This window comes from Gossypium arboreum, chromosome 9, assembly GCF_025698485.1.
Source record: "Gossypium arboreum isolate Shixiya-1 chromosome 9, ASM2569848v2, whole genome shotgun sequence".
NCBI lineage: Eukaryota > Viridiplantae > Streptophyta > Magnoliopsida > Malvales > Malvaceae > Gossypium > Gossypium arboreum.
The window spans coordinates 66,890,613-67,034,791 of NC_069078.1; the positions used below are offsets into that span (position 1 = coordinate 66,890,613).

General features: G+C 31.6%; 9 protein-coding genes, 2 long non-coding RNA genes and 1 other non-coding gene across 19 annotated transcripts in view; 4 read left to right on the forward strand and 8 right to left on the reverse strand.

Moving 5' to 3' along the window:
- The first annotated feature begins 25,474 nt into the window (after positions 1 to 25,474).
- On the forward strand, positions 25,475 to 26,455 carry LOC128280572 (uncharacterized). The gene is made up of 2 exons (XR_008270667.1): positions 25,475 to 25,614; positions 26,256 to 26,455. It is a non-coding gene; the product is annotated as an uncharacterized LOC128280572 (long non-coding RNA).
- Positions 26,456 to 41,423: 14,968 nt separating this feature from the next.
- On the reverse strand, positions 41,424 to 44,145 carry LOC108452556 (uncharacterized). The gene is made up of 5 exons (XM_053019407.1): positions 44,044 to 44,145; positions 43,886 to 43,972; positions 42,968 to 43,028; positions 42,655 to 42,700; positions 41,424 to 41,817 (listed from the first exon to the last, which is right to left on the reverse strand). The coding sequence occupies exons 1-5, from the start codon at positions 44,128 to 44,130 to the stop codon at positions 41,724 to 41,726; spliced, it is 375 nt and encodes a 124-aa protein (XP_052875367.1). The 5' UTR covers positions 44,131 to 44,145; the 3' UTR covers positions 41,424 to 41,723.
- A 225-nt stretch (positions 44,146 to 44,370) lies between these two features.
- On the reverse strand, positions 44,371 to 46,395 carry LOC128280464 (uncharacterized). The gene is made up of 3 exons (XM_053018613.1): positions 45,649 to 46,395; positions 44,584 to 45,285; positions 44,371 to 44,460 (listed from the first exon to the last, which is right to left on the reverse strand). The coding sequence occupies exons 1-3, from the start codon at positions 46,393 to 46,395 to the stop codon at positions 44,371 to 44,373; spliced, it is 1,539 nt and encodes a 512-aa protein (XP_052874573.1).
- A 33-nt stretch (positions 46,396 to 46,428) lies between these two features.
- On the reverse strand, positions 46,429 to 48,420 carry LOC128280842 (probable ADP-ribosylation factor GTPase-activating protein AGD14). The gene is made up of 7 exons (XM_053019408.1): positions 48,239 to 48,420; positions 47,884 to 48,019; positions 47,380 to 47,441; positions 47,198 to 47,285; positions 46,967 to 47,028; positions 46,783 to 46,882; positions 46,429 to 46,654 (listed from the first exon to the last, which is right to left on the reverse strand). Exons 1-7 carry the CDS (start codon positions 48,301 to 48,303, stop codon positions 46,514 to 46,516), a joined length of 654 nt encoding a protein of 217 aa, XP_052875368.1. The 5' UTR covers positions 48,304 to 48,420; the 3' UTR covers positions 46,429 to 46,513.
- An 11,240-nt stretch (positions 48,421 to 59,660) lies between these two features.
- Positions 59,661 to 65,644, forward strand: LOC108453235 (protein MLN51 homolog). 5 transcript variants are annotated; one of them, XM_053018843.1, is made up of 12 exons: positions 59,661 to 60,474; positions 61,679 to 61,781; positions 61,859 to 62,061; positions 62,163 to 62,998; positions 63,454 to 63,568; positions 63,942 to 64,064; positions 64,163 to 64,218; positions 64,328 to 64,385; positions 64,479 to 64,545; positions 64,623 to 64,702; positions 65,119 to 65,212; positions 65,308 to 65,644. In XM_053018843.1, the coding sequence occupies exons 1-9, from the start codon at positions 59,951 to 59,953 to the stop codon at positions 64,504 to 64,506; spliced, it is 2,046 nt and encodes a 681-aa protein (XP_052874803.1). In that variant the 5' UTR covers positions 59,661 to 59,950; the 3' UTR covers positions 64,507 to 64,545; positions 64,623 to 64,702; positions 65,119 to 65,212; positions 65,308 to 65,644. The 5 variants fall into 5 exon arrangements, with proteins under 5 accessions (XP_052874803.1, XP_052874805.1, XP_052874804.1 ...); XM_053018845.1 differs by having other exon boundaries at positions 65,342 to 65,644; XM_053018844.1 differs by having other exon boundaries at positions 64,623 to 64,698.
- Positions 65,645 to 65,813: 169 nt separating this feature from the next.
- On the reverse strand, positions 65,814 to 71,437 carry LOC108453236 (centromere protein C-like). 2 transcript variants are annotated; one of them, XM_017751228.2, is made up of 11 exons: positions 71,092 to 71,437; positions 70,899 to 70,987; positions 70,299 to 70,401; positions 70,048 to 70,187; positions 68,895 to 69,862; positions 68,691 to 68,790; positions 67,758 to 67,840; positions 67,449 to 67,527; positions 67,251 to 67,361; positions 66,353 to 66,509; positions 65,814 to 66,269 (listed from the first exon to the last, which is right to left on the reverse strand). In XM_017751228.2, the coding sequence occupies exons 1-10, from the start codon at positions 71,190 to 71,192 to the stop codon at positions 66,379 to 66,381; spliced, it is 1,905 nt and encodes a 634-aa protein (XP_017606717.1). In that variant the 5' UTR covers positions 71,193 to 71,437; the 3' UTR covers positions 65,814 to 66,269; positions 66,353 to 66,378. The 2 variants fall into 2 exon arrangements, with proteins under 2 accessions (XP_017606717.1, XP_017606716.1); XM_017751227.2 differs by having other exon boundaries at positions 67,449 to 67,533.
- A 2,264-nt stretch (positions 71,438 to 73,701) lies between these two features.
- LOC108489892 (E3 ubiquitin-protein ligase At1g63170-like) lies at positions 73,702 to 77,300 on the reverse strand. Of its 3 annotated transcripts, none has more exons than XM_017794615.2 (5): positions 76,874 to 77,300; positions 75,174 to 75,989; positions 74,724 to 74,849; positions 74,355 to 74,631; positions 73,702 to 74,025 (listed from the first exon to the last, which is right to left on the reverse strand). In XM_017794615.2, the coding sequence occupies exons 2-5, from the start codon at positions 75,821 to 75,823 to the stop codon at positions 73,840 to 73,842; spliced, it is 1,239 nt and encodes a 412-aa protein (XP_017650104.1). In that variant the 5' UTR covers positions 75,824 to 75,989; positions 76,874 to 77,300; the 3' UTR covers positions 73,702 to 73,839. The 3 variants fall into 3 exon arrangements, with proteins under 3 accessions (XP_017650104.1, XP_052875314.1, XP_017650106.1); XM_053019354.1 differs by having other exon boundaries at positions 76,848 to 77,300; XM_017794617.2 differs by having other exon boundaries at positions 76,948 to 77,299.
- A 21,824-nt stretch (positions 77,301 to 99,124) lies between these two features.
- LOC108450781 (cyclin-A2-4-like) lies at positions 99,125 to 105,224 on the reverse strand. The gene is made up of 12 exons (XM_017748548.2): positions 104,931 to 105,224; positions 103,577 to 103,919; positions 103,138 to 103,417; positions 102,544 to 102,677; positions 102,020 to 102,112; positions 101,749 to 101,882; positions 101,463 to 101,538; positions 101,180 to 101,256; positions 100,735 to 100,768; positions 100,440 to 100,589; positions 99,548 to 99,682; positions 99,125 to 99,406 (listed from the first exon to the last, which is right to left on the reverse strand). The coding sequence occupies exons 2-12, from the start codon at positions 103,856 to 103,858 to the stop codon at positions 99,353 to 99,355; spliced, it is 1,449 nt and encodes a 482-aa protein (XP_017604037.1). The 5' UTR covers positions 103,859 to 103,919; positions 104,931 to 105,224; the 3' UTR covers positions 99,125 to 99,352.
- Positions 105,225 to 115,310: 10,086 nt separating this feature from the next.
- On the reverse strand, positions 115,311 to 117,342 carry LOC128280706 (uncharacterized). Its single transcript, XR_008270825.1, has 3 exons — positions 117,252 to 117,342; positions 116,696 to 116,779; positions 115,311 to 115,489 (listed from the first exon to the last, which is right to left on the reverse strand). It is a non-coding gene; the product is annotated as an uncharacterized LOC128280706 (long non-coding RNA).
- Positions 117,343 to 137,350: 20,008 nt separating this feature from the next.
- Positions 137,351 to 140,810, forward strand: LOC108453639 (katanin p60 ATPase-containing subunit A1-like). Its single transcript, NM_001330010.1, is given in 7 exon segments — positions 137,351 to 137,472; positions 138,049 to 138,517; positions 138,789 to 138,986; positions 139,330 to 139,574; positions 139,930 to 140,088; positions 140,209 to 140,296; positions 140,529 to 140,810. Coding segments are annotated over 7 exon segments (1,563 nt in total).
- A 619-nt stretch (positions 140,811 to 141,429) lies between these two features.
- TRNAD-GUC (transfer RNA aspartic acid (anticodon GUC)) lies at positions 141,430 to 141,501 on the forward strand. The gene has a single exon. It is a non-coding gene; the product is annotated as a tRNA-Asp (tRNA).
- An 847-nt stretch (positions 141,502 to 142,348) lies between these two features.
- LOC108451374 (probable 2-oxoglutarate-dependent dioxygenase AOP1) overlaps positions 142,349 to 144,179 on the reverse strand; it is a 2,368-nt gene continuing 537 nt past the window's right edge. The window contains exons 1-3 of the mRNA XM_053019515.1: positions 144,178 to 144,179; positions 143,355 to 143,664; positions 142,349 to 142,699 (exon numbers count right to left, since the gene is read on the reverse strand). The exon at positions 144,178 to 144,179 is cut by the window's right edge and continues 537 nt beyond it. Coding sequence (XP_052875475.1) covers positions 142,445 to 142,699; positions 143,355 to 143,664; positions 144,178 to 144,179 — 567 coding nt within the window. The 3' untranslated portion in view covers positions 142,349 to 142,444. The remainder of the gene's footprint in view (positions 142,700 to 143,354; positions 143,665 to 144,177) is intronic.

The window sequence follows — 144,179 nt, forward strand, 5'->3', positions numbered from 1 at the left end:
GTGTTACCCGATCGTAACCCATTGAATTCTCGAACACAGTCAAATACAATATCAATGGTCTTCCCAGAGTTGGCGGTACTAGCACTGGAGGACTAGACAAACATTGTTTTATCTTATCAAAGGCCACCTGGCACTCCTCATTCCATTCTCCCGGGTTATGTTTTCGAAGAAGCCGAAAGATTGGGTCGCATTAGTTGGTAAGTTGAGCGATGAATCGGGCGATGTAGTTCAACCTCCCTAAAAATCCTCTGACTTCCTTTTGCGTGCGCAGAAGTGGTAACTCTTGAATGGCTTTTATTTTATTTGGATCAACCTTGATACCTCTTTCACTGACAATAAAGCCCAGCAATTTTCCCGAGGTAGCCCCAAACGTACATTTGGCCGGATTGAGCTTTAGCTGGAACTTTCTCAGTCTATCGAACAACTTATTCAAGTTCACTACATGCTCTTCTTCCCCTCGAGATTTAGCAATCATATCGTCAACATAGACCTCTATTTATTTATGCATCATGTCATGGAATAACGTCACCATAGCCCCCTGATATGTTGCCCCAACATTCTTTAACCCAAATGGCATCACCTTGTAGCAGAATGTTCCCCACATTGTTACGAAGGTAGTTTTCTCCATATCCTCAGGGGCCATCTTGATCTGACTATACCCCGAGAATCCGTCCATGAAAGAAAACAATGAATATTTTGCTGTATTATCCACCAACGTATCAATGTGTGGCAAGGGAAAATTATCTTTAGGACTTGCTCGATTCAGGTCACGATAATCCATGCACATTCGTACTTTGCCGTCTTTCTTTGGTACGGGACTATGTTAGCCACCCATTCGGATATTTGAGGCTTGTAGGAAGCCGACATCAAATTGCTTCTTGACTTCCTCTTTATCTTCAACAATATCTCGTGTCTCATCCGTCTTAGCTTTTGTTGAATGGGCTTGCATTCGGCTTTAATGGGAGCTTATGGACCACTACATCTTCATCCAATCTGGCATGTCTCGATATGACCATGCGAATACATCTTTGTACTCATGAACAAAGCAATCAAATTATGCTGGTGCCCCGAAATAGAAGTCACAATCTTCATTTCTTGCTTCCTTTCTTGATTCAGTTATTGTTTCAACAGATTTTTATGAGGCAAAATCTGTTTATCCTCTTGTTCCACCATTCTTAGCAAGTCAGGAGACGAGACATAGTCTTCAACATTTTCTTCGGCTTCGAATTCTCCTAAACAAACAACCTTCTCAAAATCGATTTCAGGACTCTTAATGGGTTTGTTCATGCTGTTGACATTTGAGCACCTGAAAGTTGAATGGAAAAGGAAACTATAGAAGGGCATCCAAGTATTGGAACCAACAAACGAAATGTTATGGCATGGCATGAGGCAAATGTAAGGATTAGCTATGAAATGAGAAAATGATTATGAAATTAGTGATAATGTGAAAGATTATGACAAAATGCATCTTCATTGATATTCATTTAAATGATAAAGAGTGAATGCAGGCTCTTACAAAAGAATTCTATTATATCTAAAGACATAATAAAATGTTAACGTTTGAGCATTACTCTGAAGATTTATAAACTACAAGAAAATCCTCGGCAGTCCAATTGTTCAACCTGAAACCCAGGGGACAAGGCCGTATCCTTGGGACGTCTTTACTTGCGTTAACTCCTTTGTCAATGATATTTATACTGATATTCTGAAAACCCTTTTCGATCATTAACATTGTGCTTTGTGCATTATCCTGCCCCAGGTATATCATTCCCGCAGACGTAAATGTTTTCAATAAATGAGGGAATTCCATAGGCTCCCATTCTAGTTCTCGGCCTAAGGTTCTCGCGGTCCTTCTTTCCTGACCTTTCTTCCATTGCCTTCTTCTTTGACGCATGTCCGGCTGGAAACCTAACCCGTATCGGGCCTTGTGGTGTACTGACCTTAGAGCCCTAACTATTCCTTGTAGATATCTTCCTAAACCTCTTCTCGCTCGAGCTCCCCTTCCTATAGTCAACTTGATACCCATCCTGGTATTTCTCGACAGTTTTGGCTCGGGAATTTTGTTACCCTCAACGATGAATGTGGCATTGACAAATTCAAGGGATCGGAAGGAATATTCTACTGCGTCTTTGCTTACTTCAAGATATGGCGCATCAGCAGAGATAGATGCGACAATGTCTTCTTCTCCCTTGACAGTGACCAAACAACCATCCATGATAAATTTCACATTTTGATGGAGGGATGATGGGACTGCTCCAGCAGAATGGATCCAAGGTCTTCCCAAGAGACAATTGTATGATGGTGTAATGCCCATGACTTGAAACTCAACATCGTATATGTAAAGACCCACTTCTAGAGGGATCTCGATTTTTCCCATAACTTCTCGTCTTGTTCCATCGAATGCCCTTACTGTAGAATGGCAGGGCCTAAGATAGGACAAATCCATCGGAATCCTGGAAAGTGTGGCCAAAGGCATGACATTGAGTGCCGATCTATTGTCGATGAGCACGTTCGGTATTATATAGCCCTTACAACGGGTTGTGATATGCAATGCTTCCACTGAGCCTCTACCATTGGGCGGTATTTCATCATCACTAAAAGAAATGAAATTATCCGCATTCAAGTTGTTCATCCATCTATCCAGTTTTTCAACGGATACATTGTTTGCCACATAAGCTTGATTTAACACTTTCAGCAAAGCGTTCCGGTGTGGTTCTAAATTCAAAAGCAGAGATAATATCGAAATTCGCGCTGGCTGCTTACTCAATTGTTCTACCACGTTGTACTCACTGTGCTTGATAAATTTTAAGAATTCCTATGCTTCCTCCTCGTCCACAGGCTTTTTAGCTTCTTGTTCAGGCACAGTTTCATACTCCTCTTCGGTCACGTGCATCGGTGCTTTTCCTTTTTGTTTCAAGTCACTGTTCTATTTTATCTCCTTCGAATAACATCTTCCACTACGAGTGAAATGACCTACTTCCCCGACGCTTCCAGTCATGGCTTTGGGTTTTTCATCTTCAGGTGTGACGATATTAACGTCATATTTTCATGGTAATCGCTTTATTGTCCTTGTAAGGAAAGGAGCGATGCTTCAATTATCATTTTTGGTTTCACCGGTTCCTTCCTTGCATCGTAATAAATTACGAATGGTCGATCGGCGCTATACGGACAACCTGACGATTGATTGTCAGAGGCACATACTTCTTTCTCATTGGCCTCTCCTTCATTAATGATTTTAATCTCCTTATTATCTATCCGGTCTTGCAGTAACCTTTTAAATTCCTTACATGATTGAATGTCGTGCCCTACAATTCCATGAAAATCACAAAAAACCTGACATTCTTTTCTGAGATTATCGTTGGGGTGACAGAGCAATCCATTCTTAACCAGTGCCTCCCAAATTTTCTGCAGAGGCGTCCTTATTTCTAAAACACATCTTCTAACTTGCCATTCATCTTCTTTCCTTACTGTGCTCACATTCCCTTCAGTATGGTTAGGCAAGGGGTTCCCAGTTGCATTACTGGCACTATCGAATCGTAGGATACCCGCATCAATTAGTCCTTAAACTCTCCTCTTAAAGACTAGGCAATTTTCCGTGAAATGTCCCTGGTTTCCCGCATAGTATGCACAACTAGCGTTTGGGTCGTACCATTTCGGGTGTGGGGGCATCAAGGGTGCCATATAATGCGGGGATATCAATTGCTTCTCCAAAATTTTTGGGTACAGTTCCCCATATGACACAGGAATATGGGTAAATTGTGGTCTCTCAGAATTGGGTTTTGCTGGCCTCTGCTCGTTTTTGGGTTGACCTTAGGCGGGTATTATATTTTGTGGGAATGTGGCGGTTAGTCTCGGGTTACTTGTGGCGTAAACGGGGTAAAAAGAGTAAGGAGGCGGTGTTTGGTAGTAAGGGGTTTGAGGAGGGTAATAGAAATTCGGAGGTGGATAATTTCGAGGTCGGGGTTGGTTTGGATATGGGTTAAGGGCATAACGGCTTCCCATTCCCACCATGTGGGCTTCTGGTTCTTTCTTCTTCATGGGCGCTGCCCTTCTTGAACTTTCTTGACCTTCCATTCTACCGCTCTTGACGGCATTCTCTATAAGCTCACCGGATATTACAATATCCGCAAAGTCTTTCGTGGCACTTCCCACTAGTTTGTCATAAAACGGTACTTTCAAAGTGTTGATGAAAAGAACGGTTATCTCCGTTTTTGTTAGGGGGTTCCACTTCAATGAGACATCCCTCCATCTCTGCAAGATCTTGTCTAAAAGTTTCTGACGACTTTTTCTCCATCATTTGCAAAGTCATCCGGTCTGGCACCATATCCAATACATGCTTGTATTGCTCGCAAAATGCTGATGCCAAGTCCTTCGAAGATCAGATCCTTTCCCTACTAAGCTGGTTGTACCACCAAAGAGCTGATCCTACTAGACTATCCTGAAAACAATGTATGAGTAGCTGGTCTTCATTCACGTAACCAGTCATTTTTCGGCAAAACATGAGAAGATGCGCCTTTGGACATCTCGTGCCATCGTATTTTTCGAAATTAGGCACCTTAAACTTTGGAGGCAGAACTAGATCGGGCACCAAACTGAGCTCTTCGGCACTTAGTGCAGAGAAGGCTTCAGTACCCTCTATTGCTTTGAGTCTTTCCTCTAAGCTCCTATACTTCTCTTGAGCCTCATGATTGTCCGTTCTCAACCTGGCTATTTCCGCTGGATCGTCCAAATCTGGAACAATTGGATTGGCTAGATTAGCCCCAGAATTTGATATGAATATTCCTTGCCCTAAATGAGTATGTGGCACCGGCCGTTGCTCTGGGTCTGTGGGTTCTCCTTGGGTGTACCCTCTTTGTGCTGCGCGGGTATGTGGTGGAGTGAATCTTGATTGTGATTAACTCTTGACCGAGATTCCTCGATGTCAGGGCTCTGCATGGGTCCCTTTCCTTTAACTAAAGCTGACATCATCTCCATCATCTTGGCCATTTGATCCTTCTGTTCGAGCGATTCTTCTCGTGATCTCACCATTAAGTCTCTCGTCTCTTGCTGTGACCTAGCTAACTGCTCTTGTAATTCCTTTTGGATTCTTTCCATTCTTTCAATCCTTTCATTGAATTCAACCTCCATTGTGCTAGTTTGTCGATGCGTTCTATACGAGTGGCGTGGTTCCAAATTTGAAGTATTGCAGCTGCAAATTGTACGTTTTAACCTCAGCAAATGAGTACGGGATATGCCATGAATGAATAAATAAATGCATGAATGCTTGAATGCCAAATGAATGTTAGTCATGAATGACATGTAAAGAATTGGTGTTGATTTCAAGATAGCCCTTATTTAGGCATTTCATTCATCAAAAGAGTTCATTACAAAACATTTTGCCATTTTTGATTCAGCTATTACACAAACTTTCTAGCTATATCGCCATATTTCTTTATTCGCTCTAAGAATTCCGATATGCTCGATCGTTGGCTTGGTGGGAATTGGCAACTGAGATTTTTAGCTTCTTCCGATAATTGTACCACGTGCATGGCTACCCCAATAACTTCATTGATCAAATAGCTAAGTTGCCTTTCTTTTTCCTGGAGGCCCTCTTCGCAAGCACGAACGTCTCTATCATACTGACAATCTTTTTCTTCCAAAGCCTTCAAGAGAGTATCTAACTGTTTGTTGACGATCTTGCAGCATATCTTCTAACTCTCGTATCCTTTCTTTTAGTTCTTGACGTTTAGATCGACTAGTCATCACCTCGGCAGACACAACTTCATATTCGGCGTTCTTCTTCCTCAATTCTATCATAGCCCATGCAGTCTTTTCTTCCTCTTTCTTTGTTTTTCCTTTCCAAAATTTCATCCCTCCTTTAATGTTGCTTATCTCCTCTTTCAATTCTGCCGACGACTTGCCCAGCCCACTATTTTTTATTGTGCCTCTTAACTTTTTATTTTCTAGATGAAGGTCCCTTAAGTCATTTCTTACGACTTCAACTTCTTTTTGTACTTTTTCGGTCTTAGACCTTTCGATCTGGACGTCAATCTTCAACTGGTAATTTTTTTCTTGAAGAATACTAATATCCCGCAATATTTTGACCTTTTCGCGCTCAAATTCCTGTCTTGCTATTTCTAGCTCGGATGGCACTTCTGCCGAGAAAGGATTCTGGACGGTGTAATTTGTCGACGAGATTTGCTGGTTGTTTACCCGTTGCTTCCTCTATATGTCGTAATCTTGGGTGAGGGTATCAGCATATAGAGCTAATTCCATGTGATGAATTCTCTTCAAAGACTTTGCAGTATCTCAGACCCTCTTCATATATCCTTCACCCGCAAAAGTAAACTCTGATTGTGCTAATCCTCCGGTGGCGAGTATGAATTGTCGCGAAGAAAATTGCCTTTGGACTGATAGTGGGGCATATCCGACTCCTCCCCATAATCCGAGTAGTGGTACCAAATCTTGATCTCCAACCCTGTATAGCGGAACCGAAGGGCGTATCCACGGTGCTCTCCACGTTATATCCTCAGCTCGAAGGTTCTGAAAAACTGAGACCCAATGCTGTTCAGTGACTTCCTTTGGCCATTCTTTCTTGAGATAAGCTTCCAACGGGGCAAATGTTCTTGAAAATATATGGAACGAGGTACGCTCTACTTTCCAAAAGTGACTCAAAATCCAGACACTTAGTAACTGCGCGTATCCTATAAAGCGTTATTTCCCCATTTTCCTACAACTATTCAGAGATCTGAAGGTCTCGGCTAGGATAGTCGGGACAGGGTTGATTCCTTGTTTTAACCTTTCAAAGAAATCGACTACTGCAACTTCAAGATCTCCGAGAACTTTTGAGAAAATGATCAAACCGTAAATGGCTAAAGCGAATAGATTTATCCTTTTCAATATGTCGGGATGGTTCAAAACCAAATCTCGTAGGGCAGACCATGGAATACAAATGGTTTCATTCTTCTTCTTTATCTATTTTTCGGCCCATGCGTCAGTCATATCTGTCAATCTCACCAACTTTTTCTTAAAGGTCATCGGCTTAGGTTCTTTCACATATATCTTATAGGGTTGTACATTATCGACACGGAGCAAAGCAGTGTACTCCTCTATAGTCGGAGTCATATCTTCATGGTTGAAGATAAAATATGCGTAAGCCGGATCCCAAAATCTGACCATGCTTTGGATCAATCGTTCGTCTACGTTGACAGCAATCAAGTTGGCTATGTCCCCATATCTCTCAGTGAAGATATCCCTAGTGTCCGAGTCCCACTGATTCCAAACCTGAACCAAATCTTCAAGGTTATTCTGGCGAACATTCACAGTTACATGCTCCGGCAGATTGGCAATACATCCCTCCACTAGACTATCCCCTCTTTCTTTTTGAGTCTTTAGAGACCAGTCTCGAACCGCGGCATTCCTCTCGGTTGTTTGTATAATTGACTCTTCCATTAGAAACCCGTTTTTGGCAACTGATCTCTAGTCAACACCTTCCTAATATGATGCCTATAATGCATGATGTAAAATAAGAATAAAAACAAACAAACTTGGTTAGCACAATACATATGAACAGAGAAAAACTGTAGACAATCTAATAAATTAAGCTACTTGGTCCAATGGACTCAATTCCCTTGTATAGAAAGCGTAAATGTAAAAGAAACAGAAGGTAAGATGTGTTTTTCCCGTGTACTTATTTCGGTGACTAGTAAACGGACGGAGGTTTGGCACGGCTCTAGTTGGATGGCTTGTATGGTTCACTATATGCGGTTTTGGTTCTAGATGGGTACTCAATCGTCTGCATCTTGTCATCTACTAAGATTAGTCTGAGCCTCGGTCATGGCCCATCATAGGCTTAAGAGATCAATTGAGGATTACATTTACTTATGCCTATGCGGAGGGACGAGTTAACTCACGAAAGCATAAGTCATATGTAACCCGAAAGTATTCACTAGCCTGTGCGGAGGAACGAGCTAACTCACGAAGGCGTAGCGTTTACTTTCACTTAACAGGGACGGAGCCCGGGTAGAGAGCTCATGTTATGCAAAATGCAAGTGCATGGTGCGTGGGGAGAAACTTGCAAACCTTTCATTTATTTTAAAACTACAAAACTAAAACCGTAAAACTTAAAACTGAAAAACGAAAGATAAAACAAATTAGGAGATATGTATGTATGACTTTTTCGAAAACAAAACTTAAGGACCATGATTAAATATTAATTTGAACACGGAACTTTGAAAATTTTGACAACACGCGTTTAATTCAACTCGACTCTCAAAAACTATCCCCAGCGGAGTCGCCAGTGTAACACCCCAAACCCGGCCCAGAAGTTACGACCGAATCTGGCGTGTCACATTGAAGTGTTTTTCGAAAACCATGTTTTCATTGAAAACCCTTCTTGATGTTTAGAAACTTTTATCGTTTAAACTTGTATAAAACTTTAGCCTTATTTTTTTCCAAAACGTGATTCATTGTAATAATCAAAAAATTGTTAACAACCTTGTAAAATCTTATGGGAAACTTTGAAAACTTATAAACCTTTGTAGTGGCAGAAACATGTTATTTTAAAAACAGTTAAGTATCGAGAAATCAAACATTCTTTGTTATGACCTAAAGTGAATGGAAGCTGTGCACCAGGTAGGAAGCCAGAAAAGAGGTGGTGAGTCTATTGGACTGCTTAAGTACCAAGCTCTTCATGGATCCAATCCTAGACATGCACACATCCATTGCCACACTTAAAGCATATTGCTTGTCCACAAACAACAAATTAAGTTTAAGTCTATTTAAAATATGTATTTCCTTTGAAAACATTTACGTTGCGGAAGCTTTGCTCGGAAATCGTGATATTTTGAAAATAAGTAATTTTATAAAACGCGCTTTAGAGCTAACCAATTTAATAACCCAAAATATTAAAAATAATAAAAAGAGTGGCCTTATTACAACTTAAACCGAATAAAAATGATCAAAATAATAAATCGAAACTTATTTTAAAGAAAAGCGAAACTTAATCTTCGTGGCCACTCTGAATCCCTTGACTCCAAGTCCATCGATCTAAGGCTCACCGCAAAAATGGGAAAAAGGGGTGAGTTTGGAAAACTCGTGTGTAAAGTATCCCAACCGAGCCCAAATCGGTTCAAGCTTTCTTGGGCCTAAGCCTATTCGTAAATCGGTGTTAACTAGGCCTTAGCCCATATCAAGATTAATCTGGGCCATAGCCCTTACGATAAGAGTATCTGGGCCTAGCCCATATCAAGATCAATCTGGGTCGTAGCCCTATTACAAGTCGAGATATATTGGGCCTTGCCCATATTAACACGATTGGGCCCATTTCAATACGATTGGCCCATAATGAACGATCTCATATGATTAATGCATGATAACCCCATCCAACCCTGCACTTGCCTCCGTCCATCCCTACACTTCCCGTGGGGAATAAATCACCCACGCCATCCCTACACTTACAGTGTTAGCACCGATTGCGGCACTAACTATAATCCGCAGCAAAGCTGCTTATATCAGAATATGTGGCACAGCCACCAGAACGGGTTCTTCCTCCATAACAAAACCCAACCCCATGCAACAGATATACATGTCATGGCATATAACAAACAGAATCAGAATATCATGTATTTCAGTCAAAATTAACCCTAGGGGTATAACGGTCATTTAGCACCTAGGGGTAAAACGATAATTTTCATACTTAGGGGTATTTCAGTAAAATTTACTATTCTAGAGTTTACATACATATTATAACCATTAACACATTAACAGAAGCACTTACCGAGCGTTTTTACCGAATTGGGCCCGTTGGCCCACTAACTCATTTTCGACCCATTAAGCCCAAATATACCGAAGTGCACGAAATTACGCACTCTGCAATCATACTGCTTGCGATTATCAAAATTAACAACCAAACCACCTCACAAGCGCTCGCACGCTCGCAAGTTCATAAATGCCGGCTTTTCGACTTTTCGGCTTTTACCGATCTAGTCTATGAGTGGGTGTCGTTTACACACCTGTTTGTGACGAAACGCTGACGAGTTCCACACACGAACTGCCTACAATCAATTACTAATACGTTAACTATAAATCCATAGCAACTTATCTGCAAAACTCCTTACTAAAAATCGACCATTAACACTTTAGGCACTAGTGTTCTTACCTTTCTTAGAAAAAAATGGACTAGATCTAACTCTGGTCTTTCCAAATATCCAAGCCCTCGATTAGTAGCCTTTAATCCACACTATAGGGAAAAAAAAATCAGATATCACCACTAAACCCTTTGAGTACAACCAACAGGCACCCTTTGCATATAGGGGTTTTTCGGCTTTTACCTTAATTCATGAATAACAAAAGAAAGATTCGAGCGTTTACCTATATTGTTATGACACTACTCCCAATCGATTGTAGATCCAACTACCGCACAAGAAAGGAAAAATACTCAACCAAGGGTTCGGCTTTTGCAGTACCTCAAAGTAGTAAGATTTCGATTTTGGAAGAAAAGATACGAGGTTTGGCTTCAATGGAAATTCGGCTAACCAGTTTTTTTTGAGGATTTATAAGAGAAAAGAAGAAGAAGAATATGAAGGATTTAGGATCGGGAAAATAATAGGATGAGAATCAACAAGATGAGAAAGAAGAGAGAAGAGGGGAAGAGATGAGAGATATAGAAAAGAATAGAAAATAGAAGAAGGAAAAAAAAAATAAATCCTAAAGGCCTAAAATATTGGCACTCTTTAGCTATGGCCGAATGAGGAATTCTTTTAAATTTCAATTCCTAATTTGCTCCTTGATTTTGGTTAAATTTGAAGTTTGAATTTCATTCAAACTCCCCAACCGATCAGCATTATCCAATGCTTGCACCATTGCATGTTGCCAAGAGTCCTGGTCGGACCCCAATTCCTCCCCACGCATGCAAAAAAAACCCAAACCTTGAATGCCCGAACTGCGGCTCGAACCCTAGACCTCCTTCGCCTTGCGCCCACCTCCGTGCATCGCCACTGCACCATGCTTTCTACCTTGCTAATACATGGTCACAATTAATTAGTCACAATTAATTATAAACCTTACCTTGATTCGACCCACTTTAAAATTAAAGAATTCACCATCTGAGACTCGAACTGCGCCTCTCTATATACCCAAAGACGCTACTGACCCATCGAGCCACAGGCGCTTCTTGTGACATAACTCGGTCGCAATTATTCTTAAACCTTATTTTAGTGCGATCGGCTTATTAAAATAAAACAAGCCTTTGCGTGTGCCAACCTCGAACCTAGGCACTATACCACACCCAGCGCCCGCCCTCGGGCCGAGCTTCCCTTTTGTGTTACCTTTTAACCCCAACTTTATATACAGTTCTCTGCGTGGTTCCTCGATATAAAGAAAAATAAAACTCTTTTGCACCTGTTGGGAGTCGAACCCCAACTCTCCTTCCCACTACCTAGCATGCTTAGCCACTAGGCCAGTGCTCCTTTATGCTAAAACTCATTAAATTATTAATAAGGCCTATTGCCCAGATCCCTAAAGAAACAAAAATAATTATTTTTGCTAGAGTCTTAGATCGAATTTTTCCCATACTTTAAATACTTCTAAATTTATTTAAAACTATAATAATAATAATAACCATAATAATGAAAATTTCAAATACGATAATATATATATTTTTCCTAATAATAATTATAATTTCCATAAATCAATAAAAATAGATACAGTAAAATTTTCTAATAATAATTTAATTTAAACACTAAATTAACAACAATAATTTTATAAATATATTTGTATCTAATAATTATAATTTTCATAAAAATTAAAATATTAGTACTAACATAAATATTTTATCAATATATATATTTTAAACACTAGTAATATTCAAAACTTCTCAATATTCAGGTTTTCTTCTATCCGAATCCCAGACTCAAAGCCCAACTCTTCTAGGCCCAATTTTTGGGGCGTTACAGCCAGCTGCAGCGACGTAAAAATTTTAGTTTCGCTTGGTCGCTAATTGTGGCGATTTATTAAAAAAGTTTGAAATTTGACGTTTGATTTTTGAAATAAGCAGGAGTCGCCACGATCCTTTTTCCTAGGTGTGATCGGACACCTATTAGATCTCTTATTAAAACAAATAAAAGGCTGAGTTTAGGTCTCACGTTAAAATTCAGAGAAAATTTAGGGTTCGAGTCGATTACGCCATGAGGAAGGTATTAGCACCCTCGCGACGCCCAAAATTGGTATCTTATAAACAAGTGTTGTCTTAATTTTCAAAATTGCGAGTTCAAAGTAACATTGAATCGTGACCGAGTAAAACACGAGAAATTTCAAGCTTCGTTTTCTTCTGAGAAGGATATACCGTTTTAACACAAGTCGATTGATATTCACCCAACATAGCGATGAAATCGATGACATAGTGTTTAAATCGCACGTTGCCTTGCTTATTGAAATAAAAACACGAATAAGTATGTTCAAACAATGTAAAGTAAATTAATAAATAAAAATAAATAAAAGACAAATCTAAAGGTACATTGAAGCGAATATAAATGTGACAATAATATTATAAACAATCAAGACATATATGATACTAGAATTAAATATGAAATGGAAATAATGAATGTAGATACATGATATTAAGAGTATGTATGTAAACTATACATAATGTTTGATAGTAAAAATATAACTAATAATGTTAAAATATATACATAATATATACCTATATACATATGAAAAATGTGTGCACATGACGTATATGAAAAATATATACATAGTAATATAAAATAATAAGTGATAATAGTAAAAATAATGGGTATAATAATTATAATGATATACTGAAAATAATACTATATATAAAATATGTATACAAGTATAATAAAATATATGTCTTGAGTTTAATAACAAACATAGTAGAAATAAAATAAGTGTAATAATGATATATACACAATATGGTATTAAGAATATATATATATATATATATATATATATATACAATATAGTATTTAAAAATATATACATAAGATGGTATAAAAATATGTACATGGAAATGTATAAGAAATATATATAATTATTAATATTAAAATATATACATAACATATATAAAACGTATACAATATATACATACCTTAGAAATGATAATAATAATAAAAACTACTTTGTACACTACACAAATATATTCACACACACACACATATATATATATATATATAAATAATAGTATTAGAAATATACAATATAATATTAGAAATATACATATAATAGTATAAAAATATATAACTAATAATATTAAAATATATATAATAATATATATAAAAATATATATATTGAAAACATATATACATAACATACATGAAGAATATATATAATATAATATTTAAACATTTACATAATATATACATATTAGAAATAAATAACGATTGATAATAATAATAATATTAGAAATAATAATGAAGTATATAAAAAGCAAATATAATACAATAGTAATATTAAAATAAAGTAATTAAAATAGTACTATATATAAATACATATACATACATATATAATATACATACACTAGTATTAATGATAATAATAAAACTAGAAATAGTAATAATTAGTAATAATAATACGTTAGAAAATAATTAATATGTTAATAAAAATAATAGTAATGAAAATAATACTAACAGTAATAATAAAGATAGAAATAAAATAATAGTAATAATATTAATAATATGTAAAAAAATGAAAATAAACAAAAAAGGACTAAATCGAACTAAGAATGTAATTTTGGGGCAAATTTAAAAAGGAATAAAGGGCAAAGGACCAAAATGAACACGCAGCAACCCTGGGGGACCAAAAACGCAATATTCCCTGATGTCCAAAACGCAGCGTAGCATGGGGGTCTAAATTGAAAACCATGAAAAATTATGGGGCTAAATTAAAATATAAAAAGACTTAATTGTAAATGCATGAAAAAGCGGAGGGGCCGATTGCGTAAATAGCCCCTCCATTAAAAAAACACGCGGATCCTAGTCGGAGCGGATCGGGTCGACCCGACCCGTGTTCAAAACGACATCGTTTTATTATTAAACAGGGGGGACCAAAACGGTGCGTTTTGGTCCCCTATAAAAGTTAAAAATTTTTAAAAAATTCATTTGAGACTAAGGGAAGAAAAAAAAAAGAGAGAAAAGAGGGAGAGGGAGGCCCCGGAGCGATTTTCGGCCAAAGGGGAGGGCGTCGGTCCGATCGCCGAACCGTCACCGGCGCAGGCGCCGGCCACCCCACGCGGTGGCCGGAAAAGGTAAAACTTACTTTTTTTTTTGTTTTTTTTATTTTTCGAATATATGTGTATGTATGTTAGAAATGAAGAAGAAAAGAGAAAAAGAAAAAAAAACAGATTTAAAAAAAACAAAATCACCTTCCGATTTATGTTTTCGTTCCTTGTTTCTTTTTGTTGTTTTTACTTGTTTTGATCTCCAATATCTGTATTATCACCCCCCTTTACAAATGTTTATTTCTCAGCTTTATAGCCGATTACAAAACTAGGAAACTATTATTTATTTTTTTGTCCTATTCTGTTTGGTCTGCTTCTGTCTTTGCAGAGTATGGAGGTGTCAGGGAAGTGGAGGAGAAGCATACGGTGGCAGACAGCATGGGAGTGACCAAGGATGGTGCTAGTGTCAGAGGAAAGTGAGGCGTGGTAGCCAAAGGCAGAGGGGCGTGCGGCGCAAGTAGGGGGCAAGTGGGTGGTTTGGTTGATTAGGGTTTCTTTTGGGTTTGGGGTTGTAAGTGGGCTAGGTTTAGGTTAGTGGCTCCGATGGGTTTGGGTAGGTTAATTGGGCTCCCGGGTTTGGGGTTTAAAAATGGGCAAATGGGTAATTGGGTTTAGCTGAATATGATTGGGCTTTATGGGTTGTTGTAATTGATTTGGTTTGGGTTTATTTTTTGTAAAAGGCCCGGGCCAATTTGGGCTTCTACAAATGTAGTGTTTGAAAAGCCGTCTAATAATTAGATTTGAGTGTAATTGCTTGTAGTCACGTAATGATGGCATGTTTGGATAACCATAGTAATTGATAGGTCTCACCGAATTGTATGTAATTGGACCACCCAATTACAGTTTCGAATTATTAGGAGGGTGAAAATTGAAGTAATTACACTTTAAGCAAATTTTAGAATTTTATTTTTATACAAGTTATAAAATTTATATTATAAACATGAATATATATGAGTGTAATTACTTTTAAATAATATGATGTGTCGAAACCATTTTTTTTTTGAAAAACAGGGATTGACTTTATATTTTTAAAAGAAAACGAAAATTGGGAGTCGCCACCAATCCTTTTTGTTTAGGTGTGATCGGATCACCTAGAAATTTAGTCATTTTAATAAAACATTTTGATTTACTAAAACAACGATTTTGGTCTACAAAATTTGAGAAAACGGGTTCGGGAGTCGGTTACGTACGAGGAAGGATTAGCACCCTCGTAATGCCCAAAATTGGTACCTAATCGATTAATTAATGTCTTAATGTCGAAAATTGAAAAGATTTAAAATAAATTTTGAAATACGATCCCTTTTTATGAATGTTTGGATACCTTGAAGTGGATATTAAGATTCTCTTGTTTCGAAGAAATAAAATATCACATTCAGCACGTAGGACACGACATTTCAAACCTTCGATACCAAAATCATCTCATGATTTCCAAAACTCATGTGTTGAAATTTTTTTAAAAGGATATTCAGTTGTTTGGTCAAACGGTAAATCGAAACCCAGCACGTAGGGCACGTTTTCTCGAAATTTCTGAACACAACATATTGCATTATTTTTTTGGAGAAAAATGTGGACGGAATTTTAAAGGGATGTTTGATTATTTGGATAAACAGAAAATCGAAACCCAACACGTTAGGGCACGATCCCTCGAATTCCCAAACATCAATCATCGCTTTTGTTTTAAAGTTTAGAAAACGCGGACGGGATTTTAAAGGGAAATTTGATTATTTAAATAAATGAAAGATCGAAACCCAACATGTTAGGGCACGATCCCTCGAATTTCTAAACATCAAACATCGCCTTTGTTTTATAAAGTCAACTCAAAATACATTAATTTGACTTGAAATAAAGTGGAATCATTTATTTTGGATTAATAAGTTGAAAACTACAATGCGACAATTGCGAATGAAAGGCGAATAAACATGGAACAATGTACATGGATAAGATACTATGCAAATGGGTGACAATAATATGAAAATACGAACGAACTAATTATAATATGCACAATGATAATAATCGCATAACATATGTCACTTAAATACCAACATTAATAATAAAAAAATGAAATAAACAACATGAAACCCTTTAAAATAGATAATGAGATAATTTTAAATAAATAATACATAAAACAAGTTCAAAAAGATGTTATAAAAAGCAATTTTAAGTGAATAGTATAAAACAATTTAAAATAATCAACATACAAAACAATTTAAAGTAAAATAAAGGGACTTAAAGTAAATAACATATAACAATTTAAAATAACATATAAAAGGTCTAAAATAAATAATATGAAAAAATATTAAAGTAAATAATATACATAAAATAAAAATATTTTAATATAAATAATATATAAAACAAATAATGTATAAAGAGTTTAAGATACACAAATAAATAAATAAATATGGGAAATAATTTGTAAAAGATTGAAAATAAATAAACAAATGAAAATAGAAATTAAATCATGGATGAAATTTAAAATCAAATACGTAAATAAATAATAATAATAGAAGAGGTAAAATATAGAAATACATAAAATAATATAAACAGAGGAACTTAAATTATTAAAGAAGGGTGAAAAATAATAATAAACTAAGGAATAATAATAATACTAACAATAATATAAATAAAAATAAAAACAACAAGAGAAATAGCAAGAATAATAGTAATAAAAGAATAAAAGTAATAATAATAATAATGATAGCAATAATAATAGAATTAACAATAAAATAAAATAAATCAATTTTAATAACAAAATAGCAAAATAACTAAAAAGGGACTAAATTGAATTTAAAACCAAAATTCGGGACAAATTCGAAATAAAAATAAGAGTAAAGGACCAATTCGAGTGCGCGAATAACAAGGAGGGACTAAAGGGGAAAATATCCCCACCCTCCAAAATGCAGCACTTTACACGGGACTGAAATGAAATCAAAGCAAAATTCCAAGGCTAAATTAAAAATAACAAAAACTTAATCGAAAAACTATAAAAAAGTGGAAGGGCTAAAAGTGCAATTAGCCCTTCCGTCAAAAACAAGCGGACCTTCCTCTTGGAGCGGGTTGGGTCGGCTTGATCCATGCCAAAACGACGTAGTTTTGGCGCTGCAGGCAATGGACCAAAACAGCGTCGTTTTTTACACTTATAAAAGCAACAAAAAAAATTTTAAATTTTCATTTTCTCTCCTTACTAAAAAAAAACAAAAAACAAAATCCTCCCGTTCTTTTGTTCTCTCTGAAAGTCTGAGGTGCCGGCCAGACTCTGATGGACCTCCACCGCGCCGACCGCCGGTTGCCGGCGCCGCCATATACGGCGGCTAAAAGGTAATTTTTTTTCTTTTTACTCTTATATATATACATATATACATATATAAACAGTTTTGAATAAAAAATAATAAATATATGTACATACACAAACAATTTCGAAAGAAAAGAAAATAAAGAGAAAAAAAATAAAAAATAAAAAGACCCACGCTTTGAATTTTGTTTTGGTTTGCTTCTTTGTATTTTTATTTTTTTCCCTTCAAAATCTGTTCCAAAAATTACATCCATCCTTTCATGGCTTTTATAGCCAAATAAATACAATATATTTCATTATTTTCTTTCATCTCTGCAACTATTTCTGCTATCTGCCTCTGTTGTTTCTTTTTCCTTTTCTTTGCCTTGCTTACAGGTGCAGCAGAAGAGGGTCAGTCTCGGCTGAAAAGTACTGTGGAGGCACGTGGAGGGCGCGGCTAGGGTTTCTGCTTTCTTTTTTTTTGGCTGAAATTTGTTTAGATTTTGGGCCTATCGGGCCATTAGGGTTTTTTAGTATGTTTGGGCTGTTGGGGTCTTGTAAAAAAAATGGACTGTTATTATTTTTTTGGATTTTGGTTTTTGATTTGGGCTCGGGCCGGGCAAAATAGGCATATTACATGATGGTTATAGCAAAAGAAATTTTATATTATAAATCCTAAAAATATATATTATAAAAATAATTTATGTACTTTATAAAGTTATAACAAAAATTATATTATTTAAATCCTAAAAAAGTTTATGGCAAAAAATTTATTATAAAAATAATTTACTGTTATAAAAATGTTATAATATATTTATTTATAAAATTTATGGCCAAGAAGTATCAACATAACTTATTTATATGTTCTTACTATATATTATAAAAATAATATTTATTCATAAAAAATGTTAATAGTTTCTTATTATAATTTATTTATTAAAATAACTTTTTAAATTATGACAAAAATTTATATTATTCATAAGAAGTGCTATGAAAGTTATTAGACAATTTATAAATGTTATATATTATTTTTACTAAGGGATATAACCTAGCATAATTTTCTCTCCAAATTAAGTTTATATAATTTTTATAATTAAAGCTAAATACTATTTGGGCTATGAACACAAATATTATAAAGTCAATGTTAATTATACAAATACAAAAGGTTTTATTGCATCATATCATAGGGTATGACATTATTTGAGAGAATGGTGCCAAATAGAAGTATCATAGATATAGCTCACAAACTCTATAATTTGAGACATTCCAAGATTCAAAATGTGCACTACAAGAAAACAGACCTTTAGCGGCGCTTTTAGAGGCGTTTTAACAAAAAACGCCACTAAAAAAGAGCATTAGCGGCGCTTCCACAACAACGCCACTAAAAAACGAGCATTAGCGGCACTTATAAGGAAACACCGCTATATGTTGAGAATTAGCGGTGCTTATATGAGAAACGCCACTATAGCTTGACTATTAGCGGCGCCTTGGGGAAAACGCCGCAAAAAAATACACACAACGCCGTCTTTTTTGTAGCGATTTAGTGGCTTTAGCGGCGCTTGCTAAAAACGCCACTAATACTGACTTTTAGCGGCGTTTTTCAAAAAGCGCCAAAAGGTCGATCTATAGCGCTTTTTGAAAAACGCCGCTAAAGGTCGATATTAGTGGCGTTTTAGAAAGCGCCGCTAAGAGTATAATTTATTTTTATTGTATATTTAAATTCTTAAAAGAAAATAATGACACGTAGAATAATTTTAAAAGTAAAACATAGGAAAATATTTATTAAAAATGAAATAAATTAAAATATTATTATTTAAAATAATTTAAAAGTTTTTTATATATGACTAATTGTTTTTATATTTATATATTAATTTTTTTTTATATAATTGTAAAAGAGATAGTATTAATTTTAAAATATTGAATTAATTATCATTATAGTTTAGGGTTTATGATTTAGGGTATATGGTTCATGGTTTAAGGTGTAGGAGTTACTAATTTAAGGGTTACAATTATGTGGTTTAAGGTATTAATTTAGGGTTTAATAGTTAGAGTTTAAGATTTAAGTGTTAGGGGTTAATGAGTAGGGTTGGGTTAGGGGTTAGGGTTTAGGGGTTTAGGGTTTAGAGTTTATGGGTTTAAGGTTAGAGTTTAATTAGATATGTGTGTATTGTGATATTTAGGGTATTAATTTAGGGTTTAGGGTTTTAAGGGCAGATAGGGGATTAGAAGTTTAGGGTTTTGATTAATTATCATTTTTAATTTATATATTAAACGATTTCTTATATAATTGTAAAAGAGATATATAATATTTATCTTAATATATTAAAAGTATATATGATTATAGTTTAAATTATTAAAATTATAAACTTTATATATATATATTAAAAGGTTTAGGATTTAAGTGGTTTACTTGAAATTTGTTAAATTAATGATGAAATTTTATACAATCAATTGATGCTTTTTAAAAGATATATATGGATATAGGTACTATATTTACTTAATAACATTATAAACACATAGAAACCATAGAAATTAAAATATAAGGATTAAATATTAAGCATATTTAAAAGATAAAATTGAAAATTATCTACTTAGTAAAATGTAAAAAAAAGATTAGTATGTACGTACCATATATCGGAAGAGATATAAATCTTTTAAACTTTAATTCATAATATTAGGATTAAATTATAACTAATTATCATCATATTAACATTTATCATCATTAGTATTAATAATTAAAATCATTAATCTAAACAGTTAATTGAACGAAGAATTCAATTCAAATTAATTCTTCTACACTTAATTTATATAAGTGAAATTTAAACTTAAAATTTCAAAGTTATCATACAATATAGATATATTATTAACTATTGACTATCATAAGTAAATTATTATGGCTACCAAATTATAACAAATAAAAAAGAAGTAAAAAAAATAAGAGATTTGTGGCGTTTTTTAAAAAAATGCCGCAAAAAAACAGTATAGTTGAAAGAAAACGGCGTCGTTTTAGTTGGATAGAGTATTAGTGGCGTTTTGAAAAACGCCGCAACAGAAGTAAATGTACTGGAAGCGTCGTCGTTTTAGTTGAATATATAGGGTATTAGTGACGTTTTTATAGAAAACGCCACAAAAGACAGTTTAGTTTAAAGAAAACGACGTCGTTTTAGTATATGAGGGTATTAGTGGCACTTTCAAAAACGCCGCAAAATAATTCAAGTTTACAGTACACATCGTCGTTTTAGTTGAGTATATAGGGATTAGCGGCGTTTTTTAAATAAACAACGCAAAAAACATTAGTGCTTAACAGAAACGGCGTCGTTTTCTTCAGAGATTAGTGGCGCTCACCTGGAAACGCCGCAATAGATTGTTTTTAGCGGCGCTTTTCATAAGCGCCGCAAACGGTGAATTTTTTTTTCAAAACGGCGTCGTTTTCATTTCAGATGTTATGTCCTTCTTTCATGCTCGACAGTCTCAGCCTTCTCCCCCAAAACACCAAAATAGATTTCCCCTAATCCCTTAATTTCCCCCAAATCCCTAGGAATCTCAGTCGACCGACCACCTACTCATCGTCGTTCACCGTCATCTTTTCTGCGTCCCTTCGCCGTCGTCTCTTCTGCGTCCCTTCTCCGTCACTCTCTGCTTCCGCAATTAGTCAGTAAATTTCAGTACCCATTTGCTGCATGATTCTTGTTTCAAATGTAGTTGGATTTGCATTGTGTAAAGATGTCTTCCTTTTACTAAGACTCAGTTTTATTAGGACTATGCCCCGTGCTCTATTTGTTGTTTTAAATGGGTATGAGGCTTCTAGCACCTTTAGAGAACTAGAACTCAAGTTCTGTCTTGCCTTACCGCTAATAGTTGCTTCTAGTTTTTTGTTCCAAAAAAATATATATATATATATATATCCTGATCTAAACAAAGGCTTAAATTCCTACTTAGGAAGTTGGTAGACTATGACAATGTTTCTGCCTAAAATATCAGAGCGAGTTCATTACCTATAGACAAGTGAAGATTTAGTATGACAATTTATGTTTACTGAACAGAAATTTTTGCAACATGCATATGATAAGAAGCAAGATGGAAGGGCAGAAATTATAACTAAGTGAGGATAGATTTATTCAATAGGCTGAATTTGATTTGAGATAGTCAATGTTATTAGTTTGATGAAATCAGTAAAAGAGTGGACAAAGTATTACTTAAGAATTTAACTCTAATAAATGGGAATTACTTAGTCCTACAAGTAGAGAATTTGAAGTAGAGAAAAAGTAATTAGTGCGGGACAAAAATGTTTATTTGGAAATTCTAGTTAAATATTTTGCCATCCTATTTCTGGTTTTGTATATCATATGAATCTTATAGTTTGGGAGTGATAATTATATCTGTATTGGTTTTTCCTTGTTTCTTTGATTTTGTTATTGTGTGCTTGACTAATGAAGCTCCAACACGTAAGAAGTCAAAAATGAAAATGGAATGAATTACATATGAAGATGAATGCTGCAGACTGCGGATGTATATCTAAAAAACCATTAATAGATTATTATTTTTGTTGGTTGTTGTGAGTGAGTAACTGTGGGTTTGAAAAGATAGGGAGTTATAATAATAATGATCTCACTCACTTTTCATTGCCGTAAAAGGTGATGGAAGCTTTTATTATTATTATTAACAATGTTGAGTTTTAGGGCTCATTTGGTGCCTTTTGATGGGGTGTGCTAGTGGATTTGTGTGTATATATTTTGGTTAAAACTTTGAAGTTGATGATGTAATTGGGTGCTTTCTTTTTGGATACCGAAATATTGAGGAAGTTAAAATTATATAGTATTGTGATTTTGCACTTTATTCAGTTCTTTTAAGGCCATCTCTCTTGCTCTTGCCCTTCAAATAACACACATTACGTGGTTTGATTTTTTTATTCATAATGTCTGTCTTTTCTTCACGACTCCAGTAGCCCGGTAATAGAGGGTTTTAATAGAAATCTATATTTCAAAGTTGAAATGGTGCATGGCATTGTCATGCTAAAAATGCTTCTGTGATTATGATAATAGTGGAATAATGGAATAGTGTAATTGCGTATAATGTAATAGTGTAATAGTGGAATTTTTTGATTGGGCAGTATCGGACCAGCAATAGAAAAAAGAGCCGAAGCTTTCAACTGCTTTATCAGTTACCACTCAAGATCTATGAAAGAGAAAGAAAAACTACAAATACTACTCAAATACATAGAAAGGCTAGATAAGCAGAAGGTTAGTTAATCTTTTACTTTCTTTTTTTCATTCGTTTTTTAAATTACTATTCTTGTTTATTCTTAGATTAATTTTTAATGGATCATGCTTTTAACTTATTCTGTTTATCCTTGGATTATTTTTTAAATTTGCTTATGCTGTTTATCCTCAGAGACTTGTTATACTGTCGATGAACTGTTTGTCATTGTTTTCCTCTACAATACATAGATATAATAATACCCAAATTTACAAGTGATCAAGTACAGAACTTGTTATGCTATTATGCTATCGGCCTTGAGATTAATTCTGTAAAAAGGATCATTTCTGCTCAATTTGCAACCTTTTGATTTGTGATTTAATATTTCTATATTTCTATCACGATTTTTATTAAATTATTAAATATTATTGAAATATTCTCGTCCATTTTATCACAAATATTATCATTCTTTTATCATTTAAGTTAAATTTTTATTCAAAAGAAATCATAGCTTTTAAGCATAAACTTGTTGTTACCAAAAGAACAATGTTTACTTAAATTAATAAATGCAAATTAAAAGAAAGACTTAACAAGTTTAATGTCATTAATTTAAATATTTTATTTTATTTTTATGTTACCTAATTTTTAAATTAACAAATTAATAAATGCTAATTAAAAGAAAGACTTAACAATGTTTAAAATATTTTGTCTACTTTTATTTTATTTTTAAATTACCTAATTAAAGTAAATTGTATTTAAAGTTTTATTTTATTTTATTTTAATCAGGAAAAACTTTTGTCAAATTTTATTTTATTTTTAAATTACCTAATTAAATTAAATTGTATTTAAAGTTTTATTTTATTTTATTTTATTTTAATCAGGAAAAAACTTGTCTACTTTTATTTTATTTTTAAATTACCTAATTAAATTAAATTATATTTAAAGTTTTAATTTATTTTAATTTATTTTATTTTAATCACGAAAAAACTTTTGTCTACTTTTATTTTATTTTTAAATTACCTAAATAAATTAAATTGTATGTAAAGTTTTTTATTTTATTTTAATCACGAAAAAACTTGTAAATAATTAACCATGTGACTCAATAAAAATAATCATAATTGAGCACACATGATAGACATAATTTGTAACGCCTCAATTTTCGGGAATCCTGTGAATATTGGCATAGGTTTAATTATGTTAGTAGGCCTCTAGAAGGCCCAAGCTTAAGATAGAACCCGGCAATTTTAGTTAATTTTTGTTCCATAAGAAAAAGGGGGTGAAATTATGAAATAGGACCTATGTGAAAATGTTTGAAAATACTATAGGCTAAATTGAAGTGGCCAAATAAATAGGAGTGCAAAATAGGAGGATTTGCATGACAAACCTCCCATTTTACATGAAGTGGCCAGCCATCATGTTGTTGTAGACAAAATGTACACTTGATATCCATAATTTATGGTACAAATTGATACAAATTGATAATAGGTTGGTAAATGTTCCATGATAATGGGTTAGGTAAATGTTTCATGATGATGGGTTAGGTAAATGTTTCATGATAAGAATTTCATGTCTTTTGTATTAAAGAATTAAATGGATGAAATATGAAGTTTTATTAAAAGAAAAAGGGGTGAAAAGAACAAAGTTTTGTCCATCTTTGTTCATTATAGCTGAAAGTTAGAGAAGAGAAAGGAGAGGAGAAAGCTCTTGAGTATTCGGTCATTAGGAGGAGGAAAATTGAAGGTAAGTTCTTGGTACCTTGCTTCTATTTTGAGGTTCATGAGTTCTTCTTGATTCTACCTTAACTCTTGAAGTATATTTTGATTTTTAGTTGTGTTGTGAGCATTTAGTCATGAATTAAAATGAAGGAAATGGTTGTTGTTTCATGTTCTTTTGATGAAAAATGGAAGATAGGTGAAGTTGAGCCAAACAAATGAGCATGCATGTGCCTTAGATGCTAAGGGGAAAAATTGGCTAACATGTTGTGCTTTAAAATGATGAAATGAAGATTATACTTAAGTAAAATCATAGATATATGATGATTGATTGGTGATATACATGTTTAAATAACAAGCATGCAAGTTAGGTGTGAAAGAGTGAATTTGGTAATAAATCTGCTTGGGACAGCAGCAGTAATGTGACTTTGGAAAATCACCATAAATTGTGAGAGATGAATTAGAAGCTGAATAAATTATGTAATTAAAGCTTAATGAGTCTAGTTTCAAATGGAATAAACGAGAACATATTTTGAATTCTGTACAATAAGAAATTTGATTCGTAATGAAGAGTGGTCAGATTAGTCAAACAGAGAAACATGGGAAACTTTGAGAAAAATCTGTTATTGATTGGCTAAACCAAAAATTATGCAAATTTTATGGATAAAAGATATATGAGTCTGTTTTCAGGGAAAATTAACGGCACTTGATTTGGAGTTTCTTAGCTCCAGTTATAAATAATTTAGTGACTGTTGCTCAGGAAGACAGCTTGCAGTGAAATTATGATTATGTGGTAAACATTGACAAAAATTTGTTAATGAGTTGCTTATTGATTTCTTATAAGCTTACTATGATCTGTAGGTGTGGTTGGCCGAATATTGTAAGGGGTTAATACGTAGTTTGTATTTAAATAGTTAGATTAACGTGTTAGTAATCCAATTGTAGGCGGTTCGTGTGTGGATCTCGTCAAGATATCGTCATAAACAGTGTGTAATCGACACCTCTCATAGACTAGATTGGCAAAAGCGAAAAGCGAAATGCCGAAAAGTCGGTATTTTGGGAATTTGCGAGTGTGCGAATGCTCGTAAGATAGTTGGGTTTATATATTTGGTAATCTAAAGTAATAAACTGCAATACGCGCGATTTCATACATTTTGATAATTTGGGCTTAATGGGCCAAAGATCGGGTTCATGGGCCAACGGGCCCAATTCAGTAAGTATGCGCGGTAAGTATTCTGATAGTACGTAAATAGTTAGGATATGCATGAAAACCCTAAAAGTAGCTAAATTACTATAATACCCCTATGTATGGAAAATTACTGTTATACCCCTAAGGTGCAAAATTAGCGTTATACCCCTAGGGTTAATTTTGACTAAAAAGCATGACGATCTGATTCTGTATGATGTATGCGATGATTATATATCTGTTGCATGGGGACATGGGTTATATTATGGAGGAAGCGTTCTGGTGGCTATGCCACAAATATCTGATCTGGTGGCTCTGCCACATATATCTGTTTTGGTGGCTCTGCCACGATTATCTGTATCTGGTAACTCTGTCACATTATCTGTTCTGGCAGCCATGCTGCAAATTCTGTGGTGTGTAGCGGTTGGGTAGGTCGAGTTGTCTCCCCACACGGTGTAAGGTTGGTACGGGGGTGTATACGGTTGGATATGGTTGGGTTTCTGCACAAACATGTAATATCTGTTCTGTTCTGTTATGGGCCTATGGGCTTTATTCTGAATTCTGTTCTGGGCTAAGGCCAACTTACTCTATTTCTGTGGTTTGAGCTGATATAGGCTATGGTTGGGTTAATTTACACACTGAGTTTCCCCAAACTCATCCCTTTTATTTTCATCCACGCAGGTAATCCCCAACCATAGTGGGCTTGGAGTTGTGAGGGAATTCGGAGTGGCCACCCGTTCTGAAAGTTTGATTTTCTTTTGGTGAACTGGACATCCTTTTAATTACGTTTGAGGTTTTAAGCTTTTAAATGTAATAAGGCCGCTTATTTATTTTTGATGGTTTTTAATATGTATTACTAAGATAGGTAATACTTATTTTAACTGCTGAAATTGGATAGCTTTAGGGCGCGTTTTCAAAAACAACAGTTGATTTCAAAATAACACGACAACAAGCAAAGCTTCCGCAATGAAAGTATTTTCCAAAATTAATCACTTTTCCTAAAATGACTTAATCGAATCGGTTTCCTAGAAATATCCATGACATTAAGGTGTGGCAATGGCGGTATGCATGTCTAGGATTGGATCCGAAGGAGCTTGGTACTTAAGCAATCCGATGGACTCACCACCTCTTTTCCGGTTTCCTACGGTGCATGACTTCCATTCACTTTAACCCTTAATGAATTAATCTTTTGAACATCAAGTACGATTTTCGGACTTAGAATGGAAATTTTTTTACGTTTTTGATGTGGCATGCGGATCCGCCATAACTTCGGGCGGGTTTGGGGTGCTACATAATTCAAAATAAATAATTAACCCTAAACTTGTAAATTTATTCTAAAACCAATCACTTCCCTTGTGTTTTCCCATCAACACAATCACAATCCCATCAACTTAAATATATATCATATTTTACATAATTTACATAACTTACATAATACATAAATATATATCATATCTTACATAATTTACATAATTCGGATAACTTACATAATTTACATAACTTACATAAAACATAAAAATATATCATATCAAGACTTACATAATAAACAACTTACCTGTGTAATTTATTGTCAACTTTAGAATTCAAGAACTACGAAATGGATAGGAGTTGGATGAAATTGTCAAGGGTAAGCAACGCCTATCGAAATGGAGTACAAACTTTTCTGAATTTTGCATTTCAAAATGCAAGCCAAGAGAATAAGATTCTTTGCCCGTGTAAGAAGTGTGGCAACATCAATTGGCATACTCGTGAAGTTGTCTATGAACATCTAATTGTTGATGGCTTTATTCGGGGGTATAAAAAATGGATTTTCCATGGAGAGTGTACATCTAGTGGAACTTCTTCAACGATTAATCCGATTTATCCTGATACTGATTACCACCAGTATGTTAGACAAGATGACATAGAAGGTATGTTGCGGGATACATTTAATATGCACAGTCATGGTGATCAATCGTTTCCACCTGACTTTATTGCATCCGATTATTGTAATATTAGTGGAAATGTTTTTTGCGAAATGGGAACAAGTGCACCTGATGAGGAGCCAAATGAAGAAGCGGCGAAGTTCTACAATTTACTTAATGAAATGAACGAAGAACTTTATGAGGATCAAAATATTCTAAATTGTCCTTCTGCATTTGTTTATTTCACTTAAAATGTTTGGGAGGGTGGACTGGAAACTTTTTTACATTGCTGCTAGAGTTTCTGAGAGAGATGTTTCCTTTTGCAAAAATCCCCCAATCTTGTCAACATATGAAGAGACTAATAAAAGATTTGGATTTTGGGTACGATAAAATTCATAGTTGCCCAAATGACTGCATGTTGTACTGGGGTGATCAGAAGAACCAACAGTGTTGTAATGTTTGCGGCAAGTCTCGTTGGATGAATGGGAATACAGAAGATGTGAATGCGGATGAAGGTGGGGCACAGTTAAGAAAGAATCTAGTCAAGGTTTTGCAATTCTTTCCCCTAATACTAAGACTTCAAAGGCTTTTTATGTCGTCAAAGACGGCCGAATCTATGATGTGGCATAATGATCAACAGACCGATGATGGATTATTAAGACATCCTGCGGATTCTTTAGCTTGGAAATCATTTGACATGAAATTTTCAAGCTTTGCAAGCGATCCTCGAAATATGAGGCTTGGGCTAGCAGCTGACGGCTTTAATCCAATTAAAATCATGAGTACTTCGTACAGTACTTAGCCTGTGGTGCTTGTTCCTTACAATTTGCCTCCATAGATTTGCATGAAGCAATTTTCGTTTATTTTATCAATGATTATTCCTGGAGAGAAAGGTCCCGGAAATGATATTAACATCTATTTGCAGCCACTTATTGAAGAGCTAAAACAATTATGGTCGGGTGTTGAGACATATGCTATATTAAGAAAAGAGAACTTTTATTTACGTGCAGCTTTATTGTGGACAATTAATGATTTCTCGGCTTATGCTAATTTATCAGGTTGGAGTACTAAAGGACGTTATGCTTGTCCTTATTGTGCTGCGCAAACTTGTTCGAAGTGGTTGTACAATGGGAAGAAGTTCTCTTACATGGGCCATCGTCGGTGGTTAGATGGAAATCATAAATTTAGATTTTAGAGGACTCTATTTGACGGTACTGAAGAGTACACAGGAGCTCCTCAACAGACCGTTGGATCTGAAATCTTGTTTATGTTAAAAGATATCAACTTCAGTTATGGAAAGATGAATCAACCACCTAACACGCAATCAAAGAGAAGATCGAGGGATGAATCTGATGATGAATCTGACGAAGAGGATGATCCTAATGACACAGACTTGTGGAAAAAAAGAAGTATTTTCTTTTAGTTGCCTTATTGGGAGCATAACATTTTACGCCACAATCTTGATGCCATGCATATTGAGAAGAATGTCTGCGAGAACATAATTGGGACAATTTTGAATGTCGATGGAAAATCAAAAGACAATCTTCAGAGTCGACTTGATTTAGTTGACATGAGAATTCAGCGTGATCTTCATCCTCAAGTACTTCCGAATGGGAAATATCGGTTGCCGCCTTCTATTTTTTCAATGTCAAAAAAAGAGAAAGAGGTGTTTTGTATGGTGTTGAAGGATATAAAGGTCCCAGATGCATATGTGTCAAATATATCTCGATGTGTGAGTCTTAAAGATCGAAGATTATATTCATTAAAATCACATGATTACCACATCTTGATGCAAGATTTACTCCCAGTTGCTTTACGGTGCTGCATGTCAACAAATGTGGCGTCCTGTATAATTGAACTATCCAATATAATGAAAGCTATTTGTGGCAAAGTTTTGGATGTTAAAGAACTTAAGAAAGTACAGGATCGAGCTGCTTTGACTTTATGCAATTTGGAGAAGATCTTTCCACCTTCCTTCTTCACTATTATAGTGCACTTAATAATCTATCTCCCTCACGAAGCAATACTTGGTGGGCCGATTTTTTATCGATGGATGTATCCTATAGAAAGGTGCTAATTTATTTGTCAAGTATTTATTTATTCGCGTCTATACATTTAGTTACAACTTTTGATAAATATTGTATATCGTGTTTAGGTTCCTAAGCAAATTGAAATCTTATTGTCGCAATAAGCGTTATCTAGAAGGATCAATTGTTGAAGGCTACTTCGCATAAGAGTGCATGACATTCTGTTCTAGATATTTAGAAGATGTTGAAACACGATTGAATAGACCAAATAGAAATACTGGGCTCAATGATCTAACTTGGTCGAAACTTATTTATTCCAAAGTTATAGAGAACCAATCGGCAAATTTGAAATTGCAGAATTAGATGATATATCGTGGATACAAGCACATCGATATGTACTTTTTCACCACGATTTAGTTAAACCGTTACGCAAGTAAGTTCTAAAATTTCCTCACATATTCGTCGTTTTGATTTGTTTATCTTCTAACCAATTACACTTGTTTTTAACATAGTGAGTACAAACAAATTTTGAGATCTCGTGCACGCTCTCGAAGATTGCAACATCGAGAGATTAATAAGTTATTCACAGAATCTTTTCATGAATGGTTAAGTCAAACGGTATGTAACTAAAGTTAATAAGTTACATATAATCGTGAAATTTAGTTAATTATTCAATTTACTTTCGATTCAATAGGTTTGGAGTGGAAAGGACGTCAATGACAAAGTTAAATGGCTTTCCCAAGGTCTGAACAGAGTAATAAAAAATATAGTGCCTTCCTCATCAATGGATACAGATTTCATACAAAGTATCGTGAGAGAATGAGGAGAACTCAAAATTGTAGAGTTGTTGTTAATTCTTCAATTACAAGTTATGCTAGTGCTAGGGATGATGAATCGGTTGAGGTAATGTGGAGTATTACGGACTTCTTACCGACGTTATTGAGTTGGATTACTATGGCAGATGGAAAGTTGTCTTATTTCGGTGTGATTGGGCTGATGTTAATACTGCTCGAGGAATTAAAGAAGATTAATTTGGTTTTACAATGTTGAATTTCTCTCGCTTGATTCACACTGGACAACAATTGATGGACGAGCCATATGTATTTTCCTCTCAAGTGAAACAAGTTTTTTATTCGAAAGATCCAACTGATGAGGGTTAGTATGTTGTACTCCGGAACACCCCTAGAGACTTGTTTGACATGGGTAATGGAAGTAGAGATGACATCGTCGAAAGATCAGAAATATTACCTTTTCCAGAACAAAACTTAAATGAAAATATCCCTAGTACTACTACATAACATCAATGGGTTCGACATGATGTGGATGAAGATATTTACGAATAATGATGTAGTAAGATTTTACGATTTTTTAATTATATGTAATATTATAATTTTAATCTTTGTCATGTTATATAATTTAACTATTTTATATGTACTACTATTGTTGTAATTTGTTACTAAAACTTTAACTATTTTATGTGTATTGCAGGAAAAATGCGTAGAAGAAGATTACGAGATTTAAGTCTTGTCCAGAATATTCCAAATTCAGAAGAAGGAAATAGTGAACAGCAGACAGTTGTTGGATCTTCTAATGTGCCGGAGACACTTGATGAGCCTGAAGAATTTCAAAGTAATGTTATGTTCATTTTACATGTGTTGACTTTTATTATTGAATTATTTGTCAATTTTAATATAATAATAGTATATTATTTTTCAGCTAAAAGTGGTGGGACGCGCAGAGTTCGAGGACGTACACTGCTTAGAGATTTATACGACATAGATCCTGTCGAGCGTGTTAAAGTAAGTAGAAATACTCATGGTCAGCCTGTTGGATCTAAAGCTCGACTTTTAGCAGGCTATTTGGGCATTTTAGCACGAAATGCAAATATGTTGCCCATCAACTACGAATCATAGCATCACATGACTGATAGCAACAAAAATCAGGCTCTCGCTAATATTAAGGTAACAAAATGTGAATGTAATTTATAATACTTTGGTTTAAGTTTCATTTATATTTACATTCTAAACTTGTGTTTTTTTAGGAGAGATTTGCTTTAGAAGTCTCCGATGATTAAATCAAGAAGGCATTAGGTAAAAGATGGAGAGACAATAAAAGCACTTTAAAGAAACAATATTTTAAGAAAGACATAAGCCTCGAGGAAAAATTGAGAAATGTCCCGCCGGGAATACTGAGATATCAATGGGAAGATGCGGTTAGATTTTGGAATTCAAAGAAAGGAGAGGTATTGCGTATTTCCAAACTCTTATATATAGTGTTTACTATATACTTAATAATAAATTTATTATGTAGGACCGTGAGCGAGTTGGAACAAGCGTGAGCAAAAACAAAAATTCACGCATTACGGCAAGGTTAGAAGTTTTGCTTCAGAATGAGGCAGAGGTATTATGAATTTATTAATTCTTTCAAATATTAATAACTTTCTATTATTAAATAATATTTTTACTACTATATTGTAAGAAGTCAAATCCGGATAAAAAGTTAGACGCCTTCAGCTTTTTGAGATTACGCATAAGAAGAAAGATGCATCTCCTATGACATCCGAAGCTGGAGAAATTATGGTATATTTACTTAATAATATTTGATTTATTCTAAATATTTATAATCTTTAATTATAATTGTTTAATTCAATTCATCATTAGTAGTTTTATATAATGTTAAGTTATGTTGCATTCCTTTTTATTATATATTTCGTTTCTAACTCTTTAATTGATTTTTTAGGAGAAACTATAGAAGAAGAAGCCAGAATATGAAGCGATTGATTCGACTGATAGTTCTGTTAATCTTGAGAACATTGATAACAGAATTATCACTGAAGTTTTGGGTCCTAAAAGGTACGGTCGGGTTCGATTTCAAGGATCTGGTGTTACCCCGACCCAATATTTTGGATCCGGCTCCCAGCAATACATGCCTTCCGGAAGTCAAGCTCAAGCTAAAGTTCAGAGGTTAAGAGACTAGATAGCTCAGATTCAAGCGAACACAGTTGAGCAAATTGCCGAGGTTCAACGAAAATATGAAGAACTCCAGCAACAACTTAGAGAGGAGGCAGTAGAGAGGGAGGCAGCGGCAGCAGCGAGAGAGGCAAAGGCACGAGCGATGGTAGCAGAGCAGAGCAAAAAGTACGATGACCTCCAGCAGATGATGCAGATGTTTCAGCAATCGCAAAAGCCGCCATCTTAGACATTAGTTTTCTCATTGTAAGAATGTTTTTAACTTTGTCACGTTTTACATTATTGTAAGAATATTTTAAATTATACTTTATTTATTAATTATATCATATATCTTTAGTTAAATTTGAAGTATCATTTCGAATTAATATTTTTGGTTGTATTTTTTATGCTAAATTTACTGTTTTTGGCTACATTTTATACTATATTTGTTGTATTTGGTTGGATTTTAATGCAGGAAGGACTGGATATTGGTGAAAAAAATATTGCAAATCTGCCAAAATTAGCGGCGTTTGTTAAAAAGCGCGCTAAAAGTGATGGCTTTTAGCGGCGCTTTTTAACAAACGCCGCTAAAAGCCATCACTTTTAGCGGCGTTTTTTTCAATAAACGCCACAAATTTTTGTGGCGTTACCTATAGCGGCGTTTTTTGCAGCGTTTTAAAAAGTGCTTAAAAGCGCCGCTAAAGGCTAAAAAAAAACGCCGCTAAAGGTCTGTTTTCTTGTAGTGGTGGTTGAAAAGACATTTGTTATTCTAAAAAAATATTTCTCATATTAACATCATCTTAGTATAGTATATATATAAAAATAAGATGGGATCACAGTAGCATATTGCATATTTCATAACTTCAATCATAGGTGGAATTGAGATGATCCATGCGTCGAAAAGTATATGGAAGAAGGAGATCTTGATAATCTTAATGATGTAGATTCAAATTCAAATAATGATAAGAAGCATATTTTAAATATTAAAGAGGACAACAAATATGTATTAAAACAATTAGATAAAATTGTATATGATGTTTATTTTTCTTGTTATTTTTGTTAATAATTGTATTATTAACTACATTTTAGCCTAACATAATACATATGATTATTTAATTTTATTACTTCTTTAGAATTATTTTTCTAATAGTAATATTTTTATAATAATCAATATTTTTAAGAGTATAAATTATGGATCTATATAACTACAATTTGTACTACCAAACATGACACAAGAAATTACAATATAATTTCACTCTGTTGACCAAACATGTCTAAGAAATTATAATTCTTTGTAATTACAAGAGTGTAATCACACTTTCATTCAATTACTTCGTGTTGTTAAAATGGACCCCAAATATTCTTTATTTTATGTCTATAGTAATACATATGTAACAGTTAATAAATAATTTTTTTCTTATATTATTACACTAATAACCAAACGAGATATAAATGACTTAAGCCCATCCAATCACTCAATTATTAGAACCAAGATATTATACATTTAGAATGAGTTCACCGTCCCAACTCATTCTCTTTTGTCTTTTTAAACTCATTCCCATCCTTTTGGTACAAGGAAATTCAATTATCTTTTGTTGTTAGTGAAGGAAATAAGGTAACGGAATGAATTGCAAAAAATGCTACAACTAAGTGTAATCTTAATGACTGAATATTGAGCCTCGAACGAACTTTGTCGCTTCTTACTTACAAGGTTTTCCTACGCAAATCTGCCATGATCGTCATGGGCGTGACTTTATTGCAGTTGATGAAATTATTTAGAATAAATTATTTGTATTAACTATATGAAAATAGTATGCTCTTGTGGCATGTTTTCTATGCTTTTGTGGTACGTTTTCTTTGTCTTTTTACTTTGTCATTTTTCTAGCTGTGTTCCTAACAGGGTGTGACTCAATTTGTTTGGGTTTCAGCGGAGTGCTTGTGGATTGAACGACATCCTTATGGAGACGAATTTGGCAAATCTCAAGATTAGCGATGGTGAGGAGGAGGCCCGGTGTCACATTCTAAAAATCGGATTAATAGAATCATAATTGTGAATCAGGAGTGATCACATCCCGGTTTTAAGATTATCTTTGTGCAGTTGATAAAAACATGAATTATTAGTTAGATGGTTAAGTGTTAGTGAAATTGTTCTTGAAATTTAAGTTTGAATCTCTTCCCTTGTACTATTTTTTTATTATTTTGTAAATTTTGCTTCAAATCTTAGTATACGTCTTGTTTAAAAATTAGTGATAAAGAGTAAGTGAAGTTATCCTTGTAATTTTTTTTCTTTTAAGCATGTGTCGTCCACCCTAGCAAGTTATCAAATTTCAGTTTATCTCAACTCTAAAAATTTGATTAACTTGAATATTCAAATATTTTTAAAAATAATTTTAAAAATAATAATTTAAAATGTTTTATAATATTAAAATATTATATTTAAAATTTAAAAATATATTTAAAATTTAAAATTAATATTATAAAATATTTAAAATATTATAAAATAAATAATAAAGAAATAAAGAAAAACAAATAAAAAACTGAAAGTAAATAAAGAAAACAAATAAAAAAGAAGAAGGACAAAATGAAAAACAAATAAAAAATAAGAAAAATGATAGGCAACAGAATAGGAGCATAATAGAGTTGGTGGTGCCAAATTATTGGCTCCACCAGAAAAAAGGTAAAATTGTTTAAAGCTTCTTTTCTCTATTTTTTAAAATTATAGTATTTTTTAGTATCTATACAAGTAGAGTCATTTTACATGTTCTATTAAAAATTGATTTTTTATCTAAATTATTACATAGTATGTTGGTAGTGCCAAATATTTTGATTTCATTACTTTTACTGAAGATTTTGAGTTATTTTTATATTTTATCAAAAAATAGCTCATTTAAATAATTAATTATTTTTTGGGGTTAGTTTTATTTTTATTTAAAAACTCAAAATGGCTATCAGTTGCTTTTAAAGATTAGACTAAATTTTTGTTAAGAGTTTTTTTTCTTTTTTTTCCTCTCTTTGTCGTCCCCTTCATTTTTTTTTCTCGTCCTTCTTCAATTTTCTCAACCATAATTTCAACCTAAAGCACTAGTTTTTATTTTCTGTTTATGTCGTCCCTTTGCCTATCACTTCTCTACTTTATTTGGTTGAATCCTTACCTTTTTAATATCAATATTTTATTTATAAGTTGTTGTCATTTTTTATTCTTCATTGTTGTCCATTTCTCTTCTCTCGTTGTTACACATTAAAGTTTTTGTTGCTCTCATAACTTCTATATTGTAGCCAAATTTAAGTCTCATCTTATCATATTTATTTCTCTTATCTCGTTGTTACACATTAAAGCTTTTGTTGCTCTCATAACTTCTATATTGTAGCCAAATTTAAGTCTAATCTTATCATATTTATTTCTCTTATTTTGCTTTTGATTTTGTACATATTCTCACCTCTTGGTGGAAACCTCTTAACATGATTAGTAAACATTCATTTTCATTGATCAAATGTTAACACAGGTCTTCAAATCGGTGTAGTATCAGTTGATCCATTCAATTAGATTTCATTTTCCTTCTTGATCTCTGTTGGCCGAATGCCATAGAGGTTTCATTGGCTGATTTTAATCAATTTGTTGAATGTTTATCATGTCCAAGTTGTAGATTAGGAAGGAATCAAGACGAATCCGAGTTATAGTGGTGTTCAGTCAATTGTTAGTGTTCTACGAATTGTAATTGAGGTGTGAGATTTAAATCAATTGTGAATGATGTATATGTGTGTACTATTTTGCATGTTGGCTAACTATTGTTGTTGTACCAAATACTTGTCGTCGATCAACCTCCAAGTAGTTACTACTAGTTACTTTCGTTAGTGACTTGTTATTTAGTTTGCTTTAATTTTGTTGCTCAACCTTGCACCGTTTGCCATCTAAATGTGTTGCCTACTGTTTGGGTGTCGATTAGCTTCAATTTCTTGTTGTTTTAGCCTGTTGTGTGTTTGTCGATCAATCCTTAATTATAGTCGTCAATTGCCTATGTACATGCCCACTGTTCTGCTTCATTAAATGCATGTTAAACATGTTATTTTCTGTCTCTTGTTTGCATGCCTATAAAGCATATCACTGTTATGATTATTGATCGCGTGATTATGACATGTTTTCGTATCGTATCTGATTCTACTATTCTGATATAACGACATTACGCATTGCACTGGAGTTTGGGTTGATCAGAGACAGAGGAGATTTGTTGAGCTCTGGCGGTATATCTGCAATTACTAGAGTTCTGGCAGTAAATTTGCAATTTTGGAGTTCTGGCGATTTGTTTGCATACTATTCTAGCGGTTCGTCGGTAACACTGTTCTAATGGTTTATCCACGCAATCTGACTGGCAGCATAGTTTCAATTATTTTCTGTTAGTTTAACCACAATAAGCTACAGCTCCTTTTGATATGATGCGTATGGTTGGATATAGTGTGTAGCGGATGGATGAGTAGGAAAACAACATTGAAATTCATGTACTTCTGTTCAAATTTTGTGATTTCATGTACTTTAACGATACGGTGATTGGTGATATTGTTGTATCTGTTATTTATGAGAACACAAATGATTTTATGGTCTTGGGTACACTGTTTATTTTTTACTGATCTCATACTGAGTTTCCTAGCTCATCCCATTAGTTTAACATCTTTCAGGTAATTTGCAAGGATAGGGCTCGGATTCAGCATTCGAAGGTTTCATCTCGATTTTTAATAAATAAGTGTTAAATTTTATAATTTTATTTTATTCGAGTTTGTAATAATTTATTTTACGAATTGTGACATAGGTATTGTTATATGGATATTTTATTATTTGCATGCATTGTGACCAAAACTAGATAAATTAAATAACTGAATAACAAACTAATAATTGATCTTTAAAACTTAGGAATGATGGGTTCCATTAATAAATTATAAACTTTAGATTTTCTACTGTAAAATTGGGTTTTGAAACTTTGAATAACAAATTAATGATTAAATATGTTTCCAAATTTAATAAGAGATTTTGTTTAATTGATCTTGATTAAATTCAATATAAATTAATGATTTTATAAATTCAAGTAAAGTCACACTTCTTTTTTGTAAAATAAGCAATTGATTTTAAGAAAATAAAATTTTTCGAAAAGCCTAATTATTTTATTAGGTCATTTTAATAGTCAATGTGACTTTCAAAATCTGGTCAAAATTTCGAGGTCGGGTTAGGGAGGTTACATCTAGGATGTGGATATAGGGAAGGAATGTGATATCTCTTCCGATTTATGCCTAGTGTGGTGCAATTTCAGGCAATGAGGAGTACTTTAAGCGAATCTTTGGCACTCTCTTGAGGGTGTGGTCATTTCAAATTTAGGTGAAAAAAAGTTTTTGTTTAAGTTTTTTTATGAGATTGATATTAACAGGATTGTTTATGGGACGCTAGTGGAGCTTTAATAATCATTTATTAATGTTTCTCAACCGGAAGAAAAGTAAGGATCTGTTGCAAGTTCCGCTCTTTTTGCAAATTTTTTGGTATAAGTACACAATCTTCCTTCGGGACTAATGTCGCAGGCAATGGTGCATCAGTTTTGGTAAATTTGTGGGGGCTGTCCTAGATTATGATGCCAAGTCCATGAGTCAGGGTGTTAAAGGGTATATGCATATTAAGGTGCGCCTTGAAGTTCGTTGCCCCGTGAAACGAAGGAAGAAGATTGCTCTCCTAAAGGATTCTTATGTCTATGCGCGGTTCTATTACGAGAAATAATCTCTTTTCTACTTCCTTTGTGGCTGGCTTGGCCATGGTGAAAGTTTCTGCCTGCATCGAATTACAATAGGTAAGCAGGAGGTGGCTTTCGGTTGGGACGTTGCTCTTTGGGCTACCCCTAAGTGGGTTGCCCCGCCCCCGCTCATTAGGGACTGCAATGTAGCAAAAGGTGTTTGGGAAGCTTTTAATGTCAAGTGGCTTTCTGAACAGAATAATATCAGTTTTTCAGATTGGTTATTATCTATTTTTTTCTCATAATGAGGTTGATTCTTGCAAGCTAGTTGTTATATGTTGGGCTTTATGACACTCAAGAAATAAGGGGATTCATGAGCATAAATGGGACACGGTTAACGACATTGGTATGTTTGTAAGAGCATTCATGCTAGAGTGTACCTGTGAATATCGAGAGGGTTGTGTCTCGGTGGAAACCTCCTGATGCCTCTTTTGTCAAGATTAACTTTGATGCAGGCTTTGGAGGTTCTGAAAAATTGGTCAGCACAGGGGTTATACTTATACGAGATAATGAAGGTAGGAATTTGGGTGCATGCTGCCATACCAATAAATATATTCCTAATGCTTTTGTTGCGGAGGCGTTAGCTGGTGTTCAGGCCCTACAGTTTGCTGCCAATTTGGGTTTCACTTATGTCATTCTTGAGGGTGATGCCCGATCTGTTCTTTCTCGACTGGCTGTCGGAGGGGATGATAGATCAGATGTTCGCTCATATCCAAGACGCAAGGTTATTGATGAATTCGCTTCATTCATGTAGAGTTCGTCATATTTACGGAGAATGTAATCAGCCTGCTCATTTACTCACGATTGAAGGCTTCGCCAGAGGTGATTCTTTATATTGTGGATCGAAGAAGCTCCCGGCCAGGTGCAAACAGCGTCGACGACGGATTGCATGTGGCTTAATCGGTCGGCTTCATGAATTTGTAACCGTTGAATGGTGAATATCGGGTAGCGTCTTCTATTTTTCGAACTTCCAACAGCTCCAAATGGTTTGGTTCGCCCCGATGTGATTGAAACCCCAGGTGCTTGTTTGTTTTCTGGTGATGTTTGGGGTTTCGTTTTTGCTTTCATTTCACTCTTTGGCGAAGTGTAAAGATAAGCTAACTCATGTACATCGACACGGACACGTAATACGAGGACGACACTATATAGATATAGTAATACAGTAATTTTTAAAAATTGAGAACATAGATATGGCATAATACTACAATAAAAATATTTTTAAAATTTTTATATATTTTTATCTTAAAATAATCAATGTAAATAAAAATATTGATATTTTTCATTAATATATAATCAATTCTTTTCCGTTAAACTCTCTTATCATTACATAAAATATGACAAAACATAATAATACATTTTTCAAATTCATTATACAAAACATGTCGTATCAAATTTAAATTTGGGTCACACATATATTTATTAATTTATAATTAAAATTAATTTTTTAAAATATTTTAATCTAATAAATACATTAACTAGACAAATATTATATATATTCTTATTATAATGGGTCTCACATATTTTTATTATACTTTAACTATTTTTATACTACTTTATTTTTTTTTTTTTTTTGAAGATTCTTACCCCATTATAACTAGACAAGTACATTAGCTACTTTTTTTTTCATTTCTGACTACTTTTTTTCATTTTTACGCAAGACACTCATTTACCCCTTCTTTTCTTTCTCATTTACCCTTTTTTTTTCTTCCTTATTTATTGCATTTACCTTTGTCTTCTGCCTTTCTTTTTTGCAAAACCTTCCTCTATAAAGTCTCCATCATCATCATCATCTTCATATAAGCGAATACACAAAGGTCCAGAAAACTGCACCACGGCTCCAAAGAAGACAAATATGTTAAAAGTTCCATAAATTATCACAATTAAATGTTAAAGTTCTTCTTTTTATCGGTTTACTAAAGTTCTCCGTGTATATGGTTTTTTTTCGTTTTTGATCCAGGCCAAAAGAAAGTCTAATGATGTCCCTTTTTTGACACACTTTGAGATGTGTCGAGTATGTATCCAGATGTGTCAGTGGCGTATCCGTGTCAGATACCAGTACGACACTAATATGAAAGGGTTTTTCCCGTATCGATGCTTCATAACTAGCTGGTTTAATGGTTTACAGCTAACTTGTATACTTAATTTTATTTCTATCAATAAAATATGGCGTTTCAATTTTTACAATTTACACATTAAATAAAATAATTGAAATAATAGAATCCTTTTGAAATAATTAATTAATTAATATTGAATATACTAAATTGTTGTTCATTTAAAATTGGATTGAATAAGTATAATTTATAATAATAATAACAAATATGCTGACCGCTTCAATAGAGGTGTTCATGAGTCAGGCCGGGTCAAGTTCGAGCTGGGCCGGGCCTAAAAAATAGTTCTAAAATTTTATTCAAGCCCGACCCGAATAAAAATACTAAAATTCAGACCTGGCCAGGCCGCCCGTATTAATTTTTTATATTATTTTATATTATTTTTAAATGTATATAATAACTCAAAAATATTAAAAACATCAAAATAAATATTTCCCAACAAATTAAAATAAATTTTAAAAAATATGTAGACTTAAATAACACTAAGATAGATGCAACTTAGCAAGCAAATGCCTCTAAAATAATAAAAAAAAAAGTAACAAATGCCTTTAAAATAATAACAAAATTTATAATAAAATAAGTTTTATACAATATCCAAACAATAACAACAAAATAGTAGCAACATAATAGTAAAATGGTAGTAAAATAGGGAGAAAACAATAATAAAATAACATTCAAAAATTTAAAAAAATACAGATTTTTTTGTCCTTTAGTGAATTCGGGTCGAGTCGGGCCGAGCCCGGGCTAAAAATACATTACCTGAGGCCCAGCTCATTTTTTAAACGGGCCTTATTTTTTTTGTCCAAGCCTATTTTTCGGGCTTATATTTTTGCCCAAATTCTCCCACATTTCAGGCCGGCCTTCGAATTGAGCCGGGTAGCTCGGCCCATAAACACCTCTACGCTTCAATCAAGATAACAGTTTTTATAACGGTTTTATTTTTTTTACTGTGACATATGGTAGACATAATTTAATAATCAAAAGAAATTTTTTATATACTAACTAAATGAAAACATAGATTTTTTATTTTTTTATAATTTCGAGAGTTTTTAACACATTTAAACCAAATAATTAATAGATCTAATACACAAGCCATATCTAAAAATTTACTACCATCATCTCTCTAATATTTATTATTTACTAAAAATAAAATAATTTACACACTTCTTTATAAACACACTCCACCAAAACATATATAATTCATATAAATTACTAATAATATGATGTACAATATTCATGATAAGAACCTAGAGTTTGAGGAGCTTCTCTCACAGTACTAACTTCCCTAAACGGCGCCGTACCGCCTCAAGCGGGACTTCAAAGCTTATATATACATGAGCCAGACTTGTGTAGTTAAAAGCTTTGATCGTATTAAGCATATACTCATATATATAATATTATGCAAAGGGATTCCCTCCAAAAGAAGATGATGACCTGTGGATTGCAGGGGTGGAGAATTCGCCACCAGGGTGCTGATTGGTGTTTAATGTGCTGAAATGTCACACCAAAATTTTCATTAAATTTCCATCAAATAAATCTTATGGATGTACTGGGATCGAAATGTAACCCTAGTCACGAGCAACACCACCTTCCAAAATGTTAGGGTTTAATGTTTAGGTTAGTTGGTTTACATAATCACTTACAATGATTTTGAGTTTTGGAATTTCTCATCTCATGTATTTTTAAAAGTATTTATAGCTCGAACTAAAATTGAGCAATTTTTTTTTCCTTTTAATTTTCTTGCTCAAACGTAGTTTGGACTAAGTGAGTCCCAAGCCATAAGCTTGGTTTATGTAATTATTGGTAAAACTACCATGGAGACCCCTAAAAGTTAAATTGCATTCTTTTCTTTTTACTCAAAAATAGATAAATTAATTTATATATGTTAGATTAAAAGTAATTTCTTATTCTATTAAAATTCTATTTATTTCTACTATTAAAAATTAGTCTAGTTGGTAATGAGCATGAGATGTATGTCTCACATCATATGTATTTTTCTAGTTATTCCACCAGCTATACCAATTTTAATAATATAAATAAATAAAATTTTTAATAATCTAACATATAAAGACTAATTTATCCATTTTCGTACAATCTTACTCTTTTATTTGAAATGATAATTCAATCGAGTAGTATAAAGAAAAGTACTACCGGGAACAAAGCAATTTCATCCAAATGTGCTAAATTTTATAAATTTTCTCTACATTAATAAATAATGTAACCAATCACTATTATAGTTCATTCAGTTTCAGCGTTGCCATGTCACAATCAAAGGGAACCCAACAAAAGAAATTACAGCTCATTATTAAGGATGAAAAATGAAGTTACCTTGCAGGTTGCGGGTTGTTAGGTAATTGTTGCCCTATATATGAACCTGAGGATCGTTTAAGTATATTAAAAACAGTACACTTAAACGAAATTGGATTAATAACTAAAACATCACATGACATAAAATAATATCAACATAATATGAATATACGAATATTTAAAAAATTAAATAATATGAAGTAATAACGCATCAAAATTTACATAAATATAAAATATTTTAAGCGCACAACAAAAGACTCGACATGATATGGATATAAAATTGTCTGGTCTACTAGAATGATAAGAAAGATATAAAGAAAGATTGGAAACTTACTTGAAGACATTCCTGAAGGGCTTGATAATGATTGGAAAAGTACTGTCCCGTAAGGTGATGACTGCTGTGGCAACCATTGAACAGAAGGGGAATCAATGGGTTGAGATCCATGCAAAGAAGACACGGAAGGTGACTGTAACATACAACTCAAATTAGCATGGTGAATATATTCAACCGCACAATGACCTTTTCTTAGATCATTGATGATATCTCCAGCAAGAAAAAGGCACATGCTTTTGGTTGCATTGCATTTATTGGTTTTGGACATAATGGATTCTATCGTGGTCAATTGCAATAAATATTGGAGGCAGAAAGAGTCGAAACCGCAAAAATAGTCTCTAACATCGTTCCCTACCAGATGTTTAAGCTACCTAGCAGCCACTTTAAACGCCAACATGAATCTCCCTCTTGTAATTTATGTTCATTAACTAGCAAAATTTCTTTAGCAGGCTTGATTCTCCTAGCATCACAATTCAGCAAATTAATTATGTATGAAAGACACACTATGTTACTCGGATTCAGGTATTGCTAAATATATGTCCGACATGGATATTTTCTGTTTTTCTAAGTTTTTCTATATATTTGGAGGATCATATCTTTACACCCATGTACAGATATATGTTAAATACGCGGTCATAAAAAATTTTGAGTGACTCCCAACATAGAAAACAGCAGGCCCAATTCATCATCAAATTAAAGACAAGAACTTTTTGACAGGGTGCACAAGTGATTAAGATTGTAAGAAACAATAAATAAGTTCCATAAACAATACAAATACAACCAGAAATAGCTTTCTGAAAATGGACAAAAATAATAATATAGATAAGTAAACAACAGTCTCAGTGAATGAAAACCTCTAGGCTCTAGTCACAAGTTAGATGATCATTAGAACAACTAAAGAGGAATTTAGATGTGTACCATTGAGGATTGAAGATGTGTCCCGTTCGCATTCTTAAGATCAAATGTGTTTGCTTGATTTGCTGGTTGATACACTGTTGGCACTTTCTGTATGAGAAAACACAGATTAGGATTAGAAACTCATTATGAAAAGAGTATCTTATTCTGAGAAGAATTACCACTGCATAACCCATGACATGGGCTTGAAGTACTTGCCACCCAGGGGATTGTACTGAAGCTGGTGAATACCGCAAGCCTTGCCCCATGACATGGGCTCGAACTGCTTGCCACCCAGGGGATTGTACAGGTGCCAGTGAATACTGCAAGCCAGGCCCCGTGACATGGGCATGAAGTGCTTGCCACCCCGGGGATTGTGCAGGAGCTGATGAATGGGTTGCTACAAAAAGGTGCTGGAGAACATTCAGAATACTAATTAGATACTGATAAAAGAATACAGGTCTTCTCTTTATTTTTCTGAATAGATGCAAATGTACAAGAAAGGAACTTCAGTTTACCTGAGGAATTTCTTTTCTTCCACTAGATTTCTGCTCTAAAGGACCAGAATCTGGCATGAGTGAAGGACCAGTCCCCTGATCCTGCAAATAGATAACATACAGAAAAATTCAAGAATAAGAACGAAACACATTAACATCATTTCTGTCCTTTATTATGCATGGAATGATTTCAAATGTAAATGAACAGATAAAACTTTAATTTACCGCTTGCAATTCCTTTTTCCCACCCAACTGATGCGCTGAAGGAAGAGACTCAGTTGCAACTCCAGAGCTGGCCTGAGGAATATGCTGTGGGACAAATTGAGATGATTGCACAGTTAGACTGCTTGAGGGCATAGAGGAAGTAGATTGAAGGGCAGTATCTGGAAATACAGAGCACTGAGGATGTGGGATGTCTTTATATTGTTTCGTCTGATTAGTGCCGCTAGAGGTACCACCTTCGCTAATGGTCAATGATGATAAGGAACTCACTGTGGAAGCTCTTGGACTGAGAAAAGTGGAAGTAGGGGATGAAGTCGATGCATTGCTTAGGTGTGTAGCCGGAGATACACCACTACTGCTAGGAGTCCTAGGCAACTTACCCGTAGTCGGTTCCTTTGATTGAACGTCCATAGGTTTAGCTGCAGGAACTACAGAGTCCAGGTTTTTTGCATTTGAAGCAGCCTTTGATTGATTTCTCGGAGTACGACAGCCAATGGTCGAAGGATTATTAGAAGATGATGAACTTGCTGGTTTTGAAATAGACTGACTACTGGGTTTTGTTGATTGTTTTGAAGCTGGCTCAGGGTCAGAACTGATACTATATGCGCTTCCTAATGTGTGTTTTTCATTTCCCATAGAATCCAGGTTTCTAGGTTTAGTAGAATGTTCATCAGTGTGTCTTGGCTTAGTAGTAGTTTCGGTCCTCTGCAATGAACATTTTTATTGGAATAAGACATTCCAGAAAATTGTAGAAAGATGCTAATAAACCATTTCTAACACATATCACAACGCAAACCATGAGGATTCATCCATTTATACAACCTATAGTTGAAAATACGAAGATGAAGAACTTAAAAGACTAAATTCATAGCATACTTACAGAAAAACCATGATACAAACTTAGAAAATACTAGGTAAACACTAAAAACAAAAGAAATTGCATCAGGGCATTCAAAATGTCAAGAAGTTTAAAATGAAAAGTATAATAACAGAAGAACAACATATAACTTCTACCCCAACTGTTAAGCATAATGTACAAGCCAAGTACATGGTTTAAGAGAGACTTACTTGCATAGAACTAGGACTATCAGAAGGCCTACCACCATCTTCTTTAAGAGCTTCTCTTAGTCGCAGAGTTGGGATTCTATCTAATATATCCCGAAGAGAACGAACCTCTCGTGGCCTGGATGAATCTAGTGCAATTTGCTGATTTGAGAGCTTTCTCTGCATATTGTATGTCTCTGTAGTTTCAGATATATCGTCACGAAATCTATCATCCACCACCTCGAAGTATGTAGAAATTCTCTTGCGATCAACATGCTTTTGAGATTCTTTACCATTTCCATTTTTTCTTCTTTCCCCATAATTGTTTCCTGAATCCCTTTCATCACTTGCTCCACTAAATCCAGATCTCTCAGTGCTGCGTTTTTCATAGGTATCTGAAGAAAGCATTTTATGAAGGACACTGCGATCACCATGTTTCTGAGATTCTTTAACATTTCCAATATTTCTCCTTTCACCATAACCATTTCCTGAATCTCTTTCATCACTGCTTCCACTAAATCCAGATTTCTCAACACTGCGTTGTTCAAAGATTTCAGAAGAAAGCATTCTGTGAAGGCCACTGTGACCACCATGTTTTTCAGATTCTTTACCATTTCCATTATTTCTTCTTTTCCCATAACTGCTTCCTGAATCTCTTTCATCACTTCTTCCAGAAAATCCAGATCTCTCAACGCTGCGTTGTTCAAAGATTTCTGAAGGAAGTACTCTGTGAAGGCCACTGCTAGGAGTAAAAGAATCTTCCCTGTCCATCTATGCAATATGTCAGAAAACCAGTTCAAAAGATGAATGCATCTTCAAGTAGATTGAATCACTAATTCACTATCCTTTCAACACAAATAAACATTTCTTGCAGACCATGTTAAAGTAATTAGCTTACCCTCTTAGGAGTTAAAGGCCCGTCAACATTACTCTTATTCAAAGATCTTTCAGTGCTGCGTTGTTCAAAGATATTCGAAGAAAGCATTCTATGAACACCATTACGATAAGTAAAAGAATCTTCCCTTTCAACCTGTGCAACATCTCAAAAGAAAAAAAAATTCAGAAGCTGAATGCATCTTCAAGTTTATTGAATCACTACACTTTCAACACAAATGAACATTTCTCACATGCCATGTTAATCTCAAGTAATTAGCTTACCCTCTTAGGAATCGAAGGCCTATTAACAGTACCCTTCTCACCACAATATCTTCTATCCACATACACATGCTTAATGAATTTCCTGAGCCCCTCAACATTACTGATACCAAGCATATGAGTTAACACTTTCATCACCTTCCAGAGTTTCAGCACTACGTTGAAACATAAACAGGATAAAATTTACCGGTTATCAGGAAGAGATTGATGTTGCGAATCCCATTGTCTAAAATATACTTCCTTTGCATGCTGGAAGACAGATTGAAATAAATTAAACAAACAACAGCCATCCGCCAATTCATGTATTAGACCTTCATGTCATGTTTCATGTTTCTAGGTGTATAAAAGAAATTAACATGCAAATATTTCAGAAGATGATCAACTTTGTTTGCCTGTTTGGCAGTTGATGGTTAATTACCTCGTTCCCACCTTCACGAAGACCTGCAACATCTTCAGCGGTAAATGTGGCCATTGATACTGATTTAACCCGATGCGAAAACTCACGACTACATAACAATTAAAAAGAGCCATAAACCAAATTGTCAAGGAAGAAGAAGAAAAAGAAAAAGCAGAGATTTGAAATTACAGGAAAAACTTAACTGTATTCCACTACACGTTGCGCAAACAAAAGTCGAAAAATTTGTGCAGACATATTGAGGTCCCTGCTCAAATGTTACATTCCGCATGCTAATTAGTCATTGCACATACATACATACAAACATACATACATACATACAATAAGAAACATGCAACCGAGATGAGGAAAAATTTCCAACGCCAAATGCGCAGATTTTAACAAATAAAACCTTCGGTGGATTTTTTCATTTTTTCTAATATTACGTTTATAAACATGGATTTAAAATTTTACTTGATAAATTTTAATGTATAAATTAGTTAAAATACAATTTGATTATATATTTGAATTCAAAATTATCTATAGCTAGTGTCTAACAAATCTGTGAATTTAAAAATTAAACATAATTGTTGCAATTGCATAAACTATTTTCAAGTTCAAATTTCCAACTGCAACGTAAAATAATGAAAGAAATTATAAAAAAAATTAATCAACCAAAAAGAGAAAAATTATTGTTAAAAAGAAATTACCTGGCTATTGCAGTTGATACAACGGCGATTGCTTGGAAGCTTCATGAGGTTGCGAACGATTTTCTCATTCTTCTCATCTTCTTCAACTTTTCGCTTCATTTTTCTTCTAAAAAGAAGAATTAATCTTCTCTTTTTGCTGAAAAACAAAGCCAAAAGAAAGGAAGAAAGGAAAAAGAAATCAGAGAAATGGAAAATGCAAAACTGATAGAAAGAAAAATTAACTGAAATTTGATTAAGATTAAAAGGATTAAAATGAATAATATAGCTAAATTAGGTGAAAATTTTCTTTTATTTTAAACAATTTCAAGCAAAATATAGGCTGCATTAGTAACTAAAAGAAAATAAACTGTTGTACCGGCGGGAACGGTGGCGTTTCACTGCTGGACTTTGCTGAGAGATTATGAAAAAGACTGCGTGCATGGGAAGAGGAGGATGAGGAGAAGCCCAAAAGAACGACGACGTTTAGCTAGCAGATAGTGACCGTTATTTTATTTTTACGAAAATGCCATTGAGGTGATTGAGAGGGAACATTACATCGCCTGCAATTTGACTTTATGGTTTATGCTACCCGCAAATATTAAATAAGTACGGATGAATGCGAAAAAGCTTACTTAATAATTCAAAGATTTTAATAAAATCTTATATAAATATTATTTTTAACATAACCATGATAAGATAATATATATATATATAGGGGTTGATTTTATCCGAGCTTAATTGTAGCATACAGGTTTTTGAGAAATGATTATATGAAATTGTGATTCTTAGTCATTTTTATCTATTTTCAACAAGAGAATGACAAATTAGATTTTTTCTCTTGATTTTTAATTTTTTTCTTATAAAAAAATCAAATCCAACTAAAAATGTTAAAAATCAAGAAGAAAATTTTGATTTATCATTCTTCTATTGGAAAATGATATAAATGACGTGAAATCACAGTTCCATACAATCTATTTACTCATTATACCTAGACCACTAGCAAATATAGGTTGACATGGTCTTTCCCAACTGTAGAAATGTATTTTCCTTCTTCCTTCATCTTGTTTTAGAAACTCTTTCGATTAACCAACTCGTTACGAAATCGTGTTGATAGCCTCGACTCGTGTCCTAGCCCGTCTGAGAGCTAGATTTGCCTCAATTGTTTGCCTCTTGCCTTCAGCTTTCTTCAAGTTAGCTTCCGCTATTTCAAGAGCTTGCTGAGCTTCTTGTGGATCATTGTCACTACCCTTTTCCGTATCATTTACTAAAATAATGATTTCATTGTTGCCTATTCTAGCAAAACCACCCATCAGAGCCATCGTTAACCATTGGTCGTTAAGGTGTATTCTCAAAATATCTATATCTACAGCTGTGGAAATAGGCGCGAGTTCGAACTTAAGTCCTAATTTCTTACAAGTCAAGAAATCAGCCACATATATTTAGACTTGGAAGAGCCTACTTCAAGGTAGAGATTTACTTGCTTTGCTCTCTTGAAGAGAGCTGCAACTACCAACTCTGATTGTTTCTCCGGCCACGGTGGTAGACGTTAGAAAGATCTCCCTCTCCTCTTCATTTGTATATGCTTGGTTGTTCTGTTTGGCCCCACAACTCCTATTTTTTTGTCCAACTCAGTTTGTGGAAGAGTCGCCTCTTTCTAGCAACCCATTGGTCTTAGACAATAGGATAACCACCATCATCTTCTTCCTCCAAGCATCTTCAATTGAATAACCAAGTACTGAGATGAAAATAGGTTTTTAATTAAATAAATTTAATTTGGGCTACCATGTAGGACATCCAAGTTGGCATTTAAAACCCATCTGGACTACCACGTAGGACCGCCGTCAAGGTGGTAATGGAGCTTAACGGTAGAGTGACCTCTTCGTAACAAAACGACAACGTAAGTGAGTAAAATGTAATATTTCAAACATAGGTGACTAAAATGTAATCCAAAACAAACAAAAGTGATTATTTTTTTAGTTTACCCTTAAAATAAAGGTTAGTTCTTCATTGTAATTGAAATGAAAAGTGTTTTTCAAAAGTTCGTGAAAATGTGATTTATTAACTTTTAGTCTTCTTCATTGCTACCAAAAATTATGATTGAAAGTTAAAATCTCAATTTTAAACATAATAGAAAGTAAAAAAAACTAGTGGTAAAATGATCTCTCCAATCCCTCTCAAATTTGATATTAAACAAATTAATCCCACTAAAAAGAAGCAATTTAATCCCTATCAATTTTTAAGGCTAAGCAACTAATGATAACCTAAATGTACCAAAAAAAAACTAATGATAACTTAAAATGGCATCAATGGTAGTGTTTTTCATCATTTTTGCATAACTTTGATTAATATAATAATAAATTTAGTCCTCATTATTTATCTATTATGTTAATTTGGTCCTAATTCTAAAAAACTCAACAAATTTATCCCTTAATATTTACACACTTGTCAATTTAATTCTAAGTCTTAAAAATGTATAAAAAACCAATATATAAATTAAAACTAATTAGCTTTTTAAAAAATCCGAAAAGATGTATTAAAGTTTAAAAACTTAAAATTCCAATTTAGTTTTCTTTCTTCTTTACTCCACCGCAAAATCGTCATCTTCAACCCAAAACTCATAATCACCATCTAACCTTCACCTTCAACGGCCCTCACTCACGCCGCCATTAATCACCATTAGCATCCCACCATTTCACAAAGCTGAACTCTTCACTTCAAAATCTATAGCTTCATGGTCAAACTGTGACAATCCTAAAGATTCATTTTTTTATTTTTTATTTAGTTTTTATACAAGCTCATTACTCAAATGTAATTTATAGCACAAGACTTTTTAACCATCAAATCATGTTTCAAGTATCATAAAATATGCAATTTATTACTGCAATGGATGAAACTCAAAGATGAATCAAAAGTTACTGCAAACATAAAGACCCCAAAACTACATAGAAATCCAAAGAAATAAATCTTTGAACCTCACTGTTCATGCCAAGAATCCAGAAAACCCACAAGGGACTTATGGTTTACATTAAATACAAACACATAATTCTAAATCTGCAAACATCGCAATACAAATATAATCATATTGGTTCACAAACAAGCAAGGAACCACATCCACTCAGAAAAATAAAATAAAAAATCAGCTATCTCGAGTTGGGATTTTGAAAACGAAGAAGATTTTGTTTTGAACTCGAGGAATACATGATTTCTAGGTTTGCTTTCTACACTTGAGGGAGAAATGGGTTCGGTTTCTTTGGTTGAGGAAGAAACCAAGAAGAGATGAGAGAAAAAAATTAAAATTAAAAATACATAAAATTTATATATTTTTTTGAAGTTTAATTGTTTTATATTTTCTTTGTTGAATTTTAAGAGATTTTTAAAATTTTGTGTGTTCTAATTTGCAGAAAATTTTTTGGTAAAAATTGAGAAATTGAGTAAATTGATCCCTTTAAGATAATTCGAGTAATTTAATCTTGATAATTTGAAAGTGAGCAATTAAGGACAATTAATCACGATGTTAATATTTTTCATCAATTGTATATTATTTTAATTGGTATAATAATAAATTTAGCCTTCAATCTTAATTTAACAAATTTATTCTACAACATTTGTGTAAATATGTAAATGTCAAGACCTGGATTTACTGAATTTTTTAGAATTAAAGCTAAAATGACAAAATATGTAAATATTGAGGATAAATTTGTTATTTATATCAATCAAAATTATGTACAATTGATGAGAAGACATTAACGTCGTGATTAATTATTCTTAGCTGCTCACTTTTGAAAATGATAGAGATTAAATTATTTCATCTTTTAAAGGACCAAATTGCTCAATTTTGAAATTGAGAGGACTAGAGAGGTATTTTTACCTAAATTTTTAATAATTATAATCAAATTGACAATGTATAAATGTTGAGTGTTAAATTTATTGAACTTTTAAAATCAAGACCAAATTGATAAAATAGATAAATATTCAAGGCTAAATTTGTTATTATACCTATCAAAGTTATACAAAATTGTGGAACATTAACACCATGATTAATTATCCTTAGTTACTTACTTTCAAAATTGATAAGGATTAAATTGCTCTTTTTTAAAAAAATGATCAATTTGCTTAATATCGAAATTGAAAGGGACCAAATAGGTATTTTTACCAAAATTAATTAAATTATATGATATTTAAATAAATTAATATAATAATAAATTATATTTAAATTATTTAATAGAATGATAAATAAAACATAGATTAATCTAGTTTTTATATACATTTTAAATAATTAATATAAATAAAACTATTTTAATAAATTTTACTTTCAAATATAAAAATATAAAACACCTAAATCTCAATTTTTGTATAGAAGAGAAAACACTAATGACAATACCTTTTATTGCAAAAGTTTTTTTTTTAAACAAAGGCTGAACATCTTTTATGAAGCAATAAAGCCACATTTTGCAAATGGAAATTAAAAAATTAAATAAAATATAAACCCTAGGACTTACAACAAAAAAAAAATCAAAAGAAAAACATAGATTTCAATTGCACTTAAGCTTTTCTCGTCTAAAAACCAAAATACCTAGAAACTGAAAAGCTCCCAAATTTGCTTTTGTCTACATCCTTTGCTAGCTATAGGCAGTGACAAAAACATCTAGTAATAAACATGTAACAACCTGTTTTCAATGAAACCGGAATAGTGGTTTCGGGACTACAAGTCTGAGTCCAGAAGGAAATTATTTTAATATTATTTCATGGTCTGCATTATTTTAATATTATTTCATGGACTACAACCGATTACATGTTTAATTTGATGAAAAGGACCAAATTGTATAGAATGTAAAAGTTAAATTCTAGTAGCTAAAGGGATCAAATAGCTATGAAATTCAAAATTTGAGGTCCTTATATGGAAAATAGACCATTTAGATGAGTTAGTAGATAAGTATGATTAGTCATCATTGGAAAATTTAATAAAGAAAAGGACTAAATTGGAAAGATAAGAAAATAAAGATGATAAATGGATTAAATAATAAAAAATATCATCATTTATCATCATCTTTCCCAAATAAAAACATAGAAACCCTAGTTATGAAGCTTGAATATAGACAAGCTTATTTAGCTTAATTAGGTATGTATTCTTGTCCAATTTTTAATAATTTTTATATTTCTGATATCGTAATAGCTTAATCTAGCTATCTTGGGGATTAATTTGCAAAGTTATGAAAGTGTTAGGGTTTTTCCATGGATGAATATAGTTGAATTATGAAGTTTTATGGTAGAAAATGAAAGGTTGTTGATAGATAAACAATTTTTGTAAAGGGAATTTTGACGAAATTATGATTTAGGGACTAAATTAAAAAGATGTAAAATTTATGGAAAAATTCTAAATTTTGTAAAATGCATGGGCTGCTATTGTTACATTTAAAAATCGGCTAGTCTTGGAATAAGTATTAAATTGCAAGAATTTCATTTTCCGAGCCTAAGGACGAAATTATAATTAATTAAAAGTATTGTGGCAAAATGGTAATTTTTCCAATGATGTGAATTGGATTGAATTGAATATAAATTGATGTTAAATTCATTCATATAAATCCGGATAGATCAAATATGAAGTTAGATCGGAGAAAAGAGAAAGTAAAGGATTAGTAGCTTTTGTGTATATGAACATTGTCGAGGTAAGTTCGTGTAACTAAATTGTACATTTATATGTTTTGAATTGAATATTATTGTGTGTAATTTGTACAATTGCCATGTATATGAAATTAATCACATATCAGACAATGACCGACAAGTATTAAGTCCCATTTGAATAAATGAAATTCGATGGATACAGGGTTCCCAAATTGGTTGTGATCCTGTATGTGTTGCGGGCACACCACAGCTCGCAAGAGTGTCCCATTATTAGCTCTCACGAGCATCCCGATATTGGCTCTCTTGAGCTACTTGATACATGGCTCTCACGAGCTTCCCGTTAATAGCTTTTCTAAGCATCCCGATTGGTTGTGATCCTGCATGTATTGTGGACACACTGCAGCTCCTATGAGCGTCCCGATATATGGCTCTCCGGAGCTTCCCAACTAAAGGTTGTTTCATGAGCTTCCTGATTAATGGCTCTCCGGAGCTTCCCGATAGTGGCTCACATGAGCTTCCCGATTATGGCTCTTATGAGCTTCCCGTTATATGGCTCGAATGAGCTTCCTGTTTATGTGCTCGTATGAGCATTCCCGAATATGAATTGACGGATTACAGTTTAGTACACTTTAGGTGTACTACCCGTGTATCCACCGAATAATAAACGATTCAACGGGCAAAGTTTTTGTAACAACCCGTTTTTATGGTTTATCGAAACAGTAGTTTCGGGGCCACCAAATCCGACGAGTAGGTTTGTAAATATTATATTTAATATTTACGAGTTAATTGTGATTTTAAAAATGTTTTTGATATTGTGATTTTTTTTTGTTTTATAAATAGTTTATTAAGTTCAAGTGGTATGACCCTAAAGTTAAGTAGGTTTAGAAAATGAGGTATCGGGGACCTCGTTTCTATAAACCAAGTCGTAAATATTTTTATAAATATTTTCAGAGTGGCAATAAGATGGTATTAAAGTTTTGTTGAAAAATTTTATCGTTTCGATAGTTAATTAAGCAAAAAGGACTAAATCGCGTAAAGTGTAAAACTTGTGTGCTATTAGTTAAGGTGTCTAATAGCTATGATTTATTAAACTGGAGGCACTTACGTTGTAATTATTCCATTTAAGTGTTAGTGGACATTTATGAGAGTTGGTATTATTGAAATTTGATTCAAATTAAAAGGTTAAAATAGTAAATTGGATATTAATGTTAAAATGAATAAAACAAATTATGTATCATCTTCCACTATCATTTTGGCAACCGAAAATTGAGAAAGAATGGCAGCCATGGAAGCTTTTACATTCGGCCATGGAAATTGGATTGCATGGTATGGTTTTTTATTCCCGTTTTTAATAATTTTTACGTTTTTGGGATCGTTGCTTTGTGTTCTAACTAGCCCGTATCTCTGATTTCAAAACTGTTAAAGTACTTGAATGTTGCCATTGTTGAATGCATGAGTATTTTTTAGTTGATGCTGGAAAATAAATCATTGTTCTTAAATGTACAAGTGCTGTAAAGTGAATTTTGGTAAAAATGTCAATTTTGGATTAAATTGTGAAATGTGGAAATTTAGTGGTTACTATGTGTAATAAATTGAAAATATGGGCTGATAGTAATATATGGAAAATTCGGCTAGCTTGGGTTTGTGTTTAATTTCATGAAATTGTGATTTTATGTGATAAGGACTAAATTGTAAAAGTGTGAAATTTTAGGGGTAAAATAGTAATTTTACCAAACTATGAAATTGAGTTAAAATGAATAGAATATGAATTAAAATAGCTGAATTTGATTGATTAGATCAAGTTAAGCCTCGTATGAGTCTATAACGAGGGAAAAACAAAGTTTCGGACTAGTCGATCCATTTCAACGTTTTGATGATTGAGGTAAGTTCGTATGCATTAAGTATTATTATATTTGAATATTTAATGCGTTGAAATTGTACAAATGATATATTCATGACTATTACTATGTTAAGTAATATATCGAATAATTATATGTGGCACTTAACATGCGAAGTATTGGGGATGGCACTTAGTGTGCGATACATCCAGAATGGCACTTAGTGTGCGAAGTAATGAGGATGGCACTTAGTGTGTGAAACATCCAGAACGGCACTTAGTGTGCAAGGTATCGGATATGACATCTAGTGTGCGATACATTGAGTATTCAACGGGTAAATGAAAGATGTGATTGAGTATGAGATTGGTACGAGATGATATAGGTATTTACAGAAATTGGTACAATATGGTACAGGTATGTACGAAAATTGGTACAACATAGTACATATATGTACGAAAATTCAATTGAGTATTGAATCTATGAAAATGTTGAGTTCATGATCATTGTGGAATGAATAGTGATTGTATAATAAATTTGGTTGATGATTATAGGCTTTTGGGTCAAAATGAGTTGAAATATGCTCCATTTTCACTCATTTAAATTGTGGCTTAATGGTTATGAGAAAAGGGTAAAGATTGGCAAATTCTTAGATTTGAATTGCTATTGAAAGCATGGAAAAGAATAAGTTTTTGGATGATTTAAAGATATTTTGCTATGTGCTTGATATGTGAATACACATAAGTAATGTAAACTCAGGTCATAATGCTTTATGATAATTTTCTAGTTCTTGTGATAATAAAAATTTAAAAGCTAATGTTGTTTTAGGCTAAGGCCACGACATGTTGGATTGACTTAAATTGTTTATGCTTATAAATTGAAGTTATAAGCTTTATTTCTTTGAATTATGAACTTACTAAGTTGTGAAGCTTACTTTGTGTTATTTTTCTATGTTTTATAGTGTTTCAGAAGTTTGCTCAGGTTGGAAGTCAACGGAGATCGCATCACACTATCCTGCTATTGATTTTTGGTATTTTTACACGTTCGGGCTTGGTATATGGCATGTACAGGCTAGAATTTGATATGTATATATGTTATGCCATGAGAGTTGGCTAGCAAATGATATGTTTGTGCTTAGTTTTGGTATGGATTTGAATAAGTTATTGAATAATGATGATTTAGTTATAGTAAAGCATGTTTTGAGCATGGAATTGGCTGAAAATTCTAGTATAAATGTTGTTTTATGTTGCTTGTAGGAATGACCCAAAAAGGGGTGGCAATTTTGGCTTAAACCAAGCTTGCATTGTGCCATACGGGCATGCCTTGTGGCCATGTATGCAAAGCAGTAACCTCCTAAGATCGCATAGTTAAGACACATGGGCGTGTCATATGGCCATGGGCTTAAGTCAGTAGCTAGCTAAGTATCACACGGCCATAGCACATGAGCGTGTCTGTTGGCCGTGGGTGAAAGTCAGTATGTATACTCTGTTTTAGCACGGCTGGATCACATGGGTGTGTTTGGTACCCGTGTGAGGCACACGGGCGTTTGACCCCTGCAGAGATAAAAATTTTCTAAGTTTCCAAAAGGTTTCAAATGTCATCGGTTTAGTCCCGAACCTCTTTCGAGCATGTTTTAAGGCTATGATGAGCTTAGTAAGGGACAATATGATTGTGAATGATAAAGGTTTTAAATTATTGAAAATGTATGATTCAAATGTGTTTAAATGTTATGACGTAAGTCTGGTAATGCCTCAAACTCTATTCTGGCTTGGGATACGGGTAAGGGGTGTTACAGTTTTGATAAAAGATAATCTGAATTCGAGACAAATTATTACTGAAATATATCTAAAATACATGGATATGATTTGTACATATTATATAGACTTATGATGTGGAATATATATATATGGAGATTTGATTATTGTGAGCTCATACATGTTTCTTGATATTTATATGAAATATATGACTAACATGAGTGTTGAGGATATGTGTTTAGGCTTTTGGCCTAGTAGTTTGAAATACGTTTTGTATGCTTACCTTATATGTGAAATAATAGTAAGTTAAATTCCATGTTATATGGATTTACTAAGCATTAAAATGCTTACTCTGTTTTATTTCCTCTATTTTATAGTAAGTTGGAAGCTCGTTGGGTTGGAAGCTGGGCGAAGATATCTCAACCTATCCATCGGCCTATTTCGGTACATATAGAAAACTAATTTTGGTTATAATGGCATGTATAGGGTAATTTAACCAATGTTGGCTTAAAAGTATTTTGTTGTAAATAGCAATTGGAATGGCTTGAGTAAGATATATTTGATATGTATATATGTATGGTTTTATCATTGTATTTTGTGTTTGATTTGGTTGAGCTAGTATGTATGATATAAGTAAGCATACATGTGAATTTGGTCAAATACGTAAGTTTGGATATTTGAATTATGAAATGATATTACATGCACAAAACTTGATTTTGGTATGGTTGGATATCTTATTATGGTCTATTGATGTTCAAAAATGTTTGGTTAGGTTAATGTCAAGTTTAGGTGAGAAATGTGGAATTAGAAATGGCCTATTTTCGTCTACACGGGCAGAGACACGGGCGTGTGTCTTAGCCGTGTGTGACACACGGACTAGCACATGGTTGTGTGGTTCGGCCGTGTGTCCCTTGCATCTTTAAAATTGCAAAACAGAATGCTCAGATATTCTCACACAGCCTAGCACACGGACGTGTGGCTTGGCCGTGTGACCAAGTCAGAGAGCACCCTAATTTGGACACGGGCTGGGACACAGCCATGTGTCCCTAATTCGGATGCCCACATGGCCTGAGAAACGGGCGTGTCTTTTGACCGTGTGAAACACATGACCTGGCCACACGGGCTTGTGTCCTCTACATATTGGAAAAATTTTGATATTTTGCAAAAAATTCTCTGAGTACTCGGATTAGTCCCGACTTGTTTCTAATGCATATTTTGGGCCTTGAGAGCTCATATAAGGGACTTTATGATTGATTTCTGATATAAATGTGAAATGATATGAAATGTCTGTAGTCAATTTGTAAACTCTGATAATGCTCTATAACCCTGTTCAGGCGACGAATATGGGTTAGCGGTGTTACAAAACAAGTCAATGGTAAGCATCCTGACTGTTGAGATCCATTCCAATCCTCCATCTCCTGCCAACATCGCCCTCAGGCTTGACCCATCCACCACACCACCTCCATGGACACTTTTCGTCATTCATCTTCTACAAGAATATAACGATTGGGGCCCATTCGCTAACTAGCATCTTATCAAAGGAAAGATCCATGCGCATCCAACCGCTATTTGAGCAGTCCCTTGTGCAAACTGACATTTTCACATTGATACTTACAGAGCTCTCTTGATACCACACGTCTCTCATGACAAATGAATGATGAGAGACCCCAACTCCGACAAGATCCACTACCATCTGTTCACCCTCAATCTGCCCTTATTTCGTTTCAAGACGATAACATCCAATCCATGCCCACTCCTCAATCCAGTGGCAACATCCTCGACAATTTGAAGCCCACCCGACCCACCATAGCGCTTAACGATAAGGCTTCTCCTATAACCCATCCTCTTGTCATCCGGCACTGCCTCGGCCTACCTACCCATCGCTCGATTTCCTCTTCCCCTCATCAGAATTGATATCCTACTCATTAACTTCCCCACCCTCTATAGACAGTGTCGTCAAAACTGCCACCGTAACCACTTAACAAATCATTGAACCGCGACTATACCCTATTTCTTCTAAACACTTAGAACATAGAAAAAACTAAACAGAAACCCAAACTACTATGCTATAGAAGCAGACATAATCGTGTTATAAAAGTAGACATAACCGTGCCATAAAAGCAGACAAAACCGTTTTAAGAAAACTTTAATAGAGAAATGTTTCTTCTATGGACAAAAAGTTCATGAAAGCCTATACTTAAAAACGGAAGGAACAAATTCTTCATTTGAAAACGCACAACAAAAACAACTATAAACAAAAGATGGTTAACGCAATCAACAAAGAAGCTTATGTTCATCTTTGTGGCAGTTAACTCCCTAACTAGAAGAATAAAGATGAATTAATTCCAAAAGTTAAATATTATTGATTTGTGGTGAAAAACCGAATGATGGTTAATTGTTTATTTTGATATCCCAATTATTAGTTGACCTCAATTGATACATTAATTACATGTGGAAAACGTGGCAAGACACTATTGGTCGTCAGTCTTAAAACTCCTTTTTAGATTTACCCAACAGGCTCCAAAGAACTCATGTGATCTCAAATGCATTTCCTAAAATACCCTTCCTATTCTACTTAATTACCGAAAAGGCCAAAACCAGAAAAAGGAAAATACAAGAAATCAAAGACCTATCTCCTTTCAATTTCACCCAAAAATCCCCCCCCTCCCAAATATCTTTCTTTATAAAAATCTAGGGCTTACCTAAGTAACGCTATCCCCTATATTTCCTATAAAATACATAAATATCCTAATTTTTCCTTTCAATTTAAGGGTTTTCAGGGTTTTGATTTTCTTCGAATTGGATTTTTTTGCTTTGTTTTGTGTTTTTGAATAATTAGTAAGTTTTAGCGATTGGTGTTTGGTTAACGAGAAAGTTATGGCTACGACCGGAGAAGAAGTGGAGTACGAGAGTGATCCAGAGGAGGTAAAGCGTTCACTGGCAATGCGGAGGAGAGAGGCTGCGAGTGATGATGAAGATAATAATACTGAACCGAGGATGGATCGAAAGACTGTGGTTCATTCCGATGAATCCGACGGCCAGGGAGGTGCTGCAGATTATGATGATGGCGAAGAAGAATTGGACTTAGAAGAACCTTATGATGAAGAAGAGGAAGAGGAAGAAGAAATTGATGAAGGGGGGGTAGAGAAAGTAGGGAAAACAGTGTTGCAAAGGAATTTGGATGAAATTGGAGAAGATTTGAAGGAAGCCGTGGTGAGTGATGTGAATTGGAGTTGTACGGATGAGGAAGAAGTGGATGTGGAGATTAATGATAATAATGATAATCATGTTGAAGAGAAGGATGAAAAGGAAAAGGAGAATGAGCCATTTGCTGTGCCAACTGCTGGTGCATTCTATATGCATGATGATCGCTTTCGAGAGAATGTTGGCGGTCGTCGTAGGTATTCAAAAAAATTTTGTTCGCTTTTCTAGTGTAATTTACATAATATGTTTTAATTTAACTATTTAAGCTATTAATCGACTGTTTTCTAGTATATGGTGTGTTTACCTAAGGGTTTTGTTATGCTTATTTTAGTTTTCTTAAGGATTGAAGTTGGAATGCTTACTTGCCTTGCTACTTAACTCCCTATGCAGACAATAGAAATTAATAGCAAATAAGTCTTTCATACTTTTAAGCAATGTTACAGTTGGACGACAAATGTGTTTGGGTAGGTTTGGCACCTATGATATTCATGCTCTGTGTGCAGCTGTTTTACCTTTTGTCCTCGGGCTGGTAGTAGGTTTTAAGGAAATGTAAGGTTGTCATGAGAGTTCGGCGTACTTTCTCTTCTAGACAAGTATGATTGCTGACACAATTTGATTACAAAATTTTAACAGTTGGAATGAGGACTGAGGACATAAAATGCCATAATCTACTCTAGCATAATGCTATGCAAGTAGGGCTACAAACTGGGTGCTCTCATACTTGAGACGTTTTCCTTTTTTCTGGTGGTTGTTTTTCTTTCATTTGGGAGATTAAAAGGTACCTGGTTTGAATAAGACCTTTGTTATAAAACAAATAGTGCCCAAATATAAGGGCAAATTTGACCTTATTTGATCAAAAGTTAGGCCTAGATTGATTTGGTATTTGATGACATTATTGGTGATAATTATTTCTTTCACTCGTTTGCTTATGTGTTGGGGAAAGTAGGATTTAATTATGAACATACTTTTCATCTATACTTAATTTATCACTAATATATGTGTGTTTGCAAGACTAATTGTAACTGTGTCCATATTTTGTAAAGATTTGTTATATGATCCAACTTTTTACCTTATTAATGGGCCATTTGAAACCAATAACTTGATATTTTTGATACATGTTATATTGATCTATACAATGGGATGGCCCTTTTCCATGGCATAAATCTCAACCCTCACATCCTAGGATTTGAGCTCAAGACTTCCTAGATGAAGACTTCAGCTCTAACCACTGGGGCTTATCCTTAGGGACAACCCACTTACCTGATGATAATGTACTATCATTGCTTAATTTTTGGTCCAGACATGATTTCAATCCTCAGTATTTTGTTTTTTTTTTTTTTTTCTTTTACACTAGTTGTTATTATGTTTTAAGTTTTTTATCAATATCGTTTGCCACTTTAGGCGAACACGTGGTGGAAGAAAACTGTGGGAATCCAAAGATGATAGGAAATGGGGACATGACAAGTTTGAGGAGATGACTCTGCAAGAAAAACATTATCAAGAGGTAAGGGTTGGCATGCATTCAACTTGCATGATTAGTGTTCTATTTTCCTACTGATATGTTTTCCCTTCCACTTTCAGGGAAGATCTTCTAGAGGTAGATATCGAGCTCGGAGTAAAAATCAGGGTCCAGATCATGGTTATCCTAGGGGAAGTAGGTCCAAAGCATTTGGGAAAAAAAACAATCAGAACCAGGCTCCTAAGTCTGTGAGAGGGAGAGGACCCAGGAAGTATGAACCTACCATGAAAAACAGCAATCAGGCGCCTCCAACACGGAACAGATCGTGAGTATTAACATGCATTTGTATACTTCAATTTTCTATATTGTCATACACTCTTACCATGATTAAATCTGCATGACATTGAATGAGTTAAAACATTTCAGATCTGGAAAACCTCTTGAGAGAACTTCACAGGCCCCTTCAAGTGGAGTTTTCATGCATGCAACAAATGCAGATGCTGCATCAGTTCCTTCTAGGAAACATGTTTTTGCATCAAGCTTGAGTTCTGCTTCCCCACCTTTTTATCCATCTGGGTCTTCCAACAAAGACGTTACTGTGACTCAGAAGGACATGCAAGCTGGAAGCATGAGCAGGAATCTTCGCCCTTCTGTTACAGATGGGAATTATTCCGTGTCACAATCCAATTCATTAAGAGGGAAGAATGCACTTGATTCTCTCAACATGGCAAAGCTTTGTATAGATGATTCCCGTGGGTCAACTTCTGTGAAGCCTTTGAACAATGTGCAAATGCTACCTTCTGGATCTTCATTGGGTAATACTGGTCAACTCTCTCAATCCAGGGTTCAGGTTAGAGGCACACCTATCCCAGGACAGAAGGCTTATCAGTCTGCTCCACAGCAGAACCAAGTCAACAGAGTTTCTCCACAAATGCAGGTCAATGCTGTTCAGAGAAGTCCTGTTCAAGGTTGGGCTCAGTCTTCTATACAAGCGGCTGTTCAGCAATTGGGCCAGCATCCTGGTATCGGGTCTCAAGCTTCCTCTCCGCCAAAAACAGCCATGTCAGTCAATTCAAATGAATCTGGAGAGGTTGACTCTTCAGAAACAAGTAGATCCAAGGATGCATCGGTGAGCAAGGGGAAAAACAGTGTTCAAGGAGCTGGAAGGGGCTCTTTTATGTACGGTGGAGCTCAGATCATGGGGGCTACAGGGAATATTGCTGTCCACAATGGTGATCAAAACTTTCCTGCCTTTTTGCCAGGTAAAGCTTTTTATACTATTAATTATTTAGTTTATACTTTAACCTTTTAATTTTTCTGGAATCTACCTGAAAAGGTAACTGTAACATGCGGACACTGTCTTACCTGGAACAGTGCATACTAAATCCCTGGCTGCACCTTTTGAATTATGAATTAAATCAAATTTATTAAATATTTGATGTAGTTTTCATCTGAATATTTTTAATTTCCTTTGGCTAAGGTCAGATTGAGTTTTAATTCCTGGAATGTGGTGGTTTTAGTAGGGATATGCTTTTTATGAGTTGACTAAAGATTCAAGCTTGCTTGAGTTTGTGAAGGGCAATGGCTTTTGTGTGCTTGGTTGCTTAGATTCATTTAAATCATTCTATGCCTTTTGTTTTACAGTTCTATGCTTTCCTTGTATTGAACTTTTTTATAAGCTCAAAGTCTTTTTTTCCCCTCAATGATTGGCATGCAGTTATGCAATTTGGAGGCCAGCACCCCAGTGGCCTTAGTGTTCCTGCAGTTGGCATGGCATTTCCTGGATATGTTGCCCAGTCCCAAAATGGTTTGGGAAGTTCAGAAATGACATGGTACAGTAATTCTTTGCCTGTAGAAACTTTTTTTCTGTTGATAACACGAGGCTTCCTTTGGTAAATAAAGTTATGTCTTTGTCAGTTCCATAACTGGCCACAATTTTTTTATGGAGGAAGTTCCTCTCCATAATGAATCGTACTTATCAATCTGCTTTTAAGACTCCCCATATTTTCAAAATAAGTTTTTTGTAAAAAAATCTCCAATTTGCTACAGATTTTGACAGTAGTAGAAGGGTAAGGTAGGAATCCTTTTGAGTGGGGATATCTATTTGACTATCAATGCAGCGCTAAATCTCTCTTGATTGCTTATTTTCATTCTTGTTAAGCTGTTTAATCGAAGAGCATTAATGATTTTTGTTTTCACGATTAGGCTACCAGTATTGACGGGTGGTGCTGGGGCTTTAGGTGCAACATTTTGTCCACCTTATATCCCTGTCGACGGGGCTTATCATGCCCGTTCTTCAGGACAGACGTCTTCAACAGGATCCTCAATGTGTGTAGCTGGTTACAATTTCTCCCATTCACAAGTTGCAAAAATGGTTATTATGGTTGCTTACTAATTTTTTATTACTATTTGATCGCCCTTTGCAGCAAAGAAAATACTTCTAGCAAACCCATTAATGAATGGAAGCCTTCTCAAAAACCTGGTAAGCAACTATCTGTCCTGGTCTTAAATTTGTGGACCTTGGAACATAGGCAGTTAGCACTCTGCCATATTTTTATGTTTTAGTAGTTAACTAGTTGTCTCCTATGTAGAGCTTGTGAATGATGACTATGGTGAACGACAAAATAACCCAAATAAGCAACCTCGCAGGCAAGTGTGGATTCTGTGAATGAGTGGAAAATATTTTTCAGATACATCATTTATTTTATGTGTTCTGATTCGTTATCCTTGATTTCCATACAGATATTCAGAGATGAGCTTTAGCAAGTGATTTACTATAGATGGAGCCTGTCCCAATAAACTGATAAAGGTGATGGTTTGGCTATGAAAGTTTTTATTATTTTTGTGGATGTTTGACGTTTCTTATTTACTGGTTGGTGAGTGCAGGCCTTTTCTTCGAGGCCTTTGGCGATCTCCAGCTTTTGACCCGGACCACTTTGGCTGCAATTTGTTTCTGGATATTGTAGGTAAATCATGCTTCGTCCCTAGTTAATGCCTTCTTAATCTGTTTGAAATTTGAGGTTCTGTTTTTCCTAGAAGAAACTTATAGCTTCTGTGGCTTTATTTCGTGTCCAAAAAAATGCACAAAATAACAATGCAGTTTCTATGTCCGCGCCTCTCTCCTCCTCCGATGAGAAATTGGAAATTTCTTATGCAGCTACTGCCACATGTGAAAAATGTTAAAGATCTTTTGTAACTAATGGCAATGATTCAATCTGGCCCGTTGTGTAATTTTATAGTTTTATTAACATTTTTGCTTAATGAGTTGAAAATCCATACATCAGCAGCTCCTTTTTTTTCTCTTAGTAATCGATGCCGTCCTTGTTATTTCATCATCCTATAACCTTAAATCTCTCGCTTTTCATCTATGTTGTCGTGGCAGAGTTATAAATGACAAACACACCTGCTCATGCTACATCGAGTTTCAAGAATATTAACGTGGCTTGACGGGTGGATCTCCCTCGTTTAAATATATGGTATGAATATGAAGTCAGATAAAAAGATAATATTCTTTCCTCAAATTTACTGCTTGAAAATTCCCTGAAACCACCACAATTATTGTTCCTTACAGGCTTTTTCTTGTGGCGTGAATTTTGTAAATGAAGGTTGTGAGAAATTTAGGCAGAGGCTTCTCCATGAAAATATGGAACAAAGATTATTTTGGCAGCAGCAGCAATTTGTTTTGGTATGATAAGTTGTGTAAAATGGTGGGCTTTGACGTTTATTTTCCCTTTTTTCCATCTTTGTCTAGAAAACTTGCTTGGTTGATGAGTTAAGAAGCCTAGTTTTTAAAGTAAATATGTCATATTTTGGGAGTATTTATTGAGATATTTGACACTTGGACTCTGCTACTGTGAAAGGGATGGTTTAATTTAATAAGTTGGATCTGATGATTTAGTGGCCTTAAAGCTTTTATTCTGTTCAGAGCTCTTTCTTGCTGTCGCTTACTTGAATTTTATATTTTTAATAATTACTAAGCTGGTATAAATGGACTGGGAGTTCAAACTTTTTACAATCAAATAAATTATCCTTTTTTTAATATTGCAAGGGAAAATAAATGTTTAGGAAGCTTTAAGCTCTGTGACAAAGAATCTCTCTTTCGTAGGTACTTTCTAAGTCTAGCTGGGCCTATCCAAAACCGGATTCCCCACAAACATCGGATTTCCGGAAGAAAATTATAATTTAATTTTTTTTAAAGAAATTAACTGCCTTTACTTTAGACCAAGCCTTAGTACAAAAAAGAATATGAGGATCAAACTAAGAGAAAAATGACAATAAAATCCTTACGATCTCCGTATGTTCAATCGGAAACTTTTAACTATTAGAGATACCAACTGAAGTATAGAATTTTCTTTTTGTTCTTTGTGACAAGGAATGAAGTTATGAAGTCACATTACATTCAGGAAATTGGGTGAAAAGAACGTCTGAATTGGATGTCTTGCGGCAGCCTAGCATGGTTAGCCTAAGTACAGGCTCGAAAGTCGAAACCCATTGCATATCTCCAGGATCCATAGGAGACAAGCCTTCATTTGTCTGGCATGTTATATATCATGAGAAGAAAAAGGAAAAAGCACTCAACAATTAATTTTAATGCCATTAATGTATGCGGAACTTACTCCACAATCCACCAATCAAGGTTATCTCAGAACCTGGCAGCCAATTCAACTAGATCCTTGTACTCATCGCTTACAAAAGACTTCACTTTCAGGGTAGGGTTTTCACCATCAGCCTTCTCTGGAGACTCGTACTTTATCCCGATTACAGTTGACAAACCTGTACAAAAACAATGTACTCACAAATCCAACCACATAAAGTGTCTCATGTAGATCAAATTGAAAACGTGTTTGACATTTCTAAAGCAAAAATATGATGATGGATGTCACGTAAAGATCTCAGGTTCGACCCTTATTGCACTTCGGTTGTGCCCAAATAATAATATTAACTAAAAGCAGGACTAATTACATGAACACGATATATTTGGTTTCAAACATCAAGAAGGCAGCACAAAAAATATATATATACGGCACACTTTTGCTCAATATTATTATGAACCTCAAACTTAACACGTATAAGCTATGCTAAAACTTGATATTATAAGTGATTCAGAATGAAATGACATCAAGTTGCAGGATGCCACAAATAGGATTGCCTTAAGTCGTTTGACAAGATTCTATCTCCATAACCTTGAGAAAGGGTGGGGACAAACTTAGGCTAAGCATTCAACAAAATTAGAGATTAAGGGCTCATAGAATAAGTAGAGATAGTTGAGTAAAAACTACAGTAGTAATGAGCCACACTCGAATTATAACAAACTGACATACTTGTCATCAAGATATTATAATGTATCAAACTATAACACAAGTGAAGCATGCGTCATCCTTAGAGAACAACTTTGGGTGAAATTTAAAGTTCTTTCAAAAGGCAGTTAATTTTAAATTATAAATTTAGAACGGGACAATAAAATCCTTGCATAGAAAGGGAAAAAAAAAAAAAAACATAATTGAAGGTACTCACTTGAATGTACACGTCCGTATAAGAATCTTTCACCTTTCCAGAATTCCAACGGTCTTGATCTGATCCTCGTGCTTCGTCTCCTCCCTTCTGTATCGAATGTAGTACCAGCACCTAGAAAGGAAGAAAGCACAGAGTCATTGCAAAGCAACTACAAAAAAACTCCAAAGATGCAAATTGAAGTTTTGGTATTAGAGACACCTGCGAGGCTTTGTCTCCGAGAAATTTCTTTCCTCTTAAGTACACGGTGTGCACTTCGTTTTGTTTTGCCCTTCTTATTCTGTTGCTAAAGAAATGAATTGAAAATTAGAAAAGTTGGGAAAAAAAAGTTGAATTGAGAAATTTTCAAAAGGGAAGGTATACGAGTTTGAGAAAATTAAGCAGAATCAGACAAAAATAAATTTTGGAAAATGGAAAGGTAATAGCATAATTTCTATATATAAGCCCAGAAAAGCAGAACATAACTATATAAAATAATCGATAAGATAAATAATTGTGGAAATTACAAACCTCATGCAACTCCTGACCACTTTCTACAGCTCTTGAAGGCCCATCCATTCCATGGTCCTCATCCATAGCAGGATTTGCTTGATCTAGGGAACAGAAATGTACACAAATGAAACTAATAAATTGGAACCATCAAAACTATATCAACGACCAAGGTAAATTAGGCTCATGATGTGCTAGGTCCAATGCAAATAAAGGTGGAAAAGTATAAATTAAAATGTAAATAAATCTAGTAATATAAGATTTAGAAAGAAATTTTAAGGACAATTTATTTAAAGCATAATATTAGGTAAATCCACGATATGATAGAGGGAGAGAGAGGGCGAGGAATGAGCAGAAAAGTCCTATAGCGTCAGATATGAGCATAAAATAGACTTGGTATCTGATTATAAAAGTGTGAGAACTATATAACATGTAGCAAGTTATGTGTAACTCAACAAATCAACCAGGAAATATTTTGGTGGAGAGGTTTTCCTTAGAGATAGAGAGGGTGGAGACAAATTTGTACCACTCACAAAAATTTTATATAATAAGTTAACTATCATCCATTCATCATAATCATGCAAGAAAAAATCTTTAGACTTTTTGAAGGATCATAAGCATCTAGCTAGGCATTTGGATAAGCTGAGAAGTAGATTGCCTCCACTTATTTGTGCACCACTAAGTACTGGTCTTTCATTATGACAGCCCCCCAAAAAAAAAAAAAAACCTGGGAAAAAGGGGCCAAGGGCTGAAAGGAAAAGAGACTAATAAGGGACATTTTCTTTTCAGTTTGCATAAGCCATAAAAAAATTGGAAACCAACCATTATTCTATTTTGCAACCACTAAATGAATGACAAGGAAAAAGAAGTACTTGCAACTGAGGCATTTTAGTATCATTCATTTGCATCCCATCCCACAAGAATATCTCATGGAAACAGAGAAAATAATCATACCTGACTCTATCTGAATGGTTTGTGAATTAACAATGGTTGTGCCCTCCACATTAAGTTGGACATGAGCAGAAACCACTGCTTCTGATGGTATATCTTCTACCTGTGTTTTGTCACAATACCTCAGAGTTAATTAAACATTTAGTAACAAAGGTTAGCACCAAACTGCAAAAGACTAACTCTTGAAAAGTCAATATGAATACTCACCCTTCCACCAAATTCAGTTGGTTTTCTTGTTTGACTATCTGTATCAACTTCAGGCCTACTTAAACCATTATTCTCTAAGCCAGCCTGAGATCCACTTGAGACAGCACTAATACCAGAATCAAGTCTCCTATCATTATCATTAACAAATTTGTCAAAAAGACCAGCAAAATCTCTCCCATCGAGCTCAGTATTTGCATTAGCAGTCGTAGTTTGATTTGATTCTAATATTGGAGACCTTAAGAGTAGAGACACATTCCGTTCCTTTTCTGTATCAACCTGACTAGATTGTTTTTTGATACTTTCAACAGCAGATGCACTTCCCCCAGGTGATTTGTCAATATTGTCAGTTGGAAAAGGATGACTAAGAGGATCTGACTGCAACACATATTTATTCTGCAATGACATTGAAGCTAATGGATTTCTTGGAGGAGTAGGAGAAGCTAAATGATGAACAAAACTTTCAGACTGTTGCTGTGGTGATCTTCTATCAATGCTGTGTGACACACTTGGTTCTTTTTCTATACCAACCTGATCAGAACTAGTATTTTCCATTGGAGATGCATTTCTCACAGGTGATCGGTCAATATCATCATTTGAAAACGGATCATTTAGTACATTGAATCGCGAACTTTGTTTCTTCAGCAATGATACCGAAGCCAATGAACTTGGCGGAGTTGGAGAACCTGAACAATGAACTGAACATTCAGCCAGTCGGTTTGGTGTCCTTTTACTAATCCCTTTCATCAAATCTGATATTGAATTTCTAGGCTTTGTCAAGTTTTCTTTAGAAGCCTTCAAATCAATCCTTCGTATATCTTGCAAATCAGGAAGGCATATTTTGTCCAGATCAACAGGCTTGATCTGCAACCGCTCCTTTAAAAGACTGACTGCCTCGTCCCCATCATAATTACTGGAAAGCAAATGATCCAGAAGTTGATTAATATTGTTCTCTGCTTTGGTCACTGAACCTAAGGAGTATATAACACCAATTTATCATATACGCAAAGAAGGGAAAATTTAGTAGCATTATAAAACCAAACACAACGAAAACCTAGTCATATTGCAGGTTAGTTTTAGAAGATATCAAGAAGGGGAAGCCAAGGGGGTATAAAGTAACACAATTGAGTTGACAAATCAACCTTTCTTGACTCACCAGCCAACTTCTCTTCTAGTTCAAGGACCGGGTCAGATTTTTCTTGTTGTGAACCACAAAGTGGACTACGAAGTTCCTCAACAAAGCTTTCCCCCGGGGACATAGAAGTAGAATAGCAATGTTTGTACTTAACTGATCTCCTGAAAATAAAATCACAAGGCTATGTTACATACAAATATACAAAAGATAAGAGAAGTAACAAGAAAATTGAATACAACAGAAATTCGGATACCGAAAAATTTTGATCAGACCTCGCTATTCCAGGGCGACGAGGGCGTGCAGCCATGGATTGAGCATTTTCATCCAAATTTGATGGAAAACCACCTGTTTGTTTCTGTATTTCTTTTTTGGCTTCTATAACAACACAAACATACATCGAAAAGCTGAGTTCATGTGAATAGCTGCAGATTAAATTTTCCAACAACAATAATAACAATCATAAAACAAAATTGAGCAGCAAACTAACTTTGCACATCAAAACACTAAGTTCATACAAATAATTGCAAATTAGATTTTCCAACAATCATAATAAACAAATAAGCAAATACATAAAAAGGCAATTGAGCGGCAAACTTGCTTTGCACATCGAACCGCTAAGTTCATAAAAAAGATTGCAGATTAGATTTCCCAAAAACAAGTTTTAAAAAAGCCGCAATTAAGCAGCAAACTTGCTTTACAGTTTGCACATCGAAAGGCTAGGTTCATAAAATATTTGCAGAAAAGATTTTCCCACAATGATAAAAAAGAAAAAAAAAGAAAGAGAGCAATTGAGCAGCGAACTTAGCATATCGAAAAGCTAAAATCATATAAATAATTGCAGATTAAATAAAGCAAATGAGCAGCGAACTTACTTTCAATCCTTTCAAAAGCCATAAAGAATTCCTCCGGATCATTCAATTTATCGATATCTAAACTTGGTTCTAAACTCACAGTTGGCTGACTACAAAAGATTAAAGAAGTAAAATTAAATTCAACTCTAATAACATTAATCAGAAGAACAAAAAAAGAATTAAAATGAACCGAGCAATTTAGAATAATCTTAACCTTGAATTATGTTTCAAAGAAAACCGAGCTCGTTTGCGGCCTAAAGCCGGTCTTCGTTCTCGAGGATTTTCCATAACCTCTTCGGCATCGGAGATTGACATATGGAGGTTACACGAATCCTGAATTGGTATCGACAAAGTGCTTAAGCTTGCCCAACAAGTTTAGAACGACTTTTCAATGGCTGGAATAAATAAACAGATTAACCGAACCAAAGTAACAGTGGGCTTTAATATGAATCGAGACAGAGAGTAATCGCAATCGGCAATCGGCAATCGGCAATCGGTAATTCAAGTGAAATTGCTGTCAATGGTTTAATGCTTCTCTTAGTCCCTATATTTTTCAGACTTTTAACATTTAATCTACCAACTTGTCTCCCATTAATAGGTGTTTTTCCATTAAGTTAAAATATGCTGTTAGTCCCTGTATTTTTATAAAAGTTTAGATTTTGTCCTTATTCTTTAAATTTTAAAATTCAATTCTCCTACTTTTTCAATTTAAAAATCATAGTCCAATTATTATTGTTGTTAGTAGATTTTTTAAAATTTATCAACTTAATATGTTTATTTTAATTTAAAATTTTAGTCCAATCATTATTGTCATCGATAATTTTTGTTAGAATTTATCAATTTAACATATTTATTTTCCGTCAATCATATGTCACATTACATGGGAGCAGCCTAATCAACATGTCAAAATAACAAATTTTAATTAAAAATACTTACGATTTTAATAAATAACTAAGATTTTTAAATAAAAAGACTTTATTTTTAAATTTTTAAGTATAGGAAATAAATTTTAACTTTTGTTGAAGTATAAGGGCTAATAGCATATTTTAACTTTTTACATTTGAATATGTGGCATTTCAGTTGTCCAACTACGCCTCCTAGTCCCTATACTCTTCTTTCCTCTACTTCTAATTTTTATAAAATAATAAATAGTATTATAAAGGTACTTTTATATTTAGAAATTTTATATAATATATTTAAATAAAATAATTTAAACATTAAAATCACTCTCTTAAAAGAGTTACTAATTTTTAATTCACATTCATTTAAATGATAATTTTTTTACATAATTTTTTAATAAAATTACTTTTACATAATTTTTCTCACTTATGGGTATAACATAATTTATATTCTTGTACTTTTATCATGATATAAATGCATCAAAAATATTTTATTATTTATTTTTATAAATTTTAATACATTAATAAATTTATTAAAATATTATTTTTATTATTTTTGTATGTAATTATGTAGAGCCTCAAATTCTAATCCAAGAAAAGGGAAAGATTAAGTTAGAATGGGTTTGGCTACACTTAGAATTGATCATGGTCACGTCTCTTAATCCAATTCAAAAGTTCGTCTAAAAAAATAAGAGGGTTTAAATAAAAAAAAATAGGTTTGAACAAAAAATGAGGCTTATTTTCTAAATGAGTCAGGCCTCGAATAGGATTTTTTGACCCTGGCCCAACCCGAATAAATTAATTATTTTCTAATAAAATTATCTTGTTGTTTTGTTGCTGTTCCTGGTTTTTTGGTGTTATTTTTACTATTGTTTTTGTTGTTTGAGAGTTTTTTTTTGCTACTGTATTTAATGTTTTTTATTGTCGCTTTTAATATTATTTGGATATTGTAGAACTTATATTTTATTATTAATTTTGCTACTATTTTAATTTGTTTGTTGTTTTAATATTTGTTTTAATATTTAAGTGTATTTGATATATTATATTGATTTTAAATTTGTTGTATATAATAAAATAATTAAAAATTTTAATATGCAAGCCGGCTCAAGCTCAAGTTTGGCTTCTATAATTCAGACTGAGCTTAGACAAAATTTTAGACCCATTTTTTAGAATAGGCCTAAAAAATGAGCCTAAATTTTTGTTGAAGCCCAACCCACTATCTCCACTCCCCTACTTTATTTTTTTTTTTATCTATTTGAGTCCTTCACATTTGATTGATGATGTCATTATATTGGATATTAATTGATGAAAAAATAATGGGGTGAGTTTTAACCAAGTTTAAATAAAGATTTGAATAAAATATTTAGCTTGATTATCTTTTATAGGATAATATATATATTTTTTTATCATTGGCCTTGGCAATTAAGTTTACTTTGATCATTGAACTTAGCAACAATATCTATTTTAGTCCCCTGCACTTAAAATTTTATTTTTTTATTGTCGGTCCGATGATTAAACAGATCAAACTGGTTGAATAGAGAAGTGATGATCTAGCTTGTTCAACCACCAGTCATATTATTATAACAGTAAATATAACATTCTGAAATTACACCATCTCACCACCTAAAAATATATATATATTTTCAAGTAATGGTGTAAGACAATCTTATAATGTTAAAATGTCGCATCATTGAACTTTTATAATTGAATTGAATGACAAATAAACCTAATTCTCAAATTTAAATGCCAAAGTGAACAAAAGAATTATAGAAACAAAAGTGAATAAATTATCAAATTCAGGGTAAAAATTATATTATCCATTATTTTATTTAATATAAACAAATTTGTTAACACCAACAGTTGCAATAAAAAACGATACTGAATAAAAAAACATGATCACATGAATGTACGAATATCTCAAAATATTTTTGACACAACATAAAATAATATAAATACGATTTAATATAACAAAATACATAAAAATAGCTATGAATACAAGATATGAAGGTCGAATTGTTTAAGACATTGCTTCGTCTTTCAACTGTCATTTTTCCGGTATGCTGTTAATTTGAATCTCCGGTTAATGGTGAAGCACTGTCACTGATGTTGCCAACCTCTGTTTTACAAAGGGGACAACATGCATTGATTCTCAACCATTTATCTACACACTTTACATGGAAGACATGGATGCATGGCAGCTCCCTCAGTTCGTCATTGTCTGCATATGCTGCCAAGCAAATACAACAAACCTGCAACACCTCCGGTCCGTAAGTTCGATTATTATCTACATTACTCAGACTTGGATCTATGTGTCGGATACAAGTATAGAGCTAACATGAGCATGTTCAGGTTTTTCGTATATTTGAAAGGTCTTTGAAGGGTCACATTCCCATATCAGATGGGTATGGGTCAGACGAGTGCCAAATAAAAATGAAGGGTCGAAGTAACACGGAATGCTTTTGTTCGGTTTCATCTAGTTCGATCCTAGCAAGTACACAGAATTAAGTTCAAGTGGGTTGCATTTTACATCTAAAGACCGATAAACCAATAGCAACAGCATTGAATGAATTGAACTTACCGCATCTTCTCCCGATATCACACGTTCTTTTGCAGTACCGGAAGCCAGAACTCCACATGAAACATCCGGATCATCAACATTTACAATTTTCTTAGATTTGAACCTGTAGGTCGGCAATGTGCTTATAGATTCCATGGTGGCTCCTCTAGTTGGCGAAAAGTGCTGCCGAAAACCGAGGACAGAAATTACGCAGGGCAAGCAGCAACAAATTGCTGCACATAGTATGAAAGGCATGGCATATCCAATAAAGCTAAATGTAAGGAACACTACACATAACCTGCAATGAAACCGATGAACAGTTCTTAAACCGCAACGGAACTGCAACTCTCAGTCAAAAAGAGTAATCGATATCATAAGTCCTCATCGTACCTGTATATTTTAGGAGCATCAGAAGGAGATGAATGACCACCAAATATCCACATATTGCCTATGATAAACCACACTGCGAAGAAACAATCTAGCACCATCTTGAAACGGTCTACTAATACATCAAACCTGCAAATCCAATGCCAATTCTTCACTCGATGACACCATTGATATGATAACATACGGAATCGAAAGAAATTTGTGAGATAATACAATAATTGTTTATATTATATAAGCATACATGTATCAACCAAAGAGTGTACTGCATTTTTTTTTCCCATATTCGAGCTGTTTAGCCTTTGTTACTCGGACTCTGATGTGAGTATTGGATACGGTATCCATACCCATGTCCCTATATACGTTTGTGATGTACAAATTATTTTCCTTTGCATTCTATCCGACTTTATCATATAAAAGTAATGACTGACAAACAAATGCAAATTGCAAACACACCTGGTACTTAAGGTTCCGGAAATATGACCGTCCCTTGTTGATTCAGTAATGTGATCATTCTCCTCATCCAAAGCTTGAATAATTGCAATAGCTGTAAATGGTGTAGACTCACTGGGATTGCCGTAAGAGGAACCTTGACTTGAGTGCAACGAATCTTGCTCAATACCATCGTTGCGGTTACGGTAGCGCCAATAAAGAATAGGAAGTTTTGCAACACAACCAGATGCATAACCAACAATCCATGTGAACAAGGGAGCTTCTGGCTTTTCGTTTCTCGACAACGATAGAACCACCACAGATGCTGTAATCTGACTGACAATAAATAGTAACTCGAACAAAATCCATAATGCAGAATTTAAAGGGCTCCTGCGATGCCTCGTGAATGAAGAATTCCAAGAGTTCAACCCGTTCGATGAAGAAGTCTGATATCCGGAAGCTTGTGTGCTGCTTGAAGATCTATATTCATTCCGTGCTAAGTTCGCTCTAGAAGATAATTCATCCAGAGACGAGCTCGAAGAAGCATTGTCAAGCTCGTCATGCCATGTTACGTTAATGATGTGCTCTTGATTGCTATGGCTTTCCACACGTTCCATTAGCAACGGGTATTGGTCAGTTTGCTTGCTGTTATCTTCCGAAGAGGAACTGTCCATTTAAATCCGCCGACCAAATTACATAGTGTGGAAGCATAGGTTGCTTATCGACTTTCCAGATATCTACTGCTTTCCACCCAAAGTTCACAACTGGTACCACTCAACTTAACACTCGACAACACAACATCGATAGAACCAACAACTTTATTCCATCCATATACAAAAGCTGCCATGAATCAAACATAGAATCAATTTTATACTAATCAAGCTAACAAAAACCATGTCTTGAAATTTCAGAGAGCATATGTGTGTGTATGTCGTTATAACACAATAACAACAATGCAAAGCTGGAAACTAAAATCAAGCAGCTCAAGCTCACCAAAGTGATGCATAAACAGCATAGTCAGCCGACAATGCGACTACAACATATTGAGGATTGCATTCGCTACAAATACATTAATAAATCAGTTCAAATAACTCGGCGATCATAACAGCCAACATACGATGATCAGCGATCAAACCCTAACAACCTAAAATATCTGATAATTTCACACAAAATTCATACAATACTAAATATGAACTAATCATAAATAAAAATCCAAGCAAAAAAAATGGAATTTTTCAAAAGATAAAAAAATTCTATACATTAAATTTGCAAAAATGCAACCTAAACTACTAAAAAACACAGTATAGTGGTGACATTAAGCATCAACAAGGCTTTAAATATCTGGTATTTCTACAGAAAATACATATAAAACTAAATTAAAACTACTCATAAATAAAAACCCAAGCAGAAAAAAGAAGAAGAAATTAGACCTTTTTCAACAGACATGATTGAAGTAAACTAAATGTTAAATTTCCAGTTATAATTTTGATAACCCATAACTCTATAAGCATAAATTTTCACAATAACTTGAGTTCAGAAAATTAAACAAAGTTCAATCTTCTATATATTTAATCTATGTCTTTTACGCAAATTGGAATCGACCCATTAATTAACTAGAAGGAAACTGAAAACCCATTATCAAGTTTGCAGAATCAAATTAAAATAACATGAAAATGAGAAAGGGAAATAGATATTTACATTGGAATACAAGGTAAGAACATTACCTAATATTTTCAATCAAAACATCTTAGAGTATAGGAAAGTAAATTAAAGGGGAAAAAAAAGTGTGAATAATTACACTGAAATAGCTTTCAAAGCACAAAACTTTTTCTTTTCTTTCATTTTCTCGAGAAAATATAGCGACAGCATTTCTGCTCCATTGCTAACTCCAAAACAAGAGAGAGAGAATAAACAAGCGTGGTCTTGGCTGGTAAGAAAGTGATAAAATTCGTGGACCGTTTGATTGACAGAATTGAGATCAAAGTCGTTGATCTTTTCGCGACCTACTGGTTTTGATCTATTTATTATTATTATTATTGATATTATTTTGGGGACATGAAGATCTATTTAAGATGAACGGTGAAATTTTCAACACGCTGCTGCCGATTCCGTGGAAAATATTTTTCCTTCACTTGATTGAATGGAGTGAATGACATTATTTTTTATTTAAATTATTAGAATATATATAATTGAGGTTAAAATACTTTATAAGTATCTGTATTTTTCACAAATTTAAAATCTACTCCTTATATTTTTAATGTTAGAAATTTAATATTTAATTTTTAAATTTTAAAATTTAATTCTAATTATTAAAACTGTTAAATTTATTAATATTTTAAAATAAAAAATTCATTTATAATAATATAGCTAAAAATAATATTGTAATAAACTTAAATTAAAATAATAATTTTAACAATATTAACGGTTAAACTTAAATTTTAAAATTTAAATAATAAATTTTTGAAAATAAAAATATAATAAATAAATTTAAATATTCAGGGAGTTAGGACATATTTTAACCAAAAATTGAATTCCCATATGTTAAACATGGTGAGTGATGTGCGGCTAAGATTGCCTACGACCCAAGTGCTAAGCACAATGGCACGTACGGTGGAGATGAGCTTAGGGCTATGGCTAGCAAGAAATGAGCCGACAACCAATGAAATAGGGGCCATCGGATTAGAATAGCCAATAGACCGGTTTGGTTAAGTGGGATTGAAATTTTTTCTAAATTACTTCTTGAATTTGGTAACCGCTCTCATATTTAAATTAAATAATTAGTTTTATTTTGAAGCTTGAACTATTTTTTACTTAAATTAGTCTTTAAATTTGACAATAGTTTTTATATAAGAGTTTAAATTTTAGAGTTTTCAAAGAAATATCAAATATTAACTTCAACTAAAAAATTCAAGTCTCAATGTGAAAACAATTGACAAATTTAAAAGTTAACTTGAATAAAAAATCAAGCCTAATACAAAACAATTACTAAATTCAAAGACTAAGTAGTACTCAAGAAAAAGTTGAAACCTCAATATATGAGTAATTACAAAAACGAAAAAAATATTTAACCCTAAAATATTCCTATTTTTATGTTTATTTAGATTTTTCCCAAATTAAAATATGAATAATATTTTTATATACAATTTTGCAATAAAAATAAAATATTGTCCAAAAATTTAGTTTGGTGTGACTCACCCATTGTTTTCCTAACTCCAAACGGAATAGATCAATACAGGGTATCTTTTAGGAAAATTTTTCAAAATATATAAACCTAAATTTATATGGTATAAATATATTTATACTTTAATTTTTATCCAATTGTATACATTTAAATATATAATTACATCAATTTATTTTTATATTTCATAAATATAATTATTTGTGTATATAATATGTAAAGTTAAAATGATATTATATTGACAATAATGTTATTGATTTATAAAAATTTAATCAAATCAAAATTTCATGTGTAAAATTGTACAAAATCAAAATCAATGTATAATGTTGCAGGTTTTATCAAAATTTATATATAATTTTAAGATTTATCCCTAATGTCTCTATTAATTGAGCCACGTTTTTATGGTTGACGTAAAACACCTTGGGTTAGATATCGCTTTGAACATTATAAACATTAAATTATGGCAAGTCATTATGTGGATAAAAACATAATCATATAACAAATATATTTATAAAAATTATATAATTTATAAATAAAGTTTTGATTGAACGGTAAGAAAATACAAATGTTGAACACTATAGAGATTTGTGAGGTATATTTGATTAACCATTAAAAGTTTTCAATTTTTTTTAAATTGTGTTTGGTAACTATATTAACCTTTTAGATAAAATAAAATTTCAATAAAAAGTGTTTAACTGAAAGAATATAATTACTTTAAAATTCTTATATTATTTTGATATATAGTATAAATTATAATTATATAGTTACATAATTTATATTTTTAAAGAATATTATTTACTATAAAAATTTATTAGTATTATAAAAAATTAAGTAAATAACAAAAATAAAATTAAAGCATCATATATATTATGTTAGTCTAAAAAGTAGTTGATAACACAACTACTAATAAAAATAACAAGAAAAATAAACTTCATAGGCAAATTTATCTAATTGTTGTAGTGTATATTTTGTTAGGGTATTCCATTTTAATATTTAACACATGCTCGTTATTATTATTTGTTGGTTTTTGACCTAGTTCATCATCATTTGAATTTGCATCATTAAGATTATCGTAACTTCTTTCTTCCATGTACTCTATGAAGTATCAATCATCTTAATTCCACCTATGATTGAAGTTGTGAAATATGCAACATACTAGTACAATCCAACATTGTTTTTTTATACTATATTAAGTTGATGTTATTAATATGAGAAATATTTTTTTAGAACAACAAATGTATTCTCAACCACATTTTGAAGCCTTAAATATTTCAAATTAAAGCCTAAAAAGTCCAGAAGTTGTCTATGGAGCTTGAGTCTGTTACGTTCTCTCAAATAGTGCAATAAACTTTTCTATATGCACAAATAGCATTGATCTTATAATATTTTGGATTCACATGTCAATTGCTCTATAGTTTTAATTATAAAACTTATATAAACTTAATTTGGACAAAGATTTATAGGTTATATATATATATATTTATAATACGTAAATTAAGTAAAAATAATATATAACCTTTAAAAATAAGATTTTATAAATTGTCCAAAATTTTCATAATACTTCTTATAAATAATATAATTTTTACAATAACTTTAGAAAAAAATTTTTATAAATAAGTTAATATATAAAAAACTATAACATTTTGTATGATCAAGTATATTATTTTTATAATATATAGCATGTACACATAAATAAGTTATGTCCATACTTGGTCATAATTTTTATAAATAAAAATATTACAACACTATTATAACATGTAGATTATTTTATAAAAAAATTTGACCGTAACTTTAAAAATATTTTAGGATTTATAATAAGCTATAATATAATTTTTTATAACTTTATAAAATACATGATTATTTTTATAATAAATTTTTAAGATTTATAAAATAAGAATTTTTTCGCCATAACCATCCCAAACACTCATACAAATTCATACTTATAATATAATTCTTTTAACTTATATAAAAATATTTGTTTAAGATTGAATTCGGATGTAATTACTTGAATAATTACTCAAACTCTTATCTTTCCCTAAGAAATGGAAAGTATAATTGGAGTGCTGCGACTACACCCAATTTGGTGGGGCTCATCAATGGTGGGGCTCATCAATTACGATAGTTACTTAAATATGTGACTTTTCAATTACAAATAATTACACTTAAATCTAATTATTAAGTGAATTTTTAAACATGGTCAAAATATTAAGTTGATTTATAAAATCTTATGAAATAAATTATTTCTCATTTTATTAAAATAAAATAATCAAATTATTATTTTTAACTTTTATCTAAATCAATTCAAAATAATATAATCAATACCATATTAAGTTATGAAATAATGAATTTTCAAAAATCAAAATTTACTAATATCAAAGCGAAATAATTATATTCAGATCTTAATTTTACTAATATATACGTAATGATCCAAAATTCACGGGCATCGAAAAGTGCATTTTGGGCCTTCGTCTTAGCAAACCGAATTAGTAAATATTTATTAGAAATAATTATAGGCCTAGTTGTGCGTCTAATTAGGTTTTTATTTAAGTGAATTTAATTTAATTAAGAGTAATTAGGAAAAAGAGACTAAATTGAATAAATGGTAAAAGTTGAATTGTAGATTAAAAGAAAATAAAAGGACTAAAAGGAAATTAGGCCAATCCTCATAAATGAGGCGGCAAACCATGCTAAAAATCTTAGATACTTTAGATTTTAATTATATAATTATATATGATTTAATTATAAAATATATTATTAAATTAAGGTATTATAAATATTATATTATGAAAATAAACTAAATTATGTCAAATGTATGGTGATGATAAAATAAATGTGTAATGGTTGTATTTATACACTTGTAAAATATTTATATATTTTCTTAAACAATAAGTAAAAGATATTTGTATATTAATTATATTATAAGATTTTTATATGATAAATAAATTAAAATAAAGATAAATGTATAGTGATTAAATTATACATGTGTAATGCATATATTTATACACTTGTAAAATAAGTAGTTAATTACTTATAATTTAAGTATAAAGATATTTATTAATTAAATAATATAATATAATATAATATAATATTATAAAACTAATAAAGTAAATAAAAGATAAAAGGAATAAAAGGAAACAGAGAGTGAAACGAAAAAGGGGAAGGAAGGGAGAAAAAGAAAAGAAAAAGGAAAAACTAGGGTTTTAAAGCTTGGATATTATTTTGGTAAGTTAATTAAGTCTTTTTCTTTTAATTTTGATGTTTTTGAAGCCTTAGAATAAAGTTTTGTTGAAATTAAGTTGAAATTTTGAAAGTTCTTAGATTTTTTAACACGATTCATGTCAGACAAATTGTTGAATTAGGGGTTTGATTGATAGAATTTCTAGTTAGAATTGATAAAAGAATTAAATTGTAAAGTAAGCTATAAGTTTTGTGTTAGAAGAACTAAATTGAAAGAAATTTGAAATTAGGGTTTATTCATGGATATTAGATAGTTAAGTTGAATTTGGTAGGAAATTGAGTAGAAATAAAGTATGAATTGAGATAGAAAAGTAAGTGAATTTAGCTAGGACCAAATTGAAATTAAAGTTCAAGTTGAATAGAAAATTCAATTATTTAATATAAGTTAGTACTGTATTAATAGTGTAAATTAACTTTAATTTTCGTAGCTAGCAAAGGACCAGAGGCATCGGCTCAAAAAGGAAAGTAAAAGTTATCAAGGAGTAGACACGATAAAATCACGGTTTGTATTACTATAATTCAAACTACTATTTATTAATGTTATATTTAAATTTATATGTATTGTAAGTAAATTATAAGGTAAGTATCATATTGAAATGATTGAAATTGAGATGAAGTATGATTATGTATGAATATTTGATGGTATATTGATTGGAAGTGGAAAATTGTATTGAATTGAACTGTGATTAAATTGAAAATGACTTGAATTGAAAATATGAGAAAGTGATGGAATTGAAATATGAAAATTGAATATCCTATTAACTAGTCGGGTAGAGTCGGATTGAGTTGGCATGCCATAGGATTGGAAGAATTTGGGGATTTTTCGGCTTAGCCGAGGAGACACTGATGTTACTATATTTCTTCGGAATATCCGAAGAGGCACTTAGTGCCATTCTGGTGTGTTTGGGAGGATTATTTTGGTGTGTTTAGATGGATCATTCTGGTGTGTTTGGTTGGAATCCTTATATCCGTCAAGGTCCGAGTTTTGTTAATAAGGTGAATAAATGAGAAAATAGAACGAATTTGATTAATCTTACTATTGAAGGTATGAAAAAGAAATTGAGAATCGAATTGTGAATTGAAATGGGATGTGCGATTCTAAAGCCTGAAACTAAGGTTCATGAATTTGATAAAAGACTAAATTGTTGATATATGATATTAGTTGATGAAATGTTATAGATGATATAGGAATTTGAATGTAAATTAGTTCTTATGATTTAAAATGTTATATAATTGATTGTAATGACCCAAAATTCACGGGCATCAGAAAAAGTACATTATCGAGCCTCCATCTTAATAAGCCGAATTCGTAAATATTTATTAGAAGTAATTATGAATCTAGGGGTGTGTTTAATTAGGTTTTGATTAAGTGAATTTAGCTTAATTAAGAGAAATTAGAAAAAAAAGACTAAATTGAATAAGGTGTGAAAGTCTAATTATAGATTAAAAGAAAATAAGAGGGACTAAATAAGAAATTAAGCCTATCCATTAAATGAGGCGGCAAGCACTTATAAAGATCTTAGGTTTTTGTAATTAAATATTATTTAATTATAATGTATATTATTATATTATAATATTGTCATTTATATTAATTATAAATAAGATATTAAATTATAAAATAAATAAATTTATGCCAAATGTATGGTGATGATAATGTATATGTGTAGAACGCATATTAATACACTTGTAATTTATTTATATATTTTCTTAAATAATAAGTAAAAATATCTATATATTATATTATTATTTATATTATGACATTGGTATTATTATTATTATTATTATTATTATTATTATTATTATTATAATAAATTAAAGAAAGACAAGTGTATGGTGATGATAGTATACAAATGTAATAATATATATGTATACATTTGTAATACAAATATTTATTTAAGTAATAGATATTTGTTAAAATATATTATAATGTATAATTATAAATAGGTAAATAAGATAAAGGAAATGAGAAAAAAAAAAGAAACAGAGAGTAAACAAAATTAGGAAGGAAAGAAAAGAGAAAGAAGGATAAAGGGAAAATTAGAGATTTCAAGCTTGAAGTTTAATTGGTAAGTTAAATTAAGTTATTTTCTTGTAATTTTTGAGTTTTTGGAATCCTAGAAATAAATACTATTTGATTTGTGTTGAAATTTTGAAAGTTAGCATATTATTAGATGTTGTTCATGCTGAATAAATTGAAGTTAGCAAATTATTAGATGTTGTTCATGTTGAATAAATTGAAGTAGTATTTATCTCTAGGATTCTAAAAACTCAAAAATTAAAAGAAAAAGATTTAATTTAACTTACCAATTACACTTCAAGCTTGAAATCTCTAATTTTCCCTTTATCCTTCTTTCCTTTTTCTTTCCTTCATAATTTCGTTTGCTCTCTGTTTCTTTTTGTTTTGTTTCTTCTTCTTTTTTTCTCATTTCTTTATCTTATTGACCTATTTATAATTATACATTATAATATATTTTTAACAAATATCTATTACTGAATAAATATTTGTATTACAAATGTATACATATATATATTATTACATTTGAATACTATCAACACCATACATTTGTCTTTCTTTAATTTATAATAATAATAATAATAATAATAATAAAATAATACCAATGTCATAATATAAATAATAATATAATATAGATATCTTTTACTTATTATTTAAGAAAATATATAAATAAATTACAAGTGTATTAATATGTATTTTACACATATACATTATCATCACCATACATTTGGCATAAATTTATTTATTTCATAATATATTATATTATTTATAATTAATATAAATGACAATATTATAATATAATAATATATATTATAATTAAATAATATTTAATTACAAAAATCTAAGATTTTATAAGTGTTTGCGGCCTCATTTAATGGAATAGGCTTAATTTCTTATTTAGTCCCTCTTATTTTCTTTTAATCTATAATTAGACTTTCACACCTTATTCAAAGTCTTTTTTCTCAATTTCTCTTAATTAAGCTAAATTCACTTAATTAAAATCTACTTAAACACACCCCTAGACTCATAATTACTTCTAATAAATATTTACTAATTCGGTTTATTAAGACGGAGGCCCGATAATGTACTTTTTCTTATGCCTGTGAATTTTAGGTCATTACATTGATATTTATAATTCATTAATGTTATATAGTTTGAATTATGGTAATACCACTGAGTATAGATATACTCAGCGTACAATTGTTTCTGTGCTCAGGTCAGTAGAAGTCAAAGGTCCTGGTTCAGCATCTAGATCAATCCCTATTTCAGCACAACATTGGTGATGCATTTTTTTCCTTTTGGTAAATGTGGCATGTACCTAGGTCTTATTTAAGGGTTTTGTGAGTTTTGGTTGTAAAGAACTGGTCTCTAATGTTTGAATGAGAAATGAAATGTTAAGTTATAAAATGGTATGTTTGGTACTAAAGTTGAAATGAGATAAATGAAGTTTATTAGTTAACTTTTATATAGTATCACGAATGTTGTTGATCAATTTGATAAGTCAATGTTTTACACATGATTTAAGTATGTTTGAATGTGAAAATGTGTTGGTTTCCATATTAACTATAAATTGGTTGCGGTTTGAAATTACCGAGAATATTAGATATTTATAAATGGGTTATATTGAGTTCAAAAAAAAAATATTTACGAAAAATTTCTAAAGTACTCGAACAAATCCCGTTCCACTTCTAATACATGTTTTGGGCTTCGAGGGTCCATTATAGGGATTTAATGATTGAATTATACTATATATGTTAATTTATTTATGAGTTATTCGTAAATTATCCGATATGTTCGGTAATGCTTTGTAACCCTATTTCGACGACAGTTTAGGGTCGGGGGTGTTACAGTTGTTGGTATCAGAGCTATTCAGGTTTAGCTGATTCTCGGGCTAAATCGAGCTCGAAAGTGAGTCTAGAGGTACATGCTACTGTTGAGTCAAAACTGAGTCGGGGTTTGGATGCTGACCTATTTATCTGTTTCTGTTTTATAGATTAAAGATGTCAGATGAACGAATAAATGATACTGACAAAAAAATGTACATCGGAGACAAAGAATCATACGGATTAGATGAAACTGAATCAATAACATCTAGTATAAACCCGATGAGAAATCAATACCCTAGAGTAGATAGGGGAAATGTCAGAGATAGGGATGATTCTGATTTGTTAAGAGTAATTGCTGATGGCTTACAAAGGGTAGCGGGAATTGCTCCTGCTACGACATTCGCACCTACTCCGAGACTGGCCCCAATAAAAGAATTAAGAAAATATGTTGCCACTGAATTCTTGGGTCTGAAAAGAGTCGATCCATCCACAGCAGAGAATTGGATGGAATCAACTAAAAGAGTTCTGCAACAACTGGAACGTACCCTCCGAGAATGTCTTATCTGTGCTGTTTCTCTACTGCAAGGTGAAGCTTATTTGTGGTGGGAATCTGTAATTCAACATGTACCAACAGAACAGGTAACATGGGATTTATTTCAGAAAGAATTTCAAAAGAAATTTATTAGGGAATTATATATTAAAGATAAAAAGCAAGAATTTCTGATGTTAAAACAAGATAATCTATCAGTGGTAGACTATGAAAGGGAATTTTCTAGACTCAGCTGATATACTTCAGAGTTTATACCGACAGAGGCCGACAGTTGTAAGCGGTTCCTACGAGGTTTAAGAGATGAAATCAGAGTACAATTAGTATCACACCGAATAACAGAATTTGTAAATTTGGTCGAACGGGTAAAAATGGTAGAGCAAGTTCTGGGATTGGATTAAAACTCGGAAATAGTAAGATCGACCAGGAAATGAACTGGAACTACTAGTTCTAATCCTTAGCCAAAAAGATCTAGAGAAACCAGATGTGGTTGAAGGCCGAGTTTTAGATCTAACAGAGGTGATAAAAGCTGAGGAAAGTAGACTATAGTTTCTACTGGCAGTGTAAAAGGCCCTTCTCGAGACATTGACATGCCGGACTGCAAACATTGTGGGAAAAAGCATAGAGGTAAATGTTAGAGAATAACCAGATGATGCTTCTAATGTGGGTCTACAGATCATTTTATCAGAGATTGCCTGAAAAGTGAAAGCATCGCACCTGCAGCATCACAGAGATCAGTGTTTACTACTCGAGGCAAAGGCTCGGGTAGAGGCGGTTCTATTTCTAGAGGTGGTGTAAGAAAAGGCAATGACATAGTTACTCAGCAGTCAGAGGCCAGAGCGTCAACCAGGGCATACGTAGTTCAGACTCGGGAAGAAGGCAATGCACATGACGTCGTGACAGGTATATTTTTACTGTATTCTAAACCTATTTATGCATTAATTGATTCGAGATCATCACATTCATATATTAATTCGAAATTGGTCGAGTCAAAAAAATTAAAATCTGAAATATCTAGAGTTTTAATAGAGGTGTCTAGCCCTCTGGGACAAACTGTGTTTGTAGACCAAGTGTGTCGGGGATGCCCGTTGATAATACATGTTAAAATGTTAAAATGTTAGAAAATGATGTGCCAAAGACTACATTTCGTAGTAGGTATGGTCATTATGAGTTTTTGGTGATGCCGTTCGGGTTGAATAATGCCCCAGCTGCATTAATGAATCTAATGAATCGCAATTTCCTGTCGTATTTAGATCATTTTATGGTGGTCTTCATTTTGAAAACAGAGTAAATACATTATCAACATCTCATAATAGTTCTACAGATTCTACGGGAAAAACAGTTGTACAGGAAGTTGAGTAAATGTGAATTCTGGTTATCAGAGGTGGTGTTTTTGGGACGTGCCTGCTGATGGAATCAGAGTTGATCCGAAGAAGATTGAGGCGATTGTTCAATGGAATGCACCAAAAAAAGTATCCGAGGTAAGTAGTTTTCTGGGACTAGCTGGATACTACCAAAGATTCGTTAATGGATTTTCGAAAATAGCATTGCCGATGACTAAGCTTCTATAAAAGAATGTTATTTTTATCTGGGATGATCAGTGCCAGAAGATTTTTAAGACATTGAAGCAAATGTTGACTGATACACCTGTTTTAACCTTACCAGAGTCAGGAAAAGACTTTGTTGCATACAGTGATACTTCTCTGAGTGATTTGGTCTGTGTATTGATACAAGAAGAAAAAGTAATAGCTTACGCATCTCGACAGTTGAAGCCACATGAGCGCAACTACCCGACATATGATTCGGAGTTAGCTGCAATAATTTTTACATTGAAGATTTGGAAGCATTACTTGTATAATGAGAAATGCTACATTTATACTGATCATAAGAGCCTTAAATATCTTTTGTCGCAAAAGGAGTTGAATTTGAGAAAAAGACGGTAGATTGAGCTTTTGAAATATTATGATTGTGTAATAGACTACAATCCAGGAATAGCAAATGTAGTAGCAAATGCATTGAGCAGAAAAGCAGCAATTGAATTACGGGCAATGTTCGCTCAACTTAATATTAATGATGATGGAAGCTTTTTAGATGAATTAAGGGTTAAGTAGATAATGTTTGACCAAATTAGAGCAGCCCGACTAGAAGATGAAAAGTTGATGAAGAAAAAAGAGATGGTACGGTTGGGCTGCTCTAATTTGGTCAAACATTATCGGCTTAACTCTTAATTCAGTTAACAAGCTTCCATCATCACTAATACTAAGCCAAGCGAACTTTGCCAGTAATTCAATTGCTGTTTTTCTGCTCAATGCATCTGCTACTACATTTGCTTTTCCAAGATGGTAGTCTATTACACAATCATAATCTTTCAGAAGCTCAATCCACCGTCTTTGTCTCAAATTCAACTCATTTTGCGAAAAAAAGATATTTAAGGCTCTTATGATAGTATAAATGTAACATTTCTCACCATACAAGTATGCCTCCAAATCTTCAATGCAAAGATTACTGCAGCTAACTCCAAATTGTATGTCGGGTAGTTACGCTCATGTGGCTTCAATTGTCGAGATGCATAAGCTATCACTTTTTTGTCTTGCATCAATACACAGCCTAAACCGCTCAAAGAAGCATCACTGTATACAACAAAGTCCTTTCCTAACTCTAGTAAGGTTAAAAAAAGTACCTCAGTCAACATTTGCTTCAATGTCTCAAAACTCTTCTGGCACTGGTCATCCCAGATAAAAGTAACATTCTTTTGTAGAAGCTTAGTCATCGACAATGCTATTCTCGAGAATCCATTAACGAATCTTCGGTAGAATCCAACTAGTCCTAGAACACTACGTACCTAAGATACATTCTTTGGTGTTTTCTATTGAACAATCGCATCAATCTTCTTCGGATAAATCTGATTCCATTAGCAGACACATGTCCCAAAAACACCACCTCCGATAACTAGAATTTACATTTACTTAATTTCTTGTACAATTATTTTTCCCGTAGAATCTATAGAACTATTCTGAAATGTTGATCATGTTCTGACTCTGTCTTCGAATAAACCAATATATCATCAATGAAGACCATCACAAACTGATCTAAATACGACTAGAAAATGCGATTCGTTAGATCTATTAATGCAATTGGAGCATTAGTCAACCCAAACGGCATCACCAAAAACTCATAATAACCATACCAAGTATGAAATGCAGTCTTTGGTACATCACTTATTTTTACTTTCAACTGATAATACCCGAATCTCAAATCAATCTTCGAAAATACCAAAGCTTCCTTTAACTGGTCAAACAAATCATCTATACAGGGCAACGGATACTGGTTCTTAATCGTTACTTTGTTCAACTGTCGGTAATCGATACAAAGTCGCATTGAGCCATCTTTCTTTTTAACAAACACCCCATGGTGAAATGCTTAATCTAATAAATCCACGATCTAACAAATCCTGTAACTGTATCTTCAATTCTTTCAATTCGGTGGGTGACATTCAGTACAGAGGTATAGAGATTGGTACTGTACCCAGGTACACCTCAATAGCAAATTTGACTTCTCTATTAGGTGGTAAACCCTATAATTATTCAGGAAATACATCCGAAAACTCACATATGGTTTTGATTTTGCTACATTAACTTCAAACTAAATCAGAATTAATAACATAAGCTAAGTATGCTGCACAACCCTGCTGAAACAATTTATTGGCCTTTTTTGCCGAAATGATGCATGTTGATCCACTAGTACAGATGCCATTCACTTCAATTTTGTATCCGTCTTCTATCTGAATACTAAACCTTTTTTTATAACAATCTAATACTACTCCGTGTTCAGATAACCAATCCATGCCCAAGATTACATCAAAATCACCGAAAGGTATGACCAAGAAATTAATAGAAAACATTTTATCATGTATTATCAACGGGCATCTCCGGCACACTCGGTCTACAGAAACAGTTTGTCCCATAGGGCTAGATACCTCTATTAAAACTCTAGACATTTCAAATTTTAATTTTTCTGACTCGACCAATTTCGAATTAATATATGAATGTGATGATCCCTAGTCAATTAATACATAAACTATTTTAGAATACAGTAAAAATATACCTGCCACGACATCATGTGCATCGCCTTCTTCCCGAGTCTGAACTACGTATGCCCTGGCTGGCGTTTTAGCCTCCGACTGCTGAGTAACTATGTCACTGTCTTTTTTTACACCACCACCTTTAGAATAGAACCGCCTCTACCTGAGCCTCTGCCTCGAGTAGTAGACACTGATCTCTGTGATGCTGCAGGTGCGATGCTCTCACTTTTCGGGTAATCTCTGATAAAATGATCTGTAGACCCACATCGGAAGCATCCTCTGATTATTCTTCAACATTCATCTCTATGCTTTTTCCCACAATGTTCGCAGTCTAGCATGTCAATATCTCGAGAAGAGCCTCTTACACTGCCAGTAGAAATTATAGTGTGTTTTCTCCTGCTTTTATCACCTCGGTCTAATCTAAAACTCGGCCTTCAACCACTTCTGGTTTCTCTGGATATTTTTGGCTGAGGATTAGAACTAATAGTTCCAGCTCGTTTCCCGGTCGATCTAAATATTTTCAACTTTTAATCCAATCCCAGAACTTGCTCTACCATTTTTTCCCGTTTTACAAATTTTGTGATTCGGTGTGATACCAGTTGTACTCTGATTTCATCTCTTAAACCTTGTAGGAACTGCTTACAACTGTCGGCCTCTGTCAGTATAAAATCTGAAGCATATCGGCTGAGTCTAGAAAATTCCCTTTCATAGTCTACCACTGATAGATCATAATGTTTTAACATCAGAAATTCTTGCTTTTTGTCTTCAATATATAATTACTTGACATATTTCTTCTGAAATTCTTTCTGAAATAAATCCCATGTTACTTGTTCTGTTGGTACATGTCGAATTATATATTCCTGCCACAAATAAGCGTCATCTTGCAGTAGAGAAACAACACAGATAAGATATTCTCAGAGAGTACATTCCAGTTGTTGCATAAATCTTTTTGTTGATTCCATCCAATTCTCTGCTGTGGATGGATCGACTCTTTTCAGACCCAAGAATTCAGTTGCACCATATTTTCTTAATTCTTTTATTGGGGCCCGTCTAGGAGTAAGTGCGAATATCGTAGCAGGAGCAATTCCCGCTACCCTTTGTAAGGCATCAGCAATTACTCTTAACAAATCAGAATCATCCCTATCTCTGACATTTCCCCTATCTACTCTAGGGGGTTGATTTTTCATCAGGTTTATACTAGATGTTATTGATTCAGTTTCATCTAATCCATATGATTTTTCGTCTCCGGTGTACATTTCTTGGTTAGTATCATTTATTCGTTCATCTGACATCTTTAATCTATAAAACAGAAACAAATAAATAGGTCAGCATCCAAATCCCGACTTAGTTTCGACTCAACAGTGACATGTACCTCTAGACTCACTTCCGAGCTCTATTTAGCCCAAGAATCGGCTAAACTTGAACAGCTCTAATACCAACAACTGTAACACCCCCTAACCTTAAACTGTCGTCGGAATAGGGTTACGGAGTATTACTCAACATATCGGATAATTTACGAATAATTCATAAATAAATTATCATATATAATATAATTTAATCATTAAATCCCTATAATGGACCCTCGAAGCCCAAAACATGTATTAGAAGTGGAACAGGACTTGTTCGAGTATTCCAGAAATTTTTCGTAAATATTTTTTTTTTGAACTCAATATAACCTATTTATAAATATCTAACATTCCCTGTAATTTCAAACTGCAACCAATTTACAGTTAATATGGAAACCAATACATTCAAACATTCAAACATACTTAAATCATGTGTAAAACATTGACTTATCAAATTGATCAACAACATTCATGATACTATATAAAAGTTAACTAATAAACTTCATTTATCTCATTTCAACTTTAGTACCAAACATTCCATTTTATAACTTAATATTTCATTTCCCATTCAAACATTAGAGACCAATTCTTTACAACCAAAACTCACAAGACCTTTAAATAAGACCTAAGTACATGCAACATTTACCAAAAGGAAAAAAATGCATCACCAATGTTGTGCTGAAGTAGGGATTGATCTAGATGCTGAATCGGGATGTTTGACTTCTACTAACCTGCGCACGGAAACAACCGTACGCTGAGTATATCTATACTCAGTGGTATTACCATAATTCAAACTATATAACATTAATGAATTATAAATATCAATATAATGACCCAAAATTCACGGGCATCAGAAAAAGTAGATTATCGGGCCTCCGTCTTAATAAACCGAATTAGTAAATATTTATTAGAAGTAATTATGATTCTAGGGGTGTGTTTAATTAGGTTTTGATTAAGTGAATTTAGCTTAATTAAGAGAAATTAGAAAAAAAGACTAAATTGAATAAGGTGTGAAAGTCTAATTATAGATTAAAAGAAAATAAGAGGGACTAAATAGGAATTAAGCCTATTTCATTAAATGAAGCGGCAAACACTTATATTATTTAATTATAATGTATATTATTATATTATAATATTGTAATTTATATTGATTATAAATAAGATATTATATTATGAAATAAATAAATTTATGGCAAATGTATGGTGATCATAATGTATATGTGTAAAATTATATTAATACACTTGTAATTTATTTATATATTTTCTTAAATAATAAGTAAAAGATATTTATATATTATATTATTTATATTATGACATTGGTATTATTATTATTATTATTATTATTATTATTATTATTATTAAAGAAAGACAAGTGTATGGTGATGATAGTATACAAATGTAATAATAAATATGTATATATTTGTAATACAAATATTTATTTAAGTAATAGATATTTGTTAAAAATATATTATAATGTATAATTATAAATAGGTAAATAAGATAAAGGAAATGAAAAAAAAAGAAACAAAACAAAAAGAAACAGAGAGCAAACGAAATTAGGAAGGAAAGAAAAGGGAAAGAAGGATAAAGGGAAAATTAGAGATTTCAAGCTTGAAGTTTGATTGGTAAGTTAAATTAAGTCTTTTTTTATAATTTTTGAGTTTTTGGAGTCCTATAGATAAATACTACTTGATTTATATTGAAATTTTAAAAGTTAATAGATTATTAGATGTTGTTTGTTGAAATTTTAAAAGTTAGCAGATTAGTAGATGTTGTTCATGTTCACATAAAATATATGAAATGACAAAAAACACCCTTAAAATAATATAGCTTACTATAAAGTAGGAGCATTTTTATTATTACAAACTGAGTTGGTGTTCAATTGACTCGTGACAGCAAATTTTATAAAGGGTTCAATATTAGTAGATATAATATAACATACTCTGTAAAGTAAAAATATTTTTATCATTACTCGATTGAGTTGATATCTATTTGACTTGTAGTATCCAATTTAGTAAAAACTTTAATAGAGAGATATAAAAATTATAAATATATATGATTAATTTAAATTAAATTTTTTATACATATTGTTATATATTGTTATAATTATTAGTTTTGAATTATATATTTTATCATTTATTTATGTTATTTTTAAATGTCATTATACTTCCAAGAAAAGAACGAAATTTGAATTTAAAGATGACATTACGAGCCCTATATTTTACATTGTAAAATAAATATAGAAAATACGAAATTAAGGGTTTTTTTTCTAAAAAAAGGGTATTTTTATTATGCGAGATGATTGAAACACCACGGGCTGCCTTATCCACTGAAATATTAATTGCATCCACTCCTTTTCTGGATAACTAACTGTAAGTCACTGCCGACATAATGACTTCAAAGTTGTCATTCACATTCGCTTCAAATATCAAATTTCCTTGATTCGATGTTTCATTTATATTTATTTATTTTATTTACGTCTTCGTCCTTGTTTTTTTCTTTGTTCTTTTTTATTTTCCTTCTAGTTTTATTGATTCATGGAAAATGTTTTGTTTTATGAGAAACAAGTTAATCAACGAAAAATATGCTATTTTTCCTATAAATTAATATATTATTTTAAAAATCATAAGCCAAAATTTTGAAAATATACATTTATGAATAATTTTATTTTTATAAAATTAATTTAAATCAAGCTTAATATTATTATATTATAATAAATTTTAATTTTAATTATTAAAAATATTATAATGTTTAGTATTATTTAACATGAACAAGTGCATCGACAGTGTAACTTTTTTATTTCATAAACATCTTTAAAAATTGACACATATTTTTTTAATATTTTTTTATATATTTATAGGACATTTGTCAATTTTTTAATTTTATTTATGAATTCTAAAAACTCCACTAATAATCTAATAGTGTACAAAATATGCTTAAATCCGCCTGGTTTGCTTTAAAACTGCTTCGTGTATGTTACATCTCTTAATGGTCTCTGTTTGTTGTACTCTACTATTGCTGCCTTAAAACCTACTCCAGTCAACACTTCATTTTTCGCCAATGCTACCTTTTAATTATCATTAGCTTCCTTGCATTTTATTTGTTTTCTTGAGAAAGCCTTAAGTTTTATTTATTGGGCTTAGTATTTTTGAGATAAAAATATTTTTAAATAAATTATTTTTTAAGAGAAAAACATTTTTTAAGTAAAAATTAACCCAATTTTTAAGAAACTTAAAATTTTAACTTCTAGGAAGTTTTAGAAGTAAATTTTATGTGTATGGCATGCAACGCCAGCACGATTAAACAAGTAAAATGTAAAATGTAATATTGATTTAATTCGAAACAAAATAATAAAAATATTCTATAAATAAATATTAATAATTTTATTTATGTTATAAAGTAGATATCTATTCAAATTAAGATAAGTTTGATTTACTTTAATATTTTAATATTCATCGAAGTAGAATTTTATTTTGTTTATATTTCTTAGGTCTATAAATATAGATTTTGAAGAAGCATTGTAAATCTCTCTATTGATCAGCTCTTTATAAAATCAAGTTTCAAATATTTATTTCTCAATATGGGAGAGCATGAAAGAAACGAAGTAGTTGAGAATACGATTTCATTATTACTAGTTACCACATTTTTAATAGCGGTGATTTTAGGAATAATATTGTTTATGATAATAGTCTTTTAACTCTCTAATTTTTTCTTGTTGTTTCTGTCTCTTTTCATTTTTAATAAAATATATCACCATACTCAAAAAACAATATCTATTATTTTCAGAAAATTTAAATTTTCAGAAATCATTTTTTAAAAATTTATTTTCAATTATCTAAACATAAATTTCTAAGTGTACCCATCACCACCAGATGAAGCCAAAATGTTGAGCAGGTTAGGATATTTATAAAAATTCAAGAAAAGTAAAATAAGTTAAATGCTCAATTGGTATTAGATATTATAATTATCTGAATTTATTTTTAGTTAATTAATATTTAGATACTATTTTGTATTAGTTTACTAAATTGAACTAAAATGTTACTAAATTTATTATATAAAATTTTTAAATTCTATAAAATAAAATAAAAACTTTGGAAAGTTTTGGGATGCCAAACACAAATTTATCATATTTTTAAACACTAATTATAAAATAAAAATAAAATATTTTGAATGCGGAGCAAAGGGGCTGGCAGGGCCCGCCCTCCTAAAATTAAAAATTTACATTTAAACTATTTATAATTTATAAAATTTTAAATTAGTAATGATAAAATTGTACTTTACCTCTGTAAAAATATATAATTTAATTTCACCCAAAAAATTCCTGACTCGGACACTGTTGAAAACTCAAAATGTTTAAATGAAATTTTACAATATTAAAGGGCAGTCCCTAATTCACCCTGCCAATTACATATCTAAAAAAGAAAAATTAAAATCAAAATTTATTATGAATATTTTATCTATATCCATCGAAATAAAAATAAGTTTGATAATACATTAAACCTTTTATATTTATTAGAAGTAAAAGTTTATATAATATGTACTTATATCTATAAATATACACTTTGAAAATTATTGTAAAATCTCATTCACCAATAAAATTCATACATTCTCTTTTGTTCTCTCAATTTTTTAGTCTTTTACTTTCTTTAATATTTATTTCATAACAAAATTAAAATTATACAAGAATATCATAGATTGAATGGTAAAAATATTTATAAATGAATCTTCCTTAGGCTCCCATTCAATCTTTAAACATATTTTATTTAAATATTTCATATAAAAAAAAGTAAAATAAGATAAACAAAATTTATAACTGAATTCAATTTTTATTTAATTTTTCTTCAAAATAAACTATTTTTAAAGGAATCAATAAATGTAGTCAAATTTGAAAAAAAATATCGATTTCTGAAATATTTATCGCAATAGATTGATTTTGGAGAGAGAAACAAAAAATGCGCTCCTCTAGAAGCATTTTCTGCTAAAAATATGTTTTACACAACGCACTTTCTAATTTTTTAACACATCAACCTCTTTGGTTAGATAGTTAAATATTAGTAGTTTTATCTTTTAATCTCGGATTTAGTTCCATTCATACTCAGATTTGTATTTTTATTTCATATTGTTCAAGCTTTACTTTTATTTTTAATCACTAATTTTAGTATACTCATTTGGTTAGATGAGTGATTTTAAGTAAATTTGAATTCTTTTTATTTTATGATGTTTCAAGCTTTTTATTTTAATTAATAAATATACTATTTAAGTTTTCTTTTTCAACTCATATTTTTAATTTTATTTATAAAATTAAATAATTATTACAAAATCAATTTATTTTCCTAAATATCTTAGAAATTGACCCAAAACCCTAAATATATTTTTAAAATCAACATTTTATTAAATCCGGCTAATAAATATTTAAATCTGTCAAACTTGAATAAAGACTTTTTTTTATCATGATATGGTATAATTTAAATTTAAATTAATTTTATTATTTAAATTTAATCATAAAAATAACATTTTAAATATTTTATTATTTTTTAAGAACTTAGGCTTGGAATTATTTTATTTTCTTTAAAGCGAGGTAAGACCCAAAAATTAAATGAATGATTTAATGAAAGAGGTTTGTAGTTGAGCTTCTAACTACCATAAGTACTAACTACCTCCTTAATTAAAACCATTTTTTTTGGGGTGAATATATATATATATATATATTGTAAATTAATACCTTTTCTTAAACAGATGAATATATAGCTTTATCTGAATATTATTTTCTACTCGTTAAAATTAATCTCAAATCATAACAATTGTAGTTAACCCAAAAGAAATACATTTATATTAATAAGTAGATATTTTTAATTAATTTATAAAAGTTAATATAATAACAAATTTACATATTATTTATTTATATATATATATATATATATATATATAATTCAATTTTAGCCGTCGTAGAAAAATTTACGTCGGAAAAAGGTCTCTAACTAAGAGCTAACATTAAAGTTCCCTCCCTCTCTATTTTCCCCTATAAATTTCTACAGGCAACTGTTTTCCATCCATATTTCACCATATTTGTATGAAATAAATCATACAGAGAAAAAGGAAAAAATGAAAGCACCATCTCCACAACAGATTTCATATTATGAAGAGGTTAAAAAACGCCACGACGACAAAGGCTTCCTCTATGCCTGGTTTGTTTTTATTTTTATTTTTTAAATTATACTAAAAATATCGTATGTACTCGTATTATTCATTTTGAAAATAAAAATCATCTCTTGAAAGAGGTTGATTCTTTCAAGAGAGATCTTTAAAGTGTAATTTGTTAGGAAATGAATTAATTTCCCAACAATCAAAGGTGTTTTATCTTAGTGGGTGATTTTGTTTCCTGTTCTTTGCTAAGAGTTAGCGTACCATGAGAAGTTATTCAAAAGGTCTAGTTCATAAAGCCAAGTGCACTGCGATTGATAAACTTATAATACTCCAACCACCAAACCGAGGGTTATAAATAATCGAATTCTCATTTGTCCGATTGAGTTCCATAATTATTTATAAGTTCACCAACCAAGGTGCTCCTCAACTCTATGAATCAAAATTTCAGAGCAGCTATTCACGGCACATTAACTCTCAGTAAATCAGAAAAGACAAAACCTCCCACAAAAAAATAATATCTTTAATTATAGGAGAATCAGTCGGATGAATAATCCTTCAAAGTTTTCTCCTAAAAGAGTTAATCTCACTCGAGACTTATCTTTTGAGACAGATACCTTACAAGGAGTATGCTTGAGATGGTTTTTTTTTTTTTTTTTTTTTATGTTTATAAAATAATGGAGTTTGAAATGGGTGAATCTGGTGCAGTTTGTTTGCACTTTTTTGTTGCTGCTGCTGTTACGAGACATGCGACTGCTGTTGTTGCTGTGGTTAGAATTTTTATACATCATCCAATCCAAGTCCAAGAAGCTCGCAATTTGTTCTCGAGAGGCAATCCTTCAAATAAATTCTCCTTCCTCCACACTAATAGCTTCAATCTGTTTGTTGTGTATATCAACTCTCAATTTCTTTTCTGGATCTTGAATTTTTTTAATTTTTTTGCACATTGTTTTACCTACTGATTTTCATTGAATTTTATTTTGTTATAAAATAATTTCAGATTTGGTACATTAATGATTGAAATAATATAAACGTAACTGTTGACGCTTTTGCAATTTTTATTTGTTTTAATATGCCTCCTATTCTACAAATTTAAGCTTATAAATAGATTTTTTCACCCTAAAAATTAACCCATAACACATTCAAATATTAACTTTTACAAATTTTAGATTTAGTTTTATTACCATCTCTAGTATTCTTTCTTTTTGTTGTTTTAGTAAAACTATGTTGCCCCTAATTTTTATTCTTTTGAAAGAATTTTTCACATAAAATATTTATATTTGATTTTTTAATTTTTCATTATTTTACTTATTCCTTGCTTAAACTAAACTTATCTTCAACATATGCATTGTTAGAAAATAATTTAATTAAAAATTTTCTAATATCTAATAAATTAAGGATTTTAATAAGTTATTTTTAAATTTTTTATTAGTTTTTTGCAAAAGTTTTGAACCCAGCTATGTAACATTTTACAACTTTAGGTACAAAACTCAAGGATAAATAAATATTTAATCTTTTATACTTTTAAATATAATTTATTTTAAAAAATAACCAAATGACGACAATATCCTACAACCTAAAGAACATTATAGCAAGAAGTTGACCTTACGTTTAAGCCGTTTTACAAATTTCTCATTCTCTTACAAACATTACAATTAAACACAGTTAATCTATCTGTCACGGCAGATGATTAATAAGACAAAAAAAAAAGTACAGTTACTGGAAGAACCCTAAACAAAGATTTTGAAGCTCTAAAATTATGTTAGAATTCAAACCACCTGAAAATTGTGTTTTCTTTTTATCTGTTAGCAGTCCCCCTTTGTAAGTCGCCCTTTAAAACAGTGTTTCAAGCAGTTTCGGAGATCTTAAGGCTGCCACGGATTTAAACTGGTATCAACAACAAACCTCATTAGTTAACATATAGGAGAATGAAATGTTGTTTACAGCTCTCGTATCAACTATGCTACTCGGATTCAAATATGGGTATTTTGAGAGAGATACGATTATATAGAAAAATGGAAGAATTACCTTTTGTTGCCTATATTTCATGCGAATAGCACTTAGAGGACAACCTTTGGTGTTCAACTGTAAATCTTGCAATGCAATAACTGTGGTTTTCAGATCAGATTGATTATAAGCCGTATAGTGTTCAAGAGTTGAATTCTGCACAAAAATGAGAACTTAATATGAATAAAGTTACTCTAAAATTCGGTTAAAAGGCCAAAATAGAACTTTTTATGAATAACTCACTTTACTACTTAAACATAATAAAATATTTAAAAATGTATTAATACGTTTTTATAATTAAACTCAAGGGTAAACTATCAAAATAGTACTTTTGTTTACCTTAGATTACATTTTAGTCACATACATTATCGTATTGTAACATTTTAACCACTAAGCGTTAATTGCCATTAACGGTATAATGAAGTGGCACGTTAAATCATCATTTCATACAAAAATTTAGGTTAAATTATACAATCAGTTACTATATTTTTTTCATTTTAAGCAATTTAATTTTTTTTTTCTTTTACGTTAAAAGAGATGGAGAAGAAAAAAAAAATTGCTTAAAACGAAAAAATATAGGGACCAATTGTACAATTTAACCTAAAATTTTTATTTGAAATAATGATTTAAAGCTTACTATTACATTGTTAATAGTAATTTACGCTACAACACGTTAATGTAACCTAAGGAAAACAAAAGTAACTATTTTAATAATTTAACCTTAAATTTAAATAAAAATATATGTTAAATCATTTAAATTAAATTGTTGACCCAAGCCAACCGAGTTGGACAGATTATGCCCAAAACATTACAAAAAATTAAAAATTTTCAGTGTTTTCTTCAAAAGAATTGAACCGACTTATCTGATACGGTTTTTTAATCACGGCAAATGAAGAGGAAAAGAATGGCTGACCCATGGGTGAGATGACTGATCCAAAGTCCATCTGGCAAGAAATACAGCAGAGGCAGCCACGATTGAAGGAACAAAATTCAAGAATTCATAGTCAATTAATGTCAGTTCCGCTAGATAATTTGCCAAGTACTCCATTTCTATGCTGGGGCTCTGCATTTGATAAATTAAACTCAAGTCATATGTTTAAAAAAAAGAAAATTGATAATATAACTCGAGTTATCAACCGAGTCAAATTCAAGCTTGAAATTGGCTCTACCCTGAATTGAGACTTGTTCTATTTCCTAGTTGGTATTACCTTGTAAGAGGCTTGTGCTGCTCTTAAGAATCTCCTGAAAAAACCCAGAAATTTATGCAAGAAAATAAGATTTAGGAAAAATTAAGGGTAAAAACACCTTTTCGGTCCCTCTTAATTTTGTATTGAGCAAGGTGATCCCTCTTAAAATTTTGAAGCAATTTAATCCCGTTAATTTCAAAAGTAAACACTAAGGACAATTAATCCCATAAATGTGTAAACTTAGCGGGTTAAATTTGTTATAGTAATAAAAATATGTATAACTGGCCAAAAACATTAGCATTATGAATAATTGACTTTAGTTACTCACTTTTGAAATTAACAAGGATTAAATTGTTCTGATTTTCTCGAAAGGACTAATTGCTCAATACTGAAATTGAGAGAAACCAAATATGTCATATTTCAAGAATACATTGGGATATATCTGGATTGAACTGAAATAAATTACCTGAGAAACGTTTTTGCAGTAGGTGCAAATATTTGAAAACCAAAATACTTCAATACTTTAGTCTCCATTTTTAGCACCTGCAAACAATAACCAGAAATAGTAAGAATAATGTAGTAGTCCATATCTTTAACTTCAGTAGGCTCGTGTTTTCTCTATGTTACTTGAATTCGGAGAATCGGGTATACAGTTACATGTGACCCGTATTTGGATATACGTTGATTTAAATGTCGGATAAGGAAACTTGAAGAACAAGGCACTTAAAAAACTACATGCAAAACAATACCTCTTCTTTAGTGTAAGTGTTGTCTGTGATGAAGCAGAACTCCTCGACACGAGGTGCACATATTTCTTCGTACTTGCTTCAAGTTCAAAGAGAATATCGATGTTAGAATCACGATAGGAAAGCAAATGCAGATGTTATTTTATGATGACTGCACCTATGGTACTCGGATTTGGGTATAAGTTTCGGTTTTTGGGTGTATGGAGAGTCATATATCCCAAAATCCACATCCAAATATGTGTCCGATAAAAAAATGAAGATTCGAAACAATGTAGATGCAAAAGCTTACGAGGCTATCAGCATGCAAGTGATCCCAAGAAGTTGAAGTCTTTGTCTTTCAATGTAATTTTTAGAGAGAAACCAATCAATGAGATGCACTGTGAGGTAAAGTGAGTCAGGCACCAACTTATATTCTTCAGATACCTGAAACCATTGATCACGATGTGAGCATGATATACAAGTATGTACACGTATAAATGTCAAACACGAGCATGTTAAGAAAAATGAAGAGTAGGAACAACATAATCTGTTTTTAAATGATTTAACAGTTTTAAACTGACCTCCACAAGCCAATCAACCAAAATTCCCCGCATGCTTTGAGTGATATCCTGCTGTATCGTCTCCATAAAATTAGGATATGGCCTGCGGACAAGCTGAAGAACAAAAGTGCTTTAACCAAATGCAAAGATCAAAAGTTCAACCTAAGGATTCGGGTACAAATGAAGTCACAATAGGACCAAGAATTGCTATACGCACCATGAGATGGATGCATACACTGTATGCACCCCAAGTAAGTTACACAGGTTCGGGTATGAGTGTTGGATACATGTATTTGGAGGTCAAATCCCCACATAGATGAGTTTGATGCAAGTGTTGGACATTGGTACTTCAAGAATAATAGTCATAGTAACTTAGCTCCCAGGTCTCACAATTTAGACATAGATTGAGACAGTAATCATGTTACTAATTTTAATGATCAAGGGAATGAAATCCATTAGTTCTTTAGTAGAACTGAGAGGGGCATTAACTCGAAATGGGAACATCAAAGTGAAACAAAGGTAAGAATGACATGCATAGCACATACCTCAGCAACACGCAAGTTATTATAGATTTCAGGGGAATAGAGGCTGCACAGTTGAGGGTCCTTCTTATCCGAATCAATGTCGACAAAATCCGGGTAGCTAGGTGTTATCGAGGTCCCAGAAAAGCTAAATTTCCCTGCAGTAACCATTTCAAAAATGTCAGTATTTGCAGCCACAAAGCAAGAAATGCAATGTACATATTGCTAGAAATGGATATTCGGGGTTGGCTAACAGAACAAAGCCGCAGATACATTTACATCAGGTAAACGAATCCTCCTTCAACCATGGCTTTTCAGGTATCTCCTTCAACATTTTACCCTATACAATGTCGATTTACTTAATTGTGGACAAACCTCCAGAAAATGGTTCTCTTATCTAGGAGATGAACATCTACATTTCTAACTCTGCCCTTCCTAATCTTTAGAGCTATAGATAATACAATGAACTAAAACACTTGATTTATAAGGCTAGCTTTTGTGTATTGATTGGCATTATAGATGTCCTTACTCCCATGCTAACAGAACTTAATGTGTATGCATCCTTGCATATGACCTTTACCATTAACTTTGGATGTAAGGGTGAAGGAGAAAGCTAACCATTTCTTCGAGGACGACTTTGGGATTTTGAAGGCATTGCTGAACTTCGATTTGAAAGCCAACGGTAAAACACACCTTCATTTGTGCTATTTAACGGAAGAGTAGCATCCTCTTTCAAATTAACCGAGCATGTAACTTCTAATTTAGGTTCAATTTTTGCAAGCCCTTGCTTGTCTTCTTTTTGTAAGTTGGCTCGAGTTGGCTGGACTTGTGCTGCCACATCCGGCGCCACTTTAGACGAATTAGCTGCCCCTTTCCTAGCCTGCTTGTTGCTCTTAGCCTGGCAGTATTGAAGTTGTAAATCTCAAGTAATAGGTGAAACTATAAACAGTATCCAAGCAGATACGGATCAAATACGCATATCGTAACATTTCTAAAGAACTATACATATATAAGACCACAGCTAAAGTGATAGTATAATCAAGGATGGAATGTCAACCTGGATTTTGGTTGCACTAATGCAACTCTTATATGAATTATTGCAGCAAACATTTGTGACATCTTGAAGAACAGCTCTCTTCTTATGCTGAAGACCAGCATTGTGGTTTTCATCCAAGGCCGATCTTTTTGTGTTGGCTCGTGAAACCCGTTTCTGATCTGGTTGCTTAGGTGCATTGAGAGACTGCAACTGTCCGGAAGCACGCAATGTAGCTGCTCGAGCACGTGTGATTCGACCGTTAAGTGCACCAACATTAGCGGAAACTCCGTTTTCTTTCCTCATATTTACAATTTCCGGAAAATTCACAACACAGAGCAGTAAAATGAATCTACAAAAATGAAACCTGCATCCATGGCGAAAACCATACCAAATGAATATCATAATAAGGAGATCAAACAACAAGGTCTTATTAAAACATAGATTGGTTTGGTTAAACATATGGTAATGTCTTAAACGAAACCTATAAGGTAGATAAGGTAACATTGTGACAACAAAGAAGAACATTTGATGCTTCAAATTCAAAACAAGAACATACATTGGTACATTGTTCAAAATAATGTCTTTCAAACCATGTTTTCTTGGACTCTTCTAGGTTGTTCTATCAGATTTGAATATGAAATTACCATAACTTTACTAAACCACATACTTGTTCTCCATTCAAGTTTTTTTTAAGATAAATTTGTCATGTTTCAATGTTTTGCTCTAAAGAAATCCCCATTTCACCTATCGTTTATAGAACATAAGTTTAAAAACTAGAAATATGAACACATTTAAAAAAATGTCTTGTTCCCTCTCAAAGAAAGAACAGAACAGACAAATCAAACGCCAAATTTTTTTTTCAAAAAAAAAAAAAGAAGTTTGCTAAAAGGAAACCAATCTAACATTGAATATGAAATCTTTAAGAACAATATGAAATCTAAAACAAAACATAGATCTGAAATGCTTCCAAATTTCTTTTGGTTTTAGTTTCTAAAACAAAGAGAAATCAAGGGTAACACGTGAAAAATTCAAAAACCATTTGAAACAAATAATAATCAACAACAATGTACAAGAAAACTTGACAAATAAAAAAGGGAAACAGATTTTATTTCTAAATAATGTTTCCAAATATGAAGTTCAGGATCCTCAAAACCAAGAAACAAAAAAAGAACAAAAACCCACATTTTGTTAAAACACCCATTTCCCTAAAAGAGTCAAAAAAATTGAAGTAAACCCAAATCGATCTGGAGATTAATGAAGCATTATACATTGAAATTCAAACAATAAAAAGAAGAAAACAAAAAAGAAGAAAGAAAAAGAAGCTTTAGCCAATGGGCATTTTGAAGAATTAATTAATAAAGATTGAAACATTGACCTGATTCTTTTTCTAAGCTCAAAGAAGAAACATCCCTTAGAGCTTAGAAAGAAGAAATGAAGGAAATGTTTGGTCTTTAAATTCTTTCTTTTTTGCTATGGTTTTTTTTTTTTCTGATTTTCTCGAGAAAAAGGAAGAGAGAGTCAGTGGAGTGAGCGGGATAGAGTGTGGGTTTAAAAAATAATAATAAATAAATAAAAGGGGGAAATTAAATAAATAAAAGAATAATATAACTGGTGGATTAAGGGTTTGTTTATCTGATCGTTTGACTAAAAATAGTGGGAGGACAGTTCACGCTCCCATTAATTTGGTTTTTGATTTTTATAGTTTTTAGTTCGGGTCAAGTTTCGGATATGATATTATTAAAAATGGGTAAATAGACATTTTGGTCCTGAATTTGGCTTCATGGTTCAAACTAGCACCTAAGGGTTTTCTTTTGTTCAAGGTACTTGAACTTGACTTTACAGTCCAATTTGATACCTAAACTTAACTTTTTTATTCATATCGGTTTGAATTTGGCTTTTTTTTTTTCCAAATTAGTTCTTACTTTAAATAACTTATTTGAACTATACCAATTTGAACAAAAGAGTCAAGTTTAGGTACCTAATTGGACCCAAAAAAAACCCTTAAGTACCAATTTGAAATTGAAGGCAAGTTCAAGTACCAAAATTATTAAATTTAGATCCATTCAGTTCCAGTTCTAATTATTCTAAAATGTTTTTATTTGATTTTAATTATAAATTTTTTTAAATAGTAATTGATTAAATGATAAATTTTATCTCTTTCCTTTATGAAAATTGAGAAATTAATTTCTTTATTTTAATTTATAAGAATTTGGTTCCCATACTTTATAAAATTGACAAATTCATCCCAATCCAGCGAAATTCATGAATGAGATGTAATTTAGAGTTGGATCCCATTAAACTTTTTAATAAATTGCAATTAGCGGTGTTCTTCAAAAGGATGGAATTGATTAGGATCGGACTATATATGGTATTTTCATCATGTATTTGTTCAATGCAATGTAACTTGAAATATGAATTCCATATCTCATAAAACTTTTGAATTAGATCGGAATTTTTCAAATTAAATATTATTAATAAATTTATATTTATACAATATATAATTACTAGTAATATAAAAAAATTAATTTTTTTTTTCAAGAAGAGGCATGAAAATGTCATTGAAACCAACCCGCCATGGACATGTTTATAAATGGATTAAATTTTATTTTAATTTCTTTTTGGATACATAATTGAATCTCTAATTTCATGTCACGAGTTAGAACTTTAGTCTAGCGAACTATGCGGTCTTAAATGATTTTTTTACTTCAAAACCGCCTAAGTTAGCCTAACTCTCGAAAAGTAAGAATTCATAAAGGAAATACTATAAGGCGCTGAACTTAGCAGAAGCAAACTCAAAGGCAATGAAGCAACGAATAAACAAAAAAGCCATAAGAAAGCAACGCACATAAGATGTTCGAGTAAATGCTCTCAAAAGTATTTTGATTACTCTATAATGGGATGGTTACAAATAATGAGAAAACCTCTATTTATAAGTGAGTTTCTGCAAATCCAACAACACAATTTAAACTACATCAACAATCAGGATTAAGCCTATCTACAAGTTTGAGAATTCTAAAGGATTTAAACGCTTTACAATATCCTTTAAAATTACAAATATTCATTATGGTAACTTAAGTTTTACTAAAGTGTTTCACTGGGCCACCAAGGCTTCGAGTAGATAGAGGGGTTTCTCTATGTGTTCCATGAATTGGACTAGTTCAAGTGGGTTAGATGAGCTACATTTAATCAGTTGATCTCCATAAACGATTATGTGCGCAATGGCCATGTAACACCTTATACCAGGTTCGGTCGTCGGACCCAAGCAATAAGGTACTACAAGCAAATACAGAACATTTAATTACATTTCATAATCCAAAATCTCCATTCAATATAAATTTATTCATATATAATCAAGTAAAACATGCAATACAACCAAATTCGGGTCTATGCCAAGCTTACGAAAGTTTAAAATCAACACGGTATCAAATAGGCTTCAAATTGAAATAAATATAAAAAGATAGGAACAATTTGTAAACAGGGGTCACATAGCCGTGTCCCCTGACTATGTGGAAAGGCTGAGGCCGTGTGGGCAAACCGTGTACAAAAATCCAGACCATGTAATACAGGTCACATGGTTGTGACTCCAGACCATGTAACAAATTGTTGTCATGTATATAAAATTGTAAAACCTGTAAGCATTCACACGGTCGTGTCGCCAAACCGTATGAGAAGCTATGCATCTATTAAAACCCAAAATGCATTGACCACATAGCCATGCCATATGCCCATGTATGGCACACGGCCATGTGTCAGGCCCTGTTGCAGACCATGTCTACCTGTAGAAACCTTCCACAACAAGCTTTTAAACCTAATTCACTTACGCCATAAGCAACACATTATATCAATTCTCACCCAATTCAAAAATATCAATATCATGCCAAAAATATAATTATAACAATAAACCTAAGTGCCTAACCAGTATGCCACATTTGACACCTTAATGCAACAATTTCAATTTCAAACATAACACCATATTCAAACCAATCCAATATGCCTTCCAAGGCACCACAATCCCATTTACAGGACATACAACATTTAACCATTTATAACAACATATAATTATTCACTATTAACCATACAAGCAAGCATAAATGTAATCAATTGCCGGAATAGGTTTACGGAGCATTACTAGAGTTCATAAAATAATTCCATGTAATTCATGTCTATTACTATTCATATCTAAAACTAATCATATTGCCCTTTGAATGGACCTTCGAAGCTTAATATAAACATTGGAATCGGGTCGGGACTAAATCAGGAACTCAAAGAATTTTTCATGAAATTTTTAAAATTTTTCCTAAATGTAGGGCACACACGCCTGTGTGGTCAAGGGACACGCCCGTGCTGCAGGTCGTGTTTGACCCCGTGTAACTCTCTGACTTGTGCCACACGACTAACCACACACACGTGTGCTAGTTCGTGTGGTTAATTTAATTTTTTTCCAAAATTAAATGCAGGTTTCACACGGCAAAGACACACGCCTGTGTTCTGGGCCGTGTAGCATACACAGTTGAGACATACGCCTGTGTCGCTGCCCATGTGCTTAATTCTGAGCATTCTGTTTCTCAAATTTAATATGCAGGAGACACACGGCCAAACCATATACCCATGTGCTAGGTCGTGTGTCACACACGGTTCAGACACACGCCCGTGCGTCTACCCGTGTGGACAAAATAAAGCCATTTCCTAGCTTTATTTCTCACCCAAATTTGCCAATAACTTACACCAAAACTTACAAGTATATACCAGCCAATTCAAGCATTAAATCCAAGCCAATTCTAACATCTAATATGATATTTTATCATATGCATTCATGTTTATATTCTTACCCTTGTTTAACTTATATGTTAAGCATAACTTGATCAACCATACGTAATAAACTTAACACATAGGTATTTGTCATAATATAACCTTATAAATATACCAAAACAAATCATTACTAGCCATTCCAATGGCTAGTTTACAAACCACATTTATATGCCAACAATGGCCAAGTCACCTATACATGCCATTATACCAAAATAAGTTTTTTATTTATACCAAAACAAGTTAGTGGATGCTCTAACCGATCTCCAACCTTCGTGAGCTTCCGAGCACTATAAAACAGAGAAAATAAGACCTAGTAAGCATTTAATGCTTAGTAAGTTCGTATAACAGGAGTTAAAACTAACCAATTACATTTATTAATGTTAAGCATTATGCTTTTCATCAATTTGACAAGTTTACCTAAACACATATACTCAATCAAGCAAGTTAGTCATGTAATACATTTGTACATCAAATAAGTATAGATGAGCTCATCATAAAACCTTTCATCAAATAATTCAAAAGCATTCAAGGCATATTTCTATTTATCTCATCATTTTTCTCATGTCGAGAGTTTTATCTGTTAAATTATTGAAATATCGATGGATACTCAAACAGTGCACTCAAGGTGTACAAATCTGTAATTCATCAATTCATAATCAGGGGTACCCAGTAGGGCACTTATTCAGGAAGCACATTCTCGAGCCACATATCAGGATGCTCAATGAGCCTTGTAATCATGTAACAGGACACTTATCCGGGCTAATCAGTAAACTCATAAGAGTTTTATTCAGGGAGCTCGTAAAGCTTATCAGATATCTCTGAAGAGATAATATTAGAGAGCATCGGATAAGGTAACAGGAAGTTCAAGAGAGCCACTTAAAGAAGCCCGTAAAAGCCTATATCAGGACGCTCACGTAGAGCTGCATTTGTGTCCGCATTAAATGCTGGATCACAACTGATCAAATCATGTAACAAGATGCTCACACAGAGCTACGGTAATGTGCAACACATACAAAATCACTACCGATCAGGATGCTCACAGGAACTATATAACAGGATGTTCGAGAGGGCTCAACAGAATTGCTCGTCTGAGCTATAATCTGTCTGCAACATATGCAGGACCATATTCATTTCGGGAAATCACATATTCATTGAATTTCATTATTGTAATACCCCAAAAATTTTTACAGTAAGATATTATCCTTAATATAATAAAATAAGGAAATAAAGTGACAAAAAGGGAAATTCTGAGTAATGTCAAAATTGAGAAGTATATTATGATATATTAATTCAAGAAAGGACTAAATTGTAAAAGTGAGAAAAGTTTTGTTTCACAAGAGTAAATACTCAAAATTTGAAGGGTTAAAGTGTAAATATGAAAAAGTTAAAAGACCAATATTGTAAATATTTTAAGAGTGGAATGATCTAGAAACTAAGGAAAATGGATGAATTAGGACCAAATTGAATAGGTGAAGAACTATGAAGGAGTAAATTACAATTTTATCAAATTAAATGATGACTCAATGATGGAATTTTAAAAGATAATAAAGGGCAAAATGGTTAATTGGAAGAGAGAGAAATCTAGAAAGCAATGATGATGTTGGAGATATTTTAGATTAAATAAATAAATAAATATTAGTTTATTAATATTTTAATTTAATTTTTAAATAATATTTTATTATTTTTTATTATTTTATTTAGTATATATAAGGAAAGAAAGATGAAGAATCATCATCTTTTTCCCATACACCCAACGTATGAAGAGAAAAGGAAGAAAGAAACTTTCTTTTCTTTACAATTTGGTCATTCTACAAAAAATTCACCATTTTCACCCAAAAATCAAAAGAATTTCCATAGCTACCAAGAGAGAAAAATGTTAAGGAGGCTATGGGAAGTTAAAATATCAAGTTGGATTCAAGAAATGAAAGCTGGAGGAGAGAGAAAATCAAGATGAAGATTGAAATCAATAGAACAAGGTAAGAACATAATGATTTCAATATATTTTTAAGTTTGATATTATTGAAAAAGCATGGGATTGATGTTAATATACAGTTTCCTTACATATGATCCTATGTTCTTGATATGTTAGTGAAGAGAAAATAAGAGAAAGTGATGAAAAATAGTGTAGAGAAAGAAAATTAGGGTGTTATAAACATGGTAATTAATATCTTACACTAAAACAGTTTTGGACAGCAGTAGTAGGCTAACTTTGAAAAATCACCATAAATTTTGGGAATCGAATTTGAGGATGAAAAAAATTTGGAATTAATCTTATTGAGTCTAGTTTCTTATAAAAGAAAAGGTGTAAGAAATGGAATTTTTAATTATGAGAAATAATAAATTTTGTGAGACAAGGTCAGAGTGAATTCAGGTTACCCTATTCTAAGTTTGGAAAATCATAAAAAATTGGAGAAAAATAATTATTGAATTTAATTTATATAATTAGAATTCTGAATGAGTCTATTTTCAATAGAAATAAACGGAAATATCATTCGAATCCTGTACAAGGAGATAATTAATTTTTAGTGAAGAAGAGTCGAAACTGTCAGACAGCAGAACAGGGGTGACTTTAAAGAATAAACTGTACTTATTGGATTAATAAAAAATTATGAAAATTTTATGGAAATAATATGTATGAGTATAGTTTCATGGAAAATTAGTAGATCTTAATTTCAAGTTCTGTAGCTTAAGATATAAATAATTTAGTGACTATGATGCAAATGGACAATTTTGAATATACACATAAGTAAATAGTAAAATTATTGATAATGTTACCTGTAGCATGTTATATAAATTAAGGATGTGGAATGGAGAGGAGGATGAGGAAAAATATGTATGAATATTCATCTATCATGGCTAATTTGCATATTTTAGGCTCAGGGACTAAATTGAATAAAAGTAAAACTTTATGGGAAATTTTATAAAAATATCAGAAATGACCAAATTGCATGAAATGGATTATTTTATTATTTAAATTACAAAATTGAATGAAATTATTAATTTAGTTCAAGATCGGGGGAAAACATGTTTTAGGGATCAAATTGAAAAGTGTTGAAATTATGAAAAATTCTGATATTTTATAGAATTCATGGACTGTTATCAATATGTATGAGAATAATAACTGGAAATAAGGATTAAATTGTAAGAATTTTATTTTCCTGACCCTAAGGATGAAATCGTCATTAATTAAAAGTTTAGGGGCAAAATGGTAATTTTGCCTAGAGCATTAATTAAATGCGTTAGAATATGAAATGAATGAAAATGATGATCAAATTTATGTATAAAGATCCGGACGTCTCAAATACGAGACTTGATCGTTGAAAAGAAAGGATATCGGATTAATGAAATTATAAATACAAACAAGCAATGAGGTAAGTTTGTGTAACTTGAATTGTATTTTTAAATACTTGAAATATGTGGTTATGTGATGAAAATATGATTTGAATGTTCAATTCATGATAATTGATTAAATATTGATAATACTCGATATAAATTGAAAATAAATCCCGGTTGAATGGAATGGAATTCGATGGATCATTGGAAAAGGAATTGACGGTAAAAAAGATCTAGCCCGGACGGGTGATCCTATCCTGATATAGCCCTCCTAAAGAATACGTGTAAAATGGATTTAGCCCGGACGGGTAATCCAAATTAGGGTCTGAATTTAGCTTGGACTGGTAATTCAGATCCAAGCTCATTAGAGTAATTGTCGTTGCAGGGGATTTAGCCTGGACTGGTAATCTCGCTGTAAAGATGAGGTTCGCGGGAGTGTGCTCTCTGAAATGAAATGTGTAAGACCATGGTTAAAAGATACCATGGCAACATGATATGAAATGTGTAAGACCATGGTTGAAAAATACCATGGCAATGTGGCATGAAAAGAATAAGACCATGGTTGAAAGATACCATGGCAACATGACGGGAAATGAATAAGACCATGGTTGAAAGGTACCATGGCAGCGTGACATGAAATGAATAAGACCATGGTTGAAAGATACCATGGCAACATGACAGAAAATGAGTAAGACCATAGTTGAAAGACACTACGGCATCATGTTAAAGATAAATAAGACCGTGGATGGGAGACGCTATGACATCTATTGAACAATTGATATTTAGGTAATATGTATCAGATGACGAATGACTATATGAAATGGTTGTGTGAAATGTTTACAAGAACTGGTCATATGGAAATATATGTACAAAATAGTTGTATGAAATAATTATGAAGATAGATAAACGAAATAAGCATAAGTACATGGGTATAATTTATATTAAGTTTAATATAAGCTATTATCGGAATAAATATACATAAAATATATGAAAATGATGGAGCATGAAATATTGATATAATGAAATGAATGATATATACTTATGAAGAAACGGTAAGAGAATGATATGTTTTATGACATGTACATATATGATTATCTTTGATATGTTGATACAAGGAAATTATGTAAGTAAAGACAATTATTAAACTCAAGGTTGATATGTCGAGAAAATAGATATATCAATGTTGAATTTATATGAAATATGTGCAAGAATACTAACAATGATGTTGTTTGGCGCTTAGACTAGTGTCAAACTATTGATTGAATGGTAACACATTTAATTATAAGGAGCATTGAAATGGTAAGTACTTAGATGAAAATATAATTTAAGATTTTGCAAAAAATAAAAAAATAAAAAATTCTATGATCCCGATTTAATTCCGGTTGGTTTCTAATGTATGTTTGGGGCTTCGAGGGCCCAATAGAGAGACGGTATGATTACTTTCAAAATATGAATAATAAATGACTCAGAATTATCTGAAAATGTTCAGTAAACTACGATAATGCCTCGTACCCTATTCTGGCAATGGATACGGGTAGGTGGTGTTACAATTATTCAAACGGAACTTAACTCCATTAAAATTAATCATTCAAACATAACTTAATATTTTACGGGCAAGATCAAACATATGATTATTTCATATATTTATAACATTTACACATATAATCACATACCACATTCAATTCAGACATAAAATAAACACAGTTTAGTTACACGAAATTACCTCAATAATAGTTCGTATAAGAAAAGCTACTAATCCTAAACTTTCTCTTTTCCTCGATCTAGCTTCAAATTTGAGTTATTCGAATCTATATAAATGAATTTAATTATCAATTTAATATAATTAATATTCAATTATATTCAATTTACACTCTAGGCAAAATTACCATTTTCCCCCTAAATTTTTCTTAAATTCCAATTTCATCCCTAGGCTTGGAAAATGAAATTCATGCAATTTAATCCTTATTCTAAGCCTAACCGAAATTTTAGTATAAGTTTTACAGCACATGCATTTCAAAAAATTCAGAATTTTTCTTCAATTTTTTATAACTTTATAATTTAGTCCCTAAATCACAATTTCATCAAAATTCACTTTGTAACAATTGTTTATGTATAAAAAACCTTTCGTTTTCTACCATAAATTTCAAAATTCAACATATTCATTCATGAAAAAATTTCTATACTTTGATAACTTTTCCAATTGATCCCCAATCTATATAGATTAGGTTATCTCGATCTCAAAAATATAACAATTACTAAAAACGGGATAAGAATACTTACCCAATTAAACTTGATTAGTTTCCTTTCTTTCTCCTAGGGTTTCCATGCAAATTTTGGGGAAGATGATGAAAATAAAATGATATTTTCTATTATCACATTTTAATTAATTCAATTTCCAATTTAATCGTTGCCCTTTTTCTAAATTTCCATGGATGAATCATCCAAAAATATCTACTAAATTTTATTAATAGTCTAACTACCATATAAGGACCTCAAGTTTTAAATTCCATAGCTAATTGATCCTTCTAGCTACTAGAATTCAACTTTTTCATTTTATGCAATTTAGTCCTTTCCGTAATTAAGCACATAATCAGTAAAATTTTCTTATCAGAATTTTCATATGACATTCCTATCATAATGCATACCATATAAATCTATTAAAATAAATTTTCTTTCTAGCTTGGATTTGTGGTCCCGAAACCACTGTTCCATTTCACTGAAAATGGGCTATTACTGTAACACCCATAACCCTTGTCCGACGCCGGAACAGGGTTACAGAGTATTACCGAACTTATAATCGAACAAATAGACATTTCATGTTCATCTCACAATCAAATCAAAAACCATTTATAATCAATCATAAAGTCCCCTATATGGGTCCTCTAGGCCCAAAATAAAAATTAGAAACAAGTTGGGACTATACCGAAAACTCAGAGAATTTTTCGCGAAATCACAAAATTTCTCCTAAGTGCAGGGGACACACACTTGTGTGGCCAGATTGTATGGCTCACACGGCCAAGTGACACACCCATGTTTCAGGCCGTATGGGCATTCAATGTGAGGCATACGGCCGTGTCTCAGCCCGTGCCTATACCCGTGTAACTCTCTAACTTAGGTCACACAGCCAAGTCACACGCCCGTGTGCTAGGACGTGTGAACAATTGAATTTGCATTAATTAGGTACAGGGGTCACACAGCCAAAACACACGCCCGTGTCTCTGCCTGTGTGGACAAAAATAAGCTATTTTCCAAGCCATATTTCTCACCCAACTTGGTACCAACCTAAACACCTCAATGTGCATTTAAACATGGCATATTTAGACATTCAAAACCAATCAATAACAAGCTTATAACATCTTATAATATCACACACAACCATGATACTAATAGGCACCTTAATTGGCTACTTTAAACATGCCAATTTAAACTTCCAAAATTTATCTAAATGGTCAAACACATAAAGGAGACTTTGTGCCTAAAATTTAACATACATACCATATATCAATTTCAACCATTTGGTACACAAAATACTAATTCACAAACAAGACATTCACTTGGCAACCATACCCCACATATCATAAAGCCATTTACACATGTTTACATAACAAAACATATACCATTTTCAAGCAATATTGAATGGCTAAAAACACAACAAGACATATAAGCTACCATTAGCCAAGATGACCTATAAATGCCATTATAACCAGAATTATAAAACCATAATACCAAAATAGCTGATAAATAGTGTGATGAAATCTCCGCCAATTTCCAACCCGAACGAGCTTCCGATATCTAAATACACAAAGAAATTAACACAAAATAAGCATGTAATGCTTAGTAAGTTTGTAATTCAAAAATAAAGCTTACCACTACAATTTATAATCATAAGCCACTTTAGTCAATCGAACATGTTTTGGCCTAAGTTTAAACAACATTAGCCTCTCAATTTTTAATTTTCACATAAACTAACAAACCATCTCAAAACATCATAACATAAGGACACACTACTTAAATGCATTCACATTTTCAAGCATGTGTCTAAGCTTATTTTGATCGTCTAATAATTCATACCTTTTCATGCTTTCATAGCAAATTCTAATTGAAGCATTTGATGATCTTTCCTTCTTTTCATACTCGTTTAACCAAAATTTAAGTACGTAAAATAAGGCATATCATAACTCAATTTGGCCCAAAAGCCTAACACATATCATCAACCAAGTTAGCCATGCCATGTATTCATATGTCATAAACATATCATATTAAACTCATATAACCTTGTAACAGAACTGTGCCTGTTGACCCACTTAGAATAATACCAGATAAGTGATTATCTCGCACACTATATGCTAACATGTAAATCAATTTACCATTAATAGGTTCCATTTATTAGCTAAACACAAAAACAATCAATATTAGTATGAAATTATAACTTAACCAAATAAGATTTTAGTTCTTTCGATAATTCAAGTAATCTTACCGCAAGATCTATTAACGATGTGGCATTCGGTGCCTAGCGGTAAACTGCAGAGAAGTTTACGCCCAGCGCAAGTCGAATTAACCAATGATATTGAATGTGAGCCCAGCTCTAGTTGGATAAACCAACGATATTTTCACCCAATGCTAGTTAGATATACCGACGATAATAATTGTGAGCCCAGCTCTAGTTAGATAAACCAACGATTTTTGCACCCAGTGTTAGTCGAATATACTGACGATAAAAATTGTGAGCCCAGCTCTAGTTTGATAAACTAACAATAATTGCGCGCAGCGCTAGTTGGATAAACCGACGGTTGTGTGCCCAGCACTAGTCAGATAAGTTGACAAAGATTACGCCCAGCACTAGTCGAATATATCAACGTTTGTACAATTATATTCCTCATTCATTTTCCTTAACATTAATTCCATAATATGCATACATTTTATATCAAGAGCTAATTTAGCATTAATTAATTTAAATAGTAATTAGAAATAAAATTAAGTTCGAGTCCACGAACTTACCTCAAATTTGCACGGAGATAATAGTTGCTTAATACAATACTTTATCTTTTCCCCGATTTAAATCCGTAAGTTGCTTTTCTTGATCTATATAATCAAATTTAACTAATTCAAACCTCATTTTATTCAATTCAATCCACAAATCATAATATAAAAAAATTACGATTGTACCCCTAACATTTAACTTCTTTACAAATTAGTCCCTAAGCTCGTAAAAATGAAATTCATGAAATTTCAGTATACCCAAGCCTAGCCAAAACTCATATGTGCTTATAACAGCCCATAAATCCCATAATTTCACATATTTATCACCAACTTTTCATTTTTCACCACTTAACCCCTAATTGACAATTTCATTAAAAATCCTTTAACAGAAGTTGTTTATTTAACAACCAAGATTTATTTTCTTCCATTAAACTTCAAGAAAAACAAAAGTGCTCTCATGGAAAAACTCTATACTTTCAATCATATTGCAAATTAGTCCCCTATTTAGCTAGATTAAGATACCACGATCCCAAAAATATAAAAATCATCAAAAATGGCCTTAAAAATCACTTACATGCTAGAGGATTATGTTGCTGAAATTTTGAGCTCTCCCATGGCTGTTTCTTGGTGAAAAATCAATAGAAGATGAAGAAAGATTAAGCTTTTCTTTTTCTTTTCTTTTTTTTCTTTTATTATTTTATCTATTACCAACCTAATACCAACCTACCATTGACTATTTCATTATTTTACTCCATGTACATCCACTAACTAAATTAGTGGTCTAATTACTCAACAAGGACTTCTACTTTAAATTTCTATAGCTATTTTACACCTTTAGCTAATAGAACACAACTTTCGCACTTTACGCGATTTAATTCTTTTTATCAGATTGAACATGTAAACAGTAAAATTTCTTAATGAAATTTTTATACGACAATACTATCATGATGTAAATCACAAAATAATATTAAAATAAATTATTCGACCTTGAATTTGTGGTCTCGACACCACTGTTTCGATTTTACAGAAAACGGGATGTTACAGTTACAATAAATCCTTACCAAAACCATTCAACCCTAGCATATGCATACCATTCATTCACTAAGTTCATTTCAAAACATGTCACCTTATCACCATATAAGACTTAAAACATACATACCTAATAATCTACAAAGATTACCAAATACAAGGACCATTACCAACTTATAACTATATACATATTCAATAGACATTCAAAATGCCAAATTAGTCCAAGACATAACATATAACTTTCCTAGGTACATGTCATGACCAAACCAAAATAATCACCAATTCTTGAGTCTGAGATTACCGTTGGATGCTGAGTCGACGGTCGAATCAAAAAGTTACCTAACCTGCGCACGAGAACAAAATCATACGCTAAGTATAACTTAGTGGAATTTCTATATCCAAACTTTAAATCATAATATAAATTATGTAATGCATGAATCAACAAATGAAAGTTCAAATGAAAATTAATATGACCATCTGCATATCAAAATATATAACTTGTTTATACAATCAAAATTTACATTTCCGAATCTATAATCCAAAATCCACTATTTAACCTTATTTCAATTTAAAATAATCAATTTATCAATTCACAACATAATTTCATCATCCAATCATCCATTCATATATGTGACAAAATAATTCATCACAATTTGAATTCAATTGCATAATTACAACAATATATCATATTTTTAAAACTATTCAATTTAATCCTTAACACAAACAACAAATTCAAATCAATTCAATTCAATTTAGCTCATTCTATCATTTCCAACTTACTTTATGTTATTACCATGCAACGCAGTTCGTAAATGCACCAATTGAAAATGTTCGAGTTATAGAAATACAAACCGTAAACTCTAAGTTATTTAACTTTTCCTTTCTGTTTTGAGGAATCTGGGGTAACGTTAGCTATAGATTAACATAAATACACCAAATCATCAATACATAATCATTTTCATATTCAATATATAATATATGTAAATTTTGCATTTTATTCAATTTAGTCTCAAAAATCGAGACTAACTTAACTTTCAATTTTAGCCACAAATTTTGATGTCAATTTCTCTCTAAGCCTAATTAAACTTCGTATTTTTCAATTATACCATAAATTTAAAAATTTATGCAATTTTGTCCCTATTGAACAAAAATTATTAATTGACTTTATAATTTAGTTCTTTTCAATATTAAACTTAAAATGTATCAAACTAAGCATGAAAAATTCAACTATCTAGCAATGGTGACATCCAAAAACATTAACAATATTGAAAAATAAAACATGGGTTAGCTAGCTTGAGCTCCTGAAATTTCAAAAACATAAAAATTCTGAAAACATAAAAATTATAAGAAAATGACTAAAGACTTATTTGAATTTCGAGGTTAAAGCTTCCAAACCCTAAGTGTCATTTAGCTTTTCTTCTTTCTTAATATTTCAAGTTGGGAGGTAGAATATAATATGTTTCTTTCTTCATCCACTAACTTAAAAAAAACATATATTATGCATTTTCTTTTTATTTGAAGTTCTAATAAAATAATTTTTTATTAAAACAAAAAAATCCTAGTTACAATTGTCGACTATACTTAATGTAGTGGTTTAATTACTTCTTAAATCATTTAGTCATGTTTAAATTAAAGATTCATTAAGAATTGAACTTTTGACATTTTTACGATTTAGTTCCTGTACCTTAATTAATCTCTAATTTGCCAAAATTACTTGACCGAAATTCAATTCAATTATAATATAAATCTGTAAATATTTAATATTTTAAAATATTTACGATTCTGATTTACGGAATTGGGGTTCTAAAACCACACTTTTCGACACCACTGATCTTCGGGTCGTTATAGGTCACGAGCTTTGATTCACGGTTCATGACATTCTCCTCCCACCCATCTTGCGATGCTCTCATCGCATCCTCGGAATGACACTAGTTTGACTCATCTCGGAGCTACCTCAATGCCTTCGTTCATTCCCAATTAGTCTCTCTATCGAGTAGTTTCACCCATTGGAATATTTGCCTTGACTTATGTCTCCGTCGTTGCCTAACTCGAATTGTATTTCTCTTTTGTACATCTCAATTGTAAGAGGCTATTGCTCTTACTTGCCATATAGCGACTCACCTCGATTGAGATCCCATTGATCCTCACAAATAGGCTTTAGCACATCTACATTGAACATTGGTTAACCTTGAAGTTTTCTGATTTGGGGACATTCATCTGATGGTTTGGTGTCACCCCCAACACCTCTTTACCCACGAAAACTCTACAAATAACGAGCTCTTCATTGAACTTCTCAATTTGTTCATCCAAAGCACTCATTGTGGCTTCAAACTCATCCTTTTAAAGCCATCACCATGGCTTCAAGAGCATCATTCTTCTTTATTAGCTTACCCACAACGGTATTGATGAGTGCTTGTAACACATCTTCATTAGAATTAAGAGCCTCCGCTACTTATCCTTTGAGTTGTTCTTCCACTAAGACCAGCTCTGTGATGCATCCCTCAACTACCTTGAATGTTTCCTTCATACCACCACAAATTCTTTGAGATTGGTCACTTCACCTTCCAAAGTCGACAACATAGTTCTCAGTCTGCTTGCTTTCTTATCCCCCTACGACTCTCCCTTGACTCAATATGTTCATCTACTTCTTTTTTCATTTCACTCGGCACCTTCAAATCTTAACTCCAATACCAACTGCCATAAGGCTAAAACTTTAATCTAGCAAACTATGTGACCTTAAGCGATTTTTTTACTTCAAATCCGCCTAAGTCAGCATAACTCTCGAAAAGTAAGAATTCACACCAAAAAGAAATCTTTAAGGCACCAAATTTAATGGAAACAAAGAAAAAACCATAAGAAAGCAACACACACAATGTGTTTGAGCATATACAAGCAATACACACAATGTGTTTGAGCATATGCAAGCAATACACACAATGTGTTTGAGCATATGCTCTCAAAAAGTATTTGATTACTCAATAATGGAATGATTATAAATGGGGGAAGGCCTCTATTTATAGTTGAGTTCTCCCAAATCCAACAGTGCAATTTAAATTACATTAACGGTGGAGATTAAACTTTCTACAAGTTTGAGAATTCTACAGGATTGAAACGCTTTACAAGATCCTTTAAGTTTACAGATATTACTATGGTAATTCTAGTTTTATTGAAATGTTTAACTGGACCACCAAGACTTCAAGTAGATGGCTTTCTCTATTTGTTCCATGAATCAGACCAATCAAGTAGTTAAATGAGCTTCATTTGATCAATTGACCTCTATGGGCGATTCTGTGCACAATGGTCACGAGCTTTGATTCGTGGCCCTTAACACTTACACAGGGTTCTTTTAATTTTTAAATAAAAATTTAATTAATTAATGTAAAACTTAATTCTAAATGGAATTTTATTAAGGGTTCGTTTGTTTACATGTAAAAGGTTTACAGAAAATGTTTTCTGCATTTTCCTGTGTTTGTTTCACAGAAAATAGTTAGATTAATAGAAAATGACTTACAGGTCAAGGTAAAATAAGTCATTTTTCCTGCAAAATGACTTACCCTTTTGAAGAGCATAAGTCATTTTTGAAAAAGAGCTCATCTATAGATAATTTTATTTTTATAAAATTAACTTAAATCAAGCTTAATATTATTATATTGATAATAAATTTTTTATTTTTAAAATATTTAAAATATTATATTTTTCAATATTATTAAACATACATATTTAATTATTTATATTTAGTCATATAATAAATTATTAATATAATTTATTATTTGTAAATTATTTAATATTTCAATTTTATTTTAATAATAAATTTTAAAAATAATAATTTTAAATAATATTATTCACATATTATTGAAAATATTCAATATTAATATTTTAATAATAAATATTTATTACAATTATAAATATATTAATAATAAATGTTTTGTAGTATAAATGTTTAAATATGTCATAAGTCTATGTACACTTCACTAATTTGTAATTTAGTCTTTATACATTTATTTTCAAGAATTTAGTCCCTTTACTTTTCAAATTTGAAAATCAAGTCTAATTGTTGACAACGTTAATTTTTTGTCAATTTTATTGATGTCACATTTTAAAATAAAAATACTCACTTAGTAGTCATGTAAATGAAAAATGACGTTATAATGAATCTGAATTTAACATAATATTTTTAATATATGTAAAAACAATGTAAAAATAAAATTATAGATAAAAATAAATTCAATTAAACAATGAAAAATAAGAAAATATTAAATGTATGTTTGTTTAATTAAAACAACTTTTATGAAATATTTTAAGAAATCTACCAAATAATGAAAATATTTTACATGATTCATCCAAACCCAAAAAATATTAACTTTTCCAGAAAAGTAAATCATTTTCCAAAATCATTTTCTAAAAGTAATTTTCAGTGAAACAAACGGAGCCTAAATAAATTTGATTTGATTTAATTTTTATTTTCTATATGTAATAAATTTCTATTTTATTTTATTAATTATGTAAATTGAATTTATGATAAATATTAAGGTATAAACTTCAAATTAACCTATGAGTTAATGCACAGATCAATTATCTTAGATGACTCACTTAAAAAATCATTTAAATAAAACGTTTAAAATGGAAATTCAAGAAATTAATATTTTTCTCACATCTTAAATATTCAACCCGCAAGTTCATCATTTAACCAAAAAAAAAAAAGAGTTTGGATCTCAAATCAACATATGAGTGAATTTGTGGATCAACATTTTTAATATACCATTTAAATTTAATAAAATTAATTCTTTTTATAAACAACTTATTTAATTAATAAATAGAACATATAACATAAAAAAATCAAAATGTAATATAAAAATAGCATGAATAAGACGCCAACACATGAATGTATCAATATATTTATTAAAAATAAATATTAAAAAAAGTCACATACCAATTTTTTAAAACTATCTATAAAATTAAAAATATATTAACAATATACTAAATACTGACCCGATGGATACAATAAAATAAAGAAAAATACACCTGTCTTGTTTCAAGGTAGCACATCTATTGAGTACTAAACATATCGTTTTCTTTTTCTTTTTCTTTTTTATATTTTATACTAAATCAACATGTGAGTTAACGTGTTGCCCAATAATAATAATAATAATAATAATAATAATAATAATAATAATACATTATTTTAAAATACATTAAAAATTAATTAACCAATATATTTTCTCTAAATTTAATAATTATGTGGATTTTGATAATTAAACAATATATAGATGCCCGTGTGCATCTACTAACACCCAAAATGTATAAACCACACGGTCGTGCCATATGCTTATACATGTCACACAACCGTATGTTAAACTGTGTCTACCTATAGAAACCTTCCACTACAAGCTTTTAAAACCCAATTCACTTATGCCATAAGCAGCACATTATACCAATTCTCACCCAATTCAAAAGTATCAATATCATGTCAAAAATATCATTATAACAATTAATCTAAGTGCCTAACCAATATGCCAAATTTGGCACTTTAATCCAACAATTTCAAGTTCAAACATAACATCTTATTCAAACCAATCCAATATGCCTTCTAAGGCACCACAGTTCCATTTACATGACATACAACATTTAACCATTTATAACAACCTATAATGATTCACTATTAGCCATAAAAACATGCACAAATCCTTACCAAAACCATTCAACCCGAGCATATGCATGCCATTCATTTCAAAACATGTTACCTTATCACCATATAAGACTTATAACATACATACCTAATAAACCAAAAAGATTACCAAATTCAATGATCATTACAAACTTATAACTATATACATATTCACAAGACATTCAAAATGCCAAATTATATATACATATTCACAAGACATTCAAAATGCCAAATTAGTCCAAGACATAACATATAGAACCACTTAACTTTCCTAGGTACATGTCATGACCAAACCAAAATAATCACCAACTTTTGAGTTTGGGATCGTCGTTGGATGCTAAGTCGACGATAGAATCAAAAAGTACCTAACCTGCGCACGAGAACAAAATCGTATGTTGAGTATAACTTAGTGAAATTTCTATATCTGAACTTTACATCATAATATAAATTATGTAATGCATAAATCAACAAATTCTAATGAAAATGAAAATTAATATGACTATCTGCATACCAAAATATATAACTTGTTTATACAATCAAATTTTATATTTTGAATTTATAATCCAAAATCCACTATTTAACCTTATTTCAATTTAAAATAATCAATTTCTCAATTCACAACATAATTTCATCATCCAATCATATGTTCACATATGTGACGACATAAATCATCATAATTTTAATTCAATTGCATAATTATAACAATAAATCATATTTTCAAAACTATTCAATTTAGTCATTGACACAAGCAACTAATTCAAATCGATTCAATTCAACCTGTTCTATCATTTCTAGCTTACCTTATGTTATTACCATGCAACGAAGTTCGTAAATGCAACAATTGAAGATGTTCAAGTTATAAAAATACAAATTGTAAACTCTGAGCTATTTGTTGATGACTTTACTTTTTCCTTTTTGTTTTGAGGAATTCGGGTCGATTTTAGCTACGGATTAACATAAATACACCAAATCATCAATACATAATAATTTTCACATCCAATTTCTAATTTATATAACTTTTTTATTTCATTCAATTTAGTCCAAAAAAATCGAGATTAACTTAACTTCCAATTTTAGCCACAAATTTTCATGTTGATTTCTCTCTAAGCCCAATTGAACTTCTTATTTCTTTGTTATACCAAAAATTTTAAAATTTATACAATTTAGTCCCTATTAAACAAAAATCATCAATTAACTTTACAATTTAGTCTTTTTTCAATACTAAACTTAAAACCTATCAAATTAAGCCTTAAAATTTCAACTATCTAAAAATGGAAACATCCACAAACTTTAAAAATATCGAAAAATAAGGCATAGTTCAACTAGCTTGAGCTCTCAGGATTTCGAAAACATAATTTTTTGTTAAAAAAAGAAAGACGAAATATTTACTTGAATTTTGATTTTAAAGCTTCCAAATCCTAAGTGTTGTTTAACTTCTCGTCTTTCTTAATATTTGGTTGGGAGGAGGAAGTAATATGTTTCTTTCTTCTTCCACTAACTTAAAAAATAACATATAATATGCATTTTATTTTTATTTTAAGTTTTAACAAAACAACTATTTTTTTATTAAAACAAAATAATTAATCCTTGTTACAACCGTCCATTATACTTAAGGTAGTGGTTTAGTTGTTTCTTAAATCTCTTAGTCATGTTTAAATTAAAGATTCTCTAAAATTTAATTTTGAAACTTTTACTATTTAGTCTCTATACTTTAATTAATGTATAATTTTCCAAAAGTACTTGACTGAAATTCAATTCAATTCTAATATAACTCAGTAAATATTTAATAAAAATATTTACAATTTCGATTTACATAATTGAGGTTCTGAAACCACACTTTTTGACACCATTGACCTTCGAGTCGTTTTAGGTCACGGGCTTTGATTTGCAACTCGTGACATTCTCCCCACCCATCTCACAATGCCTTTGTCGCGTCCTCGAAATGACACTAGTTTAACTCATCTCGAAATTGCCTCAATGCCTTGGCCGACTCCCAACTAGTCACCTTATCGGGTAGTTCCACCTTCAGAATATTTGCCTTGACTTATGTCTCTGTTGTCGTCTAACTTGAATTGTATTTCTCTCCTGTGCATCTCGATTGTGAAAGGCTATCGCTCTTACTTGCCCTATTGTGACTCACCTCGATTGAGATCTCATTGATCCTCACAAATAGGCTTTGGCATACCCATATTGAACATTAGTTAACCTTGAGTATTGTCGCTAATTCTAGTTTGTGAGCTCTTCGACTTACCTGCTTCAGAACTTTGAAACAGACCATCTGTCTTTCCTAAGTCAATGGTAAGTTTAATGCAAAACACTAGGAAAGTGTTTAAAATGCACCTTACTTATAAGGCCAGCTCTATGATGCATCCCTCAACTACCTTAAACATTTCCTTAATACTACCTACTGATTCCTCAAGATTGGTCACATGACTTTCCAAAGCCGACAACATAATTTTTGGTTTGCTTGTTTTCATGGCCCCCTACGGCTCTCCCTTGACTCAACATGCTCATCTACTTCTTTTGTCATTTCACGCGGCACCTTCAAACCTTAGCTTTAATACCAACTGTTATGGGACTAAAACTTTAGTCTAGCAAATCGTGCGACCTTAAGTGATTTATTTGCTTCTAATCCACCTAAGTTAGCTTAACTCTCAAAAAGTGAGAATTCACAAAAAAAAAAATCTCTGAGACACTAAATTTAACGGAAGCAAACTCAAAGACAAAGAAGTAACAAATGAACAAAAAACCATAAGAAAGTAATGCACAAAAGGTGTTTGAATATATACTCTCAAAAGTATTTTATTACTTAATAATGGAATGATTATAAATGGGGGTTGACTTCTATTTATAATTGAGTTCTCCCAAATTCGACGGTGCATTTTAAATTACATTGATGGTGGAGATTAAACCTATCTAAAAGTTTGAGAATCCTAAAGGATTTAAACACTTTACAAGATCCTTTAAGTTTACAAATATTCACCACAGTAACTCTAGTTTTATAGAAGTGTTTAACTGGACCACCAAGACTTCAAGTAGATGGGTTTCTCTATAGGTTAAATAAGCTTCATTTAATCAATTGGCCTCTATGGGTGATTCTGTGCACAATGGTCACGGGCTTTGATCTGCGACCCTTATCATCTATGCGGGGTTCTTTTAATTTTTTAAATAAAAATTAATTAATTAATTAATATAAAACTCAATTCGAATGGAATTTTATTAAATAAATTTGATTTGGTTTTTATTTTCTATATGTAATAATTTTCTATTTTATTTTATTAATTATGTAAATTGAATTTATAATAAATGTTAAAGGTGTAAATTTAAAGTTAACCTATGAATTAATGCACAGATCAATTATGACTCACTTAGAAAAATAATTTAAATAAAACGTTTAAAATGAAAATTCAAGAAATTAATATTTTTTCTCAACGGCTCAAATATTCAACCCGCAAGTTCATCATTTAACAACAAAAAAAAAAAAAAAAAAAAAGGAGAGAGAAGAAGTTTGGATCTCAAATCAACATGTGAGTGAATGTGTGGATCAACATATTTTAATATACCATTTAAATTTAAAATAAAATTAATTTTTAAACAATTTATTTAATTAATAAATAGAACACATAACATAAAAAAACCAAAATGAACAAAACACCAACACATGAATGTATCAATATATTTATTAAAAATAACTATTAAAAAATTACATATCAATTTTTAAAACTATTTATAAGATTAAAAATATATTAACAATATACTAAATACTGACCCTATGGATATAATAAAATAAAGAAAAATACACCTGTCTTGTTTCAAGGTAGCACATCTATTGAGTACTAAACATATCTATTTTTTTTATATATTTTATACTAAATCAACATGTGAGTTAACGTGTTGCCCAATAATAATAATAATACATTATTTTAAAATACGTTAATAATTAATTAACCAATATATTTTCTCTAATTTTGACAATTACTTAACTCATTACTTTTATATTTAAATATCTTAAGTAAATGAGCTTAAAATAAAATTTGAATCATTGTAATAAATATGTCACGAGTCAGTGCATATAAATATAATAAAAATATTTTAAAATTTTTAAATTGCAATATTAAATTATACCAATTATTAAAGGGTTAGTATTTAGTACACTATCTACTGAAGTTAGAAAATTTCTTTGGGTGGCAGAACTAAATTGTATATTTTACGATATTAAAAATATAATTTCACCATTTTAATAATCTATATTTTTATAATTTTTAAATGATTAAATTATTTTTATTATTTTTAGAGGTAAAGTGAAATTTTATCATTATTAATTTAAAATTTTATAAATTAAAAAGGAGTTTAAATGAAAAAAATTCTATTTTAGGGGGCAAAAGCCCGGCCCCAGTCTTTGCCAATGACTATGTCTCTCTTTTTCGAAGATATATATTTTAATTTTTATTATACTTCTATAAAACATTTGTCAACCTTGACTTTCTGCTTGTGGAATCTAAAATTCCTCAAATAATGTATTAAATATTATTCTATTATTAAAAAATTAATACATAATAAACACAACACAAAATATAATAATAATTAAAAAAAAACAACACAAAATATAATTTAAACATGAACAAGTTTTATATGTATAATTTCTAAATAATTGACCGAAACATAGATTCATGAAAATATCAATATATAGTTATAATTTTATCATTTTATTTTAAAATTTCAAAATTTAAATTTAATGTTAATATTATTAAATTTATTCGTTGAAAATTTAAGTTTATTACAATATTATTTTTTAATTGTATGGCTATCAAGTGAGTAATTTTCTTTTTTTATTTCAAAATATTGGACAACGAAATTTAACAAAACAAAAACAAAATTAATATTTGAATCTGAGTTTTAAAATTTTAAAAATTAAAGAAACTCAATTCTTAAAAATAAAAATATAGGAACTAAATCTTAAATTTTCAAAAATTTAAGGACTTGGTAACATATTTTAATCAAAAATAAAATAAATAATAAAGTCAATTGTGAACAAAGATGCAAAAACTTGTACCGTACTTAATGTATTCTTTTGTTATATATTGTTAAGATTGTATGTATCAATTTTAATTATTCTATATCGTCCTTCTTTGATCCTTCCTTCACAAAACTTTTTTTTTTCAGTTGACATCATCTCAATAACACGTGGATGACATATGATTAATGCATAACAATTATAATTATAATAGATTAAAAAGTAAAATAATCAATAAATTTAATTTATTTTTATGAGTATAATATATACGGATTTAGATGTTATAAATTATTTATCTCATTATATAGTTTTATATATGTATAGTATATATGAAATAATATTTAATACATTGTTAATAGAGTTTTTAAATCCCATAAGTAAAGTAAAGTAAGACCAGAGGTTAATAAGTATTCTATAATGTCATGTTTAGTTAGGGAGAATGGAATAGTTATTCTCTCATTTTTCTTAGATGAACAGTGATGTTGTTGGTTGGTTCATCGTTCTCTTTATTTGGTTGAATTATTTAAAGTGTTCCTATTCCCTCAAATGCGTAATAGAGATTTAATGGCGAGGGCTTTGAATAGCCATTCCGACCATCGCAGAATAAAAATAAAGAAAATTCTTCCTAGAATTTCCTTTACACTTTCTCTACAAACACGTTCAAAATTGCTTCTTTTATTACAACAAAATATTTTCAGGTTAGCAGATTTTTCTTTTCAAGTTTAATTTTGTTTGGTTTCTGTTCTTGCAATGATCAGATTTTATTTTAAAAAGAGTTTCTGGTAATGAGTTTTTTTTTTAATTTCTAAAAAATAAGTTATAACTTAATTTTCAAATCTTTATCTTTTGGAGAAGATGACATTTCGTTTTATTTTATGGGAAACTTACAGACTAAAATTGAATTGTAGGGGGTCAATCGTAACCACCATATCGATATCTTCCCTCTTAATCTTTGCTTTATTATTTCGATTTTGCTGCTGGGGACGATAAAAATAAAGGAGACAATTCAAGATTTGACGACCATATAATTAATAAAATATTAAATTAAATAGATAGCTCGAAATTTGTTTGATCATTTAGGAAAAAAAAGGGTTGAATGAACTATAACTTATCTGAGGTTTGACGAATATTTTCTTATCTTCCACAATGTTATGTTATCAAATTTTAATAAAATTCAAATTCAAAGATGAAAGTAGAAAAAGTGCCCAAATTCTAGCTTTTAAACCCAAATGAAAAAACACGTTTTTATTTTTACGTTTAGGAAAAATATTTTTAGAGTCAACTAACATTTTAGCCTTTATCTATAATCTAATGTATTTTATTTAATGATTATATTAGGTATACCAATATATATTTACATTTATAAAGGTTATATTTTAATATTTAAAATATAGTTTATATATTTAAATTAACTCTTATAAAAATTAATATTAATTGTTTTAAATTTTTAAAATTTATATTTCATATATCAAAGAGTTATAATATTTTTTATATTATTGTTAAAATATCATAATATTAATGAATTTGAACATAATTTAAATCAAGTATAGAGTTAAGGGTTGATAGGGTCCCGACCCTTAAAATGAAAAAATTTTCATTTAGGTCCTTTTACAATTTATAAAATTTAAATTTATAATTGTAAAATTATACTTTGGCCCCAAAAATGATAAAATTAATTTAATTCTTTAAAATAATAAATATAGAATATTAAAATGGTAAAATTACATTTTTACGAATATATTTTTAATTTCGCCCCTATATAAAATTCTAGCTTTATCCTGCTTTAAATGCATATTTTTACCATACTTTAATTCTTAAAAGCATTTTTAATAGCAATACTAAAAACTTAAATATTAAACCATACTTTTTAAAAATACTTTTGTTAAATTCTTTTCAAACCCTTAGGATAGGTTTAGATGGGCGGTGGGGTGCAATGCGTTTAGCTTACTTTTTATTTTACGCTATAATATTTAATCTTACTGCTATCGCTATTTTTACACTAATCACAAATAAACGCGCCGTCCATCTAAACTCACTCTTAGTCTATTAGATTAAATTTTGTTTATCAAGGTCCACTTAAAATATTGAAATATTAATTTTATTGTAGTTCTACTATTTTTTTATCATTTGGTCAAATTTACCCTTAAATATAATAAATAGAGACGCTCATGGAATTCGACAAGCCCCCATTCCCAAAAAAACTATGTGCCTAAGTTCAGCCCTTCCTAATGGCATGTTTTGTTTTTCAAAAGACAATAAAAAAATATATTTATTTAAATTTAATTATAAATATAAATATTTATATTTTTTTATTATTTTACAAAGTAAACTAGTTTTTTTTATTTTTATTCGAGAAAGGGATATGAAATAAATCTACTAGAGAAATGCGGAAAATAAAGTTTATACCTTTGTGTAGTACACAACAACAAAACTTGTGAAGAAGATAATTAAGAAAATTGCGTATTCATTTGATAAAATAGAAAAATTTACGTCCATATAAATGAATGAGTCAAATAGAGAAATATAACAAACTCAATAACGCCTTAAGTAATTTTGTATTTTTGTAATCTTATTATTCGACTTTTGTTTATAAAATATAAAATTACTTATTGTAATAAAAATACCAAAATATAATTTTTTAATACATTATTGAATATGTTACACTATTTTATTTGATTCATATAATTTTTATTTATATATTGCATACATAAATAATTATATTTATTCAATATAAAAATAAATTGATGTATTTATTTCTTCAAATGTGTATAATTAAATCAAAATTAAAGTTTCAAGTATACATTTGAACCACAATTGAAGTTTCACGTGTATAATTACACCAAATTAAAATTTATGTATACAATTACACATTGAATCAAAATTCATGTATAAATTTGAGATTTATCCCAAAGTAATATTTGTAACCTAAACATAAGAATTTTCGTACAATAAAATAGTACATGTTTCAACGAGGATTTAGTAAAATATGTCTTTAGATAATCTTATATTTCGTCAATCAAACAATATAATTTTATTACCAAAAGTAATATTATATTCCATGAACCAAACACTATCTATCCATATATCTATAAGTTATTATATGTTCAGTATTATAATATAAATCTAACTAAAAATTTAAATCGTGACTTACTAATCAGATATTCATTTTTCAAAAATTATTGTTATAAAAAAGTTTTTATTAATTAAAATTTTAAAATAAAAAATCATATTAAAAACTTAAGATAACAAGATTTACATAAAGTGATTAGATCTATGTTATAAGATTAAAGGATTTTTTTTTAAATAGAGAAATGGTGATAAATATGGACAGTTGGGTCGGGCACATGATTTTGAATTGCGCATTGATTTTACTTTAAAAGTGTGTACCAAAAACCAGGGTGGCGTAACAAGCATTGTTGCCGGGTGGTCCAGTACAATATTCAAAATCTCTTTTAATTTTCTCCAACATCAAATTAAAAAATATATAATAAACAAATAAAATATGGAAAAAGTTATAGTAACAAAAGAACAAATACAAATATTTTATTATAAATAATAATTTAGAACGTTAATTAATTTAATTTTAAATTATTAACCAATAATGTAATTATTTGAAATTTTAAAAATACAACATAAAAATGAATTTTATTTATTGAATAAGAATGTAATATTTGAAAATTTAAATGAAAAAAAATTATGAGAAGAAGTTATTACAAATAATTAAACATGTGAAATTGCAGCTTTTATTACATATTAAATTATTACCTGATTTAGACAGCACATGGTGGGACGAAACGACATAATCTTTTTAGCTCTTAGCCTTTTGACTCTTTCTCTTTAATCTATTTACTGTAAAGAAAAAAAAATGAATCTTTCTTTTCAATTTTCAAAAATTTGAAATTATTAATTAAATCGACTTTTTAAATTTTATGACAGGATTCACAGTCAATGTTCAACTCTTGTAATAATTAAAAGTTAACTCTTAGTTTTTATTTAAATAAAATTTTAATTTGAATATTTAATTTTACTACATAATTTCTGAACATAAATCAATAAGATGTAATTACCTCCTTCATGTTGAAATCAAGTATTAGAATAAGATTTATTGTCTTCTTGTTAAGTGTATTTATGAGTTTGGATGGACGATATTGTATTTTTAATTTATTTTTTGTCTTATATTATAGTTTTCGAAACTATTTTTTTGAAAACGGGAAATTGACTTTTGAAAACGAAAAGTTGGGAGTCGCTACCAATCTTTTTTAATAAGGTGTGATTAGATCACCTCAAAACACGGTCGTTTTTAATAAATAAATAAATAAATTTTTCAAAACGACGATTTTGGTCTCATGAAAATAGAAAACCGGTTCGGAGTCGATTACGTCATTGAGGAAGGATTAGCACCTCGACACGCCCAAAATTTGTACTTGATTGATTATTTAGTGTCTTAATGTTGAAAATTAAAGATTTGGACTGAGTTTAAAACGCGATCCTCCTTTTATTGGATTTTAAAACATTTAGGTAAGTCAAATGTGTATTAAAACCATCTCACCTCAAGGTAAAACATTACATCCAGTACGTTAGGACACAACATTTTTTACCCTCAATTGTGAGCTTGCCTTTAAAACGTGCGTTTTAGCCTTAAGAGGATATTTGAATATTCAAAACAAACAAAAAAAGCAAAACCCAATACGTTAGGGCACGATTTTTCGAATTCTTTAAATACCGAACATTGCCTTTATTTTGAAAATTTTTTAAAGTGAACTGGTAAGAGGATATTCGAATATTCAAGACAAACAAAGAAAGCGAAACCCAGTACGTTAGGGCACGATTCTTCGAATTCTTTAAATACCGAACATTGCCTTTATTTTAAAAAATTTTGAGAGAAGATCAATGGATAAATGAATTAAAGACATAGATTTTTTTAAAAATGATGATAATAGACAATATGAAAATAATAATATGAGAATAATGCTAACCATATATAAATAATAAAAATAATAATAATAGTAATTAATAGAAATAATTAATAAAACAACAGTAATAATAAATACAATAATGTAATAAACATTGTGCTAATAGTATTAATAATAATATTAAAACATAATGATAATAACAAAAAATATGTTGACGATAACATTAAATATGGGGATAATAGTAAAAAAATTAGAATAACAATGTTAAATTAGTAATAGTGAGAAATAGTAAATAATAATTTGATATAAAAATGGTAATGATAATAAAAATGGTATAAAAAATAATATAATAAGTCTATGTATAATATAAATTTATATTTAAAATAATTAACTTCGCTTAAAAATATATATATTTACATAATAAATAATATAATAATATGAAACATAACTCAAATTAATTAAATTAATAGAAAATAAAAAACAAATATAAAAATAATGAGAATAAAGCTCAAATTAATTAATTTAACAAGTAAAATAACAAAAATAAAAAGGGTTAAATTGAATTAAAATGAAAACTTTAGGGCCAAATCGAAGGAAATAAAATCGAGGTAAACTCCTCTCTTTTCCCTTCTTTCGTTTGTGTAAAGAAAAATGTGAATGCCAAAGTAAACAAAATTGAATAATATAAAAAGTTACCTTAAAAATCTGATTTGTATTCTCTTTGATTTCGTATGTGTATTCTTTAAAAAATTCCTCCCCCTTACAATAGTTTTTCCATGGCTTTTATAGTCAAATTTTACAACTTATAACAAGTAGGGTGATAGAGTTAGTGGGGGTGATGGAGGTAGTGGATGGTTTAGTAGGGTGATGGAGTTAGTGGTCGGTTTAGTGGGGTGTTTAATTTGGACTGGTTTAATTGGGCCCGGGCAGAAATTGGGCTCAACAATAGTATTTAATTTAACTGTTAGTACTATTTTTATATTAATCACAAATAAACGTGTCGCCCATCCAAACTCACACGCAATTATACTTTCACTCAAACTAAATCCCATAAAAAAAAACAATATTAATAAGACATTAAGACATTAAGGAACACACACTTATTTGTTTCCCCTAACAATAGCTTCTAATATTTCAACATTTCAATTTAAATTTTCCTCATCTATTTTTCTTTTATTAATTTCTTCAATTTCATTTCTAATTTCTTATCCTTGAACTTTTGTTCAAACCCAGTCCAAACCATATATGCTAAATTCGAACCTGTATTAAAGTTTATAGTATCGATACAATAAGAAATGTATTGATACTTGATACAAGGTATCGATACTTAAGTATTTTTCTTTAATTTTCAAAACATCGAACCTTAAAATGATATCAATACCAGATAGGTTATCAATACTTTGTTAAGGTATTTGGCCAAACCAGACCCGAGAAAAAAAACTTACCTGAAACCTGTTTCATTTTCTAAACAATTTTTTTCTCCCAAACCCATTTTTCAAACTTATATTTTTGTCCAAACCCTCATAAAACCTTCGGGCCGGGCCAGAAGGCTAGATGTAAAACAATCATTATTTGGTATAAACTTAAAAATTCACCAACAATCAATAACCTTGATAATAAGAAACCAATTAAATCAGAACATAACCATGCAAGATTATATGTAATAGAGCAGTGAATTAATTACCTTGAACGCTTGGTTTATTAGATTCTTATCACCCACCATTCAAAAAGAATCAGTATTCAGATTAAGGGTGAGTTTGGATGGGTAATGCGTTTACTTACAGTTAATGTAAAAATAACAGTGACAGTGAGATTAGATACTGTAGTGTGAGACAAAAAGTAAGCTAAACGCACCACACTGCACCACACCGCACTCAATTGTCCATCCAAACTCACCCTAAAAAGAGAAAAGCTCTACTGTATTTCCTTTAAAAAATGTAAAACTTACTCTCTTTTTCACTCCCACCTTTTCTCTCTTTATAGTTTGGTGTTATTTCAAATAAGTTTCTTCTAGATTTCAGTAATGGTGTGAAATGAATGTTTTAAGTTGAGCAAAATAATGAAAATTTTAATATAAGCCGTTCATTTATAAAGTATTTGATTGAATTTGTGTTATGAGTTAACTAGATATCAATTCGGTTGAAAAATAATTAAAAGAACTATTTGTTTTAAAAAATAAATAATATTATTATGAGCATATTTTTATCTTTTATAAAGCAATAAAAAATATTTATAATAAAATTTTAAATATTTAACTTTATTATCAACAAAGCTTTATTTATTATGGAAATTTGTAATGAATATATTTATCATATAACTTTATGAGTGTGCCATCATTTACTCTTAAGTTTTGCTAAAAATAAGAGCGTGTATCAAATTCTAGTGTATTAAAAATGTTAAAATATATTATTAGTTCGAGTAATTTGATAAAATTTAAAATTTAGTCCATATATTTAATAAGTTAAAATTAAGTTCTCTTATCTTTTTATTTAAAAATTCAATTCAATTATTAAAATTGTAAGTATTTTTTTAATATTTGTCAACTTAAAATCTTGATTAAATTATTCTCATATGACACGATATATGATTGACAAAAATAAAATTATCTAAATTTTGATAAAATTACCAGTAACCATAATTGGACTAAGACTTTTAAAAAAAAAATAGAAGGATTGAAATTTAACTTCTAAAGTATAAAGATAAAACCTCAAATTCTAGAAAAACACAGGGCTAACAACAAAATTAATTGTATTAAAATAAAATCTTAAAAGGTAAACTATAATTTCTTTTAAATTTATTTTAAATTTTAAAATATAATTTCTTCATTTTGATCATTCCTATTAAAATTGAAAATTTGATTTTCCAGTAATTAAAGTAAAATTCATGCAATTGTTATTCATTAAAAAATATCATTTTAGTCCTCAAACTTTTAAATTAATTTAAATAAATTATCATTTTAGTCCAAAACCGAAAGAGCTCGTCTCATGGCTTGTTCATCGTTGGGGTCGATTTCGATTCTTGCCTTCCGTGCTTGCTTATCTACCCACCAACTCCATTAATTCCTTCACTTCGCCGAAAACATACATCAAAAAAGCACTTGGAATTGAGTGATCACCATCTCCGTCTTCATTAAAATTAATAGCCTTGCAAGCAATCCTCCAATAAGAAGCGAATTTTCTAGAAAGTAAAATAGGGCTCGGAGATCAAAGCACGACCGACTTGGAGAAGAACTAAAAACCCTAATCGCGAGCAATCCCCACCCCACATACACCGGCAACCATCAAACCACTAACTGAAAAGAGCAAATAAAAAATCAAAAAGCCTCTGCAGCAGAGGAAGAATGAAAAAAATAAAGCAAAAAATTAGATAAAAATAAAAAGCGAAAAAAACATAGAAGAGAACTTATCTTTTGCGGCTTCTAGGTTATTTGGGCATCGGAGCTCCATTCAAAAATCGAAACAGTGAAGGTAGAGAAGGGGTCGAGGAGAACAATATATCTCGGGCTTGCGGCGATCCAACGGTGGACGCCGGCAATCGAGGTTTTTAACTTCAAACCTTTACTTGGGGTTTTGTAGGTTTTGGTTGCTTTTTGGGAAAATCTAAACCAAATTATGGATAGAGGGTGTGGAAACCTATTGCGTGGTGGTGGTTTTGTGCCCGTCGGAGCACGGTGGTGGAACTCTCCAACCGGTAGCGGCCAGGGTTAGAAGAAGAAGAAAATAAAAGAAAAGAGATAACTAAAAAGAAAGAAAGAAAAAGAAAAAAACAATAAAATAATATCAAAATTTAAAAGAAAAATGTCATGTCAGCTGCGAAAAATTGAAAGCTTCAATGTGTGTAAACCGTTAGCAACGGCTTAAAAGTTAACGACAAGGGCTAAGACGTAATTTCGTCCCTCGGTTTAAACGTCGCCGTCAAGGCACTCTATTCCACCAATCTAAACAGAAAACAGGGCCAGAAAAAAAAAGTTTAAAGCAAAAGTTTTTTGTTTTTTAAATTAAAACCCTAGAATTTGTGAAATTTTTTTGGGGGGATTTGATGCTGAATTCGAAATGGTAGGAAATTCGCTTGCTGGATTACAAGATCACTTGAAATTGGCTCGAGAATACGCTCTTGAAGGCCTCTACGACACTTCAATTATTTTCTTCGATGGCGCCATTGCTCAGATCAACAAGTATTTTCCTTCCTCTTTTTACTTTGCTTTCGTTTTCTGTGATTTGATTCGCAAAACTTTTTCCTTTACTTCTTTCGGCTCTTAATGTTTGAATTTTTGTACATTGATTTGATTCACAATTAAGTTAGTTAGATACTTAGACTGTTGATTAGTTCTAGAAAAACTGTTTGTATAATTTGATTCATGTATATATCTTTTAATATTAAGTATTCTAAGAAAAATAGTTGTTAACGTAATCAGCTGAGTTTTTTTTTTTTTTTATATATGTTGCCTGTTATGGCAAAACACTTATATATATATTAATCTTCATTTTATTGGGTTTTACTTCTTTATCGCTTTCAAAATTTTGAATTCTATGTAATATAATTTATTTATTCTTTTGAGTACTTTTTTATTTTATCTTTATGATTTATGTTGCATCATGTCAGTGTTATACATGAAATAAATGGAAAACCCAATTAACATGAAACAGAATAAGCATTGTTATATGTTTGTTACTGAATTAAAAGAACTTAGCCTTTTAGCTATTTTTTTGAGTTATTGCTCTAAAATTATTCATTTTTGTTATGCGTTTAGGCATCTAAACACACTTGATGACCCGTTAATTCGATCCAAATGGATGAATGTGAAGAAAGCACTGTCTGAGGAGACAGAAGTTGTGAAGCAATTGGATGCTGAGAGAAGGTCATTTAAGGAAGCTCCAAATGGGCGGCGTCCTTCTTCACCACCGATTCATGCAAAGTCATCTTTTGTGTTTCAACCTCTTGATGAGTACCCAACTTCATCGGGTGCTCCAATGGATGATCCTGATGTGTGGAGGCCTCCAAGTCGGGACACATCAACTAGAAGGCCTGCTAGGGGTGGTCAAGCGGGCATGAGAAAGTCTCCCCAAGATGGGATTTCGGGTCGAGGTAATACTAGAACAGCTGCAACTGGACGTGGTGCTAAGGCTGGTGCTTCAAGTAGAACTAACACGGGGGTCAGAGGATCTACCACTGGAAAAAAGGGTACTGGTTCTGGGAAACCTAGCAAAGGCGATTCGGCAGTAAGTTCTAGTAGGAAAAAAAGACCCAACCCTTATCTATGCTAATATTTGACTTACTGCTATCTTTTGAGTTGGAAATTTCAATATAAAACTTAAGTTCTTAACATATTTAAGTTCACTTGTCATTCACATCCCCATGTACTATTAATATCTGAAATGTAATTCTAAATACTTGTGGTGACATAAAATATTTTTGCTAATCTGAAGTTAAATTATTTTAGTTTGATATTCTCAAAGTTTTGGTGTTTGATTTGTTTGTGCATTTTTTTAGAATGGTGATGCTGAAGATGGAAAGTCGAAGAGGTCACAGTATGAGGGACCTGATCCAGATTTAGCTGAAATGCTGGAAAGGGATGTCTTAGAAACCACTCCCGGAGTGCGGTGGGATGATGTTGCTGGTTTGACTGAAGCAAAAAGGCTTTTAGAGGAAGCTGTTGTTCTTCCTCTATGGATGCCTGAATATTTTCAGGTACTTGCCATAGTTGCAGCTGAATTACCATTAAGTCTTGCCATAGTGCCAGATGTTTTCTTGTTTCTGTCACATATTACAGCGTATTGTAAATACTAAATATGTTACTTATGAATCTATCAGTTTGATTTTGCATTCAATAAAGGAATGTAAAAACAGCAATCTAGTGTAAGTTTTATTCATATGTTTCTCGGGGGAATGGCAAAGTCATTTGTAGAGTTCTGTTTCCACAATTCTTGAAAATTAGATGTAACTTTCTGCATATTTTCCTACCACATCAAAATATGTTTATCAATGGGAGTTGTCAGACCAGATGTGTTATATATTATCGTCTTGTCTTTAGGGAATTAGGAGACCATGGAAAGGTGTTCTTATGTTTGGCCCTCCTGGAACTGGCAAAACGCTCCTGGCTAAAGCAGTTGCCACTGAGTGCGGAACAACTTTTTTCAATGTTTCTTCTGCTACTTTAGCCTCAAAGTGGCGTGGGGAGAGTGAACGCATGGTTCGGTGCTTGTTTGATCTTGCAAGAGCTTATGCACCCAGTACAATTTTTATTGATGAGATTGACTCTCTTTGCAATGCCCGTGGGTAAGTTTGCTGCCTGTTGCTGTAGAGTTTGGCTGTTAGGTTTGATTTATTCTTGACATTTAGAAGTCATATATGCGTATGCATATTCTCTCTAGCATAAAAGGAGAAGGGGGACATGTATGTGTTGGTATTTTAATGTTATCTTGATAATTCATGATTGATAGACATTCTCCCTTTTTCTCTAGATATTCATTCGTTCCTTTACTTATGCATTAACGAACACACTTTCTCTCCCTCCTGCTTTACGGCATTAGTTTTTCTATACCGTTAAATGAAGTCCTGGTTCTGTGCCCACAGATTTATTCTTCGCTAAATGTTCTCTGAAACTTGACTTTGCTGCAATATTCTCGTTTAGGGCTTCTGGTGAGCATGAATCATCTAGGAGGGTTAAATCCGAACTTCTTGTTCAGGTAGATGGTGTAAATAATACTGGCACAAATGAAGATGGTAGCCGTAAGATTGTGATGGTTTTGGCTGCAACTAACTTCCCATGGGACATAGATGAGGCTCTCAGGTAGGTCTTTTTTATGTTTGATGTGTTTAGGTTTTGTCTTTTTGGTTCTTCTCAATGATTGGATCAGTCAAGTTACTAGTTCAAACTTGTTCTCTCATTGTACTTCTTTGCCCAATGTAGGAGGCGACTGGAAAAGCGTATTTACATTCCTCTGCCTAATTTTGAGAGTCGTAAGGAGCTTATTCGGATCAATTTAAAAACAGTCGAGGTAATTTACTCTTCATTAATCTATGAATTATCTTTTGTTATTTTTGAGGCTTTTGTGACTTTTGTTATGCCGCATTTCATTTGTTTGTATGTTAGCTATAAGTTATTCATATGATATGATGGAATAAAAATCCAGCTTTTGGTTGCCTCTTGGAGCCAAATAAAGTCTGTGTATATGTATGTATGTATGTAAGTTGTGTTCTATGTGATGATACTAGTAGTAAATTTGGCAGGTGGCTGCTGATGTGGATATTGATGAAGTGGCTCGTCGAACAGAGGGATACAGTGGGGACGATCTCACAAATGTTTGTCGCGATGCTTCCTTGAACGGCATGAGACGAAAAATAGCGGGAAAGACACGAGATGAGATCAAGAACATGTCAAAAGATGAGATTTCAAAAGACCCTGTTGCAATGTGTGACTTCGAAGAAGCCTTGGCGAAAGTCCAGCGAAGTGTTTCACAAGCCGATATCGAGAAACATGAAAAATGGTTTTCAGAATTCGGATCTGCATAAACAAATTCCTAAACCCTTTGATTTTTCTTTCTCGAGGACGATATATTGTTTTTGTTTGGTTTTGTGATATACATGCATCGGAAGAAAGGGTGTTCCAATTCATTGTTATTTCTTAGTTTTCTTGGCATTTGATTTGTTCCTTAAAAAAATGGTTGATTGATTGTAATTTTAGTGTTCAAGAAAGTTATTACATTGTTGTGCTATTTGTTTGTTTAATCGTTGTCGCTGAAACCTTATCATTGTTATCAAATATTATCAGTAAACTGTTTCCTTGAGTGAAATCCCATATATTTATTATTTATATTAAGCTTGAGTATTATTTTTTGAATTTGAGTAAGACATTGAAATTCTCAAATGTTCTAATTTAAGTTGTAATTTAATTTAGTTGGTGTTACGAGTTAATTGGATATTAACTTAATCAAAAATAACAAAAATTTTTCTTTTACAAAGAAATGTATATTATTTTGTGGTGTTTTATCTTTTATATATTGTATAAAATCTATAAAAATCAATTTAAAAAACCAAGATTTTAAAGTATGCGATAATGGTCTTCAAAACTTAAAAACAGAAATTTTTTAATATAGATTCGAATTGTAATTATGATGATAGAAACGAGCAAGTCGTTGTAGTATAGTGGTGAGTATTCCCGCCTGTCACGCGGGCGACCCGGGTTCGATCCCCGGCAACGGCGTTTTTATTTTTAATTTCCAGTATTTTCGAGTCTTACGTTTTAACAAGTTTGTATCTTCAGGATACTATTCTTCGTTTCTTTCTAGATTCTAAGTTCCTTCCAGAAAAAACCTTTGTATTGCTTACTTTCTTCCTCACTTCTTAGCTAATATTTCGTTCATCTTATAGTAAGCAATGAGTCATATGCTTTGTAATTGTCATCTCGATGGGTCCTCTGCATTAGAAACCTTATAGAATTGATCACCGATCATGGGTTCAACACTGCAGTTCATTCTGTAGCAAACTAATTTATAGTTGTTAGTGTAACGAAGTTGATTGTGGTTACCTTACCGTGTCGTGACGATATGTTGCGCCTGGATTAAACCATGTCACCAAGAGAGTGCTCGAGGGTCTTAGAATCATATTGTCATAGTAGCTTCAAGTTGACTTCCTTATGAATTGCTAGGGGTGTAAATGAGATGCGGTACTTGTAACCTACTCGAATTTGACTCAAAAAAAAAAATTTAAATTTAATTAGGCAATTATCAATCTAGCCGAATTCAAATTTAATAATATTCGACTCGAATGACTTGTGAATTTTATCGAGATTTTTATATTTTTATATTATTAAATTAAATTATTGCTCTTAATATATATGTTAATCCTAAGATTAATTATTTAGTAGAGTTCAAGTTCAAGTTCAAACTTGAGTAAAAAAATTGATACACGAACCTAATCGAATTGAATTTGAAAATAGATGTTAATAAATATTAAATTCTGAACTTGTAATCAAGCTTAAATACCACATTTTAGTCTAACCCATAAAATTATTATATCAAAATAAAAATAAAAATAAAAAATCCTCATTAAATTAAAAGTATATATATAAATTTAATCATAATTTATTCCACCCACACAACATGAAAAAGAAAAGGTTTCTGAAAAAGGTAACAATAAGTCAAGTGTTAAGAGTGGAGAGCACAAAAAGTGTGGAAGGCAGATTGAGATTTACGAGCAGCATCAGAGTGGAAAAATCTCAAAAAATCATGGAAATCAAAGGGCTTAAACATCAATGGATGTTCTTCATCAACCAACTCTTCTGGTGCCTTTATTATATACCCTTTTTTGGGGTTCGAAAATAACCCGAACGAGTATCTCGGTTCGTTTCCCTTCATCATCACTCGATGATACGGAGTGTGTAACCTACCATTTAACCATGCCTGCATCAACATTAACTCGTTACACAAATCTTCAGAGTTGGTGATGATTTTCAAGCAGGGGTGGTGTTAAGGCAGACAGGCAACGGCCCTTAAATGGGAAAATTGTAGGTTTTACCCCCTAAACTATATAAAAATATAAATTTATACATGGTAAAATTGTACTTTGGTCACTCCGAAAATGATAAAATTTGATTCAATCATTTAAAAAATTATAAAAATATTAACTAATACAATAATAAAATTACATTTTAGCTCTTATAAAAATATATAATTTAATTCCGGTCCCTCCAAATATTTTCAATTATACCTTCATAATAAGGTGAGACAAGAATAAAACTAAGGTGGACCGTAATGGAGGTAAGGGAGGCCTTGGCCTCCCAAAATTTTTGGAAAATTTCAATTTTCTTTTGAAATTTGTTGAACATTTTAATTTACCCCTCAAATTTTTGAAAATTTTCATTAAACCACAAATTTTTTAAAAAAAATTATTAAATTTTTTTTAATTAATCTCCAAAACTTAGTCCCAAGATCCATTACTGAACAAACAAGACCATACCAACTGCCTCCATCCCACTCCATTATCATCTGATTTTTATATTAAAGTGATTCAAAAAAATAAAAATAAAAAAGAAAAGAAAAGAAAAAAAGAACTTACAAAGAGAGAATCCCCAATGAAGACAGTTAAAGAATGGGGTTTAGCAGTTATCCATTCACCATTTTTGAGTTGAATTTCCAATCCTTGAATGCCTTGGCATAAAACAGTGACTATGTTCTTATCAGTGTGATCTCTTGACCCTAGCTTTTTCTCACTTGTATTTGGTGGTTTGTATTTCATGGCCCTCAAAAGATAATTAGATGAATTCATGTGTTCTTCCATGTATTTTTCGATCCCAAAACTTTCCAATATCATCCTCCTTACCACCTGATCCAACTCTGACAGTTGCTCTGCCATCAATCCTATAAATCTATATATATAATATTCTTTAATTACTGATCATAGATTTAAATGCAATACTATAATTGTTACATTATCTAAATCATCGATATTTGTCACTAGAGGCGGAATGTAAGAGGAGCCCCAGGGGGCCAAGAATTTGAAAAATTGTCATTAACCCTTTCAAAAATTTTTACTTAGGACCTCAAATTTTTAAAAATTTTCATTAAACGATTAAAAGTTTTAAAATTTTTAATTAAACCTTCTAAGTTTTTAAAAAATTCTCATTAATTTCCTCAAAACTTTTAAATATTTTAATTAGATCCCTAATTTTTTTTGAAAATTCTTAATAAACCCTAATTTTTTTTTATGCTACGCTATGTCACCGTTTGGAATGTTTTAGCGGTATGTAATGGTTAAACTCACAACCGTGACTTACAATAAATTCATAGAGATAAAACCATAAAACATGTGTTGTGTCTATAGCTATGATAAAACAACTAAAATCACATCCGTAACTATAGATTTAAATCGAAAAACGAACCT

Bases quoted from the DNA above. Each gene is read 5' to 3' on its own strand.
- LOC108452556 (XM_053019407.1), bottom strand. From the start codon at position 44,130: ATGGGGCAAGGCTTGCGGTATTCACCAGCTTCAGTACAATCCCCTGGG. The intron at 43,973-44,043 runs GTAATTCTTCTC...TTTCTCATACAG, and splicing joins ATGTCATGGGTTATGCAGTG to AAAGTGCCAACAGTGTATCA. The intron at 41,818-42,654 runs GTAACTTCATTT...GTGACATTTCAG, and splicing joins AACAACCCGCAACCTGCAAG to CACATTAAACACCAATCAGC.
- LOC128280464 (XM_053018613.1), bottom strand. From the start codon at position 46,395: ATGGACAGGGAAGATTCTTTTACTCCTAGCAGTGGCCTTCACAGAGTA. The intron at 45,286-45,648 runs GTAAGTCTCTCT...TGTTCATTGCAG, and splicing joins ATAGTCCTAGTTCTATGCAA to AGGACCGAAACTACTACTAA. The intron at 44,461-44,583 runs GTAAATTAAAGT...ATCTATTTGCAG, and splicing joins GGAAAAAGGAATTGCAAGCG to GATCAGGGGACTGGTCCTTC.
- LOC128280842 (XM_053019408.1), bottom strand. From the start codon at position 48,303: ATGCACGCAGTCTTTTTCATAATCTCTCAGCAAAGTCCAGCAGTGAAA. The intron at 47,442-47,883 runs GTAATTTCTTTT...ACATTTGAGCAG, and splicing joins GTATCAACTGCAATAGCCAG to GGACCTCAATATGTCTGCAC. The intron at 46,655-46,782 runs GTAAGCTAATTA...GATGTTGCACAG, and splicing joins GGCCTTCGATTCCTAAGAGG to GTTGAAAGGGAAGATTCTTT.
- LOC108453235 (XM_053018843.1), top strand. From the start codon at position 59,951: ATGGCTACGACCGGAGAAGAAGTGGAGTACGAGAGTGATCCAGAGGAG. The intron at 63,569-63,941 runs GTACAGTAATTC...TTTCACGATTAG, and splicing joins GGAAGTTCAGAAATGACATG to GCTACCAGTATTGACGGGTG. The intron at 64,065-64,162 runs GTGTGTAGCTGG...CGCCCTTTGCAG, and splicing joins TCTTCAACAGGATCCTCAAT to CAAAGAAAATACTTCTAGCA.
- LOC108453236 (XM_017751227.2), bottom strand. From the start codon at position 71,192: ATGTCAATCTCCGATGCCGAAGAGGTTATGGAAAATCCTCGAGAACGA. The intron at 70,188-70,298 runs GTCTGATCAAAA...TTTTATTTTCAG, and splicing joins CGTCGCCCTGGAATAGCGAG to GAGATCAGTTAAGTACAAAC. The intron at 67,362-67,448 runs GTGTCTCTAATA...CTTCCTTTCTAG, and splicing joins TCGGAGACAAAGCCTCGCAG to GTGCTGGTACTACATTCGAT.
- LOC108489892 (XM_017794615.2), bottom strand. From the start codon at position 75,823: ATGGACAGTTCCTCTTCGGAAGATAACAGCAAGCAAACTGACCAATAC. The intron at 74,850-75,173 runs GTGTGTTTGCAA...TTGGATTTGCAG, and splicing joins TCCGGAACCTTAAGTACCAG to GTTTGATGTATTAGTAGACC. The intron at 74,026-74,354 runs GTAAGTTCAATT...GAGGTGTTGCAG, and splicing joins TGATATCGGGAGAAGATGCG to GTTTGTTGTATTTGCTTGGC.
- LOC108450781 (XM_017748548.2), bottom strand. From the start codon at position 103,858: ATGAGGAAAGAAAACGGAGTTTCCGCTAATGTTGGTGCACTTAACGGT. The intron at 101,257-101,462 runs GTATTGTTTTGC...TATTGTTTGCAG, and splicing joins ACACTTACACTAAAGAAGAG to GTGCTAAAAATGGAGACTAA. The intron at 99,683-100,439 runs GTCAGCCATTCT...ATTTTTGTGCAG, and splicing joins ATCAGTCATCTCACCCATGG to AATTCAACTCTTGAACACTA.